This window comes from Pan paniscus, chromosome 1 (genome assembly GCF_029289425.2).
Source record: "Pan paniscus chromosome 1, NHGRI_mPanPan1-v2.0_pri, whole genome shotgun sequence".
Lineage (NCBI taxonomy): Eukaryota > Metazoa > Chordata > Mammalia > Primates > Hominidae > Pan > Pan paniscus.
The window spans coordinates 58,247,746-58,391,924 of record NC_073249.2 but is presented as its reverse complement, the minus strand read 5'-3'; positions in this window follow the sequence as shown (position 1 = coordinate 58,391,924).

Below are 144,179 nucleotides of genomic sequence, written 5' to 3'. Positions count from 1 at the left end.
CTTGAGGCCTAGGAGGAAAAAGTGGTTTCCTAGGCCAGGCCCAGGGTCCCTGAGCTGTGTGCAGCAGGTACCTGGTTTTGTGTATCCCAGCCACACCAGCTGTGGCTGAAAGGGGCCAATGTAGAGCTTGGGCCATGACTTCACAGGGTGCAAGCCCCAAGCCTTGGCAGCTTCCATGTGGTGTTGGGCCTGTGAGTGCATGGAAGTCAAGAATTGGGATTTGGGAACCTCTGGCTAGATTTCAGATGTATGGAAATGCTTGGATGCCCAGGCAGAAGTTTGCTGCAGGGAAAGGCCCTCATGGAGAACCTCTGCTAGGACAGTGCAGAAAAGAAATGTGGGGTTGGAGCCCCCACTCAGAGTCCCTACTGGAGCACCATGTAGTGGAGCTGTGAGAAGAGGGTCACCATCCTCCAGATCCCAGAATGGTAGATCCACTCACAGCTTGCACCATGCAACTGGAAATGCCACAGACACTCAATGCCAGCCTGTGAAAGCAACCAGAAGGGAGGCTATACCCTGCAAAACCACAGGGGCAGAGATGCCCAAGACCATGGGAAGCCACCTCTTTCATCAGCATGACCTGGATGTGAGGCATGGAGTCAAAAGAAATCATTTTGGAGCTTTAAGATTTGACTGCCCCACTGGATTTTGAATTTGCATAGCACTTGTAGTCCCTTTGTTTTGGCCAATTTCTCCCATTTGGAATGGCCGTATTTACCCAATGCCTGTATCTAGGAAGTAACTAACTTGCCTTTGATTTTACAGGCTCATAGGCAGAAGACACTTGCCTTATCTCAGATATGACTTTGGACTCTGGACTTTTAACTTAATGCTGAAATGAGTTAAGAATTTGGGGGACTGCTGGGAAGCCATGGTTGGTTTTGAAATGTGAGGAAATAAGATTCAGGAGGGGCTGGGGTGGAATGATATGGTTTGGCCGTGTCCCCACCCAAATCTCATATTGAACTGTAACTCCCACAATTCTCACATGTCATGGGAGGAACCTAATGGGAGGCAATTGAATTATGGGGGCAGGTCTTTCCTGTAATGTTCTCATGACAGTGAATTAGTCTCACAAGATCTGATAGTTTTAAAAATGGGAGTTTCCATGTATAAGCTCTCTTTTTTTCTTTGCCTGCTGCCATCCATGTAAAATGTGACTTGCTCCTCCTTGCCTTCTGCCATGATTGTGAGGCCTTCCCAGACACGTGGAACTGTAAGTCCAATAAACCTCTTCTGTTGTAAATTGCCCAGTTTCAGGTATATGTTTGTCAGCAGCGTGAAAACAGATTAATGCAAACTCCATAGTGATTTACATCATTATATGATGTCCTTCTCTCTCCCTGATAACAGTATTTTCCTTGAAGTCCAATTTCTCTGAAACTAATATTATTATTAGAAAGTTCCAAAGATTTGAAACAACAACAACAAAATTCCTGGGATTAATAAGCAATTATAGCAAGGTGTCAGGATTCAAGGATAATACAAATAATTAGTTGGTTTCCTACATTCCAGCAATGAATATTTGGAAAATAAAATGAAAACCAATTAATTTTAATTTAAAATTAAAAACATGGTGTCATTTATGGTATCACAAAAAAGGGAAATACTTAGGTATAAGTCTAACAAAATGTGTATATGATCTATATGAGAAAGACTACAAAAACTCTTATCAAAGAAATCAGGGAATAACTAACATTTGTGAATTAGAATATTCAATACTAGTAAGCTGTTAATTCTTCTTAGCTTGCTCTATAGGTTCATGGCAATCCCAAATATGCCAGAAAGTTATTGTGTAGATATTAACAAATTCATTCTAAATTTATATAGAAAGGTCACCCAACACAATACTAAAGCAATAGAGCAGAGTTGGTAGACTAACTCATTTCAAGACTTACTACAAAGTTATAAGAATCAAGACAGCACAATATTGAGGAAAGAATGAGGACACAGATCAATGGAGTAGGATAAAGAGAACAGACATAGACTCACGCAAATATAATCAAATGAACTGTGACAAAGATCCACAGCCAATTCAATGGAGAAAGGATAGTGTATTCAACAAGTAATGCTGAAACAAATAGATGTCCATATCCAAAAAATGAGGCAAGACACACAGCATACACCTTCATCAGAAAATAACTCAAAATTGATCATAAATCTAAATGTAATGCAGAAAGCCTAAAACTTCTGGGAGAAAACATAGGAAAGAATGTATGTGATGAAGTCCTTGATATAACACCAATAGTACAACCCATGAAAGAAAAAAAATGACAATTTGTATTTTTTAAAAATTAAAAATTCTTCTCTGTGAAAAACAGAAATGAAAGAATAAAAGATAAGCTCTATATGTGGGAACATATTGGCAAAACATTAATAAAGGTCTTGTATGTAAAATATACAAGAACATTTAAAACTATACAATAAGAAATTACAAAATTAAAATGGCAAAAGATCAGAACAGACACCTCATTAAAGTTACACATAAGGCAAATAAACATGTAACTATATGCTCACAATTATTTGTCACCAGATAATTCCAAATTAAAACAATAATACAATACCATTATACATCTATTAGAATGGCTAAAATTCATACAACTCAAAATACGTAATGTTACCAAAGAAATGGAGCAACAGAAACTCACATTAATTGCCGGTGGGAATTTAAAAGGTATAGACACTTAGGAAGAAGCTTAAGTCTCCTACAAAGCTAAAAATATTCTTAAAATATAATCCAGCCATCATGCTTCTAAGTATTTACCCAATATATTTGAAACTTATGCTCACACAAAAACCTTCATACAATGTTTATAAGTGACTTTATTTAGAAGTACCCCCAAATTGAAACCAATCAAAATGTTCTTTGATAGGTAAATGGATTAAAAAAAACTAGTACATCCATATAATGGAATATTATTCAGCTATAATAAATAATGAGTTAGTGAGCCATGAAAGACATGAATGAATATTAATTGCCCATTACTACATGAAAGAAGACTGTCTGCAGGGTCAGGATACTGTACAATTCCCACATATGAAAGCCTGGAAAAGGAAAAACTGTACAGACACTATAAAAGATCTGTGTTTGCCATGGGTTCAGAAGGTAGAGATAGGATTGACTATATGAGTCACAGGGGATTTATATGGTGGTAAAAATATAATATATGATATTGTAATGGTGGTTACATTAGTATTATACGTATGTTAAAGCTCATAGAACTTTACAGCAAAAAGAGCAAACCTTAATATATGCAACAATTTTTAAAAAAACCTTAGGAGTTCAGGGGATCCCAGGAAGGAATGCAGGCTGTGAGAAGAGAATCAACTGTGTTTCAAATGAAACAACCTCACTGAATGGAGCGCTGACATGAGTAACTAGACATAAGAGGAGTCTAAGACTCAAAGTAAAAGCAAATGCATGTAAGCACTGCATTGTATTAGACAAAGTTGTATCCCACAGGGGTATAGGTTACCACTTCTAATACTGCTACACCTGTGTAAAGAAGATGAAATATTAAATAAATTCACACCAGATTTTGTTTACTATTGTGAGCCAAGTTTTCTACTTTTGGGAATTTACAGGAAAACAAAGGGATAAGGCTAGAGTAATCCATGGGGTGATGGATTAGAGTTGGGGAGATCAGTGTGAACTTATTTTTAACTCAATATAGATACAGATGGTTAGACATAAAAATACTTACACATACATATATACACTGGTTAGTATACATTCAGATATTTCCTTGCCTTGTCAGCTTAGAGGCTTAGAAGATACAACACTTCAGTAGCAACAGTCCTCACCTTGCACCTGGATATTAGTTTTTTATACTATTCTCTAGGAAGAGAAAGCAGGAAACCTTAAAGAAATAGCTGATTACAAGAAATATGCAAGGTGAGGCTGAAACATCTTGTAGTGCCAGAAATTAAGGAAGTCTTAAAATAAAAACAGACAACAAAAGAAGTCACAGTGATGGAGGGATCTTGAAAGGACACAGGGAATAACTGAAAGTGCTCTCAGTGCCCAAAGTGAAACAATTTGAGTAATGAAATAAATAAGCTAGTATTGTATTATAAGCCAAAGTATAAAATCAAATGTCTACACTAATACAAATTTTCAAAAAGAAAAAAAAAAGAAAGAAAGAAAAGACAACTCTCTTGTGAAAATTTCAAATAATTCTTGCAGGCATTCATCCCTCCAGGTCTCACATGTTAAATTATTCTCTTTTGAAAAGGTGTGTTAAAATTACTAACATTCAATCCGGGTGCTTTGTTAATAGATTTGAGCCATTTGAGTTTAATGTAGCAAGCAATATCACAATAGTCCTCTCCAAATCTTAATAATTCAAAAGAATCTACAATTTTTCCTGTTTCCCATTCTTCATCAACTGAAAATTCAGTGCTTGAATTTTTTTTTATTAAATAGATAGTTCTTTCTGCTTTTGTTGTTTTACAATTGTACGGCCTAAGTGATTTATTGCAAAATGAAAACTGAGTTACCAAGTAACAACATAAGTAGTATGTTACTAACGTGGTACTACTATTGACACGATAGGGCTCACATTACACTCAAGGTGCTCAAGGGCAAGGCTGTTCATCCTCTATTTCAAGCTTATGTCTCATTTCAATGTCAAACAATGTCATTTCCCAAAAATATAGCCATGTGGTGATCTACTGCTTCATTGATTTTGCAGGACCCAGCACAAGTTATGGCACAACTGACTATTTTTCACCAAAAGGCTAGTAGGTACACTAGCATACACACAACTCCCACCACCCTCTGAGAACAGAAGGCATCCTCCCTAATTGGCTGCTCATATTCCAAGCACGCTTCGATATTTTTGCAAATGTTATTTTAGCAAATGTTGTTTTCCTGCATGTTGTCTTGAAAGGGACATGTTAATTATATTAAGCCTGGCAAAGATCAAGAGAAGAGAAAGATGATTGTCAGATTTAGTCAAATATTATTGTGAATATACTATTAACTATATATGTATTTTATATATGATTATGGGAGACAAAGAAATAAAAGGTACAAAATGTCAGTATCCCCAAATTCTCCTAGGTTATTTTAGTACAATAATTATTAGTAATATAAATAACACTCCCCTAGTAGTAATATAAATAAAAATATCCAAGGCACCATACTGAAGCATAAGGACTGCCAGGAGAACTGGTTTAAATCATTACAATATATTGTCATCCTATATAGAAGTCTCCTTTTATCATTTTTCCCTTTATTTCTTGATGTTTTCCTTGAAAATTTTTATGATATTCTTATCCTTTCTCATCTGTATCATACTAGTAGAATACATTTTACTTTTAAATATTTTTCTTTATAAGTTTACAGTTTTAAATATTAAAATTACAAAACTTGTCTAAGATTTGTTTTCAGATAATTGTGAGTTGAAGTTTTCTTAATAGATATAAATTCCCTTCATTTAAAAATATTCTAGAACTATAAGTTTTAAAGTTTTTAAAGTAATAAACAAATTATTTTGAAGAATATTCATGTCCATATAAAAACAGAGTCAATAAATAATGTTAAGATCATTTTTAAGACCATTCTGAAAATTTACATTAAACCTTTACCTCAAAAGACAGAGGAACCAGTGTAGATACATTATTTATTTATTTGTCTCATCTGTTTAGTTAACTATCCAAAATATTCACCACTCTTCTCCCAATAAGTAATATAATTTCTCTTCTTTTTCTTGGCTGTGTCATGATGACAAGTAAATGTAGCCAACTATCATATTCAGGTTGATTTTCTGCATTGGGAACAGATCTGAAAAGGAAGGTCTGCCTAATGGGCATATTTGAGTCTTTATTACTTGCCAGATTTATGGAAATGTTCTATAGTCAATTAAGCTGATGGTGTTTTTCAGTGATTTCCAATTGAACTTATGTTTCAACCATAGAATTAACAGTAAGAGGATTAACTTAGAAGTGTTTTCGAAAGTGAAAATCAACCTTTTCTCTCTCCTTTTTTGTGGCTTCTCCTGAAACCAGGAAGATTTGGTGATAACTAGTTCATTGTCTGTCACTAGGTGTGAATATTTGACAGATTTCTTCAGTAGTCTTACATGCTAGAGCTGCTAGGATAGAAATAAAGTATAAAATTTTAAGACTGCAGTGAAAGACATTGGTGATTGGCCTTAAAATTAGAAAAGTAGAAATGGGTTCATTGATAAGCATTACTTGTTGCAAATAAAATGACGAGACAAGGAAAAGAATCAGGCGTGCAAAATTTTAAATAATTATATTATTATTAAAATAAAAGTATTAAAATTATGAAAATATACTTTTTGAGATATTATGATACAACAAACTCTTATATTTTTTATACCTTCACAATGAAAGACATCATGCACTTTATTATGCTCCCTGGATTTTACTTCTTTCTCCATAAATTGTTTGCTTAGTGTTCCAAATGGATTTTGGACAGTGGAAATTTAAGGTTGAAATAAGGACTGTCACTCACTAGGTGAAATCCTCATTCGAAGTCTCAGCTTATGCATAAAATTAGAAAACAATATTTACCACACAGCAGTGATATGTGGATCACATGGAATTTTATGTGAAAATGGTTAAAATATTAAAATTGTGTATGTATGTTGTTAAAAAAAGGTTATGTGATAGAAATAGTAGTATACACTTTGGTTATAAAATTTAAAATTTGTAGTCAACTATAAAATGTCTTACCAGTTATTTTGTGTGAGTACCTGTTCTGGGTTAATTCTACTCCCTTTCTCAAGTCATGTACTGATATCCTATTCCCTATACATCAGAATGGGACCTTATTTGGGAACACAGTTGTTCCAGATACATTTAGTTAATGTGAGGTCAAACTGCAGTAGGGTGGGTCCTACTCAAATATGACTGATGGCCTCATAAAAGAGGGAAATTTGAACACAGATAAAGACACGAGGCATACAGCATGTGAAGGTGAAGACAGAGATTTGGGTGAAACTTCTATAAGCCAAGGAATGCCAAAGGTTACCAGCAAACCACCAGAATCCCTCAGAGGGAACCAACCTTGCCAATCTTTTAATCTTGGACTATAGCCCCCAGAAGGGTGAGGCACAAACTTTCTGTTATTTATGCCACCCTGTGTTGTGCTACTTTGTTAGGACATCCATAGGAACTAATACAGTGCTTATTACCAACGCATTGTCTTCTGTAGAGCTGGACTAGCCTTATTTGAAATTCCCATACTTTGCTAAAGTTTACCTAATCCATTCTTCAACAATTTAAATTACTGCTATACTGTGATTGTTTTCTTAACATTTTTGACCTTATCTTTGTAAATAGTTGTTTTCTATGATATAATCATCTCTGACCTCTACTACAAATTTATTATTCTTATAACTTAATTATTAGGACATAGTTAATCTTTAGTACACTCTTTGCTAACTTAAAACTCCTTTCTCAAAATCCTCTCTAATTATATATTCCCTCAGGATGTTTTATTTTCCTAAAAAGCTTCTCTAATTACCATTCCATGTAATCATCATCATTATTTATTCATTCAGCAGCTATTATAATTCTTCTAAAAACAATAATGGGATTATGCTACTCTCCAAATAAAAAAAATTCAATAATTTCTTTCACACTTAGACTTAAATTATACATTAAAGTTGTCCTCAAGACCCTGCCTGTTCTGATCACTGTAACTCTCTCCAGTTTTCTCTCTTCCATTTTTTTCATCCCTGTAAGGCTCAGACTCACTGTGCTATATTTTAAATGCACAAAGCTCACTTTGCCTCAGTGTGGGGTTGCCAGATTGAGCAAAGAAAAAACAGGATGCCCTGTTACATTTGAATTTCAGAAAAACAATGAAAACTTCTTTAGTCTAATTATGCCCCATGAAATATTTGGGACATTCTTCTCCTAAAACAAATGTTGTTTTTCTGAATTTGAAATATAACTGGGTATCCTGTATTTGATTTGGCAACTCTAGCATCAGGATTTTCGCACCTGTTTTTTTCAACCATAAGCTGTCTTTCTCAGATCCCCACGTGACTTGCTTTCTTATTTTGCTTAAGTCTCTTCTCAATCATTGTCTTCTCCAACAGGCCTTGTTTTGATCACCCTACTTAAAATAGAATTGCAGTGAAGCAATGCCCTACCATGCTTTATTTTTTCTTTATAGGACTGATATTTAATATTTATGTGTTCACTTTTTGTTTGTCTCATCCCACTAATGAAGCTTTCAAAGGATAAGGATTTTTGTTTGTTTAGTTTTATCACCAGCAGCTATAATCATGGGTGTTCCCCTTCAATATTATATCCTTAGCCCATATACATATGAACTCTAAAAAACCTTCAGTAAGTTATTTTATATCAAATGCATGAATGATTGTCAATACTCATTGGATAACAGACATTATGCAGACATAATGCATATAACAAATAAATAAACATGGGTATGATTTATAACAGCTTATACTCTGGTGGGGAAGATACACATTGGTTCAAATAATTTCAAAATAAATACATAAAATTATAATTGACATAAAGGCTAAGTAGAAGACATACTGTTTTATAAGAGAAGATAAAATCAGTAATTTCATCTTTTCAGGGTGGGTAAAAACTCTTTTCTAATGTAAACAGTTTTGAACTTAAATGTGTCTGAGGAATCCACATTAAAAAAGGACATAATTGTGTTTCAGTATGAGTGAAAATTATAAGCAGTTTTCCATGGCAGAGGATTGAAAAAAGTTCAGAATGGCTGGAATAGGGAAAAATAAAAAGTACAACACAATAAAAAGTTAACATTAGATGGATAATTTGTAAACCATGTTATAAAGATTTGTTTCTATCCTAATAATGATTAAGATTTTAAAATATATTTGAAGTTATTTGAGAAGCTTATATCATCAGACAGATTTTAGAGGTGGGGGGAGGGAGAAAGATAACTGGACCTGCAGTGTCAAGAGCAGATGACAGGGTGAATGCAGATGAAAACTTTGAGAAGGATGTTGTAAATGTCCCAATGGGAACTGTTAGTTTGAACTAGGTGATAGAGAGAGTCTGATAAATGTCCAGGAAGAAAAGCAGACAGGACTCAGTAATAAATTAACTACTGTGGGTGAAGGGGATGGACATGCCATGGTTCATTGCTAGTTCTCTGGCTTGCAAAAATGGATTGAATTGGGCCACTTACTAAGATAAATCAAATAGTTAAGGAGAAGAGACAGAGAAGTGATCAGCTTGGGTTTTTTATATGTTAGATTTGAGTATCCTTGGACATGTGTAAAACTTCAATTAGACTGTTAGGCAAATGGGTAGTACTCAGTGGAAAAATAGGAGTTAGGAATAAAAGTAATGACACAGTTGAGTATAGGTAATAATTGCATTTTTGTGAATGGATACAACGCTTATGGGTAGACTATAGTATAAGAAGAGATCAGATCAGATCATATCGCTTAACATCCAATCTTGAGTAATTCCAACTAGAAATGGCTTGGTAGGGGAAGACAAATCAGCAAAAACAGAGAGGGAGAAATGACAAAGTAGGCAAGATGACCACTTAAGAGTATCACTGGTGTCAAGACAAAAAGTTTTCCAACAAGAAAACATCCTCAGCAGGCTTGAAGTTGCTACAGATTAAAATTACACAGGCCAGATATAACTCAAGGTTTATATCTGATCTCTGTATGTTAGCTGTGAATATCACCCATTGAAATCCCTTGTTTTACAAATTCTTAGAAGTTGTTAAACTCTATGGTTAATGCATTATTTTATTAGAAAAAATTGCTAATCATTATTTATCTATATCATGAAATTATTGGGAAAAACAAGTTCATTTGCATTACCACAGTGAAAATTTGTTTCCTACAGAAAACATTGTATATATTCCATATGTATATATATTTTTCAAATATAAACATATTTATTAAAACATATTTTGAGACAGGTGCATTTCTGCATAATTGCAATGGTTTAGTCATACATGTACAGTTTCAGTTGAACAGAATCTCTTAAGCTTTGAGCTCAAAGACAGACAAGGCAGAAAAGTATTATCAATTTCATTTCATTCATTTCAGGACCTAGAAAGATGAGAGTAAGTGACCTACACAAGGCACCATGGCACACAATATGAGTAACAGCTATGCCCTAGGAATAGAAACAAAACTAAAACAGAAAAGACCTAACAACTGAAATACAACCTCTGAGAAAATTGAGGTAATCTAATATTCTATGCATCTTACAGAAGGAAAACTCAATCTGAACAGCATGACTTACTTTAATGACATTTTTTCAACCACTAAATACTCACTGTTCTTAAGTTCACATGAAAATTTTTCCAAATAGGTCATAAGCTAAGTCCAAAAACAAGCCACAACATAATACAAGTAATTGGAATAATACAGAATATAGTAAATAGGAAGGAAAAGTTATCAGAAAAATAAAAAAGAAATTAAGCAAAATACTTTTAGATAATTCATGGGTAGGAAAAAAGTACATTAGAAAATACTTTGAGTGAAATAAAAATAAAATTGCAACATATCAAATTTTGTAGTATAGCTAAACCACAACTTAAAATAAAATTATAGCTTTGAATACATATAGGGTGAAAAAAGATGGGTTGAAAATAAATAATCTAAACCTTCTAACTCAAGAGCTAGAAAAGTAATGACAAATCAAGCTCTTTACAATTATGAGGTAAAATTCTATGGAGTAGAACAAAAAGATAAGAATGAAAAATATGGGGTGGGGGAAAAGCATGAGACATGAACTCAATACAGCATTTACCTCATATGATTTATACAGATGCTTAAAAACTGATCTTACAGATTCGTATGTAGAGTAAATGAACAATTTTCACCCATAGCTGCACCCTGGATAACAACAGTCCTAATCCTAAAGGGAACTGAACTCTTCTACTTCAAGTAAGCAAAGGCTACTGAAATGTATATGTAACTGGCACTAGACTCTTATACAACACTGAAAAGTAATTTCAAAAATATTATCATAATATATAATAACATGATATTTAATACCATATTAAAACTGTGATGTACGATTTTCATCAAAATGAGGGAAATACTCTGAATCTGAATTTATATGCAGTAACACTCTCAATTCAAGTTTGGCAGAAGACTAACTAAATATAAAAAAGACAAGAACTCAAAAATTGTACATTGCTTATACCCTTTCTAAAGAAAATAAATCTAAAAGCTTTGAATGAGAGAATATTTTAACACCACATAAAAATAAAGATAGTAAAATGGTATCTAATAAGCTGAGAATCTACAAAGTATCATAATAAGAAATAGCAGGATGTTATACCATAGGAATTCAAAGAAATCAGAGAAAGTATCTTCAAGCAAACCACCTTAACTAACAGTAAGAATCTGGAAAATATTAATGGATGCAAGTTGCCAGTGTAGAAGCTAAAGAAGAATGGGCAATTAAAATCCTTGGAATGAAGTCCCATTTCTAGTAGCATGGTTACTTATGTATCCACTCTAACAAAAAGTCAAAACATAAAAAACAAGGCTTCAAAAATATCAAAGTTCTTGAAGGAGACTAGGGAAGTAGCAAGTTATAATCTCAGTGAAACAGGAACTCACAGAAACATATTTTTATTTTGATGGTATTTTCTAAGTCTTATAATTTGAACTTTAGTTTCCATGGCTTTGTTGAAAATGGGAACATACATAAAGTTCAGTGCTGCTACAAGATGGGTGACTCTTCCAAATAAAACAGAAACACCAAAAGCAAACACACTTGGTATGTGATGGCACCTAAAATATATTTTTTCTAGCCCTTATACCAAGAAGACTGATATGAGGCTTACCATGGCAGTGAGCAAAGGTGGAGGATAAAATGAGTATATGATAAGTCATAGCACAAAGCTCACCTTTGCCTGCATTTACAGATCAAATTTATGTGATCTGTGTTCAAAAATACAAATTTTTAATTAAGTATAAAATACCAGGTAGGTTATGTTCCCCAGTGCCTGGCATAGCATTGGGTCCTCCTCTATAGTGGAAATGATCTTAAAATTAGAATCTAAATATAAAGATTTTTCAAAATAATTTCCCAAGAGAGCACATAGCTCATAATTTTAAAAAAGAAAGAAAGATAGATGACATGCTATCATCCATGGGGTATAGCAACAGACCTAGAATATATATATACTGTGATAATCAGAACAGAAAGAAAACAAAAACTATGCTGACTGTACTTAAACAGACAGACACACACACACACACACTCATAATACATAAATTTAAAAATGTTTGCAGGAAATCATTTAATATATAAACACATAAATTCTAAATGTATAAGAATGTAAGAATCTGGGAAACATTAGTGATAAAGCAGATATACTTTTCAAGGAACAAACTAAAGAAAGACAGCAATTAAAATCCCAACAATCCAAATCCACAATTACAGTTTGAGATATCAACATTCATATCTCAGCTATTAATAGAATAAGTGAAAGAAATCAGAAAAATAGAGAAGACCTAAACACCATTAACAGTCTACCTTAGGTGTTTGTTTATAAAACCTTTAACCAACAAAAGAATACACAAATACCAGTCATAACAATAGATCATATACTGTGAAAGAAAACAAAAATAGCCCCAAAGATACATAATATAATATTGTACCATAACAGTATTAAATATGAAGGAATTATTAGAAATATATCAGCAATTTGCCTATATTTTGAAAATTAAAGAACACACATCTGAATAACCCCAAGGGCAAAAAAGAAAGTATGTTAAATTAGAAATATTTTGAATTGAACAAAAATGAAAATATAACATACTTATATTTGTTACATGCAAACAAACAGTGTTTAGAGAGTAATTTATCACATTAAATACTGATATTAGACAGGAAGAAATATATCAAACTAATGCTTTATGCTGCCACTTTAAGAAATAAGAAACTAAAAAGAGAGGATCAAGAAGACGAAATTAAAACAAACAGGTAGTAGAAACAAATGGCCAGTAGTAGGGATAAAATGGTGTTCATATGGGAAAAAAATCATGAACTTGAGAACAGAAAAATAATGAGGAAGGCAGATTACACCAAAATCTGATCTTTGTGAAGATCAGTGTAGTAGACAGAATCTTAAGATGTCTTCCTTCCTTCAAGTTTCTGTTCCTGGTTATTCAACCAGGCACTAATCTATATAGTGCTATGAAGGGACTTTGCAGATATAATTAAGGTTAATAATCAGAGAACTATAAAATAAGGAGACTATCCTGAATTATCCAGGTGGTCTCAGTCTAATTCCTGAGCCAATAAAATAAAAGATAAAGCCAAAAGAGTAAGTTGAAGAGATGCAGCAACAGGAGAAATCAGGAGAACTCAAACATGAAGCATGCCATCAGTGCTCTGAAATAAGGGCCAACATGCAATGATCAGAGAGAGTCATTTAGGAGCTAATGTCATCTCCCAGTTGAGAGCTAGTCAACAAGGGAATGGAGATCTTAGTCCGAAAACCACAAGGAATTGGATTCTGCCAACAACGTGAACATGCTTGAATGGGGATTTTTCTCAGAGCCTCCTGATAAGAGCTCAGCTGGTTGACACCTTGAGGTTAGCCCTGTGAAACCCAAAACAGAGAAAGTCATCCAAGCTAAGCCAATCTAGACTTCTGATCATCAGAACCATGAGAAAATAAACTTGATGTTTTCAACTGCTCAATTGTGTAATTTTTAAGGCATCAGGAATTAGGAAACTAATATGATGAATATAATCATTAAACTTCCTGCAGGATGACAAAGAAAGAGAAAGAAAGAAATTTTAAATACGAGGTACTAAAAAAAAGGACATTACAATAGAGCCCACAGAATTTATTAGGAAAATAGGAAATGGTATGAGAAGCTCTTTGCCCATAAACTTAACAACTTTTAAAAGTCCTTTAAAAAACACAAATGCCAGGACCAATCTAAAAGAAATACATAATCTAAGATGTATTATATCTATTAAATAATTATTTTTATAATTAAAAACTTCCAAATGAGGAAAATGCCAAGTCCCAACAGTTTAATGGTGAATTCTACCCGACATTTAAGAAAGAAGTAGTTTCAAATGTACAGAATTTCTTCCAGAATATAGAAGTGAAGGGAATGCTTTCAAATTCATTTTAAGAGACTAGCATTAATATGACTCCATAAACAAATTATTATAAAAATTGAAATCTGCATGTTACTATTTCTCAAGAACATTGACAAAAAACTCAAATGTAGTGCAAGAATATTTAAAAGTAGGTCATGGAAAATAAGTTTACCCTGGCAATAAAAACTGCTTCAGTAATCAAGAATTGATTAATAAAATTCACTGTATCTACAAACAAAAAAAAGAAAAAAAATGTATGATCACCACAATAGCTGCATAAAAATAATTTGAGAAAATTCAATATTTACGATACGATAAAAAATCTAAGCAAACTGAAAAGAAAATAGGCTTTCTTAAGCCTTTTAAGGTAGACTAAAAATCCCTGCAGATAAAAATATACTTACTAGTTGAAGAAAGGTTTTCTTCTAAGAGCAGAAAGAAAGTGAATGTATCAGATGTCATTACTGTACTGAAGATCTTAGCCAGTGAAATTAGTCAAGAAAAAGACAGGAAATGCATAAAATGTGAACATAAATAATTTGTTTCTATACAAAGGTGACATAAATATCTACAAGGATTAACAACCAATCTATTTGTAAATATCTTCTAGATCAAATAAGTTTACCAACATTGCAGAATATGAGGTCAACAAACACACACACACACACACACACACATATATATCCTGTATATGTGTATATATATACATTCTGTATATGTGTATAAATATATAAAATACATAATACATATATTATAGATGTATGTATATTATACATACATATTATATACGTATGTGTATGTATCTATAAAGATGTGCTGTGACATAAAACAAAAATCCCAAAAGATACATAATATACACACACAAACACATAAATATATGCACGTATAATGTATTATATCAATGAGCAATTGAAATTAAAATTTAAAGTACAAATTTTCAAAAGCAAGAGAAAGCATGAAAAATGTAGGTATAAAACTAACACAATATTTTTACTACCTGTATGTTGAAAACTACAAAACACTGATGAAAGTAATCAAAGAAGATCTAAATAAATGGGAAGTTATATAAATAAAACGGAAAATTGTTTAAGTCTTAGAATGCATAGTATTTTAAGATGTCAATTGTAAACAAATTAAAGAAAGTATTCAAATTTATGTATAGTTAAAATTCTACTAGAACTTTACTGAAATTAACAAATTGATTCTTAAATTTACATGGAAATGAAACAAATAAGAATATCCAAAACAATTTTGATAAAGTACAAGATTAGAGTTATCACACTACCTACTTTCAAGATTTTCTGTAAAGTTACAATAATCAAGACAGTGTAATATTACAGATATATACACAGTTAGATGACTAGAACAGAATAGTGTGGTTCAGAAATAGGCTCATTCTTTATGATTTATTAATTTTAAGTATATTTAATTAATAATAGATAACATTTTTAACAATAGTGTTGAAAGTTTTTGACATTGACAAGCAGTAAAATAAAGAATCTTGATCCGTATCTTGCATTATATAAAAAATTAACTCACAATAGGACATGAACTTAAATATGAAACCTAAAATTATAAAACTACTAGAAGAACACATAAGAAAATATATTTGTGGTCTTTAATATGACAAATATTCCTTAGATATGTCACCAGAAACATGTACCATAAAAGCAACAGCCAAGGTAAGAATCCCTGCTCTTGATGTACTGTTAAATGAGTAGAAAGGCCATATAAACTGAGAAATACTGTGCAATCACTCCTCCAATAAAGGGCTTGTATATATAAAGAACTCCCAAAACTCAATAAAAAACAAACAATCCAACAAAGAAAGGTAATAGAGTTGAACATATTAAAATATCCTCAACATCATTAGTCATTAAGGAAAACACAATGTAATCTGGCAATAACATATCATTACATACTTAATAAAATGTTTAACGTTCAAAACAAACAAGCAAATCATCACAACAGTAACAATGAACTAAAAAGACCATATGTTTGCAATTAGGAAAGACAAATGAAACTCTCATACATTGATTGTGGGAATGCAAAATGGTAGAGCTATGTTGGAAAAAAAGATTTGGCAGTTTCTTACAATGTTAAATATACATTTACTAAAATATCCAGCAGTCTCACTTCTAGGTATCCAACTAAGTGAAATGAAAGCTTATGTTTATGCTGAAACATGCAAGTGAATATTTATAGAAACTTTACTTGTGATTGCCCAAAACTATATTAAAAATGCCTTTCTCTTGGGTGATGGATAACCAACTGAGGTACAACCACACAATGGAATTCTGCCTATCAATTTAAAAGTATGACACATTGAAAAGTGCTGGATCATATATGGATCCCAAATGAAAAATGCTAAATGAAGGGAGTCAGAATGAAAAGGCAGTGAGTCATGTGAATTCATTTTTTTGACATTCTAGAAAAGGTAAATATGTAGGAAGAAAACAGATCGATGGTGATGGGGCTGTGGAGGAGGTAGCTGACTAAAAAGTGGCATGAAGAAATTTTCTCTGGAAGCCTTCCATATTTTGATTGTGATTCTGTTCACTTGATTGTATAGCTTTGTCAACACCCTCAGAAATGTAAACTGAAAACAGGTGTGTTTTGGTCAATGCAATTTATTTTAAAAAAAAACTGAAAAGAAGATAATAGTATTTTTTCTTGCTGTTATTAACCTAAATGTTAACATAGGAGTATAATTGTATATAAAAATATCTTAAAAGCTGGATTATTTGATTTAAACAATATTTGCATTAATTTAAAAATTACAAGAAAATCAATTCTGTATTATACAAAGCAATATTTTTAAAAGATGTTAATTTATATCATTGATTATAAAGATCAAATAAACTTAAGTTACATTTAAGCATTATTCTTTGCCCTCGGTTTCTATTCTAATCAAAATACAGTAGATTATCATGTTTGCAGATTATTTGAGAATTCACCTGCTTGCTATAATTTGTTAATTCAAAATAAATGCTCATGAGCTTTTGTGCTCATTTTCAGTCAGGGTGGTAAAGTATTTGAGTCACATGATGCACACTTTCCTAGCCGAGACAGACTAAGACCACACGCTACCTTACTTTTTTTTCAGCTGTTATATTGAAAAAAAGTCTTATTTGCAATCTATTCAACCTTTTAGGTTTTTTGTTTATTTGTTTGTTTGTTTGTTTTGTTTAATTCTGTGAAAAAAAATATGGCCCCCAAACATAGTGCTTGATATGATTTGGCTGTGTGTCCCCATACAAGTCTCACCTTATAAAGAAAAGTCTCACTCTTTCTTTTATAAAGAAAAGAGTCAATTATACCTCTTTTCTTTATAAATTACCCAGTCTAATACAGTGCTAAAACACTGCCTAGTGTTCCTAAGCACAAGAAAACTGCAATGTGCTTTAAGAAGAAAATAACATATGCTACAGGAGCTTCCTTTGGATATGAGTTATAGTGCCGTTGGCCATAAGTTCAACATTAATGAATCAACAATGCCATACATCAAGAAAAGGTGGAAAAAATTTGTTGATCTGTGTATGAGGCTACTGAAGAAGCCGCTAACATAACATCCCTAGTATATGCTGAAGCTATAGAAAAGATGGAAAAGTGACTACATTTATGAATTCACAAATGGTGAAAATTTTTAAAAAACATACCAGACGGCATTCTTCTGGGGCTGAAAGCCAAAGAAATTTATGGTTATGTTACTCAGGAGCAAGAGAATATTAAGTCCTTCTTGGCTAGTGCTGGCTGGTTCACATGTTTCAAAATGTGATATGGCCTTTTTTTTTAGTGTCACTATTACTTATGCTGTATAACATCTTTTAGTACAAAAGCCAACAGAGCTGAACTCAGAATAAATCAAGAGTTTGAGTACATTTTGTAAACAGAGTAAATTGAAAAATAATATCTAAATGACAAAACATTTCAATATGTGTTATAGCCTGAAGGGAAAAACAAGTGCCCTACCTTGATAAGTTTATCAACTCTAAATAATTGAATGTATCAGTTGTCAGGAATACTTCATGTTTCTTAATTTTTTAAAATAGACTCAAATATTACTTTAACCAGTGGAGGAACCCATTTCTAAAATTTTTTATTATAAGCCTTAAAAGTAAACAACAATAACAACAATAAAACATCTAAAGAAAAAGGGCTCAGTATACTAAATCTTCATCATTTTATTGTAATCAATATGTAATGATACTATAAGTACTCCTAGAGTACTTGATCTATTCATACTTTGCCTAATATAAAAAGCAAGGCTAATAACTCCATGGTATTCAACAGTGCAAATATTCTTATGAAACTATACTTGTACACGATTGTGATTTTAGGTTATTGTGAAGATTGTCAAGCATTTCTTCTTCATGATAATCTTTCCAATAGTCTTTTCTATCTATGAAATAAGATAGATCCCAGGTGTTATTAAGTATACTTAAGTTATTTCAAAATAAATGCTCACAGCTTTTTGTGATCATTTGAGGACAGGGTGGCAAAATATTTGTGTCACATGATGCACCCGTTCTCAACTGAGATAGAATAAGATCACATTCTACTTTTTTTTCACCTCTTATACTGCAAAAAAAAAAAAAGTCCTATTCATAATCTATTCAATGCTATGCTTTCAGCACCTTTGAGCTTTAAGTATATGTAATAAAACCTAGGCTATATCTTATTTCATTTATGTAACAATAGCATTGTATTGATAGTTGTTAGATAATTATCTATGAACCCCACTGCCTTTTTGTTTTTCTGCGTTAGTTGCTTTTACCTCTTTTATGCTTTATTTTATATAATGTTGTAATTTATCCTACATGTATGTAGAATTATACGTCTAAGAACTTTGATTATAATCTGCATTTAAAAGGGTCATGTAAAGCTTTTAATGAGTAAACTGATTTAACAAGAAGGATCAGAATATTGGAAAAAACAATGCTTTTACAGCCATTTGATTGAGTATCTACATGTTTCTGTAGGATTTTAAAAATCTATACTCAGTAGAATTCTATGTTGTAAACCACCTTTGCATTGGAATTGAGCTGTGAGAGGATATTTACTCTTAAAAATTGGTGCACAATAAGAAAATCAGGATATACACTGACGTATTAAGACTGAGCAAGGATAAAGACAGCATTACAGGAAAAGAGAGATGAATCATTTGCTTTATATAAAGGATTAGTTTGGAAATCCCTCATCATTTGTATAATCTTCTTTATATACCTAAGTGACATAGAATATTACATATAGATTTTTATCTAAGAGAAAAAAAATGTAACAGCTAAGTTGTCTCTGAGATTTTTGTTTAAAGTAATAAATTTGAAATCCCTTCAAAAATTTAAATAAAATGCTGCATTCTTCACTATAGTGGTAGTGTGAGAATTATCTTAGCAAACCATCTTCTTTCCAGGTAATCTGTTAATTTTTCACCCATTAAAATATAAAAGCTCTGCTGCATTTGTGTACTGTGTTAGACAATTTGCAAAGTTCAACCTTCTGATTTTTTTGTGGATTCTTTTATTTTTTATTTGACATCAGTTAATGCTCTAGCTGCATTTCTAAAGACCTGTCATTAACAAAATAATGTATTTTTGTTATACTCCAAACTACTTAATAATTTCATGCATATCACAAACCTGAAGATTAGTTAAGAATCAATAATGTTTAACTTTTTTCTCAATGCATCTGCGTGAAATTTTCATTCTTTCCAAAACATTAACAACCTCAAGCTATTTTATTCATCAACAATTTATGTCTATAAACTCTACTTTACCGAAGAAAAATGTTTATTTTATTTCAATTATTTAAATAATACAGATAAACAAGACATGGTCAAAAGGCTGGGCCACAGGACAGTCGCCTGTGCCTCACACTCAGTGGGAGGGGGAGTGACACATTAAGTATACTTCTCAAGTGTTTCACCATAAAAAATGATAGGTAAGTGAGGTACTGGATATGTTAATTGGCTTGATTTAATCCTGCCACATTGTATACATATATCAAAATATCACACTGTACCCCATAAATGTACACAACTATGATTTGTCAAGGAAAACACGGGCACAAATGCCCTAGATAGAGGTGACCCTTGCAGGTGTCTGTAGATCTATTCTGGGGAGTAACTCTCACCCAGTACTTCCATCTCAGATATTCAGCAGAAATAAACATTTCAAAATTGTATTATATATTGGGGATAGGCCTATTGATATTCTAACTGGCTCTCCTCTCATTAGTTTCAGAAGAAGGGCAGGGCAGCCTGAAGGTTATTAGGTGCTCATTAAGAAAAAGCTTTAATGTGATAAACCAGGAGCATAAAATAATAGTACTCCGATGTTGTGACACAATATTTAATGATCTTAGTCTACAAGCTGATGTTAAGCAAGAGTTTTTAAATTATCATGCTTCATCAGGGATCAGAAAGTAATTAAAAGGCAGTTAATGTGCTGCCATTTTTCATTTCTCAATAGACACACAGAGAAATTAAAAAGCAGAAATAAAATAATTTTTAGTCTTATTTAAGCTTCAACTACATAAATCAAGGACTAAATTTGCAATCCCTAGGCTTTCTCACTAGCGCTTAATATTCTGTTTCTAAAACATCCTACATATCACTGATTTCCTAAAAGGTCAAAATTTATTTGGTCCTGATTTTACTGCAAGACTTGGTTGTAAGAGTGCAGCAAAAGAATCACAATATCAACTAGTACTCTCTTAACATACCATGTGTAAAACCATAGAAAAGAAAATAACATCCCTGATCCTTTGCCTTCTACATTTTTTTTTTTTTTTTTGAGACGGAGTCTCGCTCTGCCGCCCAGGCAAGAGTGCAGTGGCGCGATCTCGACTCACTGCAAGCACTGCCTCCCGGGTTCACGCCATTCTCCTGCCTCAGCTCCCAAGTAGCTGGGACTACAGGCGCCTGCCACCACGCCCGGCTAATTTTTTGTATTTTTAGTAGAGACGGGGTTTCACCATGTTAGCCAGGAGGGCCTCGATCTCCTGACCTCGTGATCCACCCACCTCGGCCTCCCGAAGTGCTGGGATTACAGGCGTGAGCCACCACGCCCGGCCTGCCTTCTACTTTTGAAACTGAAGAAAAACAAGGTAGCATATAGACAAATATATATCTCAACATGGGCTAAAAGATTCAAGTTTTAAAAGAATGATCCTTTGCTGGGGGTGGGGTGGGGCGGATTATATAAATCACATCATATTTAGAAGACTTCATTGGTTGTTCTCTAGGTAATGGTCACAGTGCGCACCCTCATGAGCACCTTCCCTCATCATAGACCAAACCCACCACCTCAGCGTCCATTTATTCTTCAAAAGGATGACAATTAGCACAAAATTGGACCTCTGGTGTCCATTTATTCTCAATGCATAATGTGACTTTATTTCAGTTTCTGGTTTACTATTTGAACCCCAGCTTAGATACAGGCTCTGTTATTTGTGTATTTCCTAAATTAACTTTTTGAGATATTTATTATTATTACAACTATTAGAACATTCTCTATTCAAGGAGCATAACAGAAGACTACAGTTTAAAAATCCCCAAAGACATTTTGAATGCATACATAATCAGAGAGTAAAGTTTTCACCAGTTGAAGAATTTCTGAAAGAATACAGCTGTAAAATGCAATTACTTAGTGTTCTATAAATTAGTGATAAATAATTAAAGATAAAAATAAAATAATAGTCACCAGTAACTATTTGTACATGTCACATGTGGCTTCGGCAAATTAACTGATGATTAGATCAACATTTTCTTCCTAAGGTAAAAATAATTTAAGGTGCTTGTAATACATACTAGTAGCAGTGTTAAAGACAAATCTTAATTTGATTTATAATTTGCTGAAAGGACCTTCTTTCTATAACTAATCTGATATCTTATATCTATACACTTTGTCTGAAATTCAATATATTTTTTAGCTTCTGAGATCGATAAGCCAAAATTGGATCATCCAGGATGGAAAATCAGTGTTCTATTAACAGACTGTAGAAACATCACTTACATAAGTACTATTTAGTGAGTTACAAAGATTCTTTACTTTTAATGCTTTACATGGTTTACCTTTCCAATCACATACATGAGAATTGTTTTGATAAATTTTAAAAAATATTTTCTGAAATTAATTTCATCATGTTATTGCAAAAAAAATCAATGGAAGAAACATGACCATGTTTAAATAGTGCAAACTCTCTGTTGCTGCTTCATGAAAGTGAATTACAAGTCTTACATTGTTTCTTTAGTAAAGATACTTAATATTCATCACATAAGAGGACAGATGTAAAGTGTAAGCCCCTGCTGAAATGCAAAGCATAAGTGTTTCATTTCCTGTCTCAGTAGAGCAGTGGGTTGAATAGTGCTTCTCAAAATTCATCTTCACCCAGAACCTCAGAATATGACTCTATTTGGAAACAGGGCCTTTACAGGTGCACTTTAGGTAAGGATTGAGATAAAGTCGTAATGGATTAGGGTGGGCCATAAATCTAATGAGTATCCCTTATATAAGAGACAGAAGAGTACACATAGAAACTGTATAGGGAGAGGAAGGCAATGTGAAGACAGAAGTAGAGATTGGGATTATGTTGCCACAAGCAGAGGCACACCTGGGGCCACAAGAAGACAGAAGAGGCAAGTAGTGATATTGCCCTAGAGTTTTCTGAGGGAGCATGACGCTGCTGACACCTTGAATTCAGACTTCTAGCTTCTAGTCTCTAGTAATGTGAGAGAATAAATTTCCTTTTCTGTTTATTTGTTTGTTTGGATAGAGTCGCTGGAGTGGAGTGGTGCGATCTCAGCTCACTTCAACCTCCACTTTCTGGGTTCAAGCGATTCTTTTTTTTTTTTTTTTTTTTTTTGAGACGGAGTCTCGCTGTCGCCCAGGCTGGAGTGCGGTGGCGCAATCTCGGCTCACTGCAAGCTCCGCCTCCCGGGTTCACGCCATTCTCCTGCCTCAGCCTCCCAAGTAGCTGGGACTACAGGCGCCCGCCAACACGCCCGGCTAATTTTTTTTTTTTGTATTTTTAGTAGAAACGGGGTTTCACCGTGTTAGCCAAGATGGTCTCGATCTCCTGACCTCGTGATCCGCCCGTCTCGGCCTCCCAAAGTGCTAGGATTACAGGCGTGAGCCACCGCGCCCGGCCGGGTTCAAGCGATTCTTGCCTCAACCTCTCGATTCTCAATCTCCATGCCCAGCTATTTTTAATTTTTTATTTTTAGTAGGGACAGGGTTTAACCATATTGATCAGGCTTGTCTCAAACCCTCGGCCTCAAGTGATCCCCCCACTTCTGCCTCCCAAACATTTCTGTTGTTTTAAGCCACCAGATTAGTAAAAATTTGTTATGTGAGCTCTGTGAAACTAACACAGGTTGAAAATTACAATGGTGTCCCCACTCTCTCTAAACTTAGGGTGGTTGTTAGCTTGGGAGAAGTTTCAGAAGACCAGTTTTGAAACAAAAATATTGATTCTAATATAAAGCCATTAAGATGAGATTAATTTACACTATGACCAAAAATCTGAGCCATAAATCACACATTTATAAATATATAAAAAGTTATATAAAGACTATGTAAGATATAAAGGATATGATAAATGCAAACGTCCCTTAGCCTATGAGAAATGAGAATAGAGTTTATGAAGACAACAGTGAATTTACTAGATTGTTTTCATAAAGTTAGAGAATGACGGCCGGGCGCGGTGGCTCTGCCTGTAATTCCAGCACTTTGGGAGGCAGAGGCGGGTGGATCATGAGGTCAGGAGATCGAGACCATCCTGGCTAACACAGTGAAACCCCACCTCTACTAAAAATACAAAAAAAGTAGCCGGGCGTGGTGGCGGTTGCCTGTAGTCCCAGCTACTTGGGAGGCTGAGGCAGGAGAATGGCTTGAACCCTGGAGGCAGTGCTTGCAGTGAGTCGAGATCGCGCCGCTACACTCCAGCCTGGGCGACAGAGCGAGACTCCGTCTCAGAAAAAAAGAAAAAAAAGAAGAAAAAAAAAAAGTTAGAGAATGTCTTGATTAGAAGGAACCTTTAAGGTTACCTAGTTTTTACCTAGTTTCTATTTCAGTATCTCATCAGATAGTTGAATCTCCTCTTTAAAATTACTTCTAAAGTTCCTTCAGCTTCTTCTTGAACTTTAGTGGCAGAAAAAAATCACTCCATTTTTAGACAGGCTTGTCAGTATCTTCTTCATGATAATAAGCCCAAACCCCTGTTCTGCATAGGAGACCTTCAAATACTTATGTCTTATTCAGGCAAAAATGCACACTTCTTCCTAAAATTTCTTATATGATATGATTCATTTTCTAGTCTTCTTGTCATCCAGATCAAAATCCTATGGAAACAATATGACTCATTTATGGATTTCTCAAAATAAAAATTTCAAAATTAAAAAAGATTCTAGTGATTCTAATCAAGAGAGTAGAATCATATTGGCTTCACTATCTATATCTTTATATTATTTCAGTTTAGGTTCCATTAGCATTGTTGACAGTCAAGTTACCCCTTTAGTGCAAAAATCACCATTAGTGCTTATTGTTTTATATTTCTGCTTCTAAGTTATTTTTTCATTAAGTATTATTTTCTGTACTTAAGGACAAAATTTTACATTTTTCTTATTTTTTATCTTGTTAAATTATAAGGGCTCTCCATCTCTATTCTAACTTTTTAGCTTACCAATTTTGTAATGCAACATGTCTGTTGCTCTCCCTCCGAATTTCATTCATGAAAAGGTAGAAGCATATCTTTTATTTTAACATATGGTTATATTTATAATATTATTAACTTTTACTAAAATTTTAATTAAGCTGGAAGCTGAATTAATGTAAAAATATTAATACAGGTGAAAATTCAAACCATCTTTTAGTGCAAAGCAGTCCTGAAAAAAAAAAATTGAAAACTAGTGCTTCTCTACAACCTCTAAATACTAGATGAGTTAACTCCCAGAGTCTGGATTTCATCTTTTTTTCCTCCTTTTGGCTTATTAGTCCCTAATGCCTAGTAATTTCAAAATAAATTGCTAAGTTAATAAATGAATTTGACTTATCTTAATGGGTCTCTTCTGATTTTTGTTTGTAGGCCTAACACCTTCTTTCCCTTGTGATTATAATTCCATTTATCCTGAGAATAGCGGAAGGTCAATTCCTCATTCAAATAATTAGTATACAGCATTATTTCTGGATGTACAGAGAGTGACTCATCCACATAATTTGTATGGGACTTCATCAACAATAATTTTGGCCATATAATATGTAAAAGAAAAATTGAACAGATCACTGCATATTAATTAAATAATAAAGTTATTAAGTAACCTCTCTCAAAAATGTAAAATTTACCTCTATTGATGAAGATTCACCTAATGATGTTTGCCAAGCTATACAGGATGAAGTATTTCTTAGGAAGGCTACCCGGTTGGTCAGAGGATAGAAATTTTCTTAAAATATTCACTATAGAATAATATCTTATTAGAACTGTAAGGAGGAAAACAGTTATTTTTTGTTGTTGTTGTTTAGGTCTCCAGTTGGTTGAAACCAAGAAGACTCTCCCACAGTTATCTAGTATAAAGAAATTGATATATAAACTAGATTGCACTATTTGTTAAACCTATAAAAAATAAACTGGATTAACAGGTCTTTTCCTCAACATTTTCTCTCCCACTGTCTATTTGTGGGTTTAAATTATAGTCACTGAGATATAAATGAGCCTTAAATAAGGGTGAGAGGTCAGCTGAATAATTTATATAGCTAGAAAATATAGTTATAAAAATATAAATTATTTACTAGCATAAAATTATTTTGGCCTTCTAAATTTGGCAAAGGTGATCTAGACAATTTGGACCAAAATTTCTGATAAGGAAATAGAAAAAAATTGTCCAACATAATAAGATAATTCTATAATACAGACATAAAATTAAGAACTTAATGATGGTTTAATGACATGTAAAACACAGACTGAGATACAAATGAGGAACTGGTACATAGGTTAGGAAAAAAAATCAAAAGTGGTCAAAGAGGAACAAGAATTCAGACAAAGTAGAAAGAGGTAAGATTAATGGCGGACATTTAATTGGAGTCAAAGAAATAGGACTCAGACAATAGGACACAGGACACATTTTAATACCTAATAAGTAAGACAGATTCAGAACTTATGAAAATTCTTTAACTATACTTTTTCAAAAGGCACTATGAATCTTAAACGGGACAAATAAAGAGAAAAACGTACCAGGTAACGTCATAGTAACAACTATTTAAAAAAATTGTATGCCTGTATCAAAATATCACGTGTACCTCATAAATTTACTATTATATACCCAAAATATTTAAAAATAAAACAATTTTTAAAAGGTAAAATCTTGAAATTACATAGTGATTAAGACAGACGATGTTCAAAGTAGAAACATTCAATAGATAATTGACTCCTAAGAGAAAAAATGAAAGTAATAAGAAAATGGAATGGAATTTTCAATAACAGAAATAAACAGAAATTTTAAAGCTATCAATACAATAATAAGGAAATATTATATAAAATTCTAAGTCAATTCAACAACATAGATAAAATTGTCAGATCCTGTAAAACACAAAAATTACCAAAAATGTTATAAAAATAAAATAAAGATCTGATTAGTTTTATCTCTATTGAAGAAATTATAAAAATTTAAAATCTTTCCACAGACACAACACCAGCCTTATACAAATCCACTGACTTATTCTGTTACATTTATGGAAAAAAATAACACTAACTCTCCACAGAATTGCTCAGGAAATACAGAAGGTGGGGCCATTCTCAACTCATTTTATGAGGACAGTAAGTCCCTAATACCAGTATCAGTGTCTTTTTTCCCCTCCCACCTTCAAGCACTATCTTAAAAGAAAAGTAAATCTATAAGCCAATATCCCTCATAAACATTGATGTCCAAAAGTATTATTAATAGCAATAGGATAGTTGTCAGAGCCCATCAATTATAAAGTGAATGATGTGTCATAAGATAAGGAGTTTATGGAATGCAGTTTTCTTTTTATTTAAAATCAATTAATCAATGTTAATTTACCACATTAATAGGAAAAGGAGAAATATCAAGTGATAATTTCAGGAGATTCATTTTAAAACTTTTACACCTATTTATGATAAATTAAATGGAACCTTTCAGCAAATTACTATAAGAAGGGAACTTTCTCAGCTGATAAAATCACCCATAAAAAAAACTAAAGATCACATCATGAAATAGTGAAAGGTCAATTTCCCTACCCCATCACACTCCCAAGATTTGGCCCAAGACAGGAATGGGCATTTTTCACTGCTTCTGTATTGCATTATAATGGAGGTCTTACCCATTTAAAAAATTTAAAAATACCTAAATAAATGAAATACACCAATTTGAAAAAAAAGTTAAAGCTATTATTATTTGACCCCACCTGATTTGTTCATAGACAATTTTAAGGAATCTACAAAAAAGCTATTTGAAATAAGTACTTAGCAGGTTGTAAAACACACAATCAGCTGCATTTCAAAGTTGTCAAAATAAACTTGGAAATAAAATAAAAATAATTCCATTTACAATTGCATGAAAATATATAAAATGTTCACAGGTTTAACAACATCTGTACCAGATCTCTGCACTGAAAACATCACAGCATCACAGAAAGAAGGTTGAACACCTTAATATTTGCCTAGATATATCACGTTCATGCACTGAAAGGACTTAATTTTATAAGTTGTTGATTTTCCTTGAATTAATTGACACATTTAGCAAAGTATAACTCATATTTCCATCAGGTTGTCTGCAGAGTTCAATAAGCTGATTCTAAAATGTATACTGGAATGCACATTATCAGAATAATCAAAACAATAATTAAAAAGTTATAGGATTTACACTACCCAATTTTAAGACTTACAATAAAACAAATTAAAACAGTGTGATATCAGGGTATGTGTGTGTGTTTTTAAAGATGCCAGAAGAGGCCGGGCGCGGTGGCTCACGCCTGTAATCCCAGCACTTTGGGAGGCCGAGGTGGGTGGATCACGAGGTCAGGAGATCGAGACCATCCTGGCTAACACGGTGAAACCCCGTCTCTATTAAAAATACAAAAAAATCAGCCGGGCGTGGTGGCAGGCGCCTGTGGTCCCAGCTACTCGGGAGGCTGAGGCAGGAGAATGGCGTGAACCCGGGAGGCGGAGCTTGCAGTGAGCCGAGATCGCGCCACTGCACTCCAGCCTGGGCGGCAGAGCGAGACTCCGTCTCAAAAAAAAAAAAAAAGATGCCACAAAATTCAATGAGAAATGATAACCTTTTCAACAAATTCTTCTGAAACATAGATACTTACATGGGAAAAAAATGGTATCTCTCCCCATTAATTGCCCTAGAAACTTGGAGGCTTACTCAATTAAGAAAGGTGAGTACTGCTTCTAAGAGCCCACAGGCAAAACACAGGCTCCCATGTATCTGCTGGTATCAACTTTAATACTGTCCCTATCGACCGTTGTCATGAGTGTCCGGTTGGTCTTCTAGTAATGTTTTACAGTCTTAAAGGGTGAGGAAACATGTCTTATTCACAATGTAACGCTCATCTGTGGTGGTTAAAAATCCCCATGATCTTATGCTTTATTAAATATTTTTAACCACAGGTATTAACGAAGCATTCTACCTAGACCAGAGTACTATTTTGAGAGAAATTTTCCCAAATTTCTCAGTCTTATCCAAGGACAGGCATGCTCTGTGTTTACAGTTCCAAATTATTGCACTTGCATTACAATAATATCCTCTGACATTTTCCCCCAGAACATTACTACATATGTAAACTAATGAACCTGTGGATTTTGGTGTAGGAAACATCTCAACAAATTACAAGTTCTAATAGTCCGGGACCCAAAAATTTGAGAGGCTGGAGTCGGATTATCCGTGTTTTCCGGAAAATTTCATGTAAAATTAATTTTCATTGACCAGGTCCAACTAGTAATAAGCATTTACTGATTTCTTACTATATGCCAGACCCGTTTTAAGCATGTTTTATAGATTATCTTCTTTAATTCTCAAAGAAACTCCATGCCATGGTTCTTCTTATTATTTTTGTTTTACCGAATCACATAAAAAGTTTAAATAATTTGCCCAAGGTCACACAGCACACATTCAACAATACAGTAAACTTCTCTTCTACCAAGAGGAAGGGAATGAATTCATCCTTAAACACAAATAGAGATTTTTACACTTTTCTTCCCAAGAGAGTGTTTACTTGCTATAGATTATTCAATTTCCCTTGTGCCCATACCCTTTTAACTGCTTTTTTAAGCTTCCCCTTTTAAGAAACAGAAAATATCTCCATCAGCCTCAAGTCCATTTGTCTTTGTGATATGTTCTGGCTAATATGACATTAGCAGATGTGTTGCAAGCAGAGATTTGACAATGTAGGTGTACTATTTGATGTGCTCTCTTGCACTCCTGCCACTGCCATGAAAAGGATGTGTTCACACTGGCCAGTTGGTTTCAGAAGAGGATGAAACACAAATAGAGCCAAGATACCCTATGAAGTTTTCCTGGTCAAACCCAACCTACAGCAGAGCCCCTAACCTTGCTTGAGTGAGCCCGGCAGAAAACAACCTGGCCTAGAGAAGTCACTCCAGCCCATCCAACTAACCACAGATCCATGAGCTATCATACGTGATGATTTATTCAGTTTACTCAGTCACAGGGCAAAAAGTAACTGAAAAACTTGATTTGTGTGTAAATCGGAAGGGCCATTTCATATATTTAGAAAATAAGTTCATATTCCTGAGTTTACCTACATTCTGATAGCAAACTATTGGCAACTTTCAATTGGTGTTTTTTTCATTAAGATGCTATCTAATGGAGACATCTAATTTATATAAACATGTTAAGAATAATAAATATTTTGTACTCTTTTTATATGTGCCAAGGAGTTTACATGTGTTTTCTATCATCAACCTCTCACAATGCTCACAACTAGGTTTTAAAGTTTAAGGTAAGCTCCATTATCCCCAATTTTCAAAAGCAAGAAAATTCAGGTGTTGAAGGATTGAGTTTCTTGCATACGGTAAATAACCAGTAAGTAACAAAGTTAGGATTTAAAACTAGGACAGTTAGACTCAACAATTATACCACTGTACAGAAAGGTGAGATTTTTATTCACAGGGTGTGGATTTGGAATTCTAGTTCATGGACTCAAATAACTGAAAACCATATTTTATCCCAGAGAGCCACATTTTCCCTGTCTGTAATATGGACATTATCACAGGCACCTCACGACTTAGGTCAGTATTTTCCATTTCTTGAGCTGGCTCTGAAAATTTGCTTCACAAATAGCATCTTTGTGTTTGCCCAACACATCCTCTCCAGGGAGGCAATATGTCATGATGTCCTGATTAGGAGTATGATATATAACTCTCAGATGGATTTCAAGCTTTGTAAAGCGGGAGAGAGGAAAGATGTTTATCATCACCCTCACCTAGAATTCCTATCTCTGACACATCATCAGATAATTTATACTGGCAGATTGTGTACACTTGACCCCTTAGATCGGGGATATTTACACTGGGATCACAGATCACAGGTAAGGCTCCCAACCCCCCTCTTATATCCCCATTTTGCAACTGCCCTGCATCACTATCATTTTTTGTACCAAAATCTCCTCTCTCTCGCTCTCTTTTGTGTGTATTTTGTTGTTGCTGTTGTTTGGAGTGTGTGTGTGTGTGTGTGTGTGTATGTGTGTGTGTGTGTGTTTAAAAAACCAAGCCCTGCTTGAGAGCCAGGAGGCTGAGAGTCAAGGGCTTAGGTGAATTTCCATGTCTTCAGAAGGAAAAAGGAAACAACAACAACAAAACACACACACACACACACACACACACACACACACAAAACGCTAATGGCACCTCCTGCTACTTTCCTCTGAGAACTGATCTTTTAGTGAAAGTTTACCATTAGGTTGGGGAGAGGAGAGGTACTGAAAAGGGAAATCTATGTGGAAAGAACTAGGAGGGCTCAGAGAGAGATAAAGAAATAATGGTGAGGAAGTAGCAATGGCAGGGCCATGAGGAAATAAGATGTGGAGGAAAATGGTGTGGTGGAAGGAAACTGCTAGAGTGTGTACTGTGGGTGGAGGTGACAGGACAGGGAGGTGGTTATGCCATCATTCATTTCTCAGAAGCAGAAAGGGGTCCTACTGTTTTTGAAAGCACCCAATTATATTTTCCTATTTAGATGGTTAACATGCACATTCTTATTTTCTACATGTCCTTCAGGCATTAGTTAGCTACTTTAATTTAGCTGATGTTAATTTCTAAGTTATTCTTTCTTTTCTAGAGAATAACCAAAAGTAAAATAAGTTTCTTGTTGATTGTGGAGAGTGTTGTCTCAGTGGTAGAGCCTCAGTCTCAAGATATTTGCTTAGACCCTACCTCCTCACACAGTCTAACTTTGTGCTACTTTATTTTCTTTTAGATACTTAATGATGTCTGAACTTTATGTATTTATTGATAATTTTCTTCATTAGAATACTGTATAAGTTCCTTGACACCAAGAGCTTTGCTGAGGTTAATGCTGTTCTGATTCAGAGAAGACATTCAGTAACTATTGACAAGATTAACTGACTTGCAAGACACCATGAGGAGTAAATACCCACAGAAAGACACACGTTTTTCTTCTCTCTGTTCTCTTCCTAGCCCTCCAATTTATCCATGTATAATATGAGAAAAAAACACAAGGTGCAATTGGGTGGAAATCTTATTTTCCCTTTGGAGTTTGAGGAAACATTTTGTTCAGGATATATGGGAGAGGTATCAGTAAAACTAATTTTGACAGAGATGTAAACTGTATTTGTATGATTATTAGATTGCACTGAGACACACAAGATCACTGTTTGTCCTCTACCAAAGTGAGGCTCTTCAATCATTGCAATAATGGAATTGCTTGAAAATTGACAGAACAATCCCTATGTGGATCTCAGAACACTGCCAATAGAGAATCAAACAGTAAAATAGTATTATGCAAGTTTCTTGGACTGTGTCTCTTCTCCCTGACATCTCATCAATACCAAAGTTAATGTTGCTTTAGTTAATAATATCAGTTCCTTTTTATTTATTTGTGTTTTTATGTTGGCTTGAATAGCCTGAGGTTGAAACTGTATATTATAATAAACACTCTGGATTTCAGCTGCCTTTCTGACTAAAGGCCTGTAACACTTCTCCATAATCAGCTTCTTTGAACAAAAGCAACAATATTGGTTAATTAAAAAATAGAAATATATTAATGGATTGGTGTCATTAAATAAAGGTTCACTTTTAGCTAACAAAACAAATTATTTTATTAAAACTCAGGCCATTATTGCAATATCCATGAAACCAAACAGAACATAGAATGTTAGAAATCTAGATTAAGAAAGAGGAACAAAAAAAAAATAATTTTTGATAAAGTGTTCCTTGAGTTCAGTTTGCTCTGAAATTGTATTTAACATAACTCTTGCACCAACAGGAAGGGCACATGATGTCAAGGTCTATGTTCCGACTAGTAACTCACACCTATTTTGTGAATTAGAATATATAAACACAATATTATGGATTATAAAGTTAGCATCCTAATATTATTAATTGTATAAAGTCTTTACTTAAAAGGTGTTCACATTACCGTCACTATTGTATGACAAATTCTATGTTCTCAGAGTATCTAGCTATTCACCAAGCCCATTTTGTCTTCGTCATGGAGAGTTGGACTTCATTTTCCAGCCTCCTTTGTAGTTAGTTTTGGCCAAATGACTGAATCCTCCCTAATGGGAAATGAGCAGAAGTAATGTGTACTGAAACTACTTATGCTTTTCCTACCTCTGACTCACTAACAACCATTTAAATTTAAAATCACATGTTAAAAGATGGGGAGTGTTCTCAGATCACATCCAATGTGTTCTGAGATCCACATAAAGATTGGTCTTGGTGGCTCATACCTGTAATCCCAACAGTTTTGGAGTCTGAGGTGGGATGTTTGCTTGAGCCCAGGAGTTCAAGGTTACGGTGAGCTATGATTGTGCCATAGCACTCCAGCCTAGGTAACAGAGCAAGACCCCATCTCTAACAATAACAACAACAAAAAGATAAAGGCCCCACAGATGAAAAACCCAGTGTCTGTGAATTATTACATTGCCTGACAACTAGACATGCCTATACTTTTACTTTAGGCGAGTCAGAATTGGACTTCTATTGTCCTGAGTCATTATATGATATGTATTTTATTTTCCATGAATGTTAAGTTTAACATTATTTCTTAATTAGATTAAACTATATGTGATACTATTTCTATAATAATTTATTAGACAAATATGAAAAATAAGATGGCTAAATATACTTAATGAATGGAAATAAATTTGTTTAAATTGCTGATTTTAATAATTGACATGAATATTCATTCACTTTCCACATGTAAGAGCTGTGAATCACATTGATTTCTATTTTCACAATATCACCATTGTGATAGAAAATAAGAGAAGTACCTGGGAAGTCATAGATAAACATATCAAAATAACTACCATTATATGAAGGGCCATTATATAAGGGACTCCATTTAAAGTATTTCAGGATTGTTAACTTTGCATATGTTAGCCACATATGCAACTCTTATTCTGTAAGTGAAAACAAAGATTACAGTAAATGTCCTCCTGCTTCCTAAACAAAGATATAAAAAAAAAAGAGTTGTGGTTCAGAGAAGAGAGCTGTGTAACATAATGTATCAGCTTTACATTTCCTCCAAAGACTAATAGTAAGATTCTATTTAAAAGTCTTAGACAAGTCCCCATGCAATGACTCATCAAAGGGGGCAAAGATTGGTGAAAATTCGGATGATAACTTAAAAAATAAAAACACAGTCTTACTGAGAATGGGAAGATACCATCTTATAGCAAGAATTAATTATAAAGCATTTCAGTTTGCATAAATTTTGCATGTTACTATTTATATCTCACTCTGTCACTCAGGCTGGAGTGCAGTGGCATGAACACGGCTCACTGCAGACTTGACCTCATGGGCTCAAGTCATCCTCCCACCTCAGCCTTCTCAGTAGATGGAACCACAGGTGTGCACTGCCATGGTTGGCTGATTTTTAAACCATTTTGTAGAGATGAGTTCTTGCCATATTGCCCAGGCTGGTCTCGAACTCCTGGACTAAAGCTGTCCTCCTGCCTCGGCCTCCCAAAGTGCTGGGATTACATGTGTGAGCCTCTGCATACAGCAGAAATATCATTCTGGCTAGACTAATCCATTGACTCCATAATTAGCTCACTGCATGTATTTAGCAAATGCTTATGGATGTAAATGTATATAATATTTTATAATTCTAACAGATATGAAGGAAGAAAAATACTTGATATACAGCAACTAGAACCTACATAAGTTATGAATTCTAGTATTTGGCATTCAATTTAGGCAAAATTAATAAATGTTATATCTTTTTAAAGAGAAAAGCATATTGATTTAAAAGCTGATATAAGCTCACAGGAAAACAAATCCATAAAACCTTTGAATTACCAGAAAAATACAAAGAAAAGATGAAATCTGTAACCCTATATTCTACAATAATTTCTATAAACATTTGGTGGAATTCCTAAGAATATAACCATCATATATAGTATTTTCCTCTATGTATTAACTTCACTTATAAAATAATTTTCGATTGATATGCAAATATAGGTTTTTTATTTTGGTAAAATTGCCCAGTATTACATCCTCAGGACTTTTCCTCTTTAGTTTGTTGATGCTGTACTTCAGAGGTCAGCACACTAAGGTCCTTGGGCCAAGCCCAGCCTCTGCCTACTTTTGTAAATAAAGTTTTTTTGGAACAAAGTCATTGTTACTCATTTATATATTGTCCATGGTTGCTTTCTTTATGCAAGGAGAAAATTCCAGTAGTTGTGAGCAGTGAATATTTTTGCAATAGAACTAAAATTATTTGCTGTTTAGCCCTTAACAGAAGAAAATTTCCTACCACTCAAGGGGAAAATAATGGACAGGAGACAGGACTAACATGCAGTTCCCACTCGGATGGACAGAACAGCATGTGGAGACTCACATCATGAACTTTTACTCCAAGAACCACCACAGGAACATACCAAGAAAACCAAAATAATTCACAGACCCTTCAAAAGTAGTGGCTTGCTGCTGCAAAGTCTGTGAGACAGATGAAAAACGGAGTTCCCAAAGTGTGAGAGGGGGAAAAGTATGCCTCTGAACACATATCCCTACTGGGGAACCTGAAAATTCAGATCATGGGAGAAGAATTTAATTTTACCTAGAGCTGAAATGGATTTAGGGAGCCAAGCAAAATATAAAATCAGAAGAAGCAGTGGGAAGAGCCCTGTAGGAACTCCCAGTCCCCAGCTTGTATCAAGGGAAGCCATCCCTGGCTTTACCTCAAAAGGGTCCTAGGGGAAGGTACTCAGCAGAACTGGGGAGAAGCCACAGGGTAAAGGAAACTTCTAGCTGAACTTGTAATATTTTGATTGAGCATGAATTTTCCTGAGCAGAATCCAGGGGAGCAAATGACAAGTGCAGATATAAGCACAGGAGCTGCAGCCAGCAGGAGAGGTCTGAGAGCCTGCTTGCTTTCTCAAGAGGAGAGACTTGTAGCCTGCAGCAAGATCTCAGCCTTTTGTGCAGGCTGCCTGCATATAAACTCAGGGCTGTTGGCGGAACACAGCAGGAGTGAGACTGGCTTTGCTGGTTGCATGGGAGCTGGATGAGGTTTGTCACTGCTTGCTTTCCCCCACTTCCGTGGTGACCTGTATGACACATCAGAGGCAGCCATAACCCCCCTTGGAACATAGCTCCATTGACCTAAGAACCAAACCCATCCCCCACAGTGGGCACAGCAAGCCCTGCCCAAGGACAGTCTGAGCTCAGACCTGCCTAAACTTGCCCCCACCTGATGGTTTTTCTCTAATGGCCCTGGTAGCCACAGACAAAAACATAAACTCTTGGGAGCTCTATGGCCCTGCCTATTGCCTGAGAAACCGGAATACTTATCCTGGGCAACATAAGGCAAGCTTATATCCACCTTCTACTATTGCAGCTGGTGATCTCTTGAAAGTGCCACCTCTGGACTGGAGGCCAACCAACTCAGAAACTCATAAAAAAAAAAAAAAAAAAAAAACCTTTATTCAAAGAATGAGAAAACAACAGCTAATTCCACTGCCTGCAACATCTTGGCTAACCAGAGGTCCTGAGTCTGTCCATGTGACAACTTCACTGCTAGTATAAGAAGCATTCAAGAAAACCAATGCACTCAACAATACTACTATAATCAAGGACTCCCACAAGGTCCACTTAACTCCCCTGACATCTGCACTGGAGCAGGTGTTGGTATCCACATCTGGGAGACTTGAAGACAGATCACATCACAGGACTAGTTGCAGACATTCCCCAGCACCAGCCCAGAGCCCAGTAGCCATGCTGGGTGGCAAGACCCAGAAGGGCAATAACAATCACTCTAGTCTAGCTTTCAGGAAGCCCCATCCATAGGGAAGGGGGAAGAGAACCACATCAAGGGATCACCCCATGGGACAAAAGAATCTGAACAGCAGCCCTTGAGTTCCAGATTTTTCCACTGAACCAGTCTACCCAATTGAGAAGAAACCACATGAGTAATTCTGGTTGTATGCCAAAACAAGGTTCTATAAAACCACCAAAAGATCACACTAGCTCTCCAGCAATGGATCCAAACCAGGAAGAAATCTCTGGATTTCCAAATGAAGAGTTCAGAAGGTTAATTATTAAGCTACTCAAGGTGATACCAGAGAAAGGTGAAATGAACTTAAGGAAATTAAAAAATACAGGATATGGATCCAAAAGTCTCCAGAGAAATAGTTATCATAAAGAGAAGACAATCATAAATACTGGAAATGAAAGACACACTTAAAGAAATACAAAATACACTGGAAAGTTTCAACAATAGACTAGAACAAGTAGAAGAAAACCATAAGAGCTAGAAACAGGCTTTCTAATTAACCCAATCTGACAAATACAAAGAAAAAAAGAATAAAAAGAAATGAACAAAACCACAAAGAAATTTGGGATTATGTAAAATGAACAAATGTAAGAAGAATTGGTGTTCCTAGAAAAATTAGAAATCTCAAAGTTTGGAAAATGTGTTTGAGGAAATAGTCAAGGAAATTGTTCCTGGATTGCTAGAGATCTAACATCCAAATAAAAGAAGCTCAAAGAATACCTGTGAAATTAATTCCAAAAAGAATCATCACCTAGACACATAGTCATCAGGTTATCTAAAGTCAAGACAAAGAAAATAATCTTAAGAGCTGTGAGGTGCGAGCATCGGGTAACCTATAAAGAAAAACCTGTCACATTAATAGCAGATTTTTCAGCAGACACCCTATAAGCAAGAAGGAATTGCAGTCCTATATTTAGCCTCCTTAAACAAAGTAATTATGAGCCAATATTTTTGTATCCAGCAATGCTAAGCTTCATAAATGAAGGATAGATAAAATCTTTTTCAGACAAACAAATGTTGAGAGAATTTGCCACTACCAAGTCAGCACTACAAGAACTACTAAAAGGAATTCTAAATCTTGAAACAAAACTTGGAATACACCAAAATAGAACCTCTTTAAAGCATAAGTCTCACAGGGCCTATAATACTATAACACAATTAAAAATAAAAACGGGGTATTCAGGCAACAGCTAGCATGATAAATGGAACAGTACCTGACATCTTAGTACTAGCATTAAATGTAAATGGCGTAAATGCTCCACTTAAAAAATACAGAGTAGCAGAATGGATAAACATCCACCAACCAAATATCTGCTGTCTTCAAGAAACTCAACTAACACAGAAGGACTCAAATAAACTTAATGTAAAGGGATAGAAAAAGATTTTCTATGCAAATTGAAAAAAGTGAGCAAAAGTAACTATTCTTATATCAGACAAAACAGACTTTAATGCAACAACAGTTAAAAGAGACAAAGAGAGACATTATTTAATGATAACAACATTTTCCCAAAAGGAAAGTATTACAATCCTAAATACATATGCATCTAACACTGGGGATCCCAAATTTATGAAAAAATTACTACTGGACCTGAGAAATGAGATAGATGGCAACACAGTAATAGTGGGGGAATTCAATACTCCATTGACAGCACTACACAGGTCATCAAGACAGAAAGTCAACGAAGAAACAAAGGATCTACATAGCCTGGTGCGGTGGTTCATGCCAGTAATCCCAGCACTTTGGGAGGCCAAGGTGGGTGGATCACAAGTTCAGGAGATCGAGACCATCCTGGCTAACTCGGTGAAACCCCGTCTCTACTAAAAATACAAAAACAAAATTAGCTGGGTGTGGTTGAGGGCACCTGTATTTCCAGCTACTCAGGAGGCTGAGGTGGGAGAATGGCGTGAACTTGGGAGATGGAGCTTGCAGTGAGCCGAGATTGTGCCACTGCACTCCAGCCTGGGCAACAGAGTGAGACTCCATCTCAAAAAAAAAAAAAAAAGAAAAAGAAAAAGAAAAAAGAAACAATGGATCTACACTATACACTAGAACAAATGGCCTTAACAGACATTTACAGAACATTCTACCCAAAAACTGCAGAATATACATTGTTTTTATCAGCACTTGGAATATTCTCCAAGAGAAACCATATGATAGGCCACAAAAAAAGTCTCAATACATTTTAAAACATTGAAATTATACCAAGTACTCTCTCAGACCACAGTGGAATAAAATTAGAAATTAACTCCAAAAGGAACACACAAAACTATAAAAATAGATGGAAATTAAGTAATCTGCTCCTGATTGATATTTGGGTCAACAATGAAATAAAAATGGAAATTTAAAAATTATTTGAACTAAATGATAATAGTGACACAACCTAAGAAAAACTCTGGGATACAGCAAAAGCAGTGCTAAGAGGAAAGTTCATAGCATTAAATGTCTACATCAAAAAGTCTGAAAGCGAACAAATAGAAAATCTAAGCTCACACCTCAAGGAACCAGAGAAGCAAGAGGAAACCAAACAGATACCCAGCAGAAGAAAATTAACATATCTCAGAGCAGAATTAATGAAATTGAAACAAAAACTACAAAAGATAAGTGGTCCCAAAAGCTGGTTCTTTGAAACGATAAACAAAATAGATAAATAGTGAGATTAATCAAGAAAAGAAGAGAGAAGATCCAAATAAACTCAATTAAAAACAAAATGGGAGATATTATCATCAATACCACATAAATACAAAGGATAATTTAAGGCTATTATAAACACCTTATTTACACAAACTGGAAAACCTAGAAGAGATGGATAAATTCCTGAAAATACACAACCCTCCAAGATTAAACCAGAAGAAACAGAAACTCTGAACAGACCAATAACAAGTAGCAAGATTAAAACAGTAATAATAATAATAATAAAAAAACTTGTCAACAAAAAATGTCCAGGACCAGAGGGATTCACAGCTGAATTCTATCAGACATGCAATGGTGAACTGGTACCAATCCTACTGAAACTCTTCCAAAAGATGGAGTAAGAAGTAATCTCTCGTAAATCATTCTATGAATCCAGTATCACTCTAATACAAAAACCAGGAAAGGACATTAAAAAAAAAACAACTACAGACTAATAGCAGTGATGAACATAGATGCAAGAATCCTCAACAAAAAACTAGCTAAATAAATTCAACAGCATATCAAAAAGATTATCCACCATGATCAAGTAGGTTTCATATCAGGGATGCAGGGATTATTTAACATATGAAGTCAAAAAATGTGATACACCACATGAACAGAATTAATAACAAAAATCATATGATCATCTCAATAGTGTACAAAAAGCATTGATAAAATCCAGCATCTCTTTATGATTAAAACCCTTAACAAAATCGGCATAGAAGGGACATACTTTAAGGCAATAAAAGCCATCTATGAGAAACCCACACTCAATATTATACTAAATGTAGAAAAGTTGATAGTATTCCCCCCAAGAACTGAAACAAGACAAGGATGCCCACTTTCACCACTTCTATTCAACAAAGTACTGGAAGTATTAGCCAGAGCAATCAGACAAGAGAACGAAAAAAAGGGCATCTAAATCAGTAAAGGGAAAGTCAAACTGTTGCTGTTCGCCAATGATATGATTATATACCTAGAAAACCCTAAAGACTCATCCGAAAAGCTTCTAGATCTGATAAATAAATTCAGTAAAGTATCAGGATACAAAATCACTGTACACAAATTAGTAGAAATGCCATACAGCAACAGTGACCAAGTTGAGAATCAAATCAAGAACTCAACCACTTTTACAATAGCTGCAAGAAAAATAAAATACTTAGGAATATACCAAACCAAAGAGGTGAAAGATCTCTGTAAGGAAAGTTACAAAACACTGCTGAAATAAATCATCAATGACACAAACAAATGGAAACAGCTCATGCTCATGGATGGCTAGAATCAGCATTGTGAAAATGACCACACTGCCAAAAGGAATCTATAATTTTAATGAATTCCCATCAAAATACCATCATCATTCTTCATAGAACTAGAAAATACAATCCTAAAATACACATGGAACCAAAAAGAGTCTGCATAGCCAAAGAAAGACTAAGCAAAAAGAACAAATCTGGAGGCATCACGTTATTTAACTTCAAACAATACTACAAGGCTATAGTTACCAAAACATCATGGTACTGATATAAAAACAGGCACATAGACCAATGGAACAAAATAGAAAACCTAGAAATAAAGCCAAATACTTAAAGCCAACTGATCTTTGACAAGGCAAACAAAAACATAAAGTGGGGAAAAAGCAACAAATGGTGCTGGGATAACTGGCAAGTCACATGTAGAAGAATGAAACTGGATCCTCTCTCTCATCTCATACAAAAATCAACTCAAGATGGATCAAAGACTTAAATCAAAGACCTGAAACCATAAAAATTCTAGAAGCTAACATTAGAAAAACTGTTCTAGACATTGGCTTAGGCAAAGAGTTTATGACCAAGAACCCAAAAGCAAATATAACAAAAACAAAGAAAAAATAGATGGGACTTAATTAAACTAAAAAGCTTCTGCACAGCAAAAGAAATAATCAGCAGAGTAAACGGGCAGCCCACACAGTGGGAAAAAAATCTTCACAAACTATGCTTCTTACAAATGGCTAATATTCAGAATCTACAAGGAAATCAAACAAATCAGCAAGAAAAAAATAATCCCTTCAAAAAGTGAGCTAAGGACATGAATAGACAATTCTCAAAAGAAGATACACAAATGGCCAACAAACATGTGAAAAAAAATGCTAAACATCAATAGCGATCAAGGAAATGGAAATCAAAACCACAATACAATACCACCTTACTCCTGCAAAAATAGACATAGTTAAAAAAAATGAAATACTACTCAGCCAAAAAACAGAATGAAATAATGGCATTCGCAGCAACCTGGATGAAGTTGGAGACCATTGTTTTAAGTGAAGTAATTCAAGAATAGAAAACCAAACATCATATGTTCTCAGTTATAAGTGGGAGCTAATCTATGAGGACGCAAAGACCCAAGAATAATATAATAAACTCTGGGGACTTGAAGGAAAGGGTGGGAAGGGGGTGAGAGATAAAAGACTACACATTGGGTACAGTGTACACTGCTCTGGTGATGGGTGCATCAAAATCTCGGAAATCATCACTAAAGAACTTAGCTATGTAGCCAAATACCACCTGTTTCCCAAAACTATTGAAATAATAATATTAACAACAAAAAAGTTTTAGGAATTTAAAAAAAGGAAAATATTGCTTACCTTGCGTAAAAGGACCTAAAAATTGCACCGTCATTTTTATCTTTCTAATTGGTTTTTCTTTTTAAATATATATTCATAAAAGTAAAATATATAGTAGAAATGGAAATATATCCATAATGAAGTAAAATACATGGTAGAACTATAAAGATACTTTTAAAATAAATCATTTTTAAAAATCTTTACTTGACAACTAGATCAAAAATATATATTACATTCAGAAACCCATTTGTTATTCTATAAATGTTTGGTACATTTTTCCATAATATGACTGATCTGAGTTGCAACATGGTAATCCATAATATGGTCATTTCATGATTTATTTCATTATCTGTTAGTGATCCCTTTCTTTCCTTCCTTCCTTCCTTTCCTCCTTTCCTCCTTCCTTTCCTCCTTCCTTCCTTTCTCTTTCTTTCTTTCTTCCTTTCTTTTCCTTCTTTATTTTCCTTCTTCTGTTCTTCCTTTCCTTTCTTATTTTCTAAGTTGCAACTAATGCTGCAATAAATATGTAACAGTTTGGTTCACATTACAGGAGGGTTTTTGTGTGTGGGGGTAATTATTAAGGAATGGAACTATTGATGGAGTAGATATCCATCATTACATTTAACTACTCATTATGTCTATCCTAAACCTGTGTTTGGAAATCCTCCGCCTCTTATGATAGATCCTACCTTCCATTAAACAAACTGTAAAGTTCAGATATAAGCTTTTTCTGCCATTCCTGAATATGGGGCTTGGGAAATCAAGTGGTCTCTTAGATTTTTAATTAAACAAGGAAGAAGACAATGAAGAGAAAGAAAGAGAAAACGGAGATCTAGAGAAAGAGGAGGAAGCATAAAGGCAGAAAAAACAGGAGGAGAAAATGAAGAAAAAATGAAGAGAAGTAAGTGAAAACAGAGAAGAGAAGGAGGATAAAGAGAAGGAAAAAAGGTGAAAACAAAATACCTCCACATATACAGAAAAGAGGAACCACGTAGTATATTTTATGACAGAGGAAGGAGGGCAACTGAGGCAACCACATGCAATTTCCCTAGTCGCATTTGTGGAAGTGCACAGACTTGGCATTGATGGTATTGTTGGAGCAAGGCCCACTGTTACTGTCTAATGGTGGCAGCCAGTGAGAACTTCGAATGGTTCTGAGGGAAGATGTGAACATTTTTTTCCTGCCTGTTCGCCCTCCAAGACTGGTTTTCAGATGCTGGCTGGGATTCCTAGAGGCACTTAGTATATTTTTATTGAATTGTACTATCCAGATACGGTTTTTGTTTCTTGAAATTAGAAACTATGAATCATAGAGACATTTTACCAGAAATGATTGTAGGCAACTGACTCTCAGGGTAATGGGTAGAATTTTGCATTGCTTCTTTGTCCTGAAAAGGCTAATGGCAGTGAGTACAATTAAGGGCCTATAGCTCGTGGCATGCAGTGTCCAAAAAATTAAATAATTGCTTGGATCTACTGTGATAACTGAAGGGGCCATTAAAGCCAAGTGTTTTCTCACTATCAGCAAAATGTTTGAGTTTTGCAGAACTGGTGTGCCTTCCCTATTCTTCCAACTACAACATACGCAATTCCAAAGATATAAGTTTAACTGTATTTGTGATCCTCTGTTAGCATTTCGGTGAATAAACATCCTATATTATACTATTTACTTATATTTGCTTCTCACAATTGTGAGGCCAGTTTGAGTGTGTGTGGCTGAACATATTTTCCCAGTAGCTAGACGTGTGGATTATCTGTTTCTTTGGGGGTATAAGCAACTTTCTATCTCGCTTTTCCTGTCTCCCTAAGGCAAACATACCAATTCTAAGTTCTCAGTTGAAAGCAAACATCTCTGCTGACCAGATTTTCTCATGAGACAGAAATTAACAAATTTGCCGGTTGTGTTCTTATTGGTATAATCCCAAATATTTGCCCTGATAGTGACCATGGAAGTCCTCCATATTCCATGAACATTTGTAGCAAACCTAGTTTATCTTAACCAAGGACTATGACTTCATTATCAAATACAATTAAATCTGTCTTTAGTCTTTCTGTGATTTCTAGACAGGCTTATGATATTTCAGAATTTTTAATTAACATGACCGCTCTCTAAGAGTTGGAGCAGAACAGAAAATCAACGCCATGGGCAGTGTCTGTATCTTGCTCCAATGACTGAAGCTGGATTATGAGCTGTTTGGACAAAGCAATGTAGGGTTTTTTAACTTTCTTGTAATATTTGCAGATACAGACCTCAGCTACTTTTGTTTCTTCCAGATATATATTTTTGTCATTGTTATTTCCAAAGGAAATATTATTTTTATATAAATAATTTAGCATCATTTTTATGATGTACATTCTATACTTATAATCATGAAAATGCTTATTTGACCTCCATGTGGTAGAATTAATATGCTCTGTATGTTTTCAACTGTCCTGCTTCAATTTTAATATTATCAACAAGTACCGAATCATTTCTTTAGTGAACACTTGTTTTAAATTATAATTAAAAATTATAATCAATTATATATTGTAATACATATACAAATACATATGTATACATATTAACATAATACATTACATATACATAATACATATACAATTATAATTATAATCAATCACCACAGTAAAACTTCAATTCACTCTAACTTTTGGCTTATCTGGTTGTGTAAAATGTCAAAATGTAGTTTACCACAATGTATTCTAAAATAGAAAAATTTATACATGGAGCATCGAGAAAAACATAAAGTATATCAATAAAACATTAGAGGACCAAGATATTTAATCAGAGGAAATGAGGAAGGATATTTCATTGAAGCACTGGTATTATTGCTTCTGGGCAAATAGGCTAGGTAACATGATGTATATACCTTCTGTAAAATAAAATTACACTTATATAACTTGCCAGACTTCTTGAGAAAAAAATAGTGAATATAAGTCTTTTTGTCTTTTGAAAGCTTTGTCAATCTTTTTCTTCTCTTTATAGTTTAACAAAAGTTAAAATAATTGTACCTATAAATGAATCAGCTTAGAAATACAAGAACACCATAATTTAATTTTCCATGCAGTATAATCTTTGTTATGAAGATTATCTCATAAATTCATGTTATTAAATAATGTTAAATTATAGCATGTATGCTCTAGATCATAAAATAATCGTATGTTCTAGGCTTAACTAAAATAATACTCCCTATAATAAATTTATTTCATGTATTTTTGAATAATTCATTCACATAATGCGATATACTTCTAAAGAACAATTCTGATGTAAATATGTATTTAACACTCTTCAAGTTTGAACTTTTAGAAGTTCCACTTTTTCTGTCTAATGTGTCAGCATTTTCATGCTACCTACAATGTATTTGTTCAATCTGTATGGAGGTATTTTTTCTCATCCTTGTATCTCCAATTGTTAAAAATATTACTGCATACTCTATAAGCAAGGTAGCAAATATTATGTATCTAAAATCTAATTTTGTTGAAATAGAAAATTCAAGATAAGCATGTACCATACTAGACTATGAAAAGCATGGCTTCTCTAATAGCAAAAATTTTTAAATGCACATCCATATTTTTTTAACTAATGTTACAGGGATCACTGGTTTCTGACTGTCCCTTTTCAAGAAGACCTGTTCCAAGGAAACTCCATGTTAAATTTATATATTTTTAAATTATACTTTAAGATCTAGGGTACATGTGCACAACGTGTAGGTTTCTTACATATGTATACATGTGACATGTTGGTGTGCTGCACCCATTAACTCGTCATTTATATTAGGTATATCTCCTAATGCTATCCCTCCCCTCTCCTCCCACCCCACAGGTCGCAGTGTGTGATGTTCCCCTTCTTGTGTTCAAGTGTTCCCATTGTTCAATTCCCACCTATGAGTGAGAACATGCAGTGTTTGGTTTTTTGTCCTTGTGATAGTTTGCTGAAAATGATGGTTTCCAGCTTCATCCATGTCCCTACAAAGGACATGAACTCATTCTTTTTTAGGGCTGCATAGTATTCCATGGTGTATATGTGCCACATTTTCTTAATCCAGTCTATCATTGATGGACATTTGGGTTGGTTCCAAGTCTTTGCTATTGCGAATAGTGCCACAGTAAACATACGTGTGCATGTGTCTTTATAACAGCATGATTTATAATCCTTTGGTTATATACCCAGTAATGGGATGGCTGGGCCAAATGGTATTTCTAGTTCTAGATCCTTGAGGAGTTGCCACACTGTCTTCCACAACAGTTGAACTGGTTTACAGTCCCACCAACAGTGTAAAAGTGTTCCTATTTCTCCACATCCTCTCCAGCACCTGTTGTTTCCTTTTTAATGATCGCCATTCTAACTGGTGTGAGATGGTATCTCATTGTGGTTTTGATTTACATTTCTCTGATGGCCAGTGATGATGAGCATTTTTTCATGTGTCTTTTGGCTGCATAAATGTCTTCTTTTGAGAAGTGTCTGTTCATATACGTCACCCACTTTTTGATGGGGTTGTTTGTTTTTTTCTTGTAAATTTGTCTGAGTTCTTTGTAGATTCTGGATATTAGCCCTTTGTCAGATGAGTAGATTGCAAAAATTTTCTCCCATTCTGTAGGTTGCCTATTCACTCTGATGGTAGTTTCTTTTGCTGTGCAGAAGCTCTTTAGTTTAATTAGATCCCATTTGTCAATTTTGGCTTTTGTTGCAATTGCTTTTGGTGTTTTAGACATGAAGTCCTTGCCGATGCCTATGTCCTGAATGGTGTTGCCTGGGTTTTCTTCTAGGGTTTTTATGGTTTTAGGTCTAACATTTAAATGTTTAATCCATCTTGAATTAATTTTTGTATAAGGTGTAAGCTTTCTACATATGGCTAGCCAGTTTTCCCAGCACCATTTATTAAATAGGGAATCCTTTCCCCATTGCTTGTTTTTCTCAGGTTTGTCAAAGATCAGGTGGTTGTAGATGTGTGGTATTATTTCTGAGGGCTCTGTTCTGTTCCATTGGTCTGTATCTCTGTTTTGGCACCAGTATCATGCTGTTTTGGTTACTGTAGGCTTGTAGTATAGTTTGAAGTCAGGTAGTGTGATGCCTCCATCGTTGCTCTTTTGGCTTAGGATTGTTTTGGCAATGCAGGCTCTTTTTTGGTTCCATATGAACTTTAAAGTAGTTTTTTCCAATTCTGTGAAGAAAGTCATTGGTAGCTTGATAGGGATGGCATTAAATTTATAAATTACCTTGGGCAGTATGACTATTTTCACGATATTGATTCTTCCTATCCATGAGCTTGGAATGTTCTTCCATTTCTTTGTGTCCTCTTTTATTTCGTTGAGCAGTGGTTTGTAGTTCTCCTTGAAGAGGTCTTTCACATCCCTTGTAAGCTGGTTTCCTAGGTATTTTATTCTCTTTGAAGAAATTGTGAATGGGTGTTCACTCATTATTTGGCTCTCTTTTTGTCTATTATTGCTGTAAAGGAATGCTTGTGATTTTTGCACATTGATTTTATATTCTGAGACTTTGCTGAAGTTGCTTATCAGCTTAAGGAGATTTTGGGCTGAGATGATGGGGTTTTCTAAATATACAATCATGTCATCTGCAAACAGGGACAATTTGACTTCCTCTTTTCCTAATTGAATACCCTTTATTTCTTTCTGCTGCCTGATTGCCCTGGCCAGAACTTCCAACACTATGCTGAATAGGAATGGTGAGAGAGGGCATCCCTGTCTTGTGCCAGTTTTCAAAGGGAATGCTTCCAGTTTTTGCCCGTTCAGCAATGTATTGGCTGTGGGTTTGTCATAAATAGCTCTTATTATTTTGAGATAGTCCCATCAATACCTAATTTATTGAGAGTTTTTAGCATGAAGGGCTGTTGAATTTTGTCAAAGGCCTTTTCTGCATCTATTGAGAGAATCATGCGGTCTTTGTCTTCAGTTCTTTTTATATGCTGGATTACGTGTATTGATTTGCCTATGTTGAACCAGCCTTGCATCCCAGGGATGAAGCCCACTTGATCATGGTGGATAAGCTTTTTGATGTGTTGCTGGCTTCGGTTTGCCAATATTTTATTGAGGATTTTTGCACTGATGTTCATCAGGGATATTGGTCTAAAATTCTCTTTTTTTGCTGTGTCTCTGCCAGGCTTTGGTATCAGGATGATGCTGGCCTCATAAAATGAGATAGGGAGGATTCCCTCTTTTTCTATTGATTGGAATAGTTTCAGAAGGAATGGTACCAGCTCCTCCTTGTACCTCTGTTATAATTCGGCTGTGAATCCGTCTGGTCCTGGACTTTTTTTTTGGTTGGTAGGCTAATAATTATTGCCTCAATTTCAGAGCCTGTTATTGGTCTATTCAGGGATTCAACTTCTTCCTGATTTAGTCTTGGGAAGGTGTATGTGTTGAGGAATTTATCCATTTCTTCTAGATTTTCTAGTTTATTTGCATAGAGGTGTTTATAGTACTCTCTGATGGTAGTTTTTATTTCTGTGGGATTTATGGTGATATCGTCTTTAATATTTTTTTATTTTGTCTATTTGATTCTTCTCTCTTTTCTTCCTTATTAGTCTTGCTAGCGGTCTATCAATTTTGTTAATCTTTTCAAAAAACCAGCTCCTGGATTCATTAATTTTTTGAAGGGTTTTTTGTGTCTCTATCTCCTTCAGTTCTGCTCTGATCTTAGTTATTTCCTGCTTTCTACTAGCTTTTGAATGTGTTCACTCTTGCTTCTCTAGTTCTTTCAATTGTGATATTAGCGTGTTAATTTTAGATATTTCCTGCCTTCTCTTGTGGGCATTTAGTGGCATAAATTTCCTCTATGCACGGCTTTAAATGTGTCCCAGAGATTCTGGTATGTTGTGTCTTTGTTCTCATTGGTTTCAAATAACATCTTTATTTCTGCCTTCATTTCGTTATGTACCCAGTAGTCATTCAGGAGCAGGTTGTTCAATTTCCATGTAGTTAAGCGGTTTTGAGTGAGTTTCTTAATCCTGAGTTCTAGTTTGATTGCACTGTGATCTGAGAGACAGTTTGTTATAATTTCTGTTCTTTTACATTTGCTGAGGAGTGCTTTAATTCCAACTATGTAGTCAATTTTGGAATAAGTGCGATGTGATGCTGAGAAGAATGTATATTCTGTTGATTTGGGGTGGAGAGTTCTGTAGATGTCTATTAGGTCTGCTTGGTGCAGAGCTGAGTTCAATTCCTGGATATTCTTTTTAACTTTCTGTCTCATTGATCTGTCTAATGTTGACAGTGGGGTGTTAAAGTCTCCCATTATTATTGTGTGGGAGTCTAAGTCTCTTTGTAGGTCTCTAAGGACTTGCTTTATGAATCTGGGTGCTCCTGTGTTGGGTGCATATATATTTAAAACAGTTAGCTCTTCTTGTTGTATTGATCCCTTTACCATTATGTAATCGCCTTGTCTCTTTTGATCTTTGTTGGTTTCAAGTCTGTTTCATCAGAGACTAGGATTGCAACCCCTGCCTTTTTTTGTTTTCCATTTGCTTTGTAGATTTTCCTCCATCCATTTATTTTGAGCCTATGTGTGTCTCTGCACATGAGATGGGTCTCCTGAATACAGCACACTGATGGGCCTTGACTCTTTATCCAATTTGCCAGTATGTGTCTTTTAATTGGAGCATTTAGCCCATTCACATTTAAGGTTAATATTGTTATGTGTGAATTTGATCCTCTCATTATGATGTTAGCTGGTTATTTTGCTCATTAGTTGATGCAGTTTCTTCCTAGCATCGATGGTTTTTACAATTTGGCATGTTTTTGCAGTGGCTGGTACCAGTTGTTCCTTTCCATGATTAGTGCTTCCTTCAGGTGCTCTTGTAGGGAAGACCTGGTGGTGACAAAATCTCTCAGCATTTGCTTGACTGTAATGGATTTTATTTCTTCTTCACTTATGAAGCTTAGTTTGGCTGGATATGAAAATCTGGGTTGAGAATTCCTTTCTTTAAGAATGTTGAATATTGGCCCCCACTCTCTTCTGGCTTGTAGGATTTCTGCCGAGAGATCAGCTGTTAGTCTGATGGGCTTCCCTTTGTGGGTAACCTGACCTTTCTTTCTGGCTGTCCTTAAACATTTTTTCCTTCATTTCAACTTTGGTGAATCCGACAATTATGTGTCTTGGAGTTGCTCTTCTTGAGGAATATCTTTGTGGCATTCTCTGTATTTCCTAAATTTGAATGTTGGCCTGTCTTGCTAGGTTGAGGAAGTTCTCCTGGATAATATCCTGCTGAGTGTTTTCCAACTTGGTTCCATTCTCCCTGTCACTTTCAGGTACACCAATCAGACGTAGATTTGGTCTTTTCACATAGTCCCATATTTCTTGGAGGCTTTGTTCATTTCTTTTTACTCTTTTTTCTCTAAACTTCTCTTCTTGTTTCGTTTCATTCATTTGATCTTCAATCACTGATACCCTTTCTTCCAGTTGATCAAATCTGCTACTGAAGCTTGTGCATTCGTCACGTAGTTCTTGTGCCATGGTTTCAGCTCCATCAGGTCATTTAAGGACTTCTCTGCACTGGTTATTGTAGTTAGCCATTCGTCTAATCGTTTTTCAAGGTTTTTAGCTTCTTTGCGATGGGTTCGAACTTCCTCCTTTAGCTCAGAGAAGTTTGATCATCTGAAACCTTCTTCTCTCAATTCATCAAAGTCATTCTCTGTCCAGCTTTGTTCCATTGCTGGTGAGGAGCTGCATACCTTTGGAGGGGGAGAGGCACTCTGATTTTTAGAATTTTCAGCTTTTCTTCTCTGTTTTTTGCCCATCTTTGTGGTTTTATCTACCTTTGGTCTTTGATGAGGGTGACGTACAGATGGGGTTTTGGTGTGGATGTCCATTCTGTTTGTTAGTTTTCCTTCTAACATTCAGGACCCTCAGCTGCAGCTCTGTTGGAGTTTGCTGGAGGTCCACTCCAGACCCTGTTTTCCTGGGCATCAGCAGCAGAGGCTGCAGAAAATTTAATATTGCTGAACAGCAAATGTTGCTGCCTGATCGGTCCTCCGAAAGCTTCATGACAGGGGTACCCGGCCATAGGAGGGGTCAGTCTGCCCCTACTGTGGGGTGCCTCCCAGTTAGGCTACTTGGGGGTCAGGGACCCACTTGAGGAGGCAGTCTGTCCGTTCTCAGATCTCAAACTCCTTGCAGGGAGAACCACTACTCTCTTCAAAGCTGTCAGACAGGGACATTTAAGTCTGCAGAGGTTTCTGCTGCCTTTTGTTCAGCTATGCCCTGCCCCAAGAGGTGGAGTCTACAGAGGCAGGCAGGCCTCCTTGAGCTGTGGTGGGCTCCACCCAGTTTGAGCTTCAATGCCACTTTGTTTACTCAAGCCTCAGCAATGGTGGGTGCCCCACCCCCAGCCTCGTGGCCACCTTGCAGTTCGATCTCAGACTGCTGTGCTAGCAATGAGTGAGGCTCCGTGGGCGTGGGACCCTCTGAGCCAGGCACAGGATATAGTCTCCTTGTGTGCCATTTGCTAAGACCGTTGGAAAAGCGTAGTATTAGGGTGGGAGTGACCCGATTTTCTGCATGCTGTCTGTCACAGCTTCCCTTGGCTAGGAAAGGGAATTCCCTGACCCCTTGCACTTCCCAGGTGAGGGGATGCCTCTCCCTGCTTCAGCTCATGCTCAGTGTGCTGCACCCACTGTCCTGCACCCACTATCCAACAAGCCCCAGTGAGATGAACCTGGTACCTCAGTTGGAAATGCAGAAATCACCTGTCTTCTGCGTCGCCCACACTGGGAGCTGTAGACTGGAGCTGTTCCTCCATGTTAAATATTTTTTTCTGGCCAGGCACAGTGGCTCATGCCTGTAATCCCAGCACTTTGGGAGGCCGAGGCGGGCAGATCACGAGGTCAGGACATTGAGACCATCCTGGCTAACACAGTGAAACCCCGTCTCTACTAAAAAAAGTATGAAAAATTAGCTGGGCATGGTAGCGGGCACCTGTAGTCCCAGCTATGCAGGAGGCTGAGGCAGGAGAATGGCGTGAACCCAGGAGGCGGAGCTTGCAGTGAGCGGAGATCACGCCACTGCACTCTAGCCTGGGTGACAGAGTGAGACTCCACTTCAAAAATTATATATATATATATATATATATATATATATATATATATATATTTCCCCCTCTGGTACATTTTTAAAAATTCTTTCTTCATTTTCTTACAGAGAAAGATTGAGAGACTTCCAGCTCTGACCAAAATTTCCTAATGAACTTACTCTCCCACCTAAAAACAAAAAATATCTATAAATGCCAAATCTGGTTAAAAACACAAATAAAAACTAACAAAAATATCTGATGTCACTGAAGGGCAACTAAAACAGGCAGGACTTGACGGGCTACTATGTATGAGAAAATAAGATACTATAGCCTTCCACTCACCATGGATTTTTCAAAGAGGATATTTACTAACTCTTTGAATAGAGTCCAAACAGAAATCACATTTACATGGGCTGAAGAGGCAGAATTTATATTTTAGGAATGCCAAAGCAGTTAGAACTTGAGGATCAGAATCCCAGCAAAGAGGGAACCTCAGTGACTGGCTTCATATTCTGTGAAGAATTTTCCCTTCAGGCTGTAAATTTCTTTTTTTTGAGACGGAGTCTTGCTCTGTCGCCCAGGCTGGAGTGCAGTGGCGCGATCTTGGCTCACTGCAAGCTCCGCCTCCCGGGTTCATGACATTCTCCTGCCTCAGACTCCTGAGTAGCTGGGACTACAGGCGCCCGCCACCACGCTGGCCTAATTTTGTGTAGTTTTATTAGAGACGGGGTTTCATCGTGTTAGCCAGGATGGTCTTTATCTCCTGACCTCGTGATCCGCCCGCCTTGGCCTCCCAAAGTGCTGAGATTACAGGCATGATCCACCATGCCTGGCGAGGCTGTAAATTTCTACAAGTTATAATGAAAAATGTCTGGTATTCAATCAAAATTTTAATACTGTAAAAATTAGAACAAAAATAGCAGAATAAAACAAATAATAGGGAGAGATTTACAGTCAATTCAGATCTTGCAGTTATCAGGAATAGACTATGAAATAACTTGTATTAATATGTTTAAATATATGTAGAATTCCTAAGAAACTGAAATAAATCCAAAGGAATTAAATAAAAATTTTAGAGCTAAAACTCTTAAGCTATAACAAAAAATTCAACATATAAGTTTAATAAAATATTAGGTATAGTAGTACAGGGAAGAATGAAATAGGAGTGATATAAATAAAACTATTCATGTTGAAACTAAAGAGAAGATCATGGGGGATATAGAAAGATAGAGATAAATGGGACATTGTAAAAAGTCCTAACATACATGTAATTGCTGGACAAAATGTATAACACAAAGAGAATGAGAAATAAGAAATACTTGAAAAAATAATTCCTGAGAATTTCCCTAAACTGATGAAAGCCATCAAAATACATAATCAAGAATTTCTATAAGAATTTCCACAAATTTCAAAGGATACATAAAAAGACAGCCTGACCTAAGTATATCACAATAAACTGCTGAAAATGATGAGACAGAATAAATATTTTTTTAAAAAAGCCTGAAAAAGACAGAATAATATTATCAATGAAGCAAAGAAGTAATAATTATGGAATCTGACCAATGTCCAAAATAAATATTGTCAAATAAAAATTCCACTGTATCTCACTTAATGCTCTTGGAGTGTCTCTGCAGCGTTTCAGTTACATTAAATGGGTCAGTATGACAGAAAAGGAGTGAGTTTAGAGAGAAAAAGTAAGACAGGAATTCAAAGTGGCAACATAATTGGCATTTTACTCTGAGTGGACTAGGTATACATTAGAGGATTCTTTGCAGAGTAAGTTGTTCTGAATTAAACAGCATAATTCTGACTTTTGTGATCTTCCTAACACAAAAAGATACAAAGACAGAAAAAGAATGACATGTTAAGTAACCTTTGTTATACTCCAGGCTAGAAATGATGGCAAATGGGTTCAAGTTTTAACAGTAGAGTGGAAGAGAAGTAGTTTGTTTCTGGCTATAATTTGACAGCAGAGCTCTCAGTACTTGCTGAAGAAGCAGATACAGAGAGTGAGAAAAATAGAGGACTCGAGTAAGATTTTAGATGACAGGTTGGTAAAGGGAAGCATCACAAAATAAAATTGAAATTGAAATTTGGCATAGATATATAGGTCTTTGATCATAGTTGTGAAAAAATATGAAATGTGCATATTCCAATTTTTAGAACATTTTACACTTGTTTTAGCTAATTTTAACTCAAAATATCTCTAAGTTAAAGAGTATCAGTTAAGATCAGTTATTGTTAACTCCTCATAAAGCCTTTTTTGTTTACTTCATGATAAGTTAGAATGTGAATTTCTCTAAGAGTGTGATTTTTTAAATTGTGCAAGTTAGATCATTTTGTTTCATGGTTTCAACAAAACTACAGGGAAATCTACTCAAGCTGTCAGCACATAGCACATTTGATGATCAACAATTATGTGAACTTTGGCATATAAATTAGAAAGACTGCAAATAATTAGTATTTCTATAACAAAACTCATTTTATTTCTATTTATTTATATAAGATATTTCACAGCAATCAAATAATAAAAGGAATAGAAATGATAATAATTCCTCATTTTACCAACTGATAGTCATCCACAGATATATAAAGTAATTCAGAATAGTAAATCTCACACATTTCACTGATGTCTTTTTAATAAAACATTATGTTCATGTTTAATAAGTAAGCAAAATTATTAGTATACATATTTTTGAGAATTGTATATTGTTACAACTAATAACAATATTTGTCAATTGTTTATAAAGCCTATAAATAGTTTAATTCTCAGAACCTACCTATTTAAAGAAATTAAAATAATTATGTGATAATTTATAACACATATTTTATAGCAAAAATGTGTTGTAAGGATCAAAAGTTAATGTTAAATATGTACTGCTTTATATTTTATATATCTATTCATCTGCATAAAATTCTTTGCAAGAAGTGGAATGGAAATTTGAGCTTCTTCATCATGTAAATTTTCAACCATTAAAAAAAGTCTAACATGTGTCTTTTAAATAAATATTGTCAGGTTTAAAATCCATGTGAAAATTACATTCCATTGGATTAATTTTAGAAGTTGATAATGCCAGATTCAATTTAAAATATCATCCTATAAAATGTATGTAAAATTCCATAGTTTGTATCATTTAAACTTACTAATAAAATACTGTATTTGCCACTTAATTTTTTACCCCAAAATTTTATTGTATAATGAATGAGTGTAATATTTTTTCTACCTCACGTAGTATAAGGCATTATATGATTTCAGAAATTAAATAAATGAAAGGATGATCATTATACGTTAGAAACTATTTAAACAGAGAAAAGGGAAATGCGCTTAAGGTAGATAAAGGTTTTGTTTTAGGTAGGGCCAGAACATACGTTTTACCTCCTGAGGAATAATGTCAGATAACTAGACTTAGGTAGCTCAGATGGCATTGAAAAATTAGAAATACACATTTTTGAGTTATTTGCTTTTGTTTTGTGTGTGTTTCTGAAGTGGAAAATAATGATTTGCTCTTTTTAAAACTTGATTGAAATGGTGTTTGATTTTTTTTCAGAATATGAATCTCAGGTAAAAATTTGATACAGTAGTCGGGCCCCTCTAAACAACAAGCATCTCTTCAGAGCACAGATAAACGCAGTGGACTCCGACGTGATCTGTGATGAGCCAATTTGGACTGAACAGCTTAGCTAGAGGAGATACAGGCAAACTGCTGGGTTTATATTTCCGAATGCTACTAAGTAATCAAGGAAATGATCTGCAAAATGTTTTATGTACTATTTTCTGTACTGGCTGAAAACAATGCTATAAATAGTACTTTAGAGGTGTATATAAAATCATGAATATTAAATGATGTTCCAAATCTACGAATCTCACATTGGATAGTAGCATGATTGTAAGAAAGTTTTTCTTTAACAAACACGGCTTTAACTTCTTTTGTTTATATTGGTTCAGATTATTATTTAAAAATTTCTGCCAGGCGCGGTGGCTCACGCCTGTAATCCTAGCACTTTGGGAGGCTGATGTGGGCTGATTACAAGGTCAGGAGATCGAGACCATCCTGGCTAACAGAGTGAAACCCCGTCTCTACTAAAAATACAAAAAATTAGCCAGGCGTGGTGGCTGGCACCTGTAGTCCCAGCTACTCAGGAGTCTGAGGCAGGAGAATGGCATGAACCCGGGAGGCAGAGGGTGCAGTGAGCCAAGATCGTGCCACTGCACTCCAGCCTGGGCGACAGAGCGAGACACTGCCTCAAAAAAACAAAACAAAACAAAACAAAACAAAAATTCTGCTTACTATACATGACCCCTGTTATTTAGACTTTTGTCCTTGATGTATAGTTATTTGTAAAATAGTTGTTGTTGTTTTAGTGCTGTCTTGGCCTAGTTTTATGGCTCTGGGTAGAGACTGGTCTATTTCCATTTTTGAGGAGTTGATTAAATCTACATTCCAACCACTTCCTTCACTGGGCTTTCTCACTTTTTGTCACCGTACACTCACCCTCATAGCCCTAAACTCAGGTACCAGACAACTAGAGACAGCTCCTATGTCCCTGGTGCCTACAAAATTATTCAAATGAGCTAGTGTACAGGCAGCTCAAGAAACTTTCCTAACTCCATCCTGCAAGTGTTGTACATAAGCTGCCCCCTGCAGCTCCAGCTTGCTGTTACCCTATCCACAGAGTTCAACATCTTGTGTGATCCTGCCTGATAGACTTCTCTCCTCTGGAGGTATAAGTAACAAATAATTTTGCTTTTAATCCACCCAAATCTCAACATATGTCTACCATTCAAATAATTGTAAAAATCATATACAATATTATTTAACAAACATTTATAGGTATATACTAGTGACAAAAGAGCAAAGATCACTGACTTGTTGAGGCATACATTTTATCTATCTTCCTATTTCTATCTATATTGCACATATTTTACATATTTGTAAAATTATAGCATTTCCCTTTTTATGTGTTTCTTTCTGCCATATAGTTTTCTTATGAAAAAATATTTAATCGAGAGTGAAACTTTATTGAGAACATGCCTGGTCAAACTGGTTTAAAAAAAATAAAAACTAGAATCCTAATTTCTTTTTTTTGAGACAGAGTCTCACTCTGTCAACCAGGCTGGAGTGCAGTGGCGTGATCTTGGCTCACTGCAACCTCTGCCTCCCAGGTTCCAGTGATTCTGGTGCCTGTCTCAGCCTCCCGAGTAGCTGGAACTACAGGTGTGCCCCATCATGCCTGGCTAATTTTTGTATTTTTAGTACAGATGGGGTTTCACCATGTTGGCCAGGCTGGTCTTGAACTCATCACCTCAAGTGATCTGCCTGCCTCAGCTTCCCAAAGTGCTGGGATTACAGGCGTGAGCCACTGTGTTTGTTTTTGATCTTAGCAGGGAAGCATTTAAGACTTTCTTCTTTTACCATTGTGTGTGATATTAGCACTTTTTTTTTATATCCTTTATCAGGTTCAGAAAGTTTCCTTTCATTACTAGATTACTGTTTGTTTTCCTAATGATCAAGTCCTGAATTTTTTTTCTAAATCTATTGCTATTATGTGTTTTATTTTCCTTTATTCTATTAGAGTGGTATATTTCATTAATGGATTTTCAGATGTTAAATTGATTTTGCATGCCTCTGATAAATTCCCACTAATCATAGTTATATATTTCTCTATTTAATTTGCTAATATTTTGTTAAAGTGCCCTAAATGTGTTTCTTTTTTATTTTTTACTTTTTATGCTATATTTTTACTGTAACATTTTTGTTTAGAGATACGCAAAATCTTATCATTGTGTTACAATTACCTACAGCATTCAGGACAGTCACATGCTATACGGTTTGTAGCCTAGGAGAAATAGGCTATACCATATAGCCTACGTGTTTATAAGCTATCTAGATTTGTGTAGGTATACTCTGTGATTGATGTTTGCACAAGATAAAATCACCAGAGAACAGATTTCTCAAAACATATCGCTGCCATTAAGTGATACATGACTGTAAATTCATATTCATTATATCTTTTTCATGTATTGACCCTTCTTTCAGTAGGAAATTGCCATCTTTCACTGTAATACCACCTGTGAATTGAACTGTATTTTATGTGATATTGCTATAGCCACAGTCAGTTTCTTATGGGTTTGTTTGCATGATATATTATTTTCCTTTCTTCTTTTCTCAATCTGCATGTCTTTGTATTTTAAGAACATCTGTCTGCATGTCTTTGTATTTTAATTTTCATATACTAATTGTTGCATTTGAATCATTTCTAACAATTCTTTTAAAAATTGGAGTATTTTGTTATTCACATATAATAATGTAACATAATTGTTCATGTGGTTGGATTAAGGTCTGCATTTTGCTATTTGTTTGTAATTCAATTACTTTAGGTAAAATAGATGAAACTTACCAAAATATATTTTAATCTTTCCCCACACCATCCTTTTTACTATTGTTATCAATATGCATTACGTATCTATCAATTTTTCTTAAGCCCATTGGTACAGTGCTATGTTTTGTTAAAGTCTTTAAAGAAAGTGAGAAAATAGTATGGATTTATTTATAAATAATATTTTATGTTCTTTATACCTTCTATAGATATGAATTGCCATCTGGTATCATTTACCTTCAGCTTGAAATTTCTTTACTATTTTTTTCTAGTGCATATCTGCTCTTCTCAAGGACTTGGTTTTACACATCTGAAAATATCCTTCTCATCTCTACATTTTTGGAGGATTGTATTGCTTGATGCAAAATTCTTGACTGATTTTTTTTCTTCAGCACTTTAAATATCTTCTTATACTGTTTTCTAGCTTCTATAATTTTAAATATGAAGTTCAACGTTGATCTCATCAATCAAATTAGCAGTCTTTGCCTGAGATTCTCCTAGAGAGGATTAGTCATTTCCTAGGTGTGGGCAACACTTCAGTTCTTCACTCTCATTTTGCAGTATGAGATCTGAATATTCTAAATAAATTGATCATTTTCCAAGACTCCAAAGATCCTTTCAAATTTTGTGTTACCTCAGGAGGGAGCTGAGACGTAGAAGGGGATAGGTTCACGTGCTTAAGCTACTATTATTTAGAAATATTGATATCTGTTTTTTACTACATCTTTCGACTCATAATTTAGGCTTTTATGAATTCTTGCTTCAATTGTTCGATGTTCTGTTAACTGATTTCCTGCCTTTAATTTCACAACCTATAATTTCTATCTAACCTTCTAGCAGTGAGATCTTCCTGAATTGCAAATCTGCAATGCTATAACCCTACCTAATTTTTCACTGGCTGCCATTTGTTAAGATCACATTACGTAAAGCCTAAATTGCAATGACTAGAATTAAGTTCTACCCATGCTCACATTCTGCATGCCCCACTACTGACATACCACCCCTTCTCCCACCTTTTATCAGACATTCTGAAATGTGGAAGGCTTTCTCAGATAACTACACAGGCTTGCCTCTTGTCCCATTGAATAAAGTGTTATCCTCCACTCAGCTCTACTCATTCGTTTATTCATTCATATTTTAGCATATATTCCTAGAGTTTCTATTAAAACAGGAATCCTTAGACGGACTGGAAATGAGCAGCTGAATGAGTAAAAGAATGGTCCTTTATGAGGACTAGAAGGTCATAATCCTTATTTCTGCTGGTAGACACTCAAAAGAATGCGTGTATGTATATATAAGTATATATTTGTGTCATTTTATGTTGTTATTAAAGAATATCTGAGGCTGAGTAATTAATAAAGAAAAAGGTTTATTTGGCTCATGATTCTGATGGCTAAAAGTCCAAGATTGGACATCTGCATCTGGTAAGGGCCTCAGGGTGATTCTACTCATGGCGGAAAGCAAAAGGGAGCCACTTTGTGAAGAGATTATATGGCAAGTGAGGAAGCGAAAAAGAGAGAGGGGAGGTTGCAGGCTCTTTTTAACAACTAGCTCTGCAGAAAAGGAATAGAGTGAGACCTCACTAACCCTCAAGAAAGGTTATTAATCTATTAATGAGAGATTTGCCTTCATGAACCAAACAGCTCCTATTAGAGCTATCCTCCAACATTGGGTATCGAATGTCAACTAGTATAGAAAGGAGATTTTGCGTAAAAGTAAAATAGGACTACCATATGATCCAGCAATCCCACTGCGGGTATTTATCCATATGAAAAGAAGTCAGTATATCAAAGAAGTATCTGTACTCTCATGCAGCACTATTCACAATAGCATAATGTAAAATCAATGTAAGTGTCCATCAATAGATGAATAGATTAGAAAAAGTGCTCTCTCTCTCTCTACACACACACACACACACCCCTCACATATATACACCATGGAATACTAAGCAGCCATAAAAATGAAATTATGTCATTTGGAGCAACATGAATGGAATTGGAGGTCATTATGTTAAGTGAAATAAACCAGGCATAGAAAGACAAATATCACATGTTCTCATTCATATGTGGGAGGTAAAAGTTGATCTCGTGGAGGTAGAAGGTGGAATGATAGATACTAGTGACTGGGAAGAATGTGTGGTTTGGGGAAGGGATAAAGAGAGGTTGGTTACAGATACAAATATACAGTTATGTAGACAGAATAAGTTATCGACATGATAATTACTTAGTCTATTTAGGTAACAAATTATCACTTGCACCCCATAAATATGTACATATATTTGTATCACTAAAAAAATTTAAGATGAAGTTTGGAGGTGACAAATATCTAAACCATAGCATTATGTGTGTACATATGTTTACATGTATATGTGTGTATTGTATATATACACACATATAGCATATGTCAGGTAGTGAGAAGAAATGTGAAGTATATAAAGTACAAGATATAGAGACTTAAGGAAGTGTTTATTTTAAATCTGTGGAGTAAGTTATGAAAAGATGCAGGGAGAAAGTACTCTAGGCCATGAAAAAAATAATAAAAATTAGGGAAAATTTCCTGACACAGCAATAAGCTTTGAGAATCAAAGGAATGGAAGATATTCCCTCTCTCACCTTGGAGGATGTATTCTGCTCTCTCACTATTCACTTCGTGACATTATCCCACAAATAGCAGCCTTTTATGGTCAATAAGTCTGCTGCATCAACAATAATAAAATGTCTATATTCTCTATTTTGTTTATCAACATTCAAAGTGATTTATTTCAAGTCTGCCTACGTGAGGGATTGACTGGAGATTGGAGGCTATCTATACACAATAATAATCCTATTCTCATGTTAACAATTATTACATGAATTCAAATATACAGCAGATAGAATCTTTACCAGTATGTGGCAGATCTAGGGTGAAGTTTCTGGACATAATACGATTATCTTGTAATAACATTGCACATATGTTTTGCAGTAAACCCTGCTATTATTTGAACCTGACTTGAGGACCCAGAAATTTAAAAAATAGACATTTTTTCTCTAAACTAAATTCTTTGGTGTATAGTAAAATCATTTCTACTGCTTAGCTATGCAATCAAATAACAATTACAACACAACATTCTATTTTCAATAAAATCTTTGTTACATTTCAGGAAATGTGAGGAGTGACATAGCGTTTGGGTGAATAATTATGATTACCATCTCTTGGCAAATACTATACATACCCATCCTTACAGGCTCATTTATACTGCTTTGTTAAGCAACACTATATAGAGTTATTATATTACTTTTATTTATTTGATGGTATATATGCATGGTTTTATATAATATCTGAAATAATGCCAAAGAGTAAACTACTTCTCAAAGTAATCTATAAGTATAAAATAAATAGCAAACAATGCCTTAGTATTTCATACATGGTTTCATGTATATATTTTTGTTTGCACTGCTATTTTGCAGAGTGCTTCCAGAAGCTGTGAAGTCTGATAATTATTGCTATACCAGTTGACTTTGATAAAAATAATTCTAGAAAGCAAAGGATTTTGTGATCATATATCATTTTAGTCTAAAAGAAATATTCTGTCCTCTAAGAGAAAGATAATTAAAATGAAAATCTCTAAGTACCCAGAGAAAACTGTTAGGTTATTAAATTTTTTCTTCAATCTGTTTAAGTTTTATGTGCACACTGCCATTTAGGAGAAAACAAATTTTCCCCAAAATTATTTTGTTTTATTTCTCATTTGTTTATTTGTTTGATCCTAGTGGAATACTTCTACATATATTTCATAGTGCTTGTCTAAAGATCTTATATGCATGTAAGATTAAGTTAGGGCCTGGAATACAGACTGGGTTAATTTTTGTTGCAATGAAACACATATTTTCTAAAATCTATGTTTCCATTAATTAGAATATAACATATATACAGCATATGACTATTTACCAAGCATTTTTAAAAACTGTGACTCAATTATCCTCAAAACATCTCAAGAAAATAAGTTTAGAATAATAAAAATATAACCTAGATCTTTTGCTTCCAGTGCTTTTGTTCTGTACTCATGGACTCTATAAGGAAAATTAAAACTCACTTCTGTATTGTTAATGATTGAAACTGATATGGGTATTACATATGCATTAATATGCAGATATATATGTATGTATGTATTTGTCAGTCACTATATACAGATATATAATATGTATATATATATAGTTCTCAATTATGAAAAAGTATAACATCATTTTTTCATTAAATGTACCACCCTTCTTATTGTGAATTTGAATGACTGAAAGTGTATATGAGATGATACCATTACTTGATTAAAAATATTAAACTTAATATAGTATAGAAAATAGAATTTCATATTTTATCATTGAAAAGCCCTTTCAATAATAAAAACAAAATTTACACTCAGATAAAATGAAATGATTAAGCATGCAGATGCTTACTTAAAGAAGAGTTTAAATAGTCTATTTCAACTAAAGAATTGTTGAAAGCTAGCAAAACTGCTGAAGGTTCATTTGTAGATATGGAAGATAGGATTAGGGAGATTTAAACAGTAAAATTGATGGTGACATTAAGGGTAATGTTGAACTTATTTTAAAACTTTCCAAATAGTGGCATTAGTTATATACCCATAAAGTAATTCCATAAATAACCATGAAGCTAAGCCTCTGAGATTCTGCATGACATGTCCTTATAGCAAAACAAAACAAAACAAAATTTAAAAATTAAAACTTCAGGTAACACAGATTTGCAAAATGTAATTTTGACCAGTTTAAAAATAATCACATCCACAGGGAAAAGGTACCATGTAAATAGAAGACTGTTTAGAGAGCCATATCCCAGAAGGGCTAAGGGGGAAAATAAAATAAATGGAAAAGGAAGTAATCAAGTCTCTAATAGCTGGTAAAACTAATAAACCAGGATGCCCTTGTGACTCATTAGAGTAAACAAGAGGAAATGAAAACCTGTATATAGATAGTCCAGTCAACAGTTTTAATCCATGGAAATTGAAGCTACAGAGAATATTGTAAAATAAATGTACAGAAACCCCTGACAAACCATTTTGGATTACAATGTCTTCAATTTTCCTAGACCTTATTTGCCATGTTATCTCTCTTCTACCATCTAACACTAATATGTAAAAAAATGTGAGAAATAAAAAGACATGAAATCAACATTTAAAGGCCAAATAATCTCCAAATATATATTACACTGTATATTACACTGGGAGCCTCCCATTTTTGCCAGTACTTGTGGCCATTTTATGTATTCCTTCAATAACTACTATCCCTAAAGTCACACTCTTTATTCCATGTCACCATGTATCACTGTATCTTTTCTGGTTGTGCTAATGACAAATAATTTTCAGTGAAATTGCCTTAATTTTAAACAAGTGGTTGGTATTTCATCTTTCTTTTGTCATTCTGACACTCTATATTTATACATTTCTTTTGATATTTTCCTTCAGAATATAGAATTTAGCTATCATCTCTTCTATTTTTTTCTTCTACCTGAATTCAAAACATTATATGTTTTTATTTTGTATAAGCTACAATTACAATACTTTTGGTACATTAAAGGTGCTTAAATTATGTTTGAGTCCTTAATGATATGCCAACTGAATTATGAACTACTAATAACTTATTTTATATGATTTAAAATATTATTATAGCTGTAAAATTCTTAGCATTGTTTGTGCTCCATAAACAATTAAAACCAAAGAAATTAATATGAAAATAGCAATTGTACTGACTATATAAATTCCCTGGCATAACTCTAGTGTTAGAGTTTGTGTGTTTAAGGATGTATGCCTTCATGGGATGCATACATTTAGAAAAATGTAAAAAATATGAACCACCAGGGATGCCAGTGCACTGCAGAACCTCTAAAATTAACCTCAAGCCTGAACAAATTCACTTTATGAAAATTAATTAGACCAGGCCAACATTTTCTCATCAGCCCTGCCCAATGCCCTCTCCTGTTGCTTCTTGTGCCTGTGTTTTTGGTCCTTGATCTTACTTATTTCTCGGTGATTTTATTTGGATTCCCTATAACTGCCCTTGGCTTCTTTCCTCTCTTCTACTCCTTGTTACTGTTCTTATGTATCACATTTCCGCCTCTAATTCTATTAACCGATCTCATTTGGAAGTTTTTCATTTGATTATTTTATTACACTCTGCACCACTGTGTGTGAAAAAAACAATATCAGAAACAAATGAAATGAGGAATAGCTTTGAGGTGTGTAAATGAACTTTCTTCCAGTGAAATAAGTTATATAATTGCGAATATATTTTCTCACACCTCAACAGACGGAGCAAGGTTACAAGTGTTTATATCAGGAACACAGAGAGCTCTCTGCAACAACAGCAGAAGCTTCTTCTCTGACTTCATTACTGGAGTACACAAACCTTAGACGATTGAAAATGGCAGCACAGATGGGTTTTTTTTCCCTCATAGGTTAGAAGTAATTTTAATGAGGCCTAAAAATTGTCACCTTCATAGATGAATGTATTTAACATTTTTCTTATTCATTCACGTATAGCTAGCTCTAAATTAGACAGTTCCTCTTGTCCTCCTGGTAGTTTTCTTGATGATGCTTTTTACTTACACAATTCTCTATAGTTTGGAAAAAAAGGGCCTTATTCTGCATTCCTATTTATTTTATTAACACCCTGAAATAAATATTTTATACAAAATTGAATCATCTGATATTAGGCAACTTGCTGGAAATTTTATTTCTAGTAAATCAGGAAAAAAACTCAAATGTCCCCATTTTTGGTTTAGTGAACTTTAGTATGTGGGTGTATATATATATATATATATATATATATATATATATATAAAATATAGATATATATGTGTGTGTATATATATATGTGGCTAATTTTTTGTATTTTAGTAGAAACGGGGTCTCACCATGTTAGCCAGGGTGGTCTCAAACTCCTGACCTCAGGTGATCAGCCCGCCTCGGCCTCTCAAAGTGCTAGGATTACAGATGTGAGCCACCTTGCCTGGCCACTTTAAAATATTATACTTTGTTTCTCATTAAAATGTTTCAGATTGCTCTTCTCCTATTCATTATTTTAACCTAAGTTCAAAGACCTGCTTCTTCCTTATTCTACTTCCTGGACTGAATTCTAGCTGGATTCTTATAACGCATTTTACCCAACATTGAGTTGATCAAAAGAGAAAAAAATTAATATATTAGAGGTATAAATGTTTCCCCTAATGTCAGAGTGTCCTAATATAGAATGTAACCTTTTAAATTACATCATGGTACTAGTACAAAAATAGGCACATAGACCAATGGAACAAAATAGACAGCCCAGAAATAAGGATGCACATCTATGACCACCTGATCCTTGACAAAGCTGACAAAAACAAGCAAAGGGGAAAGATCCCCTATTCAAAAAATGGTGCTGGGATAACTGACTGGCTAGCCATGTGCAGAGGATTGGAGCTGGTCCCTTTCCTTACACCATATACAAAAATCAACTCAAGATAGATTAGAGGTAAAACCAAAAACTATAAAAATATGGAAGACAACCTAGGCAACGCCATCCTGGACATAGGAATGGGCGAAAATATCCTGACAAAGATACCAAAAGCAATCACAACAAAAGCAAAAATTGACCGGTCAGATCTAATTAAACTTAGGAACTTCTACACAGAAAAAGATGTTACCAACAGAATAAATACATAACCTACAGAATGGGAGAAAATATTTGCAAACTATGCATCTGATAAAGTTCCAATATCCAGTATCTATAGAGAACTTAATCTAATTTACAGGAGGAAAAACAACCCCAGTAGAAAGTGTTCAGAAGACATAAACAGACACTTCTCAAAAGAAGACATACATACATTCAAAAATCATATGAAGAAAAGCCCAATATCACTGATCATTAGAGAAATGCAAATCAAAACCACAATGAGATACCATCTCATATCAATCAGAATGGCTATTATTAAAAAGTAAAAAAAATAACAGATGCTGATGAGGTTACAGAGAAAAGGAAATTCTTACATATTTTTGGTGGGAGTGTTAGTTCAATCATTGTGGAAAGCAGTATGGTGATTCCTCAAAGAGTTTAAAAGCAGAACTACTATCCAACCCAGAAATCTCATTACTGGGTATATACCCAAAGGGATATAAATCATTCTGCCATAAAGACACATGCACATGAATGTTCATTGCAGCACTATTCTCAATAACATAGACAAGGAATCAATCTAAATGTCCATCAATGACAGATTGGATAAAGAAATTGTGGTGCATTTATACCATGGAATACTATGCAGGCCTAAAAACGAGTGAGATCATGTCTTTTGTGGAAGCATAGATGGAGCTGGAAGCTATTATACTTAGCAAAATAACACAGGAACAGAAAATCAAATATTGCCTGTTGTCACTGATACATGGGAGCCAAATGATAAGAACTTGTGAATACAAAGAAGGAAACAACAGACACTGGGGTTTATTGTCGGGGGAGGGTGGAAGGAGGAAGAGGAGCAGAAAAGCTAACTATTGAGTAATGGGCTTAATACCTGGGTGATGAAATAACGTGTACACCAAATCTCTGTGTCACGTGTTTACCCATGCAACAAACCTTCACATGTGCCCACAAACCTAAAATAAAAGTTAAAAAGGGATTAAGTCACATAATAATTTTGTGGTTTCTAGATTGAGATCTGAACTGATATTCATGTATATTTTCTTATCTTCTGTTTTCTTTATTTCTAGAAGAGTTCTTGGCACATACTAGGCATTCAATAAATGTATGTTTAAAAACAAGTGAATAAAAAGTAAATAAATGTGCCTCCATTCCTCTTGCAATGGAACTAAAATTAAATTAGTATGTCAGAGTAACAAAATTGGCAAATTAGGCACAATAAAGAGAATATAAGGAGTACTTAAAGTATGGAAGGTGCAGATTTAAAGATCAATATCATTAGACAAACTTGGTGAAGATTAAACTGGTAGGAAAAATGTTCCTCTGTCATCAGCAAGCTTTTATTCAAATGTTATTTTCTCTTACAGTTTCAAGTAGTTGTATGTGTCATTTCTATACACAATGATGTCCATAGACAGAGAAAGGACCCCTGGATGTCTTGTGTTTCTTTGTTGGGGATAAACAATCCCCCTTTAGATGTCCTCAGGAGATCTCTTTCAAGTTTCTATGGGCATGATTAGGCCACATGTTCATGCAGCAGGAAGGATCTCAAAGTACAGGGCTGTACTCAGGTCTCCTGAAGATCTCACTCCTCCCAGTAGCTAAATATGTGTCGAACTCCAAGGTGCCATGTTTATTCAGAGTAAGTTAATAATACATGATGAGAATGAGGTTGGCTGTATATTTTAACCTCAAAAACATACTATGTCAAGTGGAAATATCTTGAGGTTTCAGCAGTGCAAATGTCTTCTATAACTTTTGAAAACAATAGAATCCTTCCCATTGTTCCAGGGAATATTTCACCAGAAATATTGGAAGACAATAAATTAAAAATGAGCACACAAGCCAACTGACTTAGAAATCCTTAGATATTTTTATCGCTATGACTTTTGTTGTTAATCATATATGAGCATCCTGATGTTTTTAATAATGTATTGTGAATTCAGTTAGAAACCAAGCTGATATTCTTCTTATGTCTACTCTTAAATAGAACAGTGGAGGATTATCAGTAATTTATTAAACTGCTGTTCAAACAAATATTTTTAACGGATATATAAAAACAAAATATTTGTATTTCAAAATCATAATATTATTGCAACTTAATGATCAAGATTTTATTCTCCATATTGGAGTGCAATGAGAACTCAAACTTTCATAATATTCTTTTAAAGAAAATAGCAAACTATCTTATGGAATGTGCACCATTCGCAACTAAGAAACTGTTCATTCTCACAGATCCTCATTTCCTTGCAAGGATAAAAAAAGAAGGTTAAAATGGTATTAAGTAATTTGAAATATATCTTATTCACAAGTTTATTTCCTAGTGTACTTCATGCTGTCCTAATTTACATAATATCCAGAAACTGTTTGTAAACTATTATACCAAAAATGTAACATATAGAAAAGATAATTTTGCTATACAACTATTTCTTTGATTACAGAGAAAATAAACATTTCATGAGACAAATAGGTGTGAGATCCTTCAGATCTTTTTGTGTGGGAGAAAACTTCTTCAAAACACCAGATATGAGATTGAAAATAAACACACAGACAATAGTAACATTTATTTGGATCACATAATGTTGAATCTGGGTAAATAATAATGAATTGGTCAAGAAGAGTCATCTTATCAGTAAAATTTTAATAAAGTTACATTAGTAATGGCCTACATGAAAAAAGAATACATCATCAAACTATATACATTTTAAACACTAAGATGTGCAAAAATTGTATTTATGAAATCTCTGAAGACAGAGACTCTCACTTAACCTTTGAATCTTGATTACATACAACAGTACTTGGCAGCCATACTAAATCCCCCAAAATATTTGTTATATAAATAGGTATTGAAAAAGTTCTCTCTCACAGGGCAACACTGCTCAGCAAATAATTACATGGAGAGTAAATTAATTAAATAAATTGAATAATATATTTAATGCAGATAACTTTTGAAATACATATATTTAATGCAGATAACTTTTGAAATACATATGAAAGTTTTACCCTAACTATAAGTCACATATAGAAAGAGTATAAAAGTAATTGTACACCTTTAATTTTTGTAATGTGAATACCCATAAAAACTTCTCCCTACTAATGGTATAAATTATTGTCCACAATCAAGAATTCTCCATTTACTTTGCCCCCCCCAAATTCTCTCCTTACTAAATTTAATCAATATTGTAATTTATGTTGACTGTGTTTTTGCACATTTTAGGGTTACCTTCTTAAATATGTATCCCTAAACAGTGGATTTAGTTTTGCCTGTTTTTGAGCTTAGTATAAATGGTATTATGCAACATACATCATTCTGTATTGTGTATCTTTTGATGTGTGTTATGTTTGTGAAATTCATCCAGGTTGTATTTATCTATATAGTTCATCTATTTTCAAGCATATATTTGATGGCACTGTATAAATTAATATAACACAATTTATGTATTTTCCTGTTGTTGCATGTAGTTTTATTTTCCTGTTTGTACTTCTTTTTAAAGATACAGTTATGCATATTCTTATACATGTCTTCTGATATATATGTGCATAGATTTCAGTTAGATGTATGCTTAAGAATGAAATTGCTGGATGATAGACCATGTGTAGTTTAGCATTAGTGATATTAACTAAATAGTTTCTGCAATGATTGTATCAATATTTATTCTCACTAGTGACTTACTTACTACTAATAAAGTCAAACACCTTTTCCCTTGCTTATTTGCCACCTAAATTTCCATTTTAGTAAATTAATTAGCTGTTTGAATTTCTTGCTCATTCCTCTACTCATGTTTTTTTAGCTTATCAACACATGCTAGTTTGTTTTATATTCTTAGGTATATGTTTCAGGTATACCTTTCTTAGGTATATGTTTTGCAAATATATTCTTTCCATTTTTTGGCTGGCCTATTTATTTTGCCTAAAATTATTTACAGGTTAACACTAAGTTCTTCATTTTAATATGGTCATATTTATCTGTTATTTATTCATGACTATTGATTTTTTTCCTATATAAGAAACAATCAGAAATCAGGATGATATTATGCTCTAATACAGTCAAATATTTGTATTTGTTTTTATACTATTTCTTCCCCATTTAGAAAGTGGCATTGTCAACTTGGTGCATGCCATGTAAGTATAATAAAATAGTATATAACACAAAGAAGATATACAACAAATATTTATAGAATGGTATTCATTTATATCTATCTGTCATCTATCGATCTATCATCTATCTATCTATCTAATCATTCTGTCTATCATCCACCAAATAAACATTGAATTTATTTTAAAATATAATTTGGTAATAAAAATTAGTGAAATTATTGTCATGATTTTAGAGAATAAAAGATTATACTCATGTCTCTGTGCTGCCTACCTCTGAGCCAATCATTCTAATCTGAGTTTAAAGTAATCCAATAGACCAAGTCTTGATTAAATGTCCTTCTTGGTGACAGGGTTTTAACTCCAATGACAACCAGCCATATGCCATTTTAGAGGAGTCCTTTGTCATAATTTGAGGAAAAATAATATATTATTAATTCATTCAACCAAAAATTATTGTGCCAGGTTCTATTTAAGTTCATTTTAGGCTGTCTGGAAGAACTTATACAAAATTATAATTGAATAAGTTGCTTTAATACAAGGCAACAATTTTCTTAATAATTATAAATGTAAGTGGCCTAACTTTGTTACAGTAGATAGGCAGATATGACAGGGCAGAAGAGGCCCCCCCACCCCAACTAACAACCAGGAATTTCAGGCGACAATCAGGTGATGGTCTGGAAGTTGTTAACTGTCTCTCTAAAATAATAATTGGTTGCAGCCAGCTCTGGCGAAAGGCAGTCTCCCTGTAGATAGAAAAAAACTGAAACCAATGATCATCAGCTTCCTGATAAGATCCAAAGAGTTGGGCAAGTGGGCTCACACATGTCCACTAAGAGGCAAAATGGTGGAGTTTAACTGGTATATGACCGTACAGTGACATTCCACCTTCAAAGGGAAGGATGCCTCAGGTGAACATGTGTACAACCCCAGTAAAAACACTGCGCATGCTCCCCTCCCAAGTGCTCGCAGGCCATTGTGCATATGGACAAACCACCCCAAGGGAAGAATCAAGGGAGAAGGGATGCAAGACCCCTGAAGTATACCAATGTATAAAACCCCAACTCATAAAGGTCAAACCCGCACTTGTGCTTCAAATTGCTGCTTGGGCCTGTTCCAAGTGTACTTTCCTTCCTTTCATTCCTGCTTTAAAGCTTTTTAATAAATTTTCACTACTGTCCTAAAACTTGCCTCAGTTTCTTCTGCTGCTTTATGCCTCTCAGTCAAATATTTCTTCTGAGGAGGAAAGAATTGAGGTTGCTGCAGACATGTACAGATTCACTGCCAATAACTTGGATAACTGCCACTGATAGCAACTTGACTAATTTTAACCCCAGAGAAATTACTGTACTAACAATGCCCACATTTTCCAATTTACTGCATACTATTGTGGCTCTGGGCTTCATATTGTGCTGTAGGCAATACGTTGCAAAAAATAGCATTACACGGAGTAGTTAAGCATTGACTGTTCTGTTTGGAAAGAACGTGTAAAGGGAGGACTAGAATGTAAATGATTCTACACTTATTAAAAAAACAAACAAAATACAGGGACACCTAAAATGTAAAATGAGGCTAGTCTTTAAATCTGAGCATCTGAATAAGCATGACAAACATTTCATATCATTAGGTGGTATTTATCATGCATGTGCATATATGCATACATATATTGATATTAAAATGAACACTTAAGTGTTTTTATAATTATCAAATTGCTTTATTTCAGTGAAGCCTAAGAACAAGTTTTGTTATGCCCTCAGGAAAAATAAAAGATAACAAAATTATCCCTCATGGGTACCTCAAATTATGGCCTTACTAAAATTATAGCTGTACATGCAAAACAACATATTCATGAGTGGTTGGTTAAAACCTGAAATTATGGAGAAGGCTGAATTGACATATACAGCATTATCGGCAAAAACCTTCACACACTGTGCCCTCTAAAATGAGGCTTTATTTTCTGTCTGAAACATTGACAAGGGATATTCAATATGGGATATGCCAATGCATACTCGTTTATCTGTCATGCATTTTTCTTATTCTAATTTCTCCATAGAGCTTAGCAGTCATGACTTTTGTAATTATTATTGCATTATTCCCTCCATTCATATAAAATTATAATTTCTCTTTAGTAAAATAAAGCATGCAATTTGACTAATTTGTATTTAATGCTTATATACCAACAGTATAATATTTAGCAGATTGATATAACACCATAATTCATGATACAGTATTCCATATATAATACTCATGATCAGAAGTGAGGACTTGCAATTTTTACTTCTCTTGATAGCAGCTCAGTTACATACTAGGAAATTAAGAATAAGAGTTTATTGAGATTCAAATATCTGTGATATGTAATTTAAAAAAATATTTCAAGTATAATAATATAGAAGTTAAACAATGAATGTTTCATATAAACATGTTACCTTAATTATTATTAAATATTCATGTCATCATTTGTTTTTATGCAATATTATTATACCTAATAGATGTTAGAAAGTGAACTGTCAGAAAAAAATTTATAAGAACAATTTAAAAATGCCAATATTAAGCAGTGAAGCAAATATTAAGATAAAATGCAATGTAAAAAAAATCAACATTTATAAATATGGAAATCAACAATGGATAAGACACCCCAGGAAAAATTAATATAAAAGATGCTAAAATGCTAAAATAAAACTTTAAAAAAGGGTAATATTTGAATGGGTAAAAGTAAGAAATAGTCTAAAATATATACAAAAAAATCGGGTGAAAGAATGAGTGACAAATTAGTATTTATTGAATATTTGTTGAGACAATGACTAGAAAAGTCTTAAAAAAATTACTAAGACACACTTAAGTTATAAGAAATGACTTTGGATTAATCTGCAATTATTTTTAAAAGTATCTTCAAATACTCAAGTTTGGATTTAATACAATTGCCATGATAAAAGACAATAAAGTAAAAATATAAATGTTTTTCATACAAGTATGAAATTATTTTTAAAAATCAGACTACTGTGTAACAATAGAGACACGTAAAAAATACATGAAGATCATGCAACTGAACTGAGTTCAGGTTCAGTTAGATCCAGGAATCAAATGCCGTCAAAAATATACTAACCAGACATCATAAAGAGAATGATAAATATTACATCAAATAACAGTTTAGTTCATATCCTTGTGAATACGGTAAATTATGTAATTACTAGCTCTGTGAACTTGGGCAAATTATCTTTTATGATTTGCAGAAGCCCTGGTAAATAGTTCAATAAACATTAGTTTTCATTATCATCCACTTTCTTGATGGCAATGTTAAAGTGTAGAACAAAAATAAAATTATAAGCCACCAACCAATTGAATGGATCCCCTCCTCTCAGCCAAAGGCATTCAAAATAAACATGAAAAACTAGTTGAGGTGACGATGGGAAGGGAGTGTGGACATGCATCATTAAACGCTCCTTTTTTTTGAATACAGGCACAACTGACCAACATTAACATTAAAACAAAGATTTTATGACTGACCAAGCTGACTCTTTGTAGCAGTAAGATACATCATATGACAGATAGCAGGCCCTGAAATAAATCAAAGTATTTTACACAAAACTATATTTCCTTGAGATATTTTTAAGTGGCACTGCAAAGCTGTCTCTTGTGGGGAAAAATCTACATTCACTGAAAATTCTCCTTCCCTTTTCAGGCCTTTCTCCTGAACTAGGAGAGAATAATTAAGAATAATTAACAGTCTGGCACCTTTTTACCTCTAACAAACATTTACAATCTATTCTCTTTGAAGCCTGCTACCTGAAGTCTTCATCTGCATAATAAGAACCTTGATATCCACAACCCCTTACCTTAACCCAGACATTCCTTTATATTGATTCCAAGCCTTGACATAATAATTTAACTCTTTCAACCATTTGCCAGTCAGAAAATCTTTGAATCTACCTATGACCTAGAAGCTCCTGCTTCCAGTTGTTCCACATTTCTGGACCAAATCAATGTATACCTTACATATATCAGTTGATGTCTGCTTGCATCATCTGTCCCAATAAAATGTACAAAATCATGCCATAACCCAGCCACCTTGGTGCATATTCTCAGGCCCTCCTGAGGCTGTGCCACGGGCATGTCCTTAACCTTGGCAAAATAAACTTATAAATTGATTGAAACTTGTCTCAGATACTTTTTGGTTTACAAAAGTTAAAAAGAAGACAAAACATGCAAAAATGAGGAGATAAAATCTTATTCATAATCATAAAGAACAAGTAACATTTGCATAGGTTGACTGCATCTATATTTTGAGCCTTTCCCCTAAGTCAAGAGCAACAATTAATAACATTTCTAAAAACATTTGTGAAAAATCACTTGATGAATTCTAATTGATAATAATATACTAACTTAAAATGTTGTTGACAATGTCTTTATATTTGTTGCATCTTTTATTTACATAAGTAGAAATATTTACATTACAAAACAAATGTTTAATGAAACTGCATGATAGACACTTTATGCAAAATTTTATATAACATTGATTCCCACTTACCCAATGTCACAAACGTATTATGATCAAACAATGCAATTAAATATATTGAAACGACAGAAGCATGTCAAAAATTAATTAAATTGTATGAGTTTGAAACTCATATGACTACAAATAATTCATAAATTGTAAGTAGAATGATAAAAGCAAATTTCGGCCAGGCACGGTGGCTCACACCTGTAATCCCAGCACTTTGGGAGGCTGAGGTGGGCGGATCACGAGGTCAGGAGATCAAGACCATCCTGGCTAACATGGGGAAACCCTGTCTCTACTAAAAATACAAAAAAAAAAAAAAAAAATTAGCCAGGGGTGGTGGCAGGCACGCCTGTAGTCCCAGCTACTTGGGAGGCTGAGGCAGGAGAATGGCATGAACCCGGGAGGCAGAGCTTGCAGTGAGCCAAGATTGAGCCACTTCACTCCAGCCTGGGCAACAGAGAGAGACTCAGTCTCAAAAAAAAAAGAAAAGAAAAAAAGCAAATTTCATCTCAGTCATTAGAGACAAAGATACATATTTTGTGTAAAATTAAAATACTGTTTAACCAAATCAATTGAGATTATTATTACTACAAAATAAATAAATTAGCAAACAACATTAATTTTCATCTCAATGGTATGAGATTTGAAAAGAACTGCATAGTGGCATTTTGCTAGCAAAGCAAAGAAACAACATTATGATAAAAACTGAACAGTATTACAGTCATCAAAAACAGTGTTAGAAAAATGTGTTGATAATCTTGTGCATCAACTAATAGGCAAAATAACCAGCTAGCATCATAATGACAGGATTGGATTCACACATAACAATATTAACATTAAATGTAAATGGGCTAAATGACTGAATTAAAAAACACAGACTGACAAATTGGATAAAGAGTCAAGACCCATTGTTGTGCTGTATTCAGGAGACCTATTTCACGTGCAGGGACACACATAGGCTCAAAATAAAGGGATGGAGGAATATTTACCAAGCAAATGGAAGGCAAAAAAAAGTAGGGGTTGCAAACCTAGTCTCTGATAAAAGAGACTTTAAACCAACAAAGATCAAAACAGACAAGGGCATTATATAATGGTAAAGGGATCAATGAAATAAGAAGAGATAACTATCCTAAATATATATCCACCAAATACAGGAGCACCAGATTCAAAAAGCAAGTTCTTAGGGACCTAGAAAGAGACTCAGACTCCCACACAATAATAGTGGGAGACTTTAACACTCCACTGTCAATATTAGACAGATCAACAAGACAGAAAATTAACAAGGATATTCAGGACTTGAATTCAGCTCTGGACCATGCAGACCTAATAAACACCTTCAGAACTCTCCATTCCAAATCAACAGAATATACACTCTTAACAACACCACATAGCACTTATTCTAAATCGATCACATAATTGGAAGTAAAACACTCCTCAGCAAATGCAAAAAAATGGAAATCATAACAAACAGTTTCTCAGACCACAGTGCAATCAAATTAGAACTCAGGATTAAGAAGCTCACTCAAAACCACACAACTACATGGAACTGAACAACCTGCTCTTGAATGACTACTGGGTAAATAACGAAATTAAGGCAGAAATAAAGAAGTTCCTTGAAACCAGTAGGAACAAACATACAATGTACTGGAATCTCTGGGACATAGCTAAAGCAGTGTGTAGAGGGAAATTTATAGCACTAAATGCACACATCAGAAACTAGAAAGATCTCAAATCACATTTTAAAGAACTAGAGAAGCAAGTGCAAACAAATTCAAAAGCTAGCAGAAGGCAAGAAATAACTAAGATCACAGCAGAACTGAAGCAGATAGAGACACAAAAAAACCCTTCAAAAAATCAAATAATCCAGGAGCTGGTTTTTTGAAAATATTAACAAAATAGATAGACCGCTACTCATACTAATAAAGAAGAAAAGAGAGAAGAATCAAATAGACACAATAAAAAATGATAAAGGGGGTATCACCACTGATCCCACAGAAATGCAGACTACCATCAGAGAATACTATAAACACCTCTATGCAAACAAACTAGAAAATCTAGAAGAAATGGATAAATTCCTGGACATACACCCTTCCAAGACTAAACCAGGAAGAAGCTGAATCATTGAATAGACCAATAACAAGTTCGGAAATTGAGGCAATAATTAATAGCCTACCAACCAAAAAAAGCCCACAACCAGATGGATTCACAGCCGAATTCTGCCAGAGGTAATAAAGAGGAGTGGGTACCATTACTTCTAAAACTATTCCAAACAATAGAAAAAGAGGGACTCCTCCCCAACTCATTGTATGAGGCCAGCATCATCCTGATAACAAAACCTGGCAGAGACACACACACACAAAAAAGAAAATTTCAGGCCAATATCCCTGATGAACATTGATGCAAAAATCCTCAACAAAATACTGGCAAACCAAATCCAGCAGTACATTAAAAATCTTATCCACCCTGATGAAGTTGGCTTCATCCCTGGCAGGCAAGGCTGGTTCAACATACACAAACCAATAAATGCATAAACAGAACCAATGACAAAAACCACACGATTATCACAATAGATGCAGAAAAGGCCTTTGATGAAATTCAACACCCTTCATACTAAAAACACTCAATAAAGTAGGTATTAATGGGCCATATGTCAAAATAATAAGAGCTATTTTTGACAAACCCACAACCAATGTCATACTGAATAGGCAAAAGCTGGAAGCATTCCCTTTGAAAACCAGCACAAGACAAGGATGTCCTCTCTCACCGCTCCAATTCAACATGGTATTAGAAGTTCTGGCCAGGGCATTCAGGAAAGAGAAAGAAATAAAGGTATTCAAATAGGAAGTGAGGAAGTCAAATTATCTCTGTTTGCAGATGATGTGATTGTATGTTTAGAAAACCCCATGGTCTCAGCCCCAAAACTCCTTAAGCTGATAAGCAACTTCAGCAAAGTCTCAGGATACAAAATCAATGTGCAAAAATCACAAGCATTCCTATTCACCAATAATAGACAAACTGAGAGCCAAATCATGAGCAAACTCCCATTCACAATTGCTATGAAGAGAATAAAACACCTAGGAATACAACTTACAAGGGATGTGAAGGACCTCTTCAAGGAGAACTACAAACCACTGCTCAAAGAAATAAGAGACAACACAAACAAATGGAAAAACATTTCTTGCTTATGGATAGGAAGAATTAATATCATGAAAATGGCCACGCTGCCTAAAGTAATTTATAGATGCAAAGCTATTCCCATCAAGCTACCATTGACTTTCTTCATAGAATTAGAAAAAACGACTTTAAGTTTCATATGGAATCAAAAAGAGCCCTCATAGCCAAGACTGTCCTAAGCAAAGAGAACAAAGCTGGAGGCATCGTGCTACTTGACTTCAAACTATATTACAAGGTTACAGTAACCATAACAGCATGGTACCAGTACCAAAATAAATATATAGACCAATGGAACAGAACAGAGGCCTCAGAAATAACACCACACATCTACAACCATCTGATCTTTGACAAACCTGACAAAAACAAGCAATGGCAAAAGGATTCCCTATTTAATAAATGGTGTTGGGAAAACTGGCTAGCCATATGCAGAAAACGGTCACTGGACCCCTCCCTTATACCTTATACAAAAATTAACTCCAGATGGATTAAAGGTTTAAATGTAAGACTTAAAACTATAAAAAAAAAAAAAAAACCCTAGAAGAAAACCTAGGCAATACCATTCAGGACATAGGCATGGGCAAAGACTTCATGACTGAAACACCAAAAGCAATTGCAACAAAAGCCAAAATTAACAAATGGGATATAATTAAACTAAAGAGCTTCTGTACAGCAAAAGAAACTATCATCAGAGTGAACTGGCAACCTACAGAATGGGAGAAAATGTTTGCAATCTATCCATCTGACAAAGGGCTAGTATCCTGAATCTGCAAAGAACTTATACAAATTTACAAGAAAAAAAAACAAACAATCCCATCAAAAAGTGGGCAAAGGATGTGAACAGACACTTCTCAAAAGACATTTATGTGGCCAACAAACATATGAAAAAAAGCTCATCGTTACTGGTCATTAGAGAAATGCAAATCAAAACCACAATGAGATACCCACTGTGTGTTAGAATGGCAATCATTAAAAAGTCAGGAGACAACAGATGCTGGTAAGAATGTGGAGAAATAGGAATGGTTTAACACTGTTGGTGGGAGTGTCAATTAGTTCAACCATTGTGGAAGACAGTGTGGCAAGTCCTCAAGGATCTAGAACCAGAAATACCATCTGACCCAGCAATCTCATTACTGGCTATATACCCAAAGGATTATAAATCATTCTACTATAAAGACACATGCACATGTATGTTTATTGCAGCACTATTCACAACAGCAAATACTTGGAACCAATCCAAATGCCCATCAATGTTGGACTGGATAAAGAAAATGTGGTATATATGCACCATGAAATAAGATGCAGCCATAAAAAAGAGTGAGTTCATGTCTTTTGCAGGGACATGGATGAAGCTGGAAACCATAATTCTCAGCAAACTAACACAGCGGCAGGCAATCAAACACCGCATGTTCTCACTCATCAGTGGGAGTTGAACAATGAGAACATACAGGCACAGCGAGGCGAACATCACACACAGGGGCTTGTCGGAGGGTGGAGGGCAAGGTGACTGCTAGCATTAGGAAAAATACCTAATGTAGATGATGGGTTGATGGGTGCAGCAAACCACCAAGGCACATGTACATCTATGTAACAAACGTGCACGTTCTGCACATGTATCTCAGAACTTAAAGTATAATAAAAGAAAATCAAAACAAAAAACACGAAAAACAAAAGAAATAAACAAAGCATATATATATATATATATATATATTTTTTTTTTTTTTTTTTACAAAGTGAATATCACCAGGAACCACCTTCATGGTTTGACATTTGACATTTGACACTACCCCCACACAATGCAGGATTTAAACATCCCTGCCATCTATACTCTACCCACCAGTAGCACTGCTAAGTCTATAGCAATCAGAAGTGTCCTCATCAATTTCCAAGTATCATTAAATAGCAGTATTAGCTATACTTGAAATATAGTGGTATTAGCTATACTTGAAAATCTTTGAGATAGAAGATGATAGTTTCCCATGAAGCATGAGCTACTAATGATCAATTTGCTGTTGTCAAAATGAAATTTCTTTGCATTCATTTTCGTCTTTACACTCACACATTAGTTTGAATTGCCAATGAGAATGAAATATTTGACCTAAAAGAGAAAAATAAAATATTGCTAGTGCAAAGAGAGAGAGAGTAAAAAAATGTGACTTTATGGTGCAATTTAAAGTAAGTATTCTTTCTGGAAGTTTTTCATATGGTTAGTGTTATGTCACTAAAAATTCCTGTAATCATTATTTTAAAAATCCTTCCTAGCTAATATTATAGACAATGAATAAACTAAAAATATAAAATTCACAATTCGCTTGAATAACTTTTATTGGTTAACTAATAAATCTAGGAGAGAAAACTATATGTAGCAAATTTATGAGATATTGAAATTGTTTTACATACAGTGTGTCATACCCCTGAACTTCATCTACCTAACTTTAATGATTCTGTACTCCTTGGAAATGTATTGATGAAGTGGGAGAAAAATTATCCAAAATAAAGGGCCAAAAGAATAAATTAAATTTATTATCAGAGGAAATAGAGAATGTCTGTAAAATACAGCATCTATAGACAGCTATGTTTGCAACATCCCTTTAACCACGCTATGATATTTGCTAACCATGCTAGTGCTATTTGTTCTTATTACAGACCCAGATGGCCCAGGTTGATCTTTAATTTGTTAGGCTCAAAATAAAATATTGTCCTCTCCAGAGTTTAACAAAGGTTGTCCAACTTTAGAATTTAAGACATTCCAAATAAATCTGTTTCATACTGCAATTTAACCAAATGCTGGCTATAAAGATTAATATTTTCTCCTGGGTCTTTCCAGCTGCTCAGATTTAAATACCTTATTGCTTGACCATCCTCTTTACTTGCTGGAAAATGTTCTAGCTTGAGTTATTAGGGAACTATACGTGTGTGTGTGTGTGCACGTGTGCACGTGTGTGTGTAAGAACTTCATAACTGCAATGGAATACATTAATGAGAAAGTAAAATGTATATACATATTGGGATGAAAAATAATGTTTCCTTTTTCTCTCTCCCTTTTATGGTATTGATTCATTTCAAGCACTGCTTCTCTTTGGTTGGATTTCTATGGTCAGTAAGTATAATTCTATTTTGAAATTGTATTTAACTAGTGTGTCCTGTGGGTGTAGTATATTTAGGTTAAAGTATCACATTTGTATAAGTTCTTTGGTGCCACACACAAAAAAATCTCATTCAAATGTTAAAATCATTTCAGCTAATTTATGAACAATTTTTAAAATGTATGAAATGAATAAGAAAAGTAGGCTTCCTGATAGCAGAAAACTCTGCTGTTGGGGTACTACTATTTTAGGAATACTGCCACATTCTGTTTACTTGTAATTGTGTGATGTAATTTACTTGTAATTGTGTGATTTACTCAATATATTTTTGTTAAAAGTCTGCCATGTGCCAAGAGTTGTAAGAGGTGTGCATAATAACTAACAAGCAATGCTGAAATATTCAAACAAAAATTACTTAATTTTAAGAATTTATACAAGAAAAATAGGCTGGTGAGAAAACGAAATGCTGGCTGAATTAAAAATCATTGTATGGATGAATAAAATAGAACAGATAACTAGGAAATTTAGGAAGGGCACAGAAGGAAGAGAAGTAAATTCATATTATTGATACACAAGTACTTTTGCCTTTTCACATAGGCAAATGAAAGTTCAATTTATTTGGAAATATGGTATTTTACTAATTTTATTTGTTGTCAGCTGTGGAGAAGCCCAGTGATGAAAATTTTCTTTACTTTAGTATCTCTTTTAGACTAAACAGCCATCTTTAATACCTATCAATGGACAAATCTATGCAAATAACTCTGTGGATTAGATTAAAAAATCAGTCGCTGGTAAAAGATGTGACAGATCTAATGTGGACATAGAGGTACATTGACAATAAAAGGTCATTGTCTTCCTCCCTTTTCCTCCACTACAACTTTTACTTTCCACACCACTGCTTTTACTGTTTAGATCCCACATACTAAACATTCTGATGCAGTTTCTAATTTTCTATGTAACAGTATTATTTCTTTCATTTATAGTTATAAGTTCTTTAACATACTTTATTTATACTTGTTTTCACTGAGGTAGATTTTTTAAAGCATGCCACTTATGACCATTATTATTCTTAGAATTATTCTAGTTATTATTATTCTAACAACAGGTAGAAATACTTAACACATCACTCATCACAGAGACTAAATGGTTCTCTCACTCAACAAACTCACCGCTTTTATCTGTACCATGCAGTTCTAAACAAGATAATTAAGAGCACAAACAAATTGGAGGGAAAAAAGCCCCACAAAGCTTGCAAGAAATTTAAAACATTGTAATCAATGTGTTTATTATGAATTCACTTGTTTTTATAGTTTTGTTTATAATGATATTTTACTGGAAAGTGCAAAAATACATGTCATGCCCACCAATCATACAATGAAAATCCTTCCACATATATTCACTGTGTTAGATCATGCTAACCAGTAATATATGGAGCGGCTTATCCACAAAATATGATGTATGTGTGATAAATTACATGCTAAAAATATACAGAAACCAAAAGAAATTTATCAAAAGTTAAATGGAAAACAATAAAGGAAAACTCATGAGAAACACACTAAAAAAGGCATAATTATTGTGAGATAGCATGTAGTAAAAAGAAATTCAGGTACTAAGTAAGGAAGCAGGGATGACAAACAGCTTTAGCCTCAGTATTTTATCAGAATGTAGTCTTTAGCCTCTTCAATTTCAGCCTTGGATGTTGGAAAAATAAATAGTTAAATATCTTCCTCAATATCATTTTTAGCAATCTCAAATATTTGAGTAATCAAGGCATTTATTTTCATAAATAACCACCATAAGACATTAATGCAAACAAATTATAGTATTAGGATTTATTTTTAAAAAGTAAAGAAATACTTATTTAATTGTAAGTACTAGTAAGCATTCAAGATATAACTTGTAGTTACATTATGGAATAGGCATGTTTTAATGGTTTCAAAAGAAGACCTTTTTACTGTATGTTTCAGATAAAGATACTAACAAAGCAGAACTAAATTATGGTTGCTTGCAGAGAAAGTAGTTCCTTTGCCGGAACCTGCTGAGTAACTAAACTGTCCTTTGACAGTACAAGGATGTTTTACATGATAGCAGGGGGAAAAATTTTACAATTATTCTAGTCCAGGGAAGATACTAGAATAAATACATATCAGTGAAAGATATGATGCAAATGGAAATTCAGAAAATATTTTCTTGGCTTGAAAGGCAGTTACTTTGCCCACTGTCATATTTCTAGATCATTTTTAAGCAGAATTATTTGCCAAGTAATTTTGTGAAGAAGCAATTTTTTCTTTTTTGTGCCTGGCTGATTTCCTTTAACATAATGTCCTCCAGATTCATCCATGTTGTCAATGGGGAATCTGTGAAAAATCTGATTTCATAGAAATAGAGAGTAGAGTGATGGTTAACAGGGGCTGGGAGGGTGGGGAGTTGGGAAGACATTGGTCAAAGGGTACAGATTTCAGTTAGACTGGAGGAATAAATCCAAGAGATTTATTGTACAAAATGGTGACTATAGTAAATGACAATGCATTGTAGTTTGAAAATAGCTAACAGAGTACATTTTAAGTATCCTCACTATCAAAAATGATGAGTGTGAGGGAATGAATGCATATGTTAGTTAGCTCTATCAAGCCATTTCACAATGTACACATATTTCAAAACATCATGTTGTACCCAATAAGTACATACATATCAGAGTATCCTATTTTAAAAACTCTCTTCTTTGTTCATTTTTTGTTTTGCTCTTAGTCATGTATTAGCCCCTGCTCTCCTTTTTCCACCAGACATGCCCTTGTACAATGTTTTTCTTATCTGATTAATGATTTCTGAGAAGTTCCAAGGTCTAACTCTTGAGACAATCTAGGCAACTTTGGAATTCTCATCACACCTGGAGATTAACTCAAGATTTCAATTAATTTTTACACACAGGTTGCACCCGATCATGCCAGCCCCAACACCCGGTGGGAAAATAACTCAAGATAGTTGTCAGAAAAGGATATGTAGACCGGCACCTCCTCACCACTCCTGCATGCCCCTCAAGCCAAATTTCCTTGCTTAGACCACTGCTCTCAGTTCAAAATCTGAAATGGTTTCTTTAAGCATGAGCTTTGTCATTTCCCCAACTGCTAGCTTTTGGAATAAAGTCATTTTCCTTTCCCTGCATCTTGTCCTTTTTCGTTGACTTTACAAGCTGTGAGCAGCCAAGCTTGCACTCAGTTACATAGGGTTTTTGTTAATTAAAAAAATTAAAACTAAATTTTAAATAAATTTTAAAAAGGAACAAGTAATTTTTTTAAAAAAGCAGAAACGGCATTATGATAAGGATAAAAATCTTAAGTCTACTTGTTTTCGATGGCCTTAAGAATTTGGAGGCGTAATGGTCAACTACTTTGAGAGTTTTGGTACATAAGCTTAACTCTTAAGTACCATCTAAACTCCTAAGCTCATTAATTTTAATGCAAAATAGTGTACATATCTTCGTGTTGAGTTTATATAAACTATATAACCTCTGTTGACCACAACAATAGGTCCAAGAGTAGATGCAGAGATATATCTTAAGCTGTCATTTGAGAGAAAGGAAAGATTAATAATATACTATCAGCATTTTCCTGAGCATGATACTGTATTTGGAAAAGTATAATATGGCTCAATAGATAGGTAAGTAGTTGATTGAATAGACAGATAAATTATTGATAGAGTGGTAGATAATAGATGATAGATAGATAGACAGATAGATTAGATAGAGATGTCTTATGCTATTCTCTATAGTGAACACTTATAAAAAGCTGCAGTTCAGAGCAGTAGTTCTGGGGAAAATTTCTACTTATTCATCTATCTCAGACTTCATAGCATTTGCTGAGTGGAAAGACCTTCCAGTTCTGCAAATAATGAAGCGGAAAGCAGAAGATATGTTTTTAACCCAACCTCACATAGCTAAGGACATTTTTTGGAGATTTCCTAGGAAAGTGACCTAAGCATTAGGAAATTCGCAAAACATCTAATTATATAATGTGAACATCTGGAATCTACCTTTGATCCTATTTTGGATCAAGTGTCCAAAAATATGACACTTATTTTCTCCCTAGTATTGAGAATAAAATTAAATGAATTATTTTATTTTATTTTATTTTACAAACGTTATTTAGCTATTTAATCCTTTATATATGTGAAGTTTTAAAATATGCATGACCTTCCCCTCTGAAATGAGAATAAAATTGGTGGGAAATTTTAACAAAAGAACACAATAAAGTTCTAGACTATAAACATAAATATTATTGTTTGGCATTACCCCAAAATTCCCCTTTAAAAAAACAAATAAATGGAAATAATATATATTTGAGTGTTCTGTCTCTACTTCCTTTGAACCAAGGAGGCCTCATACTTTATGAGTTTGTTCCACCCTCTTCTAATATATCTGTCAACAGAGCATGGCAACAGTATTACAAAACTTAATGTTTTAAAATTTTGAACAAATTAAAAACATGAAATTTATATTTCTCTTACATTTTACTATTCTTTAATGAGGGAAAATGATTTAAATTTTGGACTGAATGCAACCAGTGTATAAAATAATTATCTTCTGAGTGATAGTGAAACAATTACTGAATTACAACTATATGCAGAAAGTATTTTTGCCTAACGTGTTTTCCATGTGACTAACATTATAGCTCATTGCAAGTGGTTTATTTGTTTTATAATTAATAAAGAAGTCCAGGTGGAGTTTTACACATATTTCTGAAAATGCTAAAAGTGTATATTGATTAATAAAGAATAAAAATCTTAGAGCTTCTAATATCTGCAGCTTGATTAATGCATACTAGGGCTTGATCTATAAAGTACATATCAAAATTTGTAGATGTCTAAAATAAGACTGTATTATCCAGTGGAATCATAACTATGTATAGCTAGATCAATAGCATAAGCCATATATTAAACTTGAAAAGATAATTCCATCAGAAATATATATTAAGCCAAAAATGAACTCAATACAAATCATTAATTATTGATATCAAAATCTATATCTTGAACATTTGTTTTATCAACGTATATTACTGAATCCCTGAGATGTGCCACCTAATTGGTAAAAATTTTTACATTAAGGGATTTTTTTCTTTTTTTTTTTTTGCAGGGGGGACAAGGTCTCATTCTGTTATCCAGGCTACAGTGCAGTGGTGAAATTGCTACTCACTGCAACCTTAACCTCTTGTGCTCAAGTGATCCTCCCACCTCAGCCCTGCAAGTAGCTGGGACTACAGGACCACAGGCACACCCCACCATGCCTGGCTAATTTTTGTACTTTTTGTAGAGATGAGGTTATGCCATGTTGCCCAGGCTGGTCTCAAACTCCTGAGCTCAAGTGATCCACCTGCCTTGGTCTCCCAAAGTGCTGGGATTACAGGTGTGAGTGAGCCACTGCACCTGGCCTTAAGTATATTTTAATATTGGAAATAGTAAAAAGGTGAAAATTAAACTTAATTTCTTCTCAAAACATAGAATACAATTATGTGAACACAATGGTAGAGTATATTTTTGTATCTTACTGAATATTCCAAATTATTATACATATATACACACACATTTTATAAAGAGAATAGTGACTACTTATAAGATATTGTAGTACTTATTAAGTTGCAAAATATGACTGCATCTGAATCCAATTAATTAAGTGGACTTCTCTATAAAGCTATCATATTCTATTTGCCTGTGTGTGTGTGGTAGGTAGAGTTCAAAGATGGTCCCTAAGATTCCTTCTCCTGAGGTACACATTCCCTCAGCTACTGAAACACTGATCAAGGTGCTGCTGCTAATGGATTTTGAAGATGTATAAATCCCTACTCAGTTAAGTTAAATAGATCATCCTGGGTGAGTCCCAGGATGAGGTGAGGCCATTTGAAAATATGTCTGGAGGCTACAGATGAAAAAAACTTAGACAGTTTTGTTTTTTTCTTCTTCTTTGTATAAATTTATGGCATTTGGCACTGCAGCAGGTGTTCTGCTACTGTCTATGAAGAAGGAAACTGCTGTGTCATTCGCCACAGGGCCGGTTATGGTGAACAGTGTCTAGGAGCTATGAATTGTCCCAGGCTGAGAGCAAGCAAGAATGTAGGGACTTCAGTTTTGCACCTGCAAAAAAATTGAGTCCTTCCAATAATCACTGAACTTGGACAAGGATCCCAAACTTCAGATGAGATCACAGTCCCAGCTAACATCTTCATTTCAGCCTGGTGAGACCCTGAGCAAAGGACTCCCAGGCCTATGAACCCATCCCAGGACTCCTGGCCTATGAAAATGTAAGATAATAAATTTGTGTTGTGTTAAGCCATTAAATTTGCAGTAAGTTGTTGCAGAGCAATATAATACAAAAGCAGTATATATGTACTGAACAAAATCAATATATTTGTGAATATATTTATTAATACCCCCTTAATTATTAAATGCAAATATGTACTTCAAGAAGAATTAAATTAATTCATGAAGAATCGGTACAAGTTTAGTTTATAATTCATAAATTGACTATAATTAGTCCATTTTCTCTAAATATAGATGTTGAAAAAAATGTATATACATTTAATATGATCGCTGTAGATAATATTATCTGAAATTTTGCTTTAAAAGGTTTTGACATATTTATCACTTGCACAAAAGATATATTGAACAGAGGATAAAGTATATAATGGTTTTCCCTATTTGTAGTAATTAGCAAAAATACATGCAATTTTCAGTTAATAATTCAGTTTGATAATTATATGCATATAACTTTATTAAGATATCAATATATAATATTAAAATGTTGTAAATGATTAGCTGGATGTGGTATGGGCCTACAGCCCCTAGCTACTCAGGAGGATGAAGTGGGAAGATGTCTTGAGCCCAAGAATTTGAGGCTACCTTGAGTTATGATTGTGCCACTGTGCTCTCACCTGGGTAACAGAGTAAGACCCTGATTCTAAAAAAAAAAAAAAAAAAGAAAGAAAAATAACAGAACCAAAATTTATGTAATGCATTAAAATGATTTATAATTTTAACATAAATTATGCATAATTAATGACTATATATTTAGATAATGCATTATTATATTTTAAATATTCTAATTATATTATATTTTAAATATATTAAGTATGTAGAGTCATACCTTGGAGATATTGCTGGTTTGGTTTCAGATCACTACAAAAAGTGAAGTTTTTGGTTTCCCAGTTCATTAAAGTAATGTTTATTCTATATTGTAGATAATTAAGTCTTGGACACATAATTGTGTCTAGAAAAACCAAAGTACATTTCTTAAATTAAAAACATTTTATACTAAAAAATGCTAACAATCATTTCAGTCTTCAGCAAGTCCTAATCGTTTGGCTGATGGTGGGTCTTGTCTTTATGTTAATGGGTGGTGACTGATAAGGGTGGTGATTGCTGAAGGTTGGGTGGCTGTGGCAATTTCCTAAAATAAAATAACAAGTGGAGTTTGCCACATTGATTGATACTTGCTTTTTACTTTGCTCAGATCCATTAGAGGAAGCACTATCTATGGCAGCTATGACCATAAAATGTACATTTTCTAAAATGTATTTCTTAAATAATAATGCTTGAAAGTTGAAATTACTCTTTGACCTTTGAGTGTAGAACAGATGTTGTGTTAGCAGGCATGAAGACAACATTAATCTCTTTTTACATCTCCATCAGACTCTTGGTTGACCAGGTACATTATTAATGAGCAGTAATATTTTGAAGGGAATCTTTTTTTCTGAATAGTAGGTCTCAAGAGTGAGCTTAAAATATTCAGTACATAATGCAGTAAACAGATGTGCTGCCATTCAGGCTTGTTCTTTCATTCACAGAGCATAGGCAGAGTAGATTTAGCATAATTCTTTAGGCATGTAGGATTTTTGTAAATGTGCATTGGCTTCAACTTAAAGTCACCAGCTGCATAACCCTTAACAAGAGAATCAGCCTGTCCTTCGAAGCTTTGAAGCATTGACTTTTCCTCTCTAGCTATTAAAATCCTAAATAGCATCACGTTTGCATTGAAAATTTCTTGTTTTGTGTATCCACCTTCATTAATTATCTCAGCTACATCTTCTGGACAACTTGCTGCAGCTTCTACATTAGCACCTACTGCCACGCCTTGAACTTTGATGATATAGAGATGGTTTATTTCTTTAAGCATTGTGGACCACCTCTACTAACTTCCAATTTTTTTTCTGAAGCTTTCTCACCTCTGTCAGCCTTCATAAAATTGAAGAGAGTTAGGGCCTTTCTCTGGATTAGGCTTTGTCTTAAGGGATTGTTGTGGATGGTTTGACCTATTCACACCACTAAAACTTTGCATATCAGCAATAAGGCTATTTAGCTTTCTTAATATTCATATATTCACCAGAGTAGCACTTTTAGTTTCTTTCAAGAGTTTTTCCTTTGCATTTATAACTTGGCTATTTGGCACGAGTGCCTACCTTTCAGCCTTTATTGGCTTTCTAACCACTAAGCTTAATTATTTCTAGCTTTTGATTTAACGTGAGAGACGTGGAACTGTTTCTTTCACTTGAATACTTAGAGGTCACTGTAGAGTTACTAACCAACCTCATTTCAATATTGTTGTATATCCAGGGAAAGGGAAGCTCAAGGAAAGGGAGAAAGATGGAGAAACAGACAGGTGGTGGAACAGTCACAACACACATAATATTTATTAATTAAATTTGTCATTTTATATGAGTGCAGTTCATGGTGCCTCCAAAAATTACATTAGTAACATCAAAGATCACTCATCACCAATCACCATATCGGAGATAACAGTAATGGAAAAGCTTGAAATATTGCTAGAATTATCAAAATGTGACACAAGCATGTGAAGTGAGAAAAATGCTGACAAGTGACTTGCTAATACAGGGTTTACACATTCAATTTGTAAAAGAATGCAGTATCTTGGAAGTACAATAAAATCAATCGTAATAAAATGAAGTATGCCTATATGTATTATGTTATTTATATGTATAGCTATATAAATATATTTTAATTTTCTTCCACTTATTTTGAGGCTTGTCTTTATAAATTGTACATCAATATATATTAATATAATATGCAAATTTCTTTCCTTAGTTATATTTTAATAGTTGTCTTTGATTTTTTTCATAGATCAGTTTGTCTGAAAATTATTGGGTCATATTTTAATATGCAATGGTAAATGTACAATTGTCAAAAATTTTATGTTGTAATATCCAGAATCAGTAGTATTGATAGCAATTAAAGAGCAATTAATTATTATACATAGTTCAATTTAGATATGCTAGAGGAAATAAAATTATTGCTAGTTACTCATATGGTTTGGCTTTGTCCCAACCCAAATCTCATCTTGAATTGTAGCTCCCACGGGGAGCAGGTCTTTCCTGTGCTGTTCTCATGATGGTGAATAAACCTCACAAGACCTGATGGTTTTATAAAGGGGCACTCCCCTGCACAAGTTCTCTTGCCTGATGCCATATAAGATATGATTTTGCTCTTCCTTTGCCTTCTGCCATGATTGTGAGGCCTCCCCAGCCATGTGGAACTGTGAGTCAATTAAATCTCTTTCCTTTATAAATTACTCAGTCTCAGGTATGTCTTTGTCATCAGCCTGAGAACAGCCTAATACAGTAAATTAGTACTGGTATAGTGGGGTGGTACTACAAGGATACTCTAAAATGTGGAAGTGACTTTTGAACCCCATTGTATCTAGTAAGTAATGAAATTGCATTTGATTTTACAGGCTTATAGACAGAAGAAACTTGCCTTGTCTCAGATGAGACTTTGGACTGTGGACTTTTTACTTAATGCAGAAATGATTTAAGATTTTGAGGAACTGTCGGGAAGGTGTGTTTGGTTTTGAAATGTGAGAACATAAGATTTGGGAGGGGCTGGGGCAGAATGATATGGTTTGACTGTGTCTCCACCCAAATCTCATCTTGAATTGCAGCTCCCATTACTCCCAGGTGTCATGGGAAGGACCTGGTGGGAGGTAATTGAATCACAGGTGTGGGTCTTTCCTGTGCTGTTCTCGTGAAAGTGAATAAGTCTCAGGAGGCCTGATGGTTTTATAAAGGGGAGTTCCTCTGCCCATGTTCTCTTGCCTGCCACCATATAAGATATGACTTTGCTCTTTCTTTGCTGTCTGACATGATTGTGAGGCCTCCCAGCCATGTGGAACTTGGGTCAATTAAACCTCTTTCCTTTATAAATTATCTAGTCTTGGATATGTCTTTATTAGCTTCATGTAAACAGACTTATATATTTACCTTTTTCATTGTGAGAACTTACCTACATTTTATGTTTATTTATTTATTTTTATAATGGTTCCCACTCTTTGTACTGAAATGTGCAGGACTGTGAAGCTATAAAAGCTAAAGAATATTCAGTCCTCTATAGCCTGTGTATATGATTCCTTCTGGTCCAGAAACTAAAAAACTAGGTAGACAAAGCAACTACCCTCCTACCTCATTCACACACACGCATACCAAACACAATATACAATTGTGGAGCTGGGAATGGATGATCTGATTAAGGGCTCAGTAAGATAAAAGAAATACATAGAAGTGAATGGTGCATGGTGATGGCTCGCTACTTCCCAGTAAACATTGAGATGTCCGTCTCAAACTTCACAGAGGGGAACATTTTTTTATTTGAATTGATTCCGTTTACTAGAAGGCAATGCCTTGTCTACTGCTTTTTGGTGGCAACACAGTATGTTTCTGGGATGATGTTATTTTCCGTTTCATCACAGCCACTTAGGAAGTGTTGTTGTGGTATGACATAAGTCACCTTTGTGACTCAGAGTGCTGCATACATTTTACAGTACTCTTTCCACTGCTGTAAACCTAGACCTTTTTTTTTTTTAACAATCTAATCTTTATTAATTCAGGATTCTCATTTTCTTCACAAATACAAATCAAATCCTTAATACATTAGAAGGCATTTGGCCTGATTTCTCACATATAGTCTCATGTGCCACTACTGAAAGTTCTTTACTAGACATGTCTCATAAATCTTTCATTTCTTTGTTTCCTGCATCCATATACTATCTTTGTCTCTTAAATTGATAGCAGGACAAAGCTGTATTAGTCCACTTTCATACTGCTATAAAGAAATCGCCAAGACTAGGTAATTTATAAAGAAAAAGAGGTTTAATGGACTCACACTTCCACATGGCTGAGGTGGACTCACAATCATAGTGTAAGGTGAAAGGGAGCTAAGGTATGTTTTACATGGCAGCAGGCAAGAGAGAGTGTGTACAGGGGAGCTACCCTTTAAAAAACCATCGGATCTCATGAGACTCATTCGCTATCATGAGATCAGCATGGGAAAGACCCGTCCCCATGATTCAATTACCTCCCACCAGGGGATTATGGGAGCTAAAATTCAAGATGAGATTTTAGTGGGGACACAGCCAAACCATATCAGAAGCCAACTGAAATAATAGGCCTGGATGTAAATAACATCTGAACTCTAAGTTTTGTGATGGGGCTAGTTTTTTTGTTGTTTGGTTTGTTTTTGTAAACACCTTTGAGACATTTTTTTGCATGTATGGTATATTTCACAATGTAATTTCTTAAAATATGATGTTGGATCATTTGCAAGAACTTTTTTTAAATTTTATTTTTGTAATTTTTTAACTGTTATTTTAAGTTCTGTGGTACATGTACAGGTTTTTTACACAGGTAAATGTGTGTCATGGGGGTTTGCTGAGCAAATTATTTTATCACTCAGGTATTAAACCTAGCACCTATCATTTATTTTTCCTGATCTTCTCCTTCCTTCCACCCTCTACTGTCTGATAGGCCACAGTGTGTGTCGTTCCCCTCTATGTGTTCATGTGTTCCCATCATTTACTCCCACTTGTAAGTGAGAGCATGTGGTATTTGATTTTCTGTTCCTGTGTTAGTTTGCTAAGAATAATGCCCTCCATCTCCAACCATATACCTCCAAAGGACATAATCTTGTTCTTTATTATAACTGCATAGTATTCCATGGTGTATATGTACCACATTTTCTATATCCAATCTATCATTGATGGGCATTTAGGTTGATTCCATGCCTTTGCTATTGTGAATGGGGCTGGAATGAAAAAACACATGCACATGTCTTTATAATAGAATGATTTATATTCCTTTGAGTATATGCCCAGTAATGGGGTGGCAGAGTCAAATGATGTTTTTGTCTTTAGGTCTTTGAGGAATTGCCACACTTCCTTCCACATATGGTTAAACTAATTTACACTCCCACCAACTGTGTGTAAGTGTTCCTTTTTCTCCACAACCTCACCAGCATCTGTTATTTTTTGACTTTTTAATAGTAGCCATTCTGACTGGTGTGAGATGGCATCTCATTGTGGTTTTGATTTGCATGGCTGACTAGAAGCAGCTACAGTGTGTGGCTCTTACAGAGAGGAATGAAAGGGAAGAGTAAATACAGCACCTTCAACTGAAACCTCCTGGTACTTGCACTGGGACTAATCAAGGAAACAACTGGACCCACAGATAACAAAGAAAAGGAAGACAGGACTGCAGCCCACCTAGGAGTGACACGGGTATGTTTCAATTTATCTGAGAAGTATTGAAGGCTTTGTTATGGAAAGCTGTTTACAGTCTAATTTCTTACTCTTTGGTGTCTAAAACCGATTCCAACTCAGCAAAACCTCAATTTCTGTAATTCTTGTATTCCCTTAAATTTATATCTGAAACTGGACTCTTTTTTTCCCCCCAGAGCTCATCTCTTTCTTTTAATATACATTTACTGAATCTTCTCAAACAATTCCCTGAAACTGCAGGATCAGTAGGAACCTGGCCCGCTTCCACCATGTGTGATAATATTGCCAAATGTTTACTGGTGAATAACAAGGATATACATCTTTCTAACATACCTTGTCTATTTTCTCACCACCAGTCTACAGGTCCACTGGCACATGTTTTAAATTATTTTACTTCAACCACCCATATCAAGGTACACATTTCTACATCATTTAGATTGTTGAATTTCTACAACAGAAAAGTACCAGGATGTCTGCAGGCTAAGGCATGGTAAGACTATGTTTCTTTCTCATGTAACAATACTGAGCAGGTAAAGAAGTTGCTGGGGTAGCCTGCTTATGCTCAGTTGTTATTGGATAAAGGCTTACCAAGGCTCTTCCACCCTCTTCAAAATATGGCTTCCAAGTTGTCGTTAGAATAATCTGCACTCCAGTCAGCCAGAAGGAGAAATAATATAACAGAGCATGTGTGGGAGTTATTATGAGCCCTCCAGGACCAGAAATAATTCAGATTATTTCAGTGTTCAAACCCCACTGACTGAAACTGTCCCATGGCTATAGTTAACTATACCAAACGCTGGGAAATGCTAGGTATACCCAGGAAGAAGAAGAAAAATTAGATTGTGTTGAGCAATTTCTAACATTAGGAACGTTAAGCGAACATTTTGTTGTCAGAGGCAGAGCTTGCACAGATTTCAAGAAAGTGTTAGAAAGCTAGGCCATTTTCATACAAATCTAACATCTGCAGAAACCCAGAAGTAATGCAGTACACTTTTAGATAATTTTGAGAACAATGAAAGGTAAAAAAACATATAATGAAATAAAGGTGAAATGCAGGCAAATGATATGCTTATAATTTCAGTGTTCATTCACAGTCATTTAAATGCTGACAAATACAGACTCCATGATGATTGAACTTGACAGAGGTGGCTTCATTGGACTGAGTAAACTGTAAAGGATCTTGGTGAATTTCAATCGTGGTTGACACAAATCTCCCTTTGTTTGTTAAAGTGAGACACCCAATGTCTAATTCTGGGCAGTAGTACATACCCACTCTAAAACACAAGCATTTTCTGTCATCAAAATACATTGTAGAAATTGATTAAAGGCTCAGCTCCCATGCAGTTTGCTAAGCCAAGTATCAGTTCAAATTTCAAGTTTTATTAAAACTACTCACAGTTTTGATGTTGAAATTTATTTTTGAGTAAAATTAAAACATCTTTTTAAAAGATTCTGCTTTCAACATTTTCTTAAGAAATGTGGTCATTGACTCTTGTGTAAAAATATAATAAAAGAGACAACTTCTAATTGTTATTTTATAGTCTTTCTCTGTGAAATACATTAATTCCAAGACAATGAACTAAACCTAAATATCTGTAAATGTTAACATACAATTTCTTCTGGAGATAGGGTTTATGTATATTTTGTAAAGCATGTAAGAACCCTAAATAACTGAATAACTCTGATCTATATTTTTGCCAGTATTTGAGTTCTTAACTAAAATTTATTTTCAAGAGCCTATTTAGTATAACTGTATCATTTTCTAAATATATAAAGTAGATGGAAAGAATTTAATATAGACAGACTTTGTATATATTTATGATTTCCATGAAAATTTTGTCATTGTTTTCCTAGAATATATTCTGTAGCCAGGGATAGCATGAAATTCAACCCAGGCAAGTTTTCTTGATCTCATGCCCACTTTGATTTGTGTCGTTCTCTCTCCTTCTGTTACCATATTGTAGTTTCCCAGCGTTCAGCAATCATGATGACTTTTGACATTTAATAACCCCTCTGAAAAGTATCATACTCTTTCGGTCGTTTTTCTCCATTCTTTCTTACACGTGCATTGTCTCTTATGTGTTGAGGTACATTTTCTTGTCTGCTCTGCAGTTTGCTTTTTTCTGCTGTCTCGTTATTTCTCTGAGGCCTCTCATCGTATTCCCTTTATACCTATGCTTTCTTCCTGCAATGCTCTCTAATCCCCTAGTACTACTTCTCCTTCTTCGTTGAACTCCCGTTGTGCCCTCACTTTCCAGAGATGCACTAGTTCCCTTCATGCTATTTTTAGGATCTTCACTGAAAGATGTATCCTAATACTTGATTTGGTGCTGGAATCTGTCTCCTAATGCTTGGAAAATGTCCATGCCTTAGAGGAGAAAGACAAGCTCCCCAGAAAACAAATGGCATATAGAACCTAAGTTACAAACAAAGCCTGCTATTCAAAGTAATGTATGACTTTCTAAATTAAAAATAGTATTGTTCCCAGTTCACTTAAATATTATTGTAATCATATTCTCTGCAGTTATTGAGATCAAATCAGAAGAAAACTTTGGCTTTCTTTTAACTTATACTTTGTATCTATTTTTGTGGGTTACATTTTGACAACCTCCTTCCAACACTTCCTGGAATAATTTACATGGCCCTTCCACCTGGAAAGTCTGCCCTTCCTTCTAGACCTACACTAAAAAAGTAATCTTTTCTGTGGGCATTTCTTCAGGTTAGTAATTAGCATCCTTGATATATATGTATGTATGTATGCGTGTGTGTGTGTGTGTATATATATATATATATATATATATATATATATTTTTTTTTTTTTTTTTTTTTTGAGACCGAGTCTTCCTCTGTCGCCCAGGCTGGAGTGCAGTGGCACCATCTCGGCTCACTGCAAGCTCTGCCTCCTGGGTTCACGGCATTTTCCTGCCTCAGTCACCCAAGTAGCTGGGACTACAGGTGCCCGCCACCACGCCCGGCTAATTTTTTTGTATTTTTAGTAGAGACGAGGTTTCACTGTGTTAGCCAAGATGGTCCCGGTCTCCTGACCTCGTGATTCGCCCGCCTCGGCCTCCCAAAGTGCTGGGATTACAGGCGTGAGCTACCGCACCCGGCCACATCCTTGATATATTTTGACCTGCATAATTCTAATAAAAGCCTATGTCATTCTCTGTGTTATATAGTACATAAATGTCATTGTTTTCCCTTAAAATATATCGATGAGGGCAAGATACAAAACATACTCAACTTAGTATGTGAAACACTACATCTGAATATGTAATAAAGTAACAAAATGTTTGTTGACTGTTAAAGACAACTTATTTTAAAAGTCATCCAAAAGAGAAAGACACAGCCAATATTGCAAAGGTAAAATACCACTATGTGCATACATAGTTTAAAATTTTTATTTGTATATTATTGGTTTATAGCATATAAATATAATGTTTTATGTCACATTTCTTTTGATTCTTTCACGAATGTCATCCCATGTGAATTCAAAAGACAAAGGTTTATTTATTTATTTCGCTGACATCAAATGTTTGGAAAAGTGCTTTGCTATTGAAAAATTCTAACATGACCTTAAAAATAATATAATTCTCAATTATTCCTATAAGCTTCTCTTATTTTTCCAACTTTACATTGTCATTACTATCACCAAAACAAAACTGTATATTTCTGAGATTCTGCTGCTAAAACACATGAGATTTTAAAATAATTTTATATTTATTCAATTTGGAGGATATTGAATCACTTACATATTTGTTGATTACCAGGACATAGATATTTTGGCGTTATAAACTGTATGTTTTTGAACTGAGAACTCAAGGAATAATGTGGCATAAAAAAAAACAGTGTTTCAGTGATAATGTTAAAAGATATTTCTCAACATTTATACGTTTTGTAAATATTTACTTGATTTTCATAAAGAATTTAGCAAGTAAAAACACTGTTAATTTAACTATTAAAAGTGTGGTATATAATTCAAATGTATTGTTATCGATGTATAACTACAATAATTAATGTAAAATTTAAAAATATTTATGTTAATAATATTATTTTAATAATAACATTATTTAAAGCTGTAAATAAATTTTTAATGTGTTACGTTTTTAGAGGTAGCAAAATATGCTGCCCCACTATATGCCACTTTGGGCATAAGGATTATTTTTAGCTGAAGACACTTGAGCAGAGGCAAATACAAGAAAAGCTCTCAGATGTCTCATATTTGCCTAAAAGCAGGATATAAATTTGCAAAGACCAAGAAGGAAAAAATTCAGTTACTGGGACAACTTTACACCCTATGAGCCTGAAGATGACACCGAAGGAATCTATACAACAAACTTTGCTAACTAGCCATCTACTACTCATTTCCCATATATTTGCCTTCTCATAATTTGTTGGCCTAGAAACCAAGTCATTTTCCTTTTTCCTGTCACTGCTCTAAAAATGGAAGATGTTGTATAAACCCAAGTTCTAACTAAGCCTTTGAATTACTCATCTCTGGGTACTCCAGTTTGTAAGCACGATGCACATGCTAACAAAATTCTGTTTGTTTTTCTCTTATTAATCTTTTGTCAGTTCAGTTTACAAGGCCTCAGCTGGAGAATCTAGGTAGTTGTTTTATATTTTGCTACGTGAATATATTACATATTAAATTTTAATCATTTTTAGAATGTTCCACCAGAAATGTTTCTATAACCAAGCAAATTTTACAGTGCAAATGTACAAAGAAATTATAATATTTTTGTCACGGTATCAGAAAAGTAGTTGGTATTAAATTTTAACTGTTCTTATTAGGCTTATGGATATATATATACATATGAGATACATGCACTTAATAGTTATAACATTATTTAAATATTTAATCTGAATTATACATTTGAACTTTTTTATCAATGAAATGTTTTATTTCATTTATTTTAATAGAGCTCTATCATGACTCACAGTTTCTTACAATATAAAATTATGTGATTAAAGTTCTGATAAATGCTCATTATTACTATGAATCATACATTTGAAAACTCAAAATTTTCTTTTAACATAAGCAACATGTTTTAATTATAAACAAATTTAAAAATATAAACTAAAGAAAAAATAACTTTTTATTGCCAATCTATAATAATCACTATGAATATTGTGGTGGCTATTAGTTCTTTGTGATGACAAAGAGATAAGTACACCATCTAAACTGATAGCCTTAGTTCATCATAATTCACATGTATAATATTTATTATTTACTAACTCTTTGGCCAGATAGATACACAAACTGTCATAACTGTGCCTTACAACACATATGGACCTGTTTTTATATTCTGCAGTTAAACCTGGCAGAATTTAGCTCCCAGTGTTCTTAGAGTCTCAATGCTGCAAGTTTTAAAGAAACTTAGAAAATGAGAATATAAGCTAAGAAAAATAATCGTTCTCCAGGATAAAAACCTTAGGCTGCAGAAGTTCACAAGGCTTCCTATGCTCTTGGTAATATCATTGTTCCTAATCACTCCAAAATGATGCTGCCTGCATTATCGTGAAAATATGTCTAAGAGCAAGTGCCACGGGAGGCTATAATTAAAACTGCCCACTCACTTTCTCTAGGAGGATATCAAAACTAATGTTCCTAGACCCTACATCCCTGCATACCCAGGTGACACCAAAAATTTAAGTCTTTAGATCACCTACCACTATGTAGAATTTTATGTACATCCCGCTATGAACTCTCCCAATTGCAGCTAATCTTTCATTGCTACCATACACATTTGTGATAGATTATTAAAATGGCCAAATGTTCTTTCCCTCCTGCATTCATGCCCTTATAGTGTGGCATTACAGATTATTCCATTAAGAAAATGAATCTATCTCTCTGCCCCTTGATTCTGAGTTGGCCATTTGATTTGTTTTGTACAAAAGGACATTAGAGAATGTGATGCAAGAAGAGATTTATAATGTGTGTGTACCATCATACTAGGACACCTTTGCTGCTTTTGGGATTCCTGAAGCTGCCACATGAAAACCAAAAACAAAAATAAAAACCCCAGCTACACTGCTGGAAGAAAAGACATTATGTCAATGAACACCACAAACTTCCTAAATAAAATGTTTAAGATAAAAACAGACATAACATTAAAACATAGGTAATATTTTATTTTATTTTGCAATTTTATTAAAAACCTAATTCTAAGAAGTCTAGGATAAACATTTTAAAGGAACACACTTTCAAATAATTAGATGACTCATTTCATTTCTAATTATATTTATTATAAAAAGTACACTGTAAAATAAACTTTGATATTAAAGTTGATATTTTACATGCACATATTTTTTTCAAAACTTTGAATTGACTAGTGAAATTAGTAGCAATAATGCTCTATATTAAAATATTCTGCTAAAATGTTTTGTAAAAGTCTAAAGAAAAAGCGTATGCTGTAAAAAAAATTTTAATAACAAGGAACATAATTTCAGAGTTCTTACGGTATGACTATCAAATTATTATTTTTTTGTTTATCAAAATAGCAGATCAGAAGCATTTTAACAAAATGAGAAGAAAATTCATAATAATGGTGGAAAGTTTAGAAAAAAAAGATATTACCTACAAAATAGGTTGAGTTCTGGGACATCAATTAACTACTTGTTTTGTATTTATATCCCTTTTGCGGGGATGGGGTAAGAGAAAGTTTATTTAAAAGATATAGTGCCTTATCCCATTCATTTATGAAAGGAAGTATAAAAGCTATATTTGAGTATTTAATGAAAATAAGAATGCTTTAAAAAGAAAATATTTTATAAATAAACATATATACATATGTATATATCCCCTTTGTTTTGTGAACTACCTGAAAGTCTCCAAAAGGGTTTACTTTTATTGTTTAAAATAATATATACCTTAACATGTATATGTATCTCCATGATATGTAGTGTATATATATACATACATACATACATATATAATAGTATTCAAATAAAAACAGCATAAGATATAATGTGAAAAAGAATAGGCCAATTGTCTTAATTTATGTGTACAACTTGTAATAAAGTTTAATAGAGAATTAAAATTGTATTTAAAATAACATAAGTGAGAATACACAGTAAAACCACTCATGACCACTTTATTTTGATAACATATGTTTTCCTTTGAAAAATCTGCCTAATCCATCCTTTACAAAATAATATTCTATTCTTGAGTACAACATAATTAAGAATGTTCTTCCCTATCAGCTACTGTATTTATGATAGCTAATGCATAGTTATGGAAAGAGAGAAGGGGAAATATAGGATGAATTTGCATATAAGTACTGGATGAAAATATACATATAATGCATTTATCATGCATCAAACTTTGTACTTGGCATTCTCCATATTTTATACATATTTCGCCTTTGTATGGGTAAAACTTTAAATACATATTTCACATACATTCAATAAATTATATGAAATCACAAATATTTTATTATATTTACATAGGGGCCATGATAACTTCTTCACTATTATTCCAATATTAGGATATGTGCTACTGCTGAAAATAATTAATGCAGTTTTTGTATGCTTTTATAATGTAATATTTCAACAAAAAATGCTTAATACTATTGAATATTCTTCAAAGACATGATTATTAATGACTGTTTGGAATTCTATTGCCCTTCCCCTTCTTTATGCTTAATGTTTCTTTTATTTTTTCTTCTTTAATGTTGTGGATATTTCTTATTACCTAAGAAAACTAGTTCTGCAATCTACTAATTTTCCTTTTATGTTTAAAGAATATGGGAAGTGGCTTAATGCCAAGAAGGAGGTGATGCAGCAAATCCCATTGTGAAATGATTCATCAAAGTCTCAGAGGAAACAGAATCTAGTTATTCTAAGAAAGAATGAGTGTCTTTGAGCTATGTTGTCTCATTCACTCCCCCATGTATTCTATCAGGTAGAAAAATATAAAAAATGTAGAGTATGACTCTTGCTGTTTTATCTTAGCTATTTTGGCTAAACCTTAGCAATTAGGAAAATACATTAAAAAATACTCCATTTGTAGAGCTAGATATACCCCATAGTAATCACTCTGAGTTGGTAAAACTATGTAATTGAACAACACTCCACCCTGGTTAGATAATACAATACTAGAGACTGAGTAATTAGATAAACAAGTCTCAAGTTTTGGGTAAAGTTCTATCATTCTTTATTACAGGTAAAGATCTGAGAGTTGTAGGAAAATGCTGTATTAAGTACCGGAATTAGTCAAAATCATGCAATTCTTCTTTTTAGATAATGAAGAGACTAGGACTAAGAACATGTTTAGAGACTGTAAAACACTGTGATCTGAAGAGAGAGAAGTTACAGGAAAGGAAACTATGAAGGCGCAGTCAATGAAGTGACAGGAAACATGGGCAAGTGAGCTGCAATAGAAACCAGAAGAAGAAAGTCTTTCAAAACAAAGATAGTGGCCAATGTTACTGAATGTTACTAGTAGGCCAAATAATATAAAAAAAGAAACGATTTGATTTGACAATATCAGAATCTTTGATATTCTTGGATAGTATTAAACTCTTATTTAATGATATTAAGATAAATCAGCTTGGTGAATATAGTCTTTACTTCTTGCTGTTGAGTTTAATAGATAGCAATAATGGGAAAGGACTTCAAACCTACTAAGCAATTAATGATGCAGTTCTAGTAGTATTGTCTTTTACTGTGTCTCATAAAAGTTATTAATGTCATTAAAATAGCTGAAGAAATAAAATCAAGGCCTGGTCTTTCATATGGATTTCCAGAAGCATTCTGAGTCCCCATTAAATTCTCTCTCCTCTCTCTACCTCCTCTTCCTTTCCCGACCCTTTCCTTCTCTTTCTCTCTTCTCTTTTCGTTTTGTTCTCTAACTTATTTGCTCTCTCCTACCTTGCATTTTTCCCATTACACCCATACACTCCTCTCATTCCCATTTGTTATCTAGAATACAATGTAAGATTTCCTCTCTTCCTTAAACATCCAATTCCCCTGTTTTTCTTCTGTCGACTTCTGTATTTTTCTTCTACAGATTGTCAAAATATATGCAGCAATTAATGTGACTTAAAGTGCCTCAGTCAGATTGTCAGAGATATTTTATTTCTACGTAATAAAAGAAAATATCAATTTTTTTTCTTCTACCACACAACACTCTAAATAAATACATAGGGACTTTTGTTATCAGAGTTGTAAAGACACAGGGAGCCAATCAGAGATTAGGCTGATTACTACCAGCAAAAAACAAGAACAAATATGATTCTCTTAGGTACCATGAGGACCCTCCCCGTTATCTTTGCAGCTGAGCATCTACACATATAATTTTCATCCTGAAATTGAGGGCTAAAGTAATCAGAAAATGCAGGCAATTCCTATTTTGTAATACACAATTCTTTAGTAAACCTGAAAGACTTTCTACTACTATATTTAGTAAAACTTCCTTAGTTTCCACATGTTGTACATGTTTCAAGTTTTGTCTAAATATTACATTGAAGTGATTATATTTCAGCACTACTCAAATAAGGCAGAGAAAAGTAGCACTGAAAATAGAAAGTGAGTGAGTTGTATTTATGCTTGAGTTAACCTAGGGTTTTATTTTATATCCTAGTTATTTAAACTTATTGTCAAAATGAAAGTTTTCATAAGTAGCAAATCTAGCTGTAGCTTATTATACATTAGAATTTTTTTCTTTCACCTTAGATCCAACACGTTAATTTTGCATGTGCCAAGGTAAATATATTCTGATGAAAGTGCTTCAATCTTAGAATCCTGAACTTCAGTGGGTAAATTAAGCCAATAGTATATTTTATTATGAAAGTTACAGTGGCTGAGTCCTTCTTGATGCCAGCATTTGAGTCTTACATAGAACTAGCTGTGTCGTCTCTCAGCATGCACAATTCTAAGATTTGACAACAGAGTTACATTGAATTGAGCAAGATTCTGGGTAACTCTAGCTGCCAAACTTCAGAATAACATCTTCTAGGGGTAAAAACAGGGTAATCACTGTCAAACTCAAGGACCTGAGAGATACAGCTAAGGACCTGAGAGATACAGCTTTGTACTTACAACTTCATAACGCTATGCTATAACTCTAGCAGAGATGAAACAGCAGGAAAAGATCAGTACTTTAAAAGAATATGAGCTTAATAATAAACTTTATGTGGGTTTTTTGTTAAATACGAATATACTTTTAAAATAAGTCAAATTTTTATATTTTTATTTCTCCCTAGATTTAAAGTTAATCTTTTTAACCTGAACAAACTAATTTTATATCAAGTGATTCACTCAAATATGTTGATTTTCTTTCCAGTTTTCTTAAGAACTTGCTAGGAGGAAGGCTAATATGTGTAAAATACTAAGGTTCTAATGGTTAACATGATGCTGTATATGTTCATTGTTTTTTCATATATTAGAAACCATACAAAGGAAGGACAATTAACAATATAATTTAAGACAGATGTCCTGTTTAACCCTCCAATCTTTTTGCATCTATATAAACAAATTATTGTACATTTATTTATTCAGTCAACAGCTGTTCTTTGAGTGTATATCATATGAGTCATTTTTCAAGGAAACATATATAGGATTTAACTCAATGGAAAAAGTACCTGTTTACATTTATGATGAAGGAACTACAGAAGAAAATACAAAACATTTCAGGTAAACATCAGTTAGAAGGAGAGTAAAGCAATAAGACGACAAACATCGATGGTGGGAAAATGTCAAGTGTTGTTGAGGATTAGGAGCAGCTAGAATCCTCATTCACTGCTAGTGAGCGCGATTTGCTAAAGTCATTTGAAAAATTATTAGGCATTCTCTACTAAAGCTGAACATGTGCAAATTCCATGATCCAATAATTCCATTCCTAGATATAATTCCAAAAGAAATGTAATTTTATGTTTACCAAACATATATAGTAAAATGATCATAGCAGCACTACATTAAATAAGCCCTGAAAGGAAAATAAACAAATGCTCATCAACAGTATAACAGATGAGCAAATTGTGGTTATTCATACCAGTGAATATTACACAGCCATGAGAATAATCAACAACTGCATGACCTAGAGGAGAACATAACGGAAAATGCTTTTATATAAAAATCCTAAAGTAGGTCATAGTCCTGTATGCTGTCAAATGTCAAGGTCAGTATCATTTTGGAGTGGTAAATACTGAGAGTACAAAGAATGGTGAGAACGTCATGCTACTGATAATATTTGGTTTCTTAATTTGGAACTGGTTTCCTAATGTGGATTCTTTACTTCACTCTGACATTATCTCAAGCTAATATTTTACTTTCTTTCACAGTATATCTGTCAATACTTTCAGTTTTCTAAGTAGTATAGCAATGGGTTATAAAATGTCTCTTTATAAAGTTTTAGGAGGTGATTTACTTTCATTTATGTTCATAACAGGAGATAAATAGAAAGTGTTTTTGAATAAGAAAGTAACTGAAATTCAGTGAGATGGCATCCCCAAAATATGAGTTGGTAGCATTAATAACAAAAATAGTCTCTTTTCCTGAATTCTAGTCTATGAATTTGTAAAATCTGCTGAAATATGAAGGGTATCCAACCATTACAGGCATTAGTGACCCTCATCACCACTTTTAGTTTTAATGTAACATCAACTTACATTTGAAGCAAACCCTTCCTAAATATACACTCAAAAGTAAAGCATTCTATCTACTGTGTTTGTAATAAGATCAAAACTACCTATAATATAAAAGGTATTATAGGAGGTTTTGTTAAATTTTGCCAACAAAAATTATTCCTGACATTTCTCTTGATTGAATATATTCACAGTACATACCTATTGCTATGGGGTTTTCCTCATATTTTTGTTTTATCTGTTTATTTATTTTTGAGACAGAGTCTCACTCTGTTGCTCAGGCAGGAGTGCAGTGGCGCGATCACAGCTCACTGCAGCAGCCTCAACCTCCCAGTCTCCAGTGATCCTCCCACCTCAGCCTCCCAAGTAGCTGGGTCCACTAACATGGGCCAACACACCCAGCTAATTTTGTTTTGTGTTGTTTTTTGTAGAGACAGGGTTTCCCTATGTTGCCCAGCTTGACATTTTCCTTTTGTTTCAAAAAATGTATTTGCCAAAGTCAGTTTTTGTTAAACAAAAAAAGTTTTGTTTTTCAAGATTAAATGTTTCTTACAACTAAAAATATTTAATGTTCTAAATGCTTAGCAACATAAAGTAAAATTAAGATTTGTGGTAATGATTGGAAAGAAGTATGACTAAAATTACAGGAGATTGTTTCTGAAAAATGGAGTTCATTCCAGTTCTTATAAAGGCAGATTTAAGAACATGTGCATATAATATCGGTGTCAGATTATACTTGAAGAGCATTTCTACATGTAGTAAAAAAAATACATATATATATATTTATATATATGTATATTTTTAAGATGGAGTCTTGTTCTGTCGCCCAGGCTGGAGTGCAATGGCACAATCTCTGCTCATTGCAACCTCTGCCTCCTGTGTTCAAGTGATTCTCATGCCTCAGCGTTCTGAGTAGTTGGGACTACAGGCATGTGCCACCATGCCCAGCTAATTTTTGTATTTTTAGTAGGGACGGGGTTTCACCATGTTAACCAGGCTGGTCTCAAACTCCTAACCTCAAGCAACCCACCTGCCTCGGCCTCCCAAAGTGTTAGCATTACAAGCATGAGCTACCACAACCAGCCAAATCTAAAAGTATTTTGAAAATGATTATTTGATATTTTGACAATTGCAATTAATAGGTCATTTAAGATTTCTGAATATATGGAAAATATTATTCACATAAAAGAGTAATTTGTATTGTCACAAAAAGGTACACTCAGAATTTTATGAAATCTATACTTTAGTTTTGTATTTTAATACATCTTGGCCTGGGTATTGTGCAGAATAATTAGGATATTAATATCAGGTTGTATTGCCATTAAATATACACATATCCATCCCTCCAACTAAGCGATGTATACCTTGACAGTCAGTGCTATATTTAATTCAAGTCTTTATTTCTATCCACAATGAGTAATTGACCAATGTTTGTTGAATAAATAAATAGATGTACAAATGAATGAACATAAATACATGCACCATAGCTTGATTTTTGATAAAAAGGTGTTTGTTAACTGGTCCTGTATAATTTTTTTTTTTTTTTTTTTTTTTGAGGCGGAGTCTCACTCTGTCGCCCAGGCTGGAGTGCAGTGGTGCCATCTCGCCTCATTGCAAGCTCCGCCTCCCGGGTTCACGCCATTCTCCTGCCTCAGCCTCCCAAGTAGCTGGGACTACAGGCGCCCGCCACCACATCTGGCTAATTTTTTGTATTTTTAGTAGAGACGGGGTTTCACCGTGTTAGCCAGGATGGTCTTGATCTCCCGAACTCGCGATCCACCCGCCTCGGCCTCCCAAAGTGCTGGGATTACAGGCATGAGCCACCGTGACCGGCCGGTCCTGTATAATTCTTTAAAAAGTGGAATCTTACATGATATCACAAGAAATGTTGTCCTGCTTTATCCTCCCACCATTGTCCTAAATACCACAGAGCACAGAATTAGATACTCTCACAGTTACATCATAAACCAAAATAATTTTCAGCTAGATAAAATCTTCAAAGTTGCAAAATGTTAAGGCTATGCAAAATAGAACATAAATACTTATCTGATTTAGAAATGAGATATAAAATTATAATGATTAACAAAAGAGTTCCAAAGAAATAGATTAATCACCTTAATTATATTTCAGTGAAAGGAACCCCACACTTCCCCACACTGTCACATTTTATAAATGAATTTAGGAAATATGACTAGGAACATATATTACAGAGTAAGGATTACCATCCTTATGAATTATTACTATAAATTAGCAAACAAAAAAACTTGACTTTAACAGAAGTATTAGTAGGGTACTTGCATGAATAGGATGAAACTTTGTATAAATAATATAATCAAAATTTCCAAAAGCCAAAAAGGAACATATCTGTGTGTGCATCTTTTCCCCAGGTGCATACAGTAAGAATATGTGTTCACTGCAACTTTTAATCACCACACTTTACCTTCGGTAGACTATAATTAAAATCTGGTGCTCTTAGGATATGGTGAAATAGAGTAATTCATTGGTATTTTAAGCATTTGGCTGACTGTAGTGAAAACATTTGTGATAACTGTTATAACAAGACATCTATGAGGAAGAGGATTGGTAAAAAGATATGAAGGGAAGAATTCACCTTTCATGAAAATCCTGAAAAGACCCATGTACGGACAATTTTAAGGTAAATGTTAGAACTCTTTGTCTCAGGCTTACTATTGCAATGGGGGTAAATATCAGCAACAAGCAGGTGAAAATTGGTTTGGCATGGTGGAAAAATTGTTATTACAGCTGCTTGTCTTCCCCCAAAGGGCCACAGGACATAAACAGCATAAGCAGCATAAATCGTATTTATTGATGAGGGTGAGGGGGTATGATTACCCAGGAATATCTTTAAAAGGTAGCTTTTTAGAGCAATAATAAAAAAAGAATTGCGCAATACTTCATCTAGGTATGATAACCCTAAATAAAGTTAAAAAATCAAATTAAAAGTTACCTTCTTACAACCTTAATCCTTTATATTTACTTTACTTTGAGTCCACAACCTTACAGCACTGAAATTTAGTAAATTACAAAGTAATAATTGAAAAATCCTATCATAAGTTAAAAATCAAAGAAGTAATTAAAAGTTTAAGATGAATGGTATAATATATGCAAATAATAGTAATCATTAATCCTTTATACATACATAAAAGTACATGTATGCATGTTAAATCAGAAGAGCAAATGTCAGTTAGCAGAATCTGCAACTACGAAATAAGATGACATAAGATTAAATGCTACATTTTATTGAGGTATAAAGAATAACAATTGTTCTTATGACAAATAGATATGGTCTGTTAGTACTAGAAATTATAAACTTTGATCAGTGTGAGACAACAAATGAAACAATGATCAGTATAAAGAAGCAAAAACAGTAAGAGGAAAGTATTCCCATCAGCTTCTTAACCTGAGAAGAGGGACCTATTGACTTAGCACATCACACAGAACTGTATTTCCTGAGGGAAAGGAAAAGAGGTCTGGTTACTTGTACTTTTGAAGGTAACATTGTCAAAAATGAAACAAAATGTAGGCTTGGCAATATGACTTCCCTATGAGATTAGGAAATCCACTTGGACGGATTATTAGACAGCATCTGGTTTATTGAAAACACTTTCTAGAAGAAGATTATAGCCACAAATATGATTACATACATCTAGTAACTGAAGGCCAGTGATTACTGTGAGAACTGCAGACTTACTAGTTAGGCATCCTTATTGTAAAATTGGAAAATCCAATCTCTGGTATCACTTGGTAGAAACAAGTTATAAAGAAAAAAATTAAAAAGCAAAATAAGGCAAACAGAATTGTAGAAAAAAAATCACAGCACCCTTACTTGAACACACTAAATTTGAGACAGGGTATAAATTCAAACGTACAATGTAAAATGAATTAGGAAAAAGGAGTTAGTGATGTCTAAGTGGTAAATTAGAAGGAAAGTAAATAGTGTGAACACTGTTCTGTAATTTTTTGTACTATTATAAACATAATTATTTTGTTATTTAGTATCCTTTGAAATAATTTTTAGGAATCAGATTACATACAGTTCAGTGTTGTATTTTTTCAGTAATTGAGTGTTAATACTTGATTTATGAAGTATTAGCATTCATTAAACTAACTTATTTTGTCAGTAAATGTTAAATACTAGCATAGCTAGCATTCATACAATATGATTTCAAAAACAGGATTTAGATTCAAGTGGATTTATTTACTTTAAAATGGAATACTTTGGATATGTTGGTGGCCTGAGTATAATTTCTGAAGTTGTTTTTTCTTTTTCTATCCAACATTGTATGGTTAAAAATGGAATTGAAATAAAATGGGCGATTAGTGGAAATGTGAAAATATCTAAGGCCATTTGAAACCATGTCTTTCATAGAGGAGAGATTACATAGAGATATGCATTTGTTTTAATGATGTAAGGAAATACCTAGTTGGTGAAAAAAGTTTTTTCTCACTGGAGAAAGTTAGCGATAAGAACACTTAAGAACACTTACTCAGGCTGGGCGCGGTGGCTCACGCCTGTAATCCCAGCACTTTGGGAGGCTGAGGCGGGCGGATCACGAGGTCAGGAAATCGAGACCATCCTGGCTAACACGGTGAAACCCTGTCTCTACTAAAGTTACAAAAAATTAGCCGGGCATGGTGGTGGGCGCTTGTAGTCCCAGCTACTCGGGAGGCTGAGGCAGGAGAATGGCTTGAACCCGGGAGACGGAGCTTGCAGTGAGCCGAGACGGCGCCACTGCACTCCAGCCTGGGCGACAGAGCGAGACTCCATCTCAAAAAAATAAATAAATAAAAAATAAACACTCCATTGCTGCCTGAAATGCCTAAGTGGTTCTCTTTAGCATACCCCCTCCCCCGAAGCAAAAGGGTTTCCCTGCTCACTAATGGCATGGCATGGCATCTTTCTGCGGTCATAAATACTCCTAATTAAGAGACCATCACAAATATTTTCCTATAGAATGAGTTAATTTTTTGTTTGTTTGTTTTGGTTATGTTCACTGGTAGGAGAGTAGCATATAAAAATTCAAATGTTGAGACATTTTTTCAGACTAGAACATACTATATCCATAACGACAAAACATATGTGTTAAATCTAATTAAATTCTGGTTAAAAGACACTGGTAGGAAATACATTTTGGAGAAAATTGGATAAATTTGAATATAAGTGGAATATTTGATTACACTGGATTTTTTTTTTTTGTATTTTCTTAGAGTGCTACTACTATTGCATTGATGAAAGATGATTTCCTAATAGGGAAGATATACAGTATTTTAAAGCCAAGCATCTGATTGTCTGCAATTTAATTTTATTTAATTAACAAACAAAATATTTTATATATAGATATATATCTAGATATATAACTATATCTATATATTTTTCTCTGCATCTATCTATATTTCTATATTTCTCATTCATCTATCTATTTATCTATCTGTCTATATCAGAGTTTCTCAAAATTCACACTATGGACATTTTGGACCAAAGCTTTGTTTGTTGATGGTGCAAGCTGTCTTATTCATTAGAAGGATGTTTAAGCAGTAATCCTATCTTCTACCCCCTAGACAACTGTAGCAACTTTTCCCTTAGTTGTGACAACCAATACTGACTCCAGGCATTGTCAAAATCACTCCATTTGAAGGTCAATGATCTAGCTATATATTGAAATATTTAAAAATATAAAATAATATGGCAAATGTAAAATGCTAAATATCAGTACCAGAATATATTGTGCTTACTGTACTCTAATTACAAATTTATTGAGCCTTACTTCATGGACTGGAACATGCTGGCACATGGCAAATTTGTATGTACATTTTCCAGCACAATTTTCATTACATACTTGAAAAGAATGTGTTCTTGTGATGAGTAAAACATCTAAAAAGATCATGCTTGTTAATAGGATTGCATTTCAAGTCTTCTTAATTAGTATTCATTTTTAAATGGTCTATCAATTACTGCCAGAGATAAGCCAAAATAGTCTATTTTCTTGATTGATTTGCCAGTTTTTTTGTAAGCTTACACCTTTGCAGTTTTGATGGTTACTTTTATGTCTCAACTTGACTGGGCCCCACAGTACCCATATTTGGTTAAACATTATCCTGGTTGTGTCTGTGGGGGTTTTTTAATGAGATTAACCATTGAATCAGTTGACTGAGTAAAGCAGATTGTCCTTCTAATGTGGTGGCCCTCACCCAATCATTTAAAGGCATGAATAATACAAAAAGCCTGACCCTTTCTTGCATAAAAGCAAACAACTTTTGCCTGATTGTCTTGAGCAGGGATATTAGTCTTTTCTTGCCTTCAGAATCAAACTGAAAACATTGGCTCTTCTTGGGTTTCCAGCTTGCCAGTTTTCAGACTAAAATTTACACTATGTGCTCTCCGGGTTTTCCATCCTTTGAACATGAACTGGAACCACACCATCAGCTCTCCTAAATCTCTGGCTTTCCGACTGCCGATTTTTGGACTTCTCAGACTCCATTATCTTTTGAGCCAATAAATACATCCTATTACTTCTGTTTCTCTGGAAAACTTAGGCTAATACACTAATGGTATCAAATATCCTTTGTTTATGAGGCATAAGACTAATTGAATACAAAACAAAAACCATTACCCTTTCCTGATAAAATCAAGCTTTTATTATTTTTGTAACTATTTTTATCGCCAGTCATACTTAGAAACTTCGGTATATTTTATCAGATAGTAACAGACATATCCTTACTTTCATTTATGTATATTATCCTGTCATATCTTTTTCCATGTTTTAGTTTTAATTTTATTTTATTATGCTTTAGATGTGTCTCTTAATATAGAATTTATTAAATTGTGCTTTTATTTTCTATATAAGCTGAAAAATAAAGGACAAAATTTATTCAGAATGATTAACAATATGTAAGAATGCATTTTAATCAGATTATTATGAACGTTTCCCTGTTTATTTGTATTATTTTTCTGTTTTCCTGTTTTCTTTTTTCTTAATTTCTTATTTTTCTTGTTCTTGTCTTTTTCTTTTTGTCTAATTTTTCAAATTTGTTATTTTCATTGTATTTTTTCCTTCTTGCGGTTTTGAAGTTACAATCTCTACTCTTTTTGTTTTCACTCTAGATAGCAAGCTCTAAGGGTAATCATTGTTAGCTTACTCCCAACAAAGTATAAGAAATACAAAATACTCTAATTTTGATGATTCCTCTCAAATTATTTAAATAATTTGGAAAAATTCAAATCAAACATTATATATATTGTCTTGTTGATGTTTATTCTGATACACTCACAAATTTGCAAATTTTTTTTTCTTATTGCCTCCTTGTCTCTCAGAATTTTCACCTGAGGTAATTTTCATTTCCTCTCAAATACATCCATTAGCATTTTCTTTTATTATAGTCTATTGGTGATAAGCTTTTCGTGCTGTAGTTTCTTTTTTTTTTTCTGAATATGTCTTTATTTTACTGTTACTCTAGAATAGCAGTTATTTTAGATTATCACAGGGAAACGTTATTTCAATGTTTTCTAGATTTTATGCCTGCTGTTAACAAATTAGTAGTCAACCTGATTTATACATCCTTTTTTTTAAAGGTAATCTATATTTTACTCTTTAGCTTCTTTCAGGATCTATTCATAGTATTTCATGGCCTAGAATTTTGTCTATAATGAGTTTTATTTTATTTATAGTCCTTTATTTTTCTTAGTAAAGATTTGTTAGGGAAACAGGAGCCTGGGAGAGCCAGAGTAATGCCATTTTAAGTTCAACCTCATTTTGAAATTAGCAAAGTACATTGCTTGATGGTCATGACCCACATTCATGGGACATTTACAGTAGAGAAAACAGCCTAAAGACACTTGCAAAGACACACTTCTACAACAACAGAGAGTCCAGATGTCCCAATACCCATGACCATATGTGTTTTTGAGATAGTAATAGTTATGCTTTAATGTACTCAAAAACTAGACTGTCAAAACTAGTTCTCTTTAAATCAATAGAGTAATAAATTTGTCATGATGTCGGCTGACCTGCATGCCGACACAGCTTAGCTTAGTCTTTACATAGACAAAACCCCTATCTAAGAAAAACTTAAAACAAAGTCCAGGCATTCTTTCTCTTGCTTTCTGAGGGAGCCCTACTCTGTAATGGAGTAGTTTCTAAAAAAATTGCTTCCTTCATTATGCTCTGTGACCCACCTTGATTTTCTGCCTGTGTGATATCCAAGAACCCTCTTCAGGGGGTCTAGCTCAAGACCTCTTTTCTGGTAACAGATTCGTGAGGTCTTCTAACATGAATATAGGTGTCTTTAAGCCATTTTGAAAAAATTAGCAGCCATTACCCTTTCAGATATTGCCTTTAACGCTTAATATCTAATATCTATCTCATAAATACCAGCTACTCATAAATTCTCTTTTCTTATCCTTGATGTATCTTAACATTTTCTCATAGTGTGCATTCCATCGCCTTTTGGGGTTGCATTTCAGGTAATTTTTATGGGATATGTTACAGTCTACAGATACTTTTTTTCAGCTGTGTCTATAATGTAGCTAACAGACCACTGATATATTTAGTTTTCATTATTGTATCTTTTCTTTTTTTCTGTCATTTATCCCTAAATTTACATGGCCATGTCTTATAGTTTGTGGCAAGAAGAGGCAAAAAGCAAAAATGACCATGAGTTTGCACCATCCAGATATATATATATATATATATATATATATATATATATATATATATATATCTGTAACAGGATATTCAGGATTTGTAACAGGATTTTCAAGAACCTCTCATCAAAGATTGTAATCTATTTTTCCAAAATGTGAAACTGGGTTGGTCTTCTGAATTGTTTTGGCCAGTGAGACAGTGACAAACACCATAGAAGCAGAGACTTGAGAAGTCCCTCTTTCAAGTCTTGTTAAAATTCTGCCATATGAATAAATTGAAGGTATTCTGCTGGCAGTTAGACAACAGACTGTTGAGAAAAACAGTCTGTTGAATATAGTTCATCGACACTACTAAATTTTCAAGTAGTTTGTTTGTCAGTAAAATCTAACTGATGTAAGTCTTTGTTTCTTTTTTACATAACTTGCTTTCCTTCCATTTCTTTAACATGGAATTCTAGATACATTTCAGTCTATATATGAAAATTTCAAAGTTCAATAAATTCTTATCTATTATACCCCACTGTTTGTTTGTTTGTTTGTTTTCCCCTACTGGTTCTTACATATGGTGCTGTGAATTTTTTTTTTTTTTTTTTTTTTTTTTTTGAGACGGAGTGTCATTCCCAGGCTGGAGTGCAGTGGCGCGATCTTGGCTTACTGCAACCTCTACCTCCTGGGTTCAAGTGATTCTCCTGCCTCAGCCTCCTGAGTAGCTAGGATTACATGCCATCTGCCACCATGCATGGCTAATTTTTGTCTTTTTAGTGGTTTCACCATGTTGGCCAGACTAGTTTCGAACTCCTGACCTCAAGTGATCCACCCACCTCAGCCTCCCAAGGTGTTGGTATTACAGGTGTGAGCCACTGCATCTGGCCACTGTGATCTATTTTTGTTTCTTTGTTTGCTTGTCTGTTTTATTTTTAATTGTGAGTCCATGTTCCTTGAACTTTATAAGTGAAATGCTCTGAAGTCTGGATTTAAAAAGTCATTCCTCCAAAGAGGATGTGTGCTTGCTTCTTCCAATTACCTGAGAGACTTACAATAAAAGAATACTTCAGATAAAAATTTTAACTTGAAATTTTTAAGAATCACCCAATGGCCATTACATCTTTATGATTTTCTGGGGAGATATTTTATTTGTTTGCTTTGTTTCTGTGTGGTCTCCCAACATTAAAGTTAAGATGCAAGTTTTGTATTGCAAGTTATGTTCATTTTTCATTCACAATTATACTGAGAATGTTATATTAGGAAAAATTGTATCTACATGGGCATCTGCTATTAGACTTCCTGCATTGTACAGGTACTAGGCTATAGTTTCTATCATCTGTAACTCATGCAGTCCTCAAAACAGAATTTCATTGTATCTTCGGTGCTATGGACTGAGTTTTTGTGTCCCTCCAAAATTCACATGTTGGAACCTCATCCCCATAGTGTTGATATTTTAAGGTGAGGATTTTAGGAAGTGATTAGGTTATGAAGGTAGAGCCCTCACAAATGGGATTAGTGTCCATATAAGAAGAGCTATAAAAAGATGATCTCTCTCTCAGCCATGTAAAGATACATGTTGTGGGAAGTCAGGGACTTCAAATGGAGGGACCAGCTGGAGCCACGGCAGAGAAACATAAATTGTGAAGATTTCATGGACATTTATCAGTTCCCAAATAATGCTCTTATAATTTCTTACACCTGTCTTACTTTAATCTCTTAATCCTGTTATCTTTGTAAGCTGAGGATGTGTGTCACCTCAGGACCACTATGATATTTGTGTTAACTGTACAAATTGATTGTAAAACATGTGTGTTTGAACAATATGAAATCAGTGCACCTTGAAAAAGAACAGAATAACTGCAATTTTCAGGGAAAAAGGGAAGACAACCATAAGGTCTGACTGCATGCGAAGTTGGGCAAAATGGAGCCATATTTTTCTTCTTGCAGAGAGCCTATAAACAGATGTGCAAGTAGGGAAGATATTGCTAAATTCTTTTCCTAGCAAGGAATATTAATAATTAGTACCCTGGGGAAGAAATGCATTCCAGGGGGGAGGTCTATAAACAGCAGCTCTGGGAGTGTCTGTCTTATGTGGTTGAGATAAGGACTGAAATAAGCCCTGGTCTCCTGCAGTACCCTCAGGCTTACTAGGATTGGGAAACTCCATCCTGGTAAATTTGTGGTCAGACCGGTTCTCTGCTCTCAAACCCTGTTTTCTGTTGTTTAAGATGTTTATCAAGACAATACATGCACTGCTGAACATAGACCCTTATCAGTAATTCTGCTTTTGCCCTTTGCCTTGTGATTTTTGTTGGACCATTATCAGTAGTTCTGATTTTGTCCTTGTCCTGTTTCCTCAAAAGCATGTGATCTTTGTTCTGCTTTTGCCCTTTGAAGCATGTGATCTTTGTGACATACTCCATGTTCTTACACCCCCTTTCCTCTTGAAATCCTTAATAAAAACTTGCTGGTTTTGCAGCTCAGGTGGGTATCATGGTCCTACCAATATGTGATGTCACCCCTGGAGGCCCAGCTGTAAAATTCCTCTCTTTGTACACTTTTTCTTTATTTCTCAGCCAGCCAACACTTACGGAAAATAGAAATAACCTGCATTGAAATATCTGGGGCGGGTTCCCCCAGTAGATACAGTGAGTAGGTAGGTGGCTGTCTATAAGACAGGAAGTGGGCCCTGAACAGACAGGGGATATGCTGGCACCTTGTTCTTGGATGTCTCAGCCTCCAGAACTCTAAGAAATTAATGCTTGTCATTTATGCCACCTAGTCTATGGTAATTTGTTTTAGCAGCCCAAACTGACTAAGACATAAGGTCCATAGAGAATCTCTGATAAAAACTGTCTTGATAATTGATTACCTCTTAGAGTTCCTACTTTTGCAATGTTTCTAGCCCCTGCAAGTTTGTTCTTTTGTGACAACATAAAACTGCACTTAAATGTATTCATAGGAGAATAGTTTATGATTTATTTTTAATAATATTGTCACTAATGGGTAACTCATTCTCATATAATATGCTCTGCTAGCTAATGTATAATAGAAACCATTGATTTCTTCCATTACTTTTGCATTCTCATGTGTTCACTGTGTACATCCAGTTTTGTCTATAATTATATTATTTAGGTTAGCATATTTCATTTATTATATACTTGTGATCACTCCATGTACAAACACTTTAGACAACAACATTGTAAAAGGTTCAAATGTTCCAAACTCTCATGCCATTCACTTGCAGTGATGCTTGACAAGCCAACCTAATCAATCATTTTGTTTAATAACTTTTCTATAGGTTTCTTCCTAAATATAAGGGAAGAGAAATATACAGGGAAAAAGTGAAGGCACATTAATTTGCTTAACTATTTTGCTTAGGGCTGGCACTACATATAATAGTGTATATATTTCATTAAGTAGAATAATAAAAAATCAAATGCAATTAACGGAACTAATATGAAGGGACAAGATAAATGCTATATCCTAATAGAATCCCAATGCTAACAACTTCAAGCTCTAGCTGTCTTATTTGTGGATTAGAGCAAATAAAGTTAAGCTAAAGAACCAACTAATAGATGATTAATGTTCTTTATTAAATTAGATGAAAGCATATAACAATGCTAGTTGTTAGCAAGTCACTGGAGTGGAGAAAAAATAGAAACTTTGGCAGGGATAATTTTTCTGAAGTTTTATTTTATAAAGATAGTGAATATAATTACCCAGAGAAATGGAATTTTGCCCATTATTGACTAATTTTTTCTATGATTTTATATGAAAATATAGTTTATTATTTAGGGTTGCTTCTGCAAATTGATAGCATGCTGCACCTAGGTTACACTTCCGTGTACATAGCACACATTACATTTAAGATTTTTATGATCTCATTAGAAAAGCCTTTATAGGTAACTTTGATTTAAAATAGATGTTTGGCATGGGATTACCCAAATAATTTGTCATTTTCCTGTTTTAACATTATCTTTTATAACATTATAAAATAATTCTCTTTTTATAAAATTAATCACATGACAAGACATAGAAAACCAAATTCTCCTCAATATTATATCTGAGAATCTACACTAGTGCATAATTATATGTAATCAAACAAATAATTTAGAGTGTCCCAGAGGAAGATTAAGATGTCTTGGTGCTGGAATAGTCTCCAGGTTTATAGTATAGGACGAATATTATAATCCACATTAAATAAAATGAAACACTACCTATGCAAGTACTTGAATGTTATTTGATTCTTCTGCTTTCACTCATCCCCCAGTCTTCTGGAGATTATGAATAAATGGTACAAGAAAAGGAGAGTACATCTTCTTTAGTAAATATGAATGCATACTGAGTAAACAAGTTTTTACATTACATCATATTTATGTATAATTGTGTGTGTCTGTGTGTGTATGGAGAGAGAAACAGCCAACGGATCACTACTGTTATTGCCTTAAAGTTAGCTATCTTTAAGTAATTTTTAAAATTATCTTTAAAGTTAGTTATTTTAAGAGCACTATTTTATATTATATATATTACATATAAACTTATGTAGAGATACATGTATGAGTATATATATACATGGACATATGTATATGTATATATGCATATGTAAACATACACAAATTACGTATAACCTTCAGACATTCACTTATTCCACTCCAAATGACCTTTATTTCTCTGTGTATATTCAGGATTCTGATGTTACAAAAATTATTTTGTCAACAGAATTTTAACCCATTTTGTACGGTAGGTGTCTTAGTCCATTTTCTGTTGCTATAACATAATACCACAGACTAGGTAATTTATAAAGAAAATAAATTTGTATCTTACCCTTCTGGAGGCTGGGAAGTCCAAGGTCTAGAAGCTGCATCTTGTGAGAGCCTTCTTGGTAACTAGGACTCTCTGCAGAGTCCCTGGGCAGAAGAGGGCATCACAAAGCAAACGGGCTCACAAGAGAGCCAATCTGACTTTTATAACATACCTAGCCTCTTGATAACTAACCCACTCTCATGATAACCCATAACCAATAAATCCATTAATTCATTAATTCATTCATGAGAACAGAGCCCTTATGACCCAATCTCCACTTAAAGCCTCCACCTCTCAATACTATAAAATCGGGGATTAGTTTTCAACATGAGTTTTAGAGGAGACAAATATTCAAACCATAGCAGACCTACTGCTATGAAACTTACATATAGAGAAATTTACATATAAAGAAAATATCCTTCAATAGTGGAGAAATAAAGACGTTTTCAGGCATATAAAATGTGAGTCAATTTGTCTCACATTTTATTGTTTGTGTGTGTGTGTGTGTTTTCCTGAGATTCTAGTTACACACATTATGTCATTTACTATTGTCTCATAGCCCTTGAATGTTCTATTCTTTAGTTATACTCATTTTTTTTTTTTTTTTTTTTTTTTTTTGTGAGACAGTTTCACTCTGTTACCCAGGCTGGAGTGCAGTTGTACAATCTTGGCTCACTGTAACCTCCATCTCCCAGGTTTAAGTGAAGCTTGTCCCTCAGTCTCCAGACAGTTAGGATTACAGGCATGTGCCACCATGCCCAACTAGTTTTTGTATTTTTAGTAGAGACAGGGTTTTGCCATATTGGCCAAGCTGGCCTTGAACTCCTGACCTCAAGTGATTCACCCACCTTGGCCTCCCAAAGTGCTGGGATTACTGGCATGAGCCACTGTGCCTGGCCAGTTATACTTATTTTTTTCTTGAATTTCAATTTCAGTAAATCTGTTGCTATATCTTCAGGTTTACTGAATTTCTTGAGCTTTGTCAAATTTACTGATGAGCTTTCATGTGGTTAGGTTTTACATCCCCATCCAAATCTTACTGGGAATTGTAACTCTGAGGTGTTTAGAGAGGGACCTGGTGGGAAGTGATTGGATTATGGGGGCTGTTTCCCCCATGTTGTTCTCATGATAGTGAGTGAGTCCTCAGGAAATCTGATGGTTTTACAAATGGTAGGTTTTTCTGCATTGACACACACTCACTCTCGCCTGCTGCCATGTTAGACATGCTTTTGCTTCTCCTTTGCCTTCCACCATGATTGTAAGTTTCTGGAGGCCTCCCCAGCCATGTGCGACTGTGAGTCAATTAAACCCCTGTTCTTTCTAAATTACCCAGTCTCAGGTATTTATTTATGGCAGTGTGCTAATGAACTAATACAAGCCTGTTAAAAGACTTCTTCATTTCTTTTACTGTGTTTTTATATCTAGTGTTTCTATTTATTCTTTCTTATAGTTTCCATCTCTTTGCTTAAATTATCTATTTGATTTCGCATATTGCAGACCTTTACCATTGGTCTTTAACACACTAAAAATAGATATTTCAAATTCTCAGTCTTTTAAATAACTTTATTTTTTTAAAATTTATATCATACTCAATTCCGGTTATAGTATATTTTTTTCATCTTTTCAGACTGTGTTTGTTTTTGTTTGTTTTGTTCCTTAGCAAATCTTATAATTACTTGTTGAAAGCCAGATATTTTACATAGGAGCATATGTATATTGAGGCAAACAAGATTTTTGTTAAAAAGTCAGAAGTAAAAGACGTAATCAAGGACAAAGAATATGTTAAATATGTGAGTACATCCTATGGCTATTGGCTGCTGACTGTATAAAAAGTAATAATACATGTTTAGATTATAAAAAATAAAACTATATTACCCAGTAAAATTTCATAAGATGAGAGATTTAAAAGCAAAGTGATCTGAGAGACTGATGTTGGGGAGAACATGAAATATATTGATTAACTTAGATTATATGTTAAATAGGCATAATGTAATTTCTGTTGTTACCACTAGAGCAGAAACAGAGTATAAAGATTCCAAACTAGTAAAGGAGAAAAATAGAAAAACAAAACAAAACAAAACAAAACAAAAAAACTCACTTGATCCCTAAAGGGGTAAAAAAGCAGGGCAATAAAAAGTAGAACATGTGAGGCAACTGAAAGGCCAAAAATAAGTTGGTAAATATGACCTTCAAATATCTACTTACATTAAATGGACTAAAATTCCACTTAAAAAACTGATAAATGAAAAATTAATCCAAGTTCTCTGTAAAACCATACCCTAATTCATAAGGACAGAGAAAAAAGTTGAGTGTAAAAGTAAAAGAGGGTAAAATATGTAAACACCAACCAAAAGAAAATAGCATAGCTTTATTAGTAACAAACATATTAGATGCTTGTATAAAAAATACTAGCTAGAAGAAGCTATAGTTCATAGAACAAGGATTACAAATAGATAACAAACTCAACAAATTTTAAAAAGACATTGAAATTTTAAAAAGACATTGAATGTCTGTTTTTAAATCTTTTTCTTATGAATAAGGAAAAGGTAAATTGAAACCCCAATTGGAAACCATTTTACATTTATCTAATAGCAAAATGATAAATTCTGAATATGTTGTTGAGAATGTCAGCAAATGGGATGTTCCTTAGTCTGCAGTGAGGGGGTGTGTAAATCAAATGACCATATTAGAAAAAAAGTTTTTCTTTCTTTTTTTCCTTTTTTTTTTTTTTTTTTTTGAGATAAGTTCTCACTCTGTCACCCAAGCGGGAGTGCAGTGGCAAGATCTCGGGTGACTGCAACCTCCACCTCCTGGGTTCAAGCCATCCTTCCACCTCAGCCTCCCCAGTACCTGGCACTACAGGTGCACACCACCACGCCTTGCTAATTTTTGTATTTTCAGTAGAAACAGGGTTTCACCATATTGGCCAGGCTGCTCTCAAACTCCTGACCTCAAGTGATCTGCCTGCCTCAGCCTCCCAAAGTACTAGAATTACAGGTAGGAGCCATGGCGTCCAGTCAGAAAACAGTTTTTCTTTACCCTGAAAAGTTAAGGTAAATTATATTACCATTATTTTATGACTTACGCATTCCACAGCTAGCAATATTTACTGGAATAAACCTCTTGAAATATTCACCTGGAATCAAATGCCATTAATAATAGCAGACTATTTATATTAACAAAAATAGAAACAACCAAATATATATCGAGTAGAAAAAATAAATAATTTCTGCTTTTATATATAATAAAATGCTATAGAGAAATAAAAATTAGTTATATTCCAAAATAGCACTTCTTAATTTGTGGTCTGGGAACCTCTGGAGATTTCTGAGATCCTATCAGGTGACCACAGAATCAAGAGAAATATTTTCTTAACAATACTGAGAATATTATTAGTTTTTTTTTCACTCTCATCTTCTAATGAGCATAACGTGGATTTTTTAAAAATTACACAACATGTGATTACATCATTGCTTTGAAAGCTAATGGAATGTGCTCATTTATTAAGTCATGTGTGTTTCTAAATTTCTGTTTTTATTTACAGTATTACCAATTGTCTATTAAAAAAAGTAACATCTAAGAACTTTATATCTAAATTGTGTTAACTCTACTGACTGCTAAGGGACCACTGATCAATGTTTTCACTGCCTGTAACTTATCATGTTTTACTTTAAAATACTGTGGGTGAGATCATCAAAATACATGCATTCTAAATATCAAGTCAATCATTAGCTTAGCTCAGCCAAAGTACTCAAATACAAACTGGATACAGCATGTCTTAAATTATTCCTCCAAGAATATGCTTTATTTCTAGCAACTAAGGCATTCTTAACTTATGGAAAACAAGCACCATTACATTCTTCAAATAACATAAATTAAGGTTAAGCTCATCAAAAGGTATGATTCACTATGTGAATATTGTTAGAGCTCCAACCTAGTAATGCATTCACATTAAATTTTCAGGGAAGCTCACGGGTTTAAAAATAACATGTTTGCTTTCTACATACTTCCTCACTCTTATGTTGGTTGTTCAATCTGAGTTAATGACATTACTTATTTAAAATGTTTCTGGCATTCTTACGGAGTTTTGTTTATTCTATAGACAAAAGGAAGAAATATCTGGCGTGTCACTTATTTAAAGACTGAGGATTTAAAAGTGGGTACAGATACATGAATTATACATTTTAAACATAAGATTCTTATGATAAACATGCTTATGATTTCTGAACTTTATTTGTAAGCAGTGTAAATTAATAGAAATTTTACTGCATTATTTAAATTATGACCTTGAATCTTAGAGCAAGTTCACTAAAATAATGATTCAAACTACTTAAGATAATGTATGTGAAAGAACTTAACACAGTATCTGACACATAAAAGTACTTAGAAATTTTCTGTAAAAATTGAATGTTAAATTTATGATTTTAAGCAAAGATAGACACCAAAGGAATTATTAAGTAATTGTAATTCGGTATTAGGCTTTTATATCTATATTTACTTATCTTGAAAGGGTACACAAGGTCTCTGGATCAGGGAAAACATTATTACTTACAGAGCAATGTAGTGCCAGTTCTCTGAGCGGTGTGATGTGATAAAAGCTTGATATTACCCTGCATGAGCATTGAAGTTGATCCACAGAACAGGAACCGCAGATTATGAGATCCAAAGCTTATTTGGAGAAACTGTCACATCTGCTCCTTCTTCCTTCTAGAGAGAAAGAGACCTTAGCCATGAAATATACACAAATCATCTGGAGAAAAGATGGGAAGGTCTCCAGGTTCTTATTACCCTTTTGGTAAATAAGGATAGGAGAGATAATGCTTTATATTCTAGAGGAATTTATTATCTATTTCTTCCAAAATGTTTCCTCTTTAAATATCTGACCATTTATTTTGCTAAATAAGCTCTAACTATGCAGAAATATGAAAATACTAGGAATAATTGTCTCTTAAAATTATTGTATAAAACATTAAAAATGCTTAATTACATTTACAAAAGCTGAATATTTTGATCATTGTTAATTAATTCTTAATAAGTTCAAGCATTTTATGATGTAGAAAAAAACAGTAAAACCACTCAACTTAGACCCATTGTTCATAAAAGAAACTGATATCCAGAGATGTATAAGAACAAAAAATTAGAATAGCGCAAGTTAAATATTTACAAGGCAGATCCACATAGGTAAAATAAACATAAAATTCCGCATGCTTATTATTATCAGCACCAAAACTATGCATTGTATGGACACTTAAAATTATGTTAATTCAGATTATTTTATTCCAGAAAGCTCTTCTACTCTGCCAGAGAGTTTAGCAGATAACATGAATGCAGCAAAATTCATTGTAATTTTTGCTTAAATGTGCTAGTACATGCAGTAAGTATATGAACATTTTTCATATTTAAAAATAAACACTACTCTAAAGAGAATTTTCATGTACTGGATGATACTTTTGATTGATTACCTAAATTAGCATTTACACCAACGTAAATTAATTGAAGCACAAATGTAATATAGGCTTCTTTGTTTTTAAGACTAGAGAAGGTTTCAACCAAATGCATCTTATTAAGCTTAAGAATTTGTTAAAATTTTTTCTATTTAATAGAAGAACATTAGAACTTTGAGTCTTTTCATTTAGTATTTTTTGAATATTATTTTCCCATTGTTTTAAACCCTCTAAGAAATGTAGGTTTTTAACTATAGTAAAATAATATTCAATGTTTAATAACCTTAAAAATTCAAAAATTTCTTCTGAATCATCATAAATGGTCAATCAATATGCCATATAATGTTAGTGTTAAAGGAGCATTCTCTTTGAGTATTTATATTTAATATATGACATAAACAAATATTTAATTAATCAGAATATCTTAATACCTGATTTAAAAAATGAAAATAAAAGAGAAATTTTGAAAAATTTAGTGTTTAAGCTTATCAGAGGTTTAAAATTTTAATTATAGAGAGAAGCTCATGATAAAAATGTGATACTATATTTAATGTGCCCAGGTGCTTAGGATTTCATCAACTTTCTTTTTATTATGTGAACATTCTTCTATCATTCTCTCCATATTTTATTCTGGGAATGTGTTTTGATACTTATCTATCACAATGACAGCGGGCATTTTAATTTCAATTAGTCTGGTTCTCTGTTATTTTCCACAGGATGTAACAATGGATTCTCCTGAGATATATTCTCCAAGTGCATCCTTTTTTGTCTTATACCTGTAGGGACTTTGTGGGAAGCAGTTTAATTCTATCATTCCCATAAAATCACAGAACTTCTCCCTTAGGTTAAATATCAACTAAATCTTTAAAAGGATAAAGACAAAGAGCTTATGCATACTAGAGTCAGTGCGTAAATAGACATGAAGAACTTAAATTGAAAACCCTTGGGTACTTAGGATGTTAGGAAGTATTTAACAATAAAAACCTGTTAATAACATAGAAAACTCCCTTAGAACAGCAGAGTAGCCTATTTTAGTTACCCAATTGAAAATTGTTCCCTATCAGCCAAGATTAAAGCGGTCTATAAAAACTGTTTCTACAACCAGCATAGTACTTTAAAGAGTAGGAGAGAAGATAGAGGAAAGCGATGGAGATTCTCAAATATGTGAAGCAGATATTTTATAGGTCATGGCTTGAAGAAGAGCTATACCTTTCTAAATTTCAACATTTATGCAAATTTGTGCAGTGGTAGTTGGCGCAGAAACAACCATAGCAATAGAAAGCTTTTTGAAATTCCACAAATCCGACCACATTCTCCTTTTCTTAGAGTTCCGATTCGGTGAGAATGCACGCATAGTTATTGCTCTTAAGCAAGCTATTTGCATGTGGCAACTTGTTTAATAGTTACAACACCTTATAAGGTAGGTATTACTTTAATCATTTTGTTCATTTTAGAGATGAAAAGCTAAGATATAGTACACTTTCCTGGGCCACACAATAAAAAGGGGAATAGACGATGTCTGCATTTCACAGTAAAATGTAAATACTCGGAGTGCCTTCACATCGAAAAACATGTAGATTCTACATAAAGTATATAGTAAAGCATTGATGCACTTGTATTGAAATCATAGTAAAACCTTAGATCACAATGCAATAACATAGAATTAAGTAAAAATAATTACAAGTCTCCCTTTGAAAACCCAGTAAGAATCACCTCCACCCCCAGCAATCTAACAAACAGCAAAAAACAAATTGAGGAGAAACTTGAGTCAGAAGCAATGTGAAATAAGGAAACGCTAAAAGTGAGGTTTCTGAGAAGACAAAGGCCAATATCAAAGATGTTCAGAAATTTTTTTAAAGAAATTATACTTTCAATAATATAATACTTATAATAGAGCACACAAATCATTGGAACAAAGAGAATTTCTAAAGTGTAAGATGATGCATTAAGCAAATGCAATCCAAATTGTATAGCTCACGAGGTAAACTACATTAATTAAATGTATAAACTATAAAATAGAAAAATAGTGTTATAAAGAGGATTACTAAATTATGATAATGTTTGTCAGGAAAAATGTATAATTCTTAACTGGTATGCATCTAGTAAAGTAGTTTCATGGATCTAATAGAGTAGTTTCAAAATACATAAAGCAAAAATTGATAGAACTCAAGAGAAAATGTGTAACCTATCAGGATAGCAAGAAATTTCAACATAATTTATCAATCATTCATGAGTTATTTGGAAAAAATACTGAAAGATACCCATAGAATTCTGAAATCAAAAATTAGATAATCTATATATTTATCTGTGTAAGAGTATACAATGCAAAAATCTTCTTTACAAATATCAGATTTTTATGCCAAATAATATATTCTTAGACGACTATGCAATGACAAATAATACAAATAAATTAATTAAATTTACCGTAGAGTTCTAAATAAGTCATGTATCAAAGAAGGAATTATCGTGGATATTAAAAAATAATTTGCTTAGTCTTACTGACCATAAATAAAAGAGAGAAGACTTAAAATAATAGGTTGAACATTTTTCTAGTTCTCTAGTTTTCCTTAGTTCCCTCCAACCTGCCTTATCCACTTCATTGTTATACCGAGAAATGGGTTTCAATTTTGTTACTAGATTTCTTGCTAAGACAACATCATGATCAGGTTATACATGCATACGCAATTACATAGGCACATATATATGAAAGAAGTTTCATTGAAAACACTCCCAACAGTAAGAAAACAAACAATTAAAAAACGGGTCAACGATTTTAGCAAACAACTCACCAAAAAGATACAAAGATGCCTCATTAACATATAAAAAGACGTTCTATATCATATGTCTTCAGGGAAATGCAAATTAAAACAACAATGTGATACCACTATACACCTATTAGAATGGTCAAAATGTGGAAGACTGAGAACACCAAATGCTGACAAGGATATGAAGCAACAGAAGCTCTCATTCACTACTGATAGGAATACAAAATAGTATAGCCACTTTGGCAGTTTCTCTTCTGTTTATTTGTTTTTTGAATAAGGATTTCACTCTATAACCTTTGCTGAAGTGCACTAGCATGGTCACGGTTCATGGAAGCTTTGGCCTCCCAGGCTCAAGAGATCCTCCCACCTCAGCCTCCCGGATAGGTGGGACTACAGGCATGGACCATCACACCTCGCTAATTTTTTTTGGTATCTTTTGTAGAGATGGGTTTTCACCATGTTGCCCAAGATGGTCTTGAACTCCCTGGCTCAGGCAATCTGCCCACCTCAGCATCCCAAAGTAATGGAATTACAGGCGTGACCCATAGCACTCAGCTTTCGCAGTTTTGTACAAAACTAAATTTGTCTTACCATATAAACCACAATTGTTCTTGTTATTTATTCAAAGAAGTTAAAAACTTGTAGGCCAGGCATGGTGGCTCACACCTATAATCCCAACATTTCAGGTGGCCAAGTTGGGAGGATCATTTGAGCCCAGTAGTTCAAGACCATCTTGGGCACCATAGTGAAACCTCCTCTCTACAAAAATGAAACAAAATTAGCTAGGCATGATGGCATGCAACTGTGGTCCTAGCTAATTGGGAGGCTGAGGTAGGAAGGATCTCTTGAGGCCAGGTGGTGGAGGTTACAGTGAGCCTAGATCATGCCCTCCAGGCTGGACAACAGAGTGAAACTGTCTGAAAGAAAAGAGAAGAGAAGAGAAAAGAAAAGAAAGAAAAAATTTAGGTATACACAAAAGCCTGCAGAAGGATGTTTGAGGCAGCTTTATTCATAATTAACACAACTTGGAAGCAACCAAGATTTCCTTAATAGGTGAATGGATAAATAAACTGGTATATCCAGATAATAAAATATTATTCAGTACTAAAAGAAATGAGCCTATCAAGACATGTAAAAAATGGAGAAATAATAACTTCATATTACTAAGGGAAAGAAGGCAATCTGAAAAGGCTATGTGCTTTATGACTTCAACTATGTCACATACTGAAAAATACAAAGTTATAAAGATAGTAAAAAGATCAGTGGTTGCTATGGGTTGGGAGGAAGGGAGGAATAAATAGGCAGAACACGGAGGACTGGTAAGGCTGTGATGGTATTCTCTATGGTGCTTTAATGTAGGATACATTTTGTTACACATTTTTCCGAAACTATAGAATGCACAACACGAAGAGTAAACCCTAATGTAAACTATTGGCTTGGAGTGATTATGATGCATCAATGTAGGTTCATCAATTGTCACAAATATAGTATTCTGGTAGGAATTGTTGGTAATGGGGGAAGCTTTACATGTGTAGGGGTAGAGGGTATATGGGAAACCTCTGTACTTTCCTCTTAAGTTTGCTGTGTATCTGAAATTGCTGTAAAAAAAAAAAAAAAAAAATGGCCGGGCGCATTGGCTCATGCCTGTAATCCCAGCACTTTGGGATGCCGAGGCGGGCGGATCACTTGAGATCAGGAGTTTGAGATCAGCCTGGCCAACATGGTGAAACCTTATCTCTATTAAAATATCAAAATATTAGCCAGGAGTGGAGGCATGTGCCTGTAATCCCAGCTACTCAAGAGGCTGAGGCAGGAGAACCGCTTGAACCTGGGAGGCGGAGGTTGCAATGAGCCGAGATCGTTCCACTGCACCCCAGCCTGGGTGACAGAGCGAGTCTCCATCTCAAAATAAATAAATAAATAAATAATAAAATTGCTGTAAAAAAGTCTTTATGAAAACAAACAAAAACACTTGTTCTTAAATTTACAATGTACTAAATATTCTATTCTATTCAACAATATTCTGTTCCATTATATTTTAAAATGCTAGCCATGACCCACTGAATTGATCTTAAAACATACTAAATAATATATTTATAGCTCTTATTTGCATCTCTTCTACAATCTCAGTGGGAAGTGTTCCACTCTTGCTTCTCCAGCCCACTCCCCCATTATAGCTACCACTTCAGCAATCATTTGTGCAATCCTCCAAAAATATCTCATGCATTTTACCACCCATCCATCATTACCCACCACCCTCATATCTTCATATCTCACCACACTCAAATTTGATCCCAGGGTTTATCTTTCTAATCATACTCTTGCTGGTACAATGAACCCTCTTGCTATTCTCTCTTCTTGATATCTGTCTGGAAAGATCCCAAATCTTACCAAAAAAAAACTTTCCACCTATTGTATTCCTGCATCAATGCAGATGTATTTGCTGGGTAAAAACACATAACTTTTGATGGGTGTTAAATTTAAAACCACTAACTTCATGCCTGACTTGATTAGTATACTATCAAATGATAACATTTTTCTCAATTTATAAGGAAAGTAGAAACCCTCATATAAGAGCACTCCAAAGCTAGCACGAGCAAATCTGTGTGCTTACTTTCATACACACCTATGGACTCTGCCTTCTCTCCAAATATTACATATAACTAGCACATTTTTTTTTATCTCATAAGCAAAACCTGACACTGGTGATCTAGATTCTTTCTCTCACTTAATCAATAATAGGCTTTTAGCAGATTTCCCCTTCCTCAATCAAAGAAGAGTGGCACTTAGTCTCATAATGAATATTTTTGAACAAATGAATGTAATTCTTACTGGCTATAATCTACAGTTAATAAAATGGATAGAGGAGTGTTAACATTTATTGCTGAATTTTCAATATTTGTGTATATTGGGGTTTTCAAATCAAAATATATTATTTAAATATGTATAATTTGGCTCAACATATATCCTAATTTTGGAAAGGATGAATTAATGCAGTGGAATGCCCCCTTTAGTTGAATATTTTTCCCCTGGAGCTATCTCATCAGTTCATATTCATAATGTCACAGCAAGCAATCAATGTATTGTCTCCATGTTAATGGACATAAAACTTGTTCCACCTCCATAATGCATGCATAAGGTTTTATTATTTGAAATTTACTGAGAAAATTGCAGTAAAATTATTGATGTTCCTATCAGTTTGGGTCTAAGCCCATAATTAATAGTTTGGTTCCTGTCATTTCAGTGGAGAAAATCAAATTCTAAGCTAATTAGGAGTATGCCATAAATTATTGTTAAACTTAATAGAAAATCCGGTTTTAAGACAAAGGCATTCAGAAGTTTAGAAAAGAAAATGCATTCACAGTACTGTAGCTGACATTTAGAAATGTTTCCCTTAAAAGTATGAAATACATTGCTTATTTTATCATACAAATATGATGCACTAGCAACCATAATTTATCTTCAGTCAAAATAGTAGCTAGCTGATGCATTCTCCTGATAACACAACTAAAGGTTTTGGTGTGTTTTATTTTTCATTACAGAAAAGTGTGTGGTTTCATTGGGCAATGTGTTAGGAAAACCTAGTGTTTTGTCATAGTTGGAAAAACCTAAGGTTTTGTCATAAAGCCATGTTTGTTTTGCATATTATGATCACAAATAATTAGATTCTTAAAAATGATATCAATTTTCACTTATTTAATCTGTTGTTTTGTAAGAAAATAAACAGCATCTTAATAGTGAAAATTGATATTTTAATAAAAGATCATTAATAAAAGATTAATGCTTGATTCTCTTGTTTCTGAGTCTCCGGAATTATAGATTTCTTTGAAATCATTTTATATTAGCCAGAAAAAAAAGAGTGTGCAAGGTTTGTATTTCTTTCCTTCTTTCTCTCTCACTCTCTGTCTCTCAGGAGTTTATTGGCCTCAATTATATTTAAGGGATTAGATGTGCATATGTTTTAAATAACCTTGAAACATTACTTTGCATTTTTATTAGTCTTTGCTTTACAATGATATTCAGTTTTACTAAATTAGTCATGAGGTGGCGGGAGAAACAACGTTCAGGGAGGGAAGTACCTGCCTTGGATCTACTGAATGACTTATGACTGAAGAAACACACAAACATCTAGACACATGTGCAGACACCCATACCGTGTGGTCCACCAGTTTCCCCTGCTTTCTTTCTACGTCCTGAAGACGAAACAAGGAGTGTCCTAACGGCCTTGTAAACCGGCTCAGCTGCATGATTTTTCTCATGGGATTGAACCCAAGCCAAAGCCTTAAACATACCCAGGCACTGAGAAAGGTATCCAGGTTATTGCCCAAAACACCAAAAGAAACTGACCTTGAGCCAAATTATTTAAATTCTCATATAAACTCCATACTATGACCCCCTTTTGGGAACATATGTAGGTAGAACGTCCCTTTGTCTGCAGCCCACTGAGAGGATATCTGCAACACTCTCTAAGTTACCCTAAAACAGACATATCTTGCTTTATTGTGCTTTGAAGATTTGCATTTTTCACAAATTGAAGGTTTGTGGCAGCCCTGTGCCAAGTAAGTGTATTGGTGCCATTTCTCCAACAGCATGTATTCACTCCGTGTCTCTGTATCACATTTTGGTAATTATTGTAATATTTCAAATATTTTTCTTATTATATTTGTTATAGTGATGTGTGATCAGTAATCTTTGATATTACTAATGTAATTGTTTTTGGGTACCAAAAGCTACACTCATGTAGGACAGCAAATTTAATAAATATATGTGTTCTGACTGCTCCATCAACCAACCATTCCCCCATCTCTTGTACTCAGTGGAACTTATTCATGGGCACCTACTTATTAGATCTAGAGTTATAATTTTAAATGCCCAGATAATCACTATTTACATTCCCAATATTCATATAAATATTTTTATTTAACAAATCTACTCTGTAAATTATTTTATTTTATTCAATAAATGAGTATCAAGTTTATATTATAATCTAGTCATTGTTGTTATTTTTTACTAAAAATGATTTAAAAATGCAAATTTGTTTATATCATGCAGTTTCCATCCTAATGGGAAAGTCAGGCAACAAATAAATTTAAAAGCAAATATATAAAATGTTACATGGGAATAATTGTATGATGAAAAATAAAGTAAGGTAAGGGAATTGAGAGTAATGCTAATGACTATTTTAAACATGTGTGGCAAAGCAATTCCTATCTAAGGAGATGTAATTTGAGCAGAATATGAGAAAATAAAAAGTGCAAACTGGGTACATCTGTAATGTTGTACCAGATCAAGTGAGTAACAAGTATAAATGATCTTCAGTAGAAATTAGTTTGTCATGCTAGATGAATACCAATGTCACTATAATTAGAGTACAGTAAGTCAGGAGAATCAAGGATGATTAGGAAGCCAAGACCACATTTTGGGGATGCAGTTAGCATTGGAGATAGGATGTTTCCATTTTGGGACACCTCATCCTATACATTATGGTATACTCATTATCTCAAATTCTGCTCACTAAATGATAGCAGAGGACCTCACACTGCAAACGAATGCCCCTACATGTCTCCAAATGCATTATGAAATGTTAGGATTGCTCCTTCTTGATAGCCACCAAATCATCTTTAAGTCACCATAATGGCATTGGATTTGGAGCTATATAATATAGACAGTCATTAGTGGGTTCTGCAGCACTAATGTAACCATTTGTGTTTATATTTATATTTTGTTTTTTATACTTTATTTTCTAACTTTAAGAAAAATTGTATTTTTATATTTAAAAAATTGAGCCAGGCTTTTTGTAGGGATAGGCTCTAAACAAAAAACACTGAAAAGACAAGTTAAGAAGTCACTATCATGGTACAGGGAAGAGACAAGTAAACTTAGATGGTAGCACTGGTGGTGGCAAGAAGAAAATGCACTGAAGGAAAAGCAAATAGATTTACTAAGCATCAGGATACATAATGTGAAATGCAGATTTAACTCGTATATAACTCCTCAGTGTTTTATCTGAGCAATCAAGTGAGTAGTAATGTTACTTACTGATACTGGCATAATGAGAAATAAGTGGTTTGGCGGAGAAAAATCAAGAATTAGTGTCATGTTGTGATGTCTATTAAGCATCTACTACTAACATCAATTTGTTTTGAATATAAGAACCTGGAGTTCCAAGGAGAGGTCAAGAAGGTAGAAATTATCCTGGACATTTCAAAGGGCACAATACTATTTTTCACATGGCACATTTGAATCCAGGCAAGTGTAGTGGCAAACTTAGAGATGCATGAGGTAATGCAAGGAAGTGCACAAAGGCAAAAGGGGTCTTTAGATAAGAGCCAGTACAAATTCCTGATTGTAGTAGAAGTGAAGACAGAATGTATGGCTACAGTTGTAGAGGGTTGTTATTATCTATCAGTAAAACAAAATAATTTTATTTGAGATTTCTTTAAATATCTCATCAAATGAGTAGCCAAACAATTCAGCCTTAAAAAAGAAAAGGAGAAGCACTTCAGAGATTTGAGAAGTGAGAAGTTTTGAAATAGTCATCAAGGAGAGTGAGAAAGTTACTCAACTATAAAAACACAGATACCAGGGAGTTCTGGACAATTATTTGAGTTTGGAGTCATATATTTCAAGAGAGTTTCCTTCAGCCATGTTTACAGGTACATAGCTGATGGACAGTTGGAATTAAACTAGAGATAAGAGTTTTTCCAGCCAAGTGTGATATAAAAAAAGGGAGGGTGGCAATAGAGCTGAGGATTTAATGCAGGGTACTGATTAAGGGTTAATCAGAAAACCTAAGCTGTATAATAAAGAAATGAGAACTTGATTTCATAATGGATAATGGACAGTGACAAAATTATAAGATCAAGTGTCTGGATATCCTGATGGGGAAAATTTGCTGAGGTGACAGTATTAAAAGAAGTGGGCTAGGAACATGGAAGATAGTAGTCAGAGAGAGCAAGAATTGAAAATAAGATGTGGGATAAAGTATAGTTATCAGCAGTCATAAGGCTTAGAGTATGACACTAAAGTAGGTTGCTGGGATGAGTAAATGAATCATTAGGGAAGAGGAGTTCAAGAAACTGGAAGTCTGAGCAGTTCAATGCAGATGAGGAAGGAAACATGCCACATGTATACACACATTCATGCACATGCACACACACACACACACACATATACTTTGAGCCAAATCATAAGATCTAATAATAAGAAATAGAAACTGACTATAGACAACTGTGGTTAGTAAAAGTAGCCAAGGTACTATGAGATCGTCTTCTTTTTAAAGAGTTATTTTTACAAGGCAAAGGGAATAACAATATTGTTGAGCAACTAGTGATTATCAAAGAGAACATCAGCTTCACCTCCAACTCTTATAGAAAATTTGGTGTGGGAGAAAATAATATAACTCCGACTTAATAGAACTTTAGAGCAAACAGTATCCTTCAGGAAATAGGATATCACTTAGAAAATTAACTTAGAAATTATTCTACAGGACTTATGAGAGATTATTATTTGGATATAATATTTTACACTTATCTAGAAATGACAGAACACATCATCAGACATTGCAAAACATGTTAAAATATGCTGCATATCTTCTATCATGGTCTCTGGAAGCTCAGGTTAATCAGACACCAGAAATTCTGGTATTTATATTTTTTGGTTTGCAAGTATGTTTTTAAATATAGTCACTAACTACTAAAGCATCTTTTGGAGAATTATATAACTCTTAACCTTGTAAGAGTTATTATGCTTAGAATGACACCTAAGCCCTTGCCTTTCAAAGCTGGATTTATAGACCAGAACCATCATAATCAAGTAGAATCTTACTTAATTGGAATCTGAATTTTAACAAGATTTTCAGGTGATTTCTTTGCATTTTAAGAATTAAAAAGCACTGTTTTAATATGCTCTCTTAATGTAACATCGTGAATATTGTTAAGACTCTTGGTTACCGATTAATGCATTCTCCTCTGCCTGTTGTTGATAGCTAATAACACTTCACGAGAAGTAATCCAGATATGAGATATGAAATATTGAAGTAGCTTTCACCTAACATATTATGATTCAACATCCAGACATACGTAATCTTAAATTAGCTTTGATATTTTACACTCTTTAAATGCAGTGACAACTGAACAGTTGCATTCTTTCCGTGATACAATCCAGTAATATATAGATGTAATTCATCAGCCGTCATTGAGGAATCAACTATAGCAGTGGTCCCCAACCTTTCTGGCACAAGGGACTTGTTTCAGAGGGAGTGGGGGCATGCTTTTAGGATGAAACTGTTCCACCTCAGATTTTCTGGCATTAGTTACATTCTTATGAAAAGAATTTGTGGCTAGTTTGTGGCTAGTTTTAAAATACTGTTTTTCACTATACTGAAAGTATGAAATACTTAGGGAAAAATATGAAAAAAGATGTACAAGATTTGCATAAACTGTAAAACATGGCTGATACAAGTTTGAAAGTACCTAAATAAATAGGGAGGTATAGATTAGGTGACTAAATATTTCTGTCAGTTTTTCAAAAATCATTCTATAAACTTATCATGATTCCAATCAACATATAAGCGTGCTTCTTTATAGAAGTTGACAAGCTTATTTTAAAATGTATATGAAAATTGAAAGAACTTAGAAAAAAAAATCTTTGAAAAGAAGAATTACATTGGAGGACTTATAGTACATGGTAACCAAGACAGTTTGGTATTGGTGTCAAAGTATATAAAGAAATCAACAGAAGAGAATAGAGACGGTCTAAGTTGATCTCCACATGTATGATCAATGGATTCTTATCAATATCAGGTGGAGTGATGTTAGCAAGACTGGCAGAATAGGAGTTGCTCGTCACCTCACTGAAGCATAAATTTGAACAACTATCCATATGTAAAAATACTTTCACACAATTTAAAGAATTCAGATGAGAGATTACAGCACCTGGGTCTGGCACAGAGATAAGAAAAGGCGCATCCAAGAGGGTAGTTTCACATTATCCATATTATTCTTTCCCCAATCTTACATAGGATATTGTGGAGAAAGAGACCATTCAAACGGAAAAGGAGAGTAAAATGAACGCTCAACCTTATAACGGACCCCATTACCAGCCTCCCCACAGCAGCCCCTATTGCCAGGTCAGCACCCAATGACCCAGGTTCCAGGACCACCTCAGCATCAGGTCAGCCCCCATAGCCCCAGGCTCCAGAACTGCCTCCACGAACACAGATCCCAGGACCACACCAATGGACTCCAGGGCCAGGCTGGCACCAGCAGTCTCAGGCTTCAGCCTAGCCTCTGCATACCAAGACTCCAAGATGAGCCCTGCAGACTCGGGTTTCTGGCTGGACCCAGTAGACATATGTTCCAGACCCACCTCACTGCCAACCCAACCCACACAGACCCAGGATTCAGCCATACCCCTGCTAACCCAGAACCAAGGCCTGCCCCAGCATAGACAGGCCCAAATCTGCTTCCACTGAAGCCAATCTGTAAATACTGGACAGGGTGACTGATTCTTCTAGTGTGCAGATAACAACACAAGATCACAAGGATTACTAATTAGGAAAACGTCAATGTCAAAAGAACAAAATTAAGCACCATTAACCAACCGTAAAGAAATAAATATCTATAAACTATCTGACTAATAATTCAAGTAATGTTTTTAAAGAAGCTCATTGGGCTACAAGTGAACACAGAAAACTAAACAATATCAGTAAAACAATACATGAAAAATTTCAGAAGTTCAGCAATAGAAACCATAAAGAAGAAATTCTAGAGCTGAGAGCACAATGACAAAATTGGAAAAAATCCATAAAAAGCTTCAACAGCAGACTCAGTTAAGTAGAAGAAAGAATCATTGAACTTGAATACTTCCCATTTGAAGTTACCCATTCCGAGGATCAGAAAGAAAAAAGAATGAAAATGTGAGAAGGAAAGACTACATAGTTTATGGGACATCACCAAGTGCATAAATATATGGGAGTATGAGAAAGAACACAGAAAGAAAAAAAGGGCAGAAAGCTTATTTAAGGAAATAATGACAAAAAAATCTACAGGAGAAAACGAACATTCAGTTCAAGAAAGCCCAAAGAAAACCAACTAATTTAAATATAAAGAGACCTTCACTGAGACACTTCATAACCAAATTCTAAAATCTCAAAGGTAAAAAGAATTTTGAAAGCAGCAAAGGAAAAGCAACTCATCAGAAACAATGGAATTTCCAAAAGATTATCAGTGAATTTTTTTTCAGAAGAAACCTTCCAGGCCAGGAGAGAACAGGATAATATTATTTCAAATGCTGGGGGAAAAAAAGGCTGCCAATTAAGAACACTGTACATAGAAAAGCTGTCCATCAGAAATGAAAGAGAGACAGAGACTTTCCCAGACCCCTTCCACAAAAAAAAAAAGAAAAAAAAATGGTGCGGAAGTTCAGCCCAACTAGATCTACCTTATATGAAATGCTAAAGGGAGTTCTTGAACGTGAAATGATGAAAAGCTAAGTGACAATCTGAAAACATATGAAAGTATAAAACTCACTGTAAAGGTAAGAATATAGTCATATTTATAATACTCTAATATTGTAGTGGTGGAGTATAAATCACTTTAACCTCAAGTATAAAAGTTAAAAAAACAAAAGTATTAGCAGTAGTTATAGCTTGTTGCCAAAGGGTAAAAAGTTTCAGTTGGATAGGAGGAATGTTCTGAGATCTATTGCAAGGCAGGCTGATTACAGGCAATGATGATGTAGTATATATTTCAAAATAACTAAGACTAACTTTCAAATGTCTTACCAGAAAAAAAATGATAGGTAAGTGAGGTAATGGATATGTTAATTGGCTTGATTTAATCATTGTACATTGCATACATATGTTGAACCATCACACTGTACCCCATAAGTATATACAATCATTTACTTAAAAATAGTATTAATAAAAATTATTTAAATAAAATAAAAATTTAAAAGGTAAATAAAATAAAAATGACTGTAGCTATAATGATTTCTTAATGCACACACAATATTTAAAAGATGTAAAATAGCATAAAATGTGGGGGAAGGAGAAGTTGAACTGAAAGTTTTTGCAGGTGAATTTAAGTTTTTATCAGATTAAAATAGACTGTTATAATTATAAAATGTTTCATGTAAACCCCATAGTAACCAGAAAGACAAAACCTGTGGTAGATACAGAAGAGATAAAGAGGGAGTAATCAAAGTATACCATTATAATAAGTTATCAAATCACTAAGGGAGATAGCAAGAGAAGGCAGACACAAGACGTGAATGTAAAGTGGTAAAACGACTTTGGAATAAAGGAGTTTGGCCATTTCTTAAAAAGATAAATATACTTCTGTCATAAAACCCAGACATTCTCCCACTAGATGTTTGTAAAAGAGATATAAAAGCAAATGCCTATTCAAAGAGCTGTACATAGACTTACTACTAGTTATACTTGTAATCGTTGAGACCTAGAAAAAACACCAGTATCCATCAACAAGTGAAAGCATAAACAAATTGTGGTATAATTTCATAATAAAATGTAATAATAAAGTAATGAACAAGTGATATATATTACAACCTGGATGGATCACAAAAGAAAATGCTGAGTGAAAGAAGCAAGGTTTCCACCTCTCCTTTCTCTCAAAAACCCAACGAAATACTGTGTATTTCCATTATGTACATTTTTTTAAAATGAAAACTAATCTATAGTGACAGAAATTAGGTCATTTTTGCTTGGGACAGAAAGGGTTGGGAGTTAGGAATTTCAAACATCAAAAGGAAACTTTTAGAGTTGATGAAGATGTTTATTTTCTCAATGAGATGATGGTTTCAAGAGTGTGGTGGTTCATAAACCAACCTCTATACACACATGTTGTCTTTTTAATTAGAAATACAGTATGTCTATTTTCCAGATCTTTTATCTAATTATGTTTAATGACCTTTTATAAGACATTGATATTACATAATTTACTGGAGAATATAATTTTGTGTCCAGAGTTTTGACACTGCCTAAATTGTTAATTATATCTTTTTTGATGTATGCTCTGTACTTTGTTTTCTTTCTTTCTTCACCTTTTGGGATTGAATTAGGGCAAAGCTAATTGCTATAAGAAACAAACTGTGTGTTAGTGGCTTAACTCAATCATAGTTAATATCTCACTTATCTAATGATACCAGGTGGGTGAACAAAACAGAGGGCAGCCTCCTCTATGTACTCATTCAGGGCCCAGAGTTACAAAAGCTCTGCTATCTTCTACATATGTTTTCCAAAATCTTTCTGAGAATATTCTCTATTATAGGTTAGCCAGAGGTGACAGAGCATGGAGAATCACTTGTAGGAGATATTCACATATTAGGCTTGAAGTAGCACTTCCTTTCACGGCTAGGCCTCAGTCACAGAAACACCTCTACTAACTAGGAAAGAGAGAAACGCAGCCTTTGACAGCCACTCTAAACAACTTCTGTAACAAGGTATACAAATTTGTAATATTTTCTATTCCTATAAATTTTATAAAACTAATCAGGGAAGAAGGAAGAGGAGAAACAAAAAGAAATCATGCTTGCAGCATGTTCAGCATTAATCATTAGGCAGCTTGCTCTCCAACCTGCTTCCTCAGAGCGGTCCACTGCCTATTGCCTCAGACTCACAGAGACCTTATCACAAGACTATCGTTCCCCTTAACTGCTTTAAAGATAACAACTTAAACATTATAAAATCTTAAGTTTTCCCTTTGAGATATTCTTTCAGCTCCTGCATACCAATGAAACTACTGATGTCAGCTGATCTGAATGACACCCCAGGGAAGCTGATTCACCAAAGAACATAATTTCCATATCCTGATGACTTTATGTCCTTTCCCCTAACCAATCAACCCCAATTTTACAGCTCCTTGCCCTCCATGATCCCCTTAAAAGCCCCAGCCCATAATTCCTCAGAGAGATGGCTTTGGGAGTCTCCTCCTATCTCTTTGCTCAGTTGCCCTGAAATCATTAAACTCTTTCTGTGTTGCAAATCCTGCTGTCTAAGTATATTGGTATGTTACTGCACAACAGGCATAGGAACATGTTGGTCCTGTAACAACGATAAAAATGTTGGTGGATTGAGCTATTCAAAATGTAATAGATAATAATTGATGTATTCCTAAAAGTTGTAACAAATTCCATCCCCTGTGACAATGTATGAGAGTGCATTTTCCCTTTCATATTTATTCATATTGAATATTATCAATAGTTTAAATTTTTGTTATGTGTTTTAATAGTGAAGTGTTTGAATTTTGTTTTAATTTTCATTTTCAGCCTACTAGTAATTTTGCTTATGTCTTATTTTTTAAAGGACATTTATGTTTCTTATTCTGAGATTCACCTTCATAACTTTTGCCTATTTTCCAAATTTTTGTATTTGTACTTTTCTTTGAATATGAATAAGATGTAACTGGGAATATGTATCTATTGCCAATCATATGGACTGGAAATGATTGAATTGTATTGTTGACATATATTTCATTTTGTTTTAATTATAGATTCTGTGTTTCTGAAACATTTATTATTTCTATGTTTATATTACACTTTATTATTTCATAATGTAAATGCAATGTCAATATGTTTATAATTCATTGCACTAATATGACCTCCTCATAGAAACTTTTTTAAGAAGATGATGCTTCATGAGTAATTTTACGTTTCTCCATGCTTACGGCTTTATGAACAAAGACCTCCTGGACCTCAAGGATAACAAAGTACTAACTAGGCTTGGGAGTTAGAGATGATGAATTTCCCCAGAGCCAGTTGATTCTATTCTAATGACAATATAGTTTAGATAAATATTTTATCTTACCCAGTGCCCATTGCCTACATTCCAAGTTAGAGCCCTTTCCCCCACCCCAAGAGAAAATATGTTCACATTTCAGAGTAAAAGACAATGGCTATTCATTTTCAGAGGCAAGGATGGATATATGTGCCTGCACATTCTCTATGAACCCTGAGTTTCATAATTCCAGAGGTCTTCTCCTCTGGCACAAGCCCCTCTCACCATGCCAGTGCCACCTGGCTCTTAGCATGTGATGCTGTAGGCACTTGAATTTGGGGTTTGGAAAACAGACTCAAGCTTCTCTGCCCATAAGAAGTTTTCTCCTTGATGTTGAAGTGATGCGTGTGTGCATGTGTGTGTGTGAGTGTGTGTGTGTGTGTGTGTATCTGGGGCAGGCAAACACTAGGCTAATACCTTATAATCTGTACTGTTTCAGACTTAACTTTATTATCTTTTCTCTTTCTTCCTTTTTAGAAAATAAAATGGTAAAAAGCACATTACCCTAATATTATCATCATATATATATATATGTATTTGTATATTTAACTAGTACTCTACAATAAAAAATAGAATAAAAATAAACTAATTTTATAATAGCAGTTTTTGATAGAGAAGGTGATATAAATCTGAAGAATGAGCACAGAAATAAGAGCTTAGAGATTTTCATGATTTTAGGTTTTAATAAAGCTTCCACTTAATTTTTCTGTGTCCAATTTCTTTCAAAATTCCATTTTGTGCACTTATAAAAGCTTTATATTACTTTTACATACAAAATATAACAAAGCCATCTGTGATATTCTTCTCCTCCTTAAAAACATTTTCTTAGAGTATAATCAGAAACCGACTCTTACTATAGTTGAATTTGTACCTATAATACCTATACAAATGTATAATGCCTGCATATATATAATATACTCTCTCTATATATAGATTTTATATATGCAGGGAACTTAAATAAATTGCCTTGTTGTCCAAAGTAGACCCTAGTTTATCCCCTTGGAAACAATGAGAAAATATTTCAGTTGTCTTTAAAGTGAAGTCAAAATGAATCCAAGGAATAAGCTTAGTGTCTTATATCTCCTTTGAGCACCAGAAAAACTTCCTTGAACACATCTGATGACCATAAAGTGGAATATACCTGCTACCAGCTTAATTCGATGAGTTTGTATTTTAAATTTATATCTTCAAGGATCTCATGAAAAAATTACCAAGAATAGTAGGATTAACTTCAGTTTTCAGTGTATGACAAATAAATAAATCATTTGGGTAGCAAAGAGAGAAAAGTGATAATCTTGTGAGATTCTTGGAAAATTTGAATTGTCTCCTATTAACACCTTCTGAGTCTTGTGTCATGGGCTGTTTTTTGGTAAGTTTATTTCACAATAGCCTAAGGTAGGCCAAAATTGCCTTGAAATACATATTTCCAGTGTATTATGGTTAAAAAGTTACAAATAGCATTGCATATTTCATATATAATAAGCACTGTTAAGTCCTAATTATGTAGATTCTAAAGGGCACATTAGAACTAGTGCCAGTTTTTAGGATTAGAATAATGATTCCATGACATTACAAATTAATGTAGCTATGCTGTCATGGAAGATATGTATAAATAGTAAGAAGTACTTTTCGGTGATTTACAGAAAACTTTTGTTTGTTTGTTTAAGCTGATCTCTCCAATACCCAGTTTTTCAATTGGCAAGTCAATAATAACTACATATGCATGTCTTTTTAATATTCAAAAATGTATGTTCTATTCTTTTCCATTTAGTTTACAATCTCCTAAAGATTCAAGTATCAAAGGCAATTATGAGTGAAGGCATTTTAACCTACCATTCTAAAAGTATTCATCACTAAGTTCATGGTCAGCATCCATTTTTTTAGAGGAATGTGTTTCTTGTGCCAAAATGCTGATGAATAGTTTCTCTTATATATAAAAACCTTGCATGTAGGATGCAATTATTTCCTGTAAAGTAGTCCCTGATTACTGAGGATTTAGGACTATACAACTGCACTGTGTGATTGTTTTCATATACATGTCCTATCATATGGAATAGATATTTTGCTTAAGGTTGTTTGTTTGTTTTTGAAACACAGTAACACTCTGTCTCCCAGGCTGGAGTACAGTGGCATGATCTCGGCTCACTGCAACCTCCACTTTCTGGGTTCAAGTGATTCTCCTGCCTCAGCCTCCTGAGTAGCTGGGACTACAGGCACGCTCCACCACGCTCAGCTAATTTTTTTGTATTTTTAGTAGAGATGGAGTTTCACCATGTTGGCCAGAATGGTCTCGATCTCTTGATCTCAGGATCCACCTGCCTCAGCCTCCCAAAGTGCTGGGATTACAGGTGTGAGCCACTGTGCCCAGCCCCTGCTTAAGGTTTCAAGAGAGGACATGGTGAAATGAAAGCAAATGTTTATGGGACATTTATTATGTGCTGGACAGTATGAGAACGCACTAAATAGATGATCATAACAACCATTTTAATAATATTATTATATGGCATCCTTTTAAAAAAAGACTTTATTTTTTAGAGAAGTTTTAAATTCACAGTAAAATTCAGAAGAAGGTACAGAGATTTCCAGTATATGCCCTGCCCCGCTATATTCACAGCCTCTCCCATTATCAACATCCCCCACCAGATTGTTATCTTTGTTACTATTGATGAACCCACATCGACACATCATTATCATTGAAGTCGATGGTCTATATTAGGGTTCATTCATAGTGTTGTGTATTCCATGGGCTTGGACAAATAAGAGGAACACAGAAGATTTCTAGGGTGGTAGGGTGGTGAAAATACTCTGTATTTTACTATAATACTGGATAACTGTCATTATCTATTTGTCCAACTGCCCCGCCCCACTCAATTTTCTTAGATAAAGAAGATGAAGCTTAAAATGATTGCTATTTATCCAAGGACACATTATTAAGAATGGTGGAGCTAGAACCAAACTTGGAATCTTGAATCCAAAGGCTCTTTTTATAATTTTTTTTAAAGAAATTAGTCTAGATGCAGTGATTATGGACCTTTCCAGTTATCATTTTATAAAAATTTTATCTCATTATATAGTGAAATTCTTACTTGAATAGACTGAAATACCCAGATAATCTAAGACTTTGGTTGTTATCCTTTATTTGATATGCAATCGAGTGAATGAGACTCTGTAAGATAGTTACTAGACTGTGGATAAAAGTAAGTAAAACCTAAATTCATGGCATTTGATTATTATTATGTAAGTGTTGGATTGGACTTGAAACAAGTTATATCAATCGACAGAATTAAGAGTGAAACAATCAGGCACACTGTTGATGAGGAATAAGAATCACAGCTATATAAAGTTGTTTCATAAAAAGTCAAAATATTCACTGCTTTTTTTCTGTGTAGCTGACGTCCTCAGAAGGTAGAGGGTGATACAGTTTTTTATGGAATACACTTCTGCTAAGCTAAGCCAAGCTTCTGTTCTCCTGCCTATGAGTCAGGGAAGCTGAGGCTTACCTCAACTGAGAACACTTTACCCCACTCATCTTTGATTGACTTTGTATGCCAATCCTTTTAGGAACAATGAAATTATCTGTAAGTGTATGCATATATGTGTTTCTTAAAAAGCACAATGAAAAGCAAACTAATCTTCAACAGATCTTTTTCGGGTCCATTGTTGGAGAGAGAGTACTTAGGGATCAAAACTGCATTTCCAACAATTTCTTGCCACTTTTAGGTATTCATCAAGGCCTTCTATTCATTTGAGGAGTAAAACATACTTAGACCTTACAATGCTGACTTCAGGGCACATATCTTTTTAAAAATTATAG